Below are 136,095 nucleotides of genomic sequence, written 5' to 3' on the forward strand. Positions count from 1 at the left end.
CTACCAAACAAAAGTTCGGAGGACTGCTACGGTTTAAGCAGTCTATTACTAAAAGTTGTAAATCCAGTGGTGTGTGATTTGCTTGCTGATCAGTTCAATAGGTGTATAGGTGAAAATGAATTTCCCGACGTTTTGAAGTTAGCTAAGGTTTTGCCGTTTCACAAGAGCGGTAATCGAAACGACGCTGGTAATTTTCGACCAATCTCTTTACTACCAATTATTAGTAAAGTTTTTGAAAAACTTTTGTTCAAACGAAATGAAGATTTTCTCAATGTCAACAGGATTTTATCGACCAGCCAATTTGGTTTTAGAACCAAACGTAGTACCATTGATGTGGTTGCAGAAGATGTTGAAGGACAAATAGAAATCTTAGGACTCCATCTAACTGTACCTTCATTGATTTAACTAAAGCTTTTGACACGGTGGACCATGATATTCTGCTTTAAAAATGTTTTGCATACGGACTCAGAGGGAAAATATTCAGTATTTTACAATCCTTCCTTGCTAATCGATCGCTATATGTAAAAAATAAGAATCAGGCGTCATGTAAAAAGCAATAAGCATCGGTGTGCCTCATGGTTCAGTCTTGGGTCCCTTACTATTTCTGCTATACACTATGATCTACCTGCAGTATGCCAGCATTCGAAAATAACTATGTTTGCAGATGATACAAATGTTTATGGAACTGCTCATGATCTAAGCATTCTCAACAAAGACATAACAATTGTAGTGAATTGGATGTCTGCTAACAAATTGACTGTTAATTTTGAGAAAACGAATAATGTTGTTTTTAACAAAAACGAAAAACAATACTCAAACAAGTTAACTATAAGTCAACAAACAATTGAGAGCAAAGACACAGCTAAATATTTAGGAATACACATTGACAAACAACTTAATTTTAGAAAGCATATTAAAATGGTCAAACAAAAACTTCAACAAATCACATCAAGTTTATTTCAATTGAAACGTTTTTTCAGACAGAAAACTATGGTAAAACTTTACAAAGCTTATGTTCAACCTGTAATTCATTATGGGGCTCTTATTTATGGGTGTGCTAATAAAACAGATCTTAAAGACCTAGAGTGGTCACAAAACAAAATCTTGAGAATTATATTTTCTTTAAAAAAATCTGAAAGCTTGAGAGATTTGAAAAATAGAGAAAAAATTTATTCGGTTTTCGAAATACATATTTATGAGCTGTTCAAAATAATGTCCAGATGTGTTCGACAGGATCACAATAACGAAGCTTTCAAAAACATGATAACCGAAGATGAAATCGTCAAAAGTATGGGTGTTCAGGGACGAAAAAAACCTTTAAAAACAAGAGAAAGAGCTACCACTGAGAATAATAAGCTAATAGTGACAAGGGTGAGAAAGTTATATAATAAAATTCTTCAAATGGATGAAAATCTAATCAAATCAATAATGTCTGCTGAAAAATATCAGTTAGAAAAGCTAGTTCATGATTTTAAGGATAACTTTATTCTAGGTTGTAGCGAGTTGGTAACTGTTTTTTGGTAGTTGTTTGTTTTCTCATGGTCTTTTCTAAACATACTGTCCTTGATTATAAACACTGACTAACTTGATGTTCTTGGGAAAAAGCCATTTTTTTGTGAGGTTGTCAATGATAGAACAAAAATGATAAAGCTCAAATTTGTCCCGAGGAGACATCACTCTGACAGGTCCTTTGACCTATTTGATGTTCTCCCCAAATGCATATAACTTCTTGATTGCAAATTGTTTGTGTAATCATTAAGTGAATTACTAGATATGTATTTGGAAAAATTCATTATTATTATTATTATTAAGAAACCTTCGTTAAAATTAAATTAAGTTGCTATTTGATTACTGCATAACATCCAAGTTATGCAGTTCATTTGATCCGACCATCGAAGCTTTTCGACCATGTAATTCAATTAATCCAACCATCCAAGCTCTCGGCTCACTTTGTTGTTTTCAAAGGTGTGGATCACAGTAGTTTTAAAGTATGAAATATGAGTCACAATTTTTGCCACCAAACTCCACGCAACGGCCATAATGGCCATTTTGTGGAATTTGGTGACAAAAAACTGAAGCATTCTGTAATTTGTAGCATTCACACTTCACATAGAATTTCACAACTTAAACCATTGCTACATTTTTTGAGATACATTTTGTAGAAAACGATTGGTGAAACAGACCAAATGGTCCATCCCCATTTGTGGGGACGCTAGTCAGTAATGCTTGTTCTCAGCGATGCTTTCTAGCTAAGTAGTGAAAAACAGTTTGTTGAAGATTTTTTTAGTTGAATCAGATCGAAAATTTTTGACGTTCACTTTTTAAAATTTTTTAAATTAGGCAAAATTCAGCATGTCTATACTGACAATTTTATGTGAGTTCATATTGACCTATATTTTCAACCAAAGAGTTGTCGTAATTTCTTGAATTTGTGTCTTTTTTCTTATTTCTACTGTTGCACAAAATATGCACACAATCAAATGTTGAGACGTCTTATTAGTTTATTCTCAAGTTTAGATCTTAAATATGGTATCTTAAGTTATATTTCTTTACGGCTTATTCCCAAAGAAATGCCAGGAGACAATGATTCGCTAGGTTGCAAAAGAGGGTGAAGAACAAAATGTGAAAATTAACAAACAAAAATGAAAGAGAAGTAATCAATCAAGGCAATTAAGGAAGTCAAGCTTGTGCTTGAACATTGCGGGCCTCGTTTGTGATGTAAAACTGGATGACCTTATTACACGAATCAATGACTATATTTCACGAATCAATGCTTCGTAAATCAAGTTTACCTTAATCTTCTATTGAGATATTTAAAACTCACATTTTTAGTATTGTCCAAGCTGTAGAGATATGCCACTTGTTGTTATAATTGAAGATTTTTTGGCTGGCTTCATATTTGAATCTTTTAAACTGTTTTTAAGCATTCTTATGCGGTAAATTTATAACTGGGTAGAAAGTTGAAATTGATGTTTATTTCAACCGTATTTTAATTTGATCCGTCATTACTAAAACACTATGTCGTTGAATGACAAGGATGTGTGTATGTAAATATTAGGCTTCATCAGGGCTGTGAAACCAGCTTTTGTCAACCTGGCAGATCGAAAAAAAAAATTAGCAAAACTTGTTGAAGACCGTCAAATCTGAACAAAAATATAGTTTGTGCTGCATGTGCTGCATGTTTGTGACTATGTTGAACGAATTAAGGAAGCGAAAAGTTCACGCCGTTTTCAAGATACCACTATGTGTTCTAACGTCTGAATTTGTTTAAAATTGAACATTGAAAATTTTGGTTTTAGTCTTGTTGATTTTTTATATTTTAATTCATTGCTTTGCTTGAAGTTTACATTTCAGTCGATAATTGTTTTCAGTGTTTTAAAAAATTTCCGATAATTTGACTGCTGTCAAGTTCAATGCTCCAGATGATATCTTTATTTCAAACAATTGTGCTCGTCCGTCTGTTCCCTTGAGGAATTTTACCCATTGTCTAAAGAGCTTCCAGGAGTGAACACGCGTAATAGCCAGAGCAAACCGTCTTCTTTTAATTCCTCAGATTCTTTTCTCCGCCAAGTGCTTCAGTCTCCTCTACAAGGGTTTGAAAGATTTCGGGTTTCAATTCTTGGCTGCTTGATATTATTAGCAACGTACGCTTGGCAGGTTATACCAGCTTTTCACAAATACCTACAAAAAGAGGTCTAAGAGGGGGTTCAGTCTCCAAATAATCTTTTGGTGCTTTAGTTGCGACTTGATGTAGTTTTTGTCAACTCTGTTTTTGCTGACATGTAAACCTTTTTGGATCTTCGTTGATGTGGGGTTCGGTTTATTGTCAGAATTGAAGAGGATATCCTCGCCACGACACTCTTCTGATAGCTCTATCAACTTTATGTGCTCAAAGACTGTTAAACCTCCAGATGCATGGCTCTGGTAATAAAACTGCTGTAGGGACTTACATATTGGACCATTTTTCATCAACCACAGAATTCACAAGTTGGAAAATCCTTAATTACGACAATTCTTGTGCTCGATGAAAAAACTTTAAATATATCCTAACCCAATACTTGCAAATCTTGCTTTTTTCAAACTGAGAATTTGAAAGTTGGAAGGTCAGCCATTAAAGGGCTAATATTCAATGCAATCCATCCCTCTCGAAAATAATATGTTTCGATTAGTTTTACAAGCCGTCTATGTCCTATAAAATTGAAGTTTTGCTCCAGTTGTGCTCAGCAAAATCTAATCCAAGGTCTCTAAGTCATTTTGGTGTGGCTCAATTATTCGTTTATTTATGTGATTCTTGCTAAAAAATAGTAACTGGATGTTTTTGGCGTAGTGTATTTTATCTTGTTTTGACCTGCTCCTTGCTCGCATTAAACCATTTTGGTCTACGATTTGTATTCTTTTTGTTCTTTTTGCCTACCTCACTACCTTGGTCAAAGCGTCGTTTGCTTTCAAAGTGAGTTTCTTCCACGGTTTGTCTCAACAGATGACGTTGGGCATCTTTTGAGTTTGTTTGCCTATTCATTTCGGAAACAAATCCACTGACTTCAAAACTTTTTCTGTTTGCTGCACAATTTTGTTCCAGCTAGAGAAATCACTGCGGCTTCAATTACTGTAATTGATGTTTCTGTACGTTAATCGATTCAAATTGCTAAATTGCTGCCCCTTTTGGAAATTGAAGACAGGATTTTAGAGAAGACATTTCGGATACAAATTGCCATTGTTCTGACTGGAAATTTTAAAAGCATATTGCAATTCCATTTGTTACATTACATCGGCGCTTTGTCAATTTAATCCAACCAATTGTGGTCAAACTCTCTGTCCAGAAATGATTAAATCAAAAATTACTGTCCTTTTCCATCGAACAAAGGAAGCAAATTTTTCTCCCATAGTGCTGCTTCAAGCTCAAACTTCAGGATTGTTGTTTTTTTAGGTGCAACTCTTTGTTTGCTACCTACAAACTGAGTTCTTGTTTCTTCTGCGCAACTTGATCCAACATAAATTGTGGCTGCTAAATCAATACTGAAATTGAAGCAAAGTATGCCTGGAATCAGGATTAAGAATAAAGCATATTATAACAGAAATGTTGAGGCGTTGAAGCAAATCCTGTCAAAATCTCAGGTATATGATCATTCCAGTTGTTACCTTCATTGTCTCTCCATTGAAAAATGCATTATGCTCTAATAGAAAATGGTGTGATGATTCCAAGTAGATCTAACAATGATGCCGACAATGACAATAATTGACATTGTTGCTTGATGCTGTCAGCCGGTTTCAATTCTGTTGTTCTGAAGCTTAAAATGTCTTTCCTTGCATTCCACTTTTGTTCATGTTTGTAAATAAGTTGCTCATGGATTTCTCCAGGTATTTTTTAACGGTTTTTGAGTTCGTACTAAAAAAGGTTAGAGTGCTGAAATAACCTCTTTCTAAAGTTTTTTCCTCTGTTGAGACCTTTCTTAAGCGCTATTGTTGAGATTGATGCGTTTTCGGCGTTGTTGAAATTCGAAATTTGTCTTTCATGTAGATTTTATTTTTTAAGGTTGATTGGGCTTCAAGATTACTGAAGTTGTAATCTTTTACATATCTGCGGAGTACTTATATTGTAATTCTCACTTCATTGTCCAAAATAAATGAATCATTAGCGCAAATAGAATTCCGCAAATAAGCTGGTGCAATAGGTATTTGAAAATCAGATGCTGACGTCGCGCATAAATGTAGGTTCCAAAATGTCAAATGCTGCTGAGAGATTCAATTCAATGCAGTAATGCTTTTGAAGTTATGATATGATTTCCGTAAAGTGAAGAAATTGGTTCTCCGTTGTGATTTTTGTTTCTTATTCCGAGTGCTATTGCCCTTGAGATTTTTATTTGTGTGTCTTTGCCCAAGAGCTTACGTTTCTTTTCATAATTCTTTTGTGTAACAGATAATTTATTTCTGGAAATTGAACGTGAGGTCGAATTCATGAAGTGAATTGGTTGTTGCTGCAATTCTGGTTTTGTTTTCTTTGGTTGCAGTTATGGTTGTTTTAACTGTTGTTATGGTTGTTATAATTGTTTTTATTGTTGTTGTTGTTGTTGTTATTTTTGATGTTGTTGCTAAAACTTTGTTGTATTTTGCATTCATTTTGGTTTTTTCTTTGACCCTCGGTTGAAGTTGCAATGTTTTGGCGCTTGTCTGTGTGTGTGGAATCCGCTGCTGTGTTGACTAGGGTTTTTGTGATATTTCTTTGCGGAATGGTTTTGAAGATGGTTGTTTGTTTGTTTGTTTGTTGTTGCTGATGTCTTTGGTGTTATATCCTTTGCGTTTGCTGAATTAGTAAAAATATTGGGAACTGTTGAATTTTTTTCTGTGAAAAGCTGAGTAGAGCAATCTGTTGCAGTTTTTAATACAAATTTGAAGCGTTGAGGTTTTCAATGCGACATTGTGAGGCATGGGGGTTTTCATTTTCAGTTGCCTCACTATTATCTGTCTCTGGTTAATATCTTTATTGAAGATTTGTTTGCAATTTCCTAAGTTTTGACTTCTTCCAGAGGAGGTGAGTTCTTTTACTTTGCTGTCTGAAGAGTCTGTTTGATTTTCCGAACTGTTTTTCATCTGAAAGGGTAGCGTTCTTTATAAATTTTTCAAATTGTTCATTGTCATCATAAGATTCTGTTACTCGTTGCTGGTTCCTGCTGCGTTGTTGTTGTTGCAGTTCTTTTTTTTACCTGTGTCATAAACTGTAGGATGTCATTCGGGTTTTTGAGGGTTCATTACTGTGATAATTGTGCTTCGGTATTATGTGGACGCTTTGGAGGGGTCTTTAGTAACTGCTATTGAATGTAGTAACTGAACGAGTCTGTAGTAACTGCAAATGAAATTTTTTTTTAGATTTCTTTTACTTCAAGAAAACCAGATCACGTTTTGCTGATCTCTCCGATTTTTCACTTAAAATTTTTTGTTCGGGGTTCTATTGAAAAAGATTGTTGCAGAATTTCATAATTTGTCTCAATGTAGTTATTGTTGAGACAGAGAATCGCAGCACAAAGTCGTTGTTTCTAATATTTCCTGCTGGATCTCTGCCTCAAGATAGTCAAATAGGGTTTTCCACTCTGCTTCTCTCTCCGCAATCGTGTCTTTTTCTTACTGTTCACTCTTGACATTTTGATACATTAGCTGGTTGCAACAGTTTTTGATTTTTTGTTGTTGCTTGGTCTGCCAGTTTGATGGCTTTGGCTTTTATCAAGTTTTGATAATTGCTAAAATAATCAAATATTATCGAAAGCAACCTCAAAGACAACGCATAAAAAGCATTCAGTTCATTTGCTGCAGTGAAACAGTTGCTCTGGATTCTTTTCCTATCGTCTTGTTTATGTGTTGAGGATCATTGTTGAGGGTGGTAATTGTTCTGTCGCTCGAGGTATGCTTTTCTATAAGAGCAGCAATAGCAGGATTACTTTTGAGACAAAGTCATTTGAAATTTGAGTGAAAGTCATATGTTTTTTTTTTCAAATTGTGATGTATGTTTTAGTTTGATTTTTTAACGTGACCTTCGTTGGGTCTGATGAGCTTTGCGGATTGGCAAAGAACGTCGAAAGGTCGTCTAATTAGCGTAAATGGCATGTTTTTTGCATTATTTGCGTATATTTGTTTCTGTTATTTTTGACTTCTAACTACTATCTACAACGAACAATTAAAATCCGAATTTTTGGTTTCCCTTAACATGTCCTGTAATAGATAGAAAATTGACTAAATTTTTTCTGTTCGTTCTTGCTTTAGTTTTATATTTTAATTGAAACAATTGAAAGATTCGGTAGTTAATTAAGATGAATACAATCTCAACTGTTCTTCTTTTTTTATAAGGTCTATCTATGTGGAAGAACCCTTTCTACTCCAATTAAAATCCGAAGTTTGTGTTTCTTTTCACATGCCCTTTGTTACAGATAGATGTTTGACTGCACTTTTTCTGTTCTTTCTAGCTTTAAATTTATGTTCAAAAGAAACAACTAAAAATTTCGGTAGTAAACTACGATAAAAAACGAATCTCAACTATAATTGTATATATTTGCGTAAACGTTACTTGAAGTATATAATTGTGTGAACGCTACTTCGAATGCAGACCGCTGCATTTTTTGTCTACTTTGTTTTTCGTTAGAATTTCATGATAAAAATAGGACTAATTGATTGCTGAGAGACAGTCATCCGTATACATTTTTCCGGTTTTCTCTCTTCCGGTTGTTTGTTTCTGTCATTAACTGTTGGCTATATTTTTAAAGTTTCTAACGCACTGCATTTGTTTTGGCTTTTGAGACTGTTAGACTCCTAATGAGAAGAGAATTTTAAAGTACTCCTTCACATTTTTTTTCCTTCTTCAGCGCTTCAATTTGCGAGGTTTGGTTGCTCCCAATGTATTGAACAGTTGGTTAAAATATAAAAACAGCAAACCTTGAAAAACAAATTCAATCAACGGTGTTGAGCTCAACGCCCTACACTGATTACATTGCAAACTGACGTAAGAGTATGATGGTACTCATCTATGGGGGTAAAACAATGTAGGATGTGGCGCAGATGCAGGACAGATAATGAGGAGAGTTTTTAGATTTTACCCCACCCCCCGAAAATTACAGCCCGAAAAATGTGAGACAAGTGGCTAATATTAATGGGGTAAGCGATGTCAGGTTAGGGGGTTAGTGGGGGGTTCATGGGTGATATACCCCCGTGATATACCAGTCGAAAGAATATGAGTTTAGGGATCACTTCAGCTGTTTAAAGTGATGTAAGATTAGGGGGTAAGGGGGGTAATGAATGGAATTTTTACAGTTTACCCCCAAATATTAATCTCAAAAAGATGTAAGATTAGGGGAGTAAGAGGGGTAATTTTAAGCCCCAAAAGTAACCCGAAAAAAGAAAAAGATGTAAAATTAGGGTGTTACCTTAGGGGGTCAAACGGTGTAAGATAAGGGAGGTAATGGGGATGAACTGGGACGGGGAATCTTGAGAATTTGCCCTCCAAAATTACACCCCAAAATTGTGCGAGATTAGTTCATTTAAGGGTGTAAGACGATGTCCGATAAGAGGGGTAATGGCGAGCCACGGGAAAATTGTTAGATTTTAGAGCCCTTCGCCCAAAAAGTTACCTTTCAAAAACAAATGAGATAAGGGGTTATTTTAGGGTTTAACACACGATATAAGATAAGGGAGGTAATGGGGAGTAAAGGGAAACTATAGACTTTTCCTCCCAAAACTACCCCCCCCACCGAAAATATATAGGTTTAGGTGGTATTTTAGAAGGGTATACTGATGTATGAGTGTGGGGTAAGATCATTAATTCAAAGACATGGGATGGCTAGTATTGGACAATCATCGGCCGTCTGATGGCTAGGGACAACTGGCTCAGGGGACAGAGGTCTTGAGTTCAAGGCTGTCAGTCTTCAACTGTTGGAGTTCGACAAGGTCTTCCTCCAAGGCGGTGTAATTATGTAAGAGTGAGAGGTTAATGGGCAAATTAACCCCCACTCTTGCAACATTTCACCCATATCATCCCCCTACTCTTGCATCGTTTTACCCACTTTTACCACCCCAACCTCGCATCATTTTAACACCCCTCTCATTGCCCCTACCCTTGCGTGTTTTTAACACCCAAATTTACCGCTACTCCTACACCATTTTAAACCCCCCCAAAAAAATGCCCCACATTACCTCCCCCCCCCCCAACTCTTGCATCGAAAAACCGCCTTTGACCCAAAATGCTGCAAAGGTTTTGAGGAGAATTGGGTGTGAATTTCCCTGATCACACCCCTATTTCTACATGATTTTTGGAGCGAAATTCAACACGAGCAGAAGTCATCAGCCAAAACAAATAAGGAAATCAAGCGTGTGCTTGAATAGTATTCTTGGAACAAAAATGTTTATCTGTCAAAATCTTGTGAGATCTTTCAACATAACTCTCCGGAGTTCTCCCGGGATCTCAAAAATGTTTTGTCTGGATTGTTGCTTTATAGAATAGGAAGCTGTCCTGTGGCTATGGGAATCAGGAGCTGTTTACGACTGTTTACAAACATTTTAGAGTTGTCCCCTGGTTTCAATAATGCTTTGTTAATATCATCATCAAAAAATTATCAATTTAAACAAGATTCAATGACAATTTGTGCCGTTCTTCCCTATTGCCGACATTTGAAAATGACGATAGATTTTGGTGCAATCAGAGAGATGTCATTTATTTTCAAGTGCGGAAGTTTGAGAAAAGCGAAAGACTGTCCTCATTTTTGGTTGAGATAGAAGTGCTAATAACTGAAAGTGGCATTTTAAAATCCTTTCATCTCTAAAATAATTATCACTCTTCTTCAAAGCTAATAAAAATATTAAAAAGTCTTTCTATGAATTGGCGATAAAAATTTTTAAGTTCCACATATGGCTCTGTTCAATGAGTTAAATACAAGTTTTTGAAGATCAGATGAAGATAAACATGAAAATCAGTTTTAAAATAAAGATTTTAGCTCCTTCACTCTAATCACAAAAACGGGATAAAAAATTGACACATCGTAAGGTTGCAGAATTTTAACAGATAAAGTTATTGATACAATTTCTACTCAATCCCAGGGGGAACAGACAAATATAGAATTATTGGAAAAATCGAAGCATATGTGTAATTTGACTACAACTAGGTTGTATCTAATTTTTTAGAGGTGATTAGGCAAACAATTTTCTCGGATAAACTTTTAACCTTACTTGTTTTTTAGGGTAACAGTGCAAAATGGGCAGAAGTCATCAATCAAAACAAATAAAGAAAATAAGCGTGTGCTTAAATAATAATTTTGAAACTAAAAATTTTATCTGTTACAATCTTGTAAGATCTTTCAAGATAAAATCTGGATTTTCCCGTGATCTCAATATTGATTAATTGACATCATCATAGAAAGAACTAACAATTTAAACGGGAATCTATGACAACTTTGTGCTCTTTTTCCTTTTTGTTGGCATTTGAAAACTTTAATGCAATTTGATACATTCAGATATTCTTCAGTTACAAAAGTGAACAGGTTTGACAAAAGTTAATGATTGTCCTCGGTTGACATAGAGATGCTGGCAACTGAAAGTGGCATTTTAAAGTCTTTTCATCTCTAGATTAAACTTTATGGCCCTTGATAGCTAATGAAATAACAATTGAAAAAATTTTCAATGAATTGGCGATTAAAATTATTAAATTACATACATGGCTCTGTGCAATGAGGTTCAAATTAATTTTTTGATAGATGAAGCACATTTTTTAGAAATAGATTTCAGCTCTCTCGGTCTAATCAGAATGGTTTGACGCAAAAAAATTAAGTTTTTAGGTCTGTATTATTTTTATGGATAAATTTGTTGATATAATTTGTGCTCAATCCCAAGGGAAAATAGATAGTTATAGAATTATTGGAAAAATGAAGGTACGTAATTAATTTGACTACAACTGGATTGTCTCTAAATTTTTAGAGATTAAAGAAAGAGACAAACGAATGTTGTAATTTTTTTTAGTTGAAGTAGCTATTTGTTGATACAATTTACTATTGCATAATGATTAAGAAGAAAACTAAGTAACTATAAACATTTTTGCAAAATATACAACCCGCTAAAAAACAGATAAAGATTTCAGTGCAATTTAAACGCGGTCAGTGAATCAAAGTTAATGACATGAGTTTGGCGAGCTAACGGCAAAACAAAATGATTACTTTTTGTGTAGTAACGCAGCAGTCACAGAGAAGCGGACAAGATTCTTGGTTGAACTACCTTAAAGAAATTTTTATTTAGGTTTCCAGGGCGGCAACAGAAAGGCAATGCAAAGCGGAACATTTTTCCAAGATTGAGTAAAATGTTTTTCAATTTCAAATGATAATTTTTTTAACCACCAACAAACATCTTCACTTCAATTTTTTCAGAGTGTTCCAGAGTGTTTTTTTTTCTGCCTGGTGAAGTAGACCATCCTATCAAAACATCTGTTGAAACGAGTCATTTAAGACTAATAATTGACATGAGAGTAAACCTAGATGCAGATTTTTCAAAAACATTTGAAAAATACTTAAAGATATTTATATACTAAAAATAATTATACGTCATTTAGCACTATTTTTTAAAGTATTTCACATTGGCGTTGTCTCTGTTTATGCTTTAGAGAACTTTTACTATGGAAAAATCAAAAACTCAACAACGTTGATAACAAACTAATTGCAATTCTTTCGATTAAGAATTGTTTAACGAGTAAGGTCGTATTACGTGACTTTGAAAATCAAAATTTACCCTAGGTTTTCCCTAGTTTTTGTTTGAATTCGCAATACTTAATCTGTCTGTCTCATATATTATGAAATCTTATGAGAGTCTTTTGAGACTTTATGCAAGAATAGTGCATTTTCTGTTTTAGCAGGAATGTTGCAAAAATAATACATTACATTTTCGCAACAATATTGTAGGATCTTTTAATTTATGAAATGACTACCATAGACTAATAAACTTTTAAACCCCAAAAAATGCTTTGATCCCAGAGAAACGAGCGCAATCATTTAAGACAATTGAAGAGAACAAAAGTTTTACATTGCTGCACAATTTCACTTATGTCTTTCGAGATCATCCAGTGCACTAACTAGAAGTTAGAGTAAGTTCGTAAAAAATTTGAGGATCTTAGGAAAAAATTTTAGGTATAATCGAAGTCTGCGATCGATCAGTCAAAAGATTATTCTAATTAAAATGAACTCCAAGAAAGAAACTTTTGAGAGATGTAACGATCCATCATATTCTATAACTTTTGAGCAGCAAGATCGCATGAGATGTAACATGTCCAAATAGTTCTATATTTTCAGGATTGAAAGGTAAAGATAAGGTTAGTAAATCCTTATTCTTTCAAGATCTATTGAATCTTAGAAGATTTTTGGCTACCAGGGCCGTTATCGCCGTTGGCATCATAAGGGACAAATTAACGACATTAACAAAATTTATTTTCCAAAATGGCATAATAGATAATGCACTTTTGGATTTTTAGAAGGTTTTTTGTCTGGTTTGAAACAAATACAAAAGTGAAACAAAGCAATTACAACTTGAAACAAATTACTTGTACACATTGAAAAAGAGCAAAAAATTTTTGTTTTCCTTTGCTTCAACAAACTGGATCGATATTTTAGCCGAAATCGAATGTTTATCTTTAAAGCTAATGTAGCAAAATTGAAAGCTCTTCCGGTACGTTGCCTCGTCTCGGAAGACGTTCTTGAAGGACGTTCAAAAATCTTGCAAGATAACCATTCTTTTGCAAAAAATATTACCATGTAACCATTTTTAGTAGTGAGAAACATCCTACATCCGAGTGACCAAAATCTGTTGATTAAAAACCATGAAAAGTAAAAAAAAATTTGAATGTACATATATTCTAAGCATAGACAAAAAAACAAAAGAAAAACAAAAACAAAAGACACTGAAAAAATAGGTTTGAAGATAGGATGAAAATGGACTGACATTGAGTTGAAGAAGTGTTGAAGATGGATTGATATTGGTTCCTCTGATACATCAAGAAGTGCTTTTAAATAGAGATAAACTCAACAAACAGCAGAGAAACACGCAAAAAAGCAGCAAAAAAGCGCAAAAATGGACAAAGAAGCAAAATCAAAGCAGGTAGAAGGCAAAAGATAGAGAAAAAAGAGCAAAATAAATTTAACAAAAACGGCTGCAAGAACCGCGAAGCAAACGAAAAAGCAAAAATCAGAGCTAACTGAAAACTGACCATTTTTGCAAGATTCGTATATAATTTTGCAACGCGTAACGAGAATTACGTACCATTTTTTTAAGTCACAAGAATTTACAATTGCATCAGAAGTTATGAAGTAAAAAAAATCGCAACACGTGTCCTTTTTGTCATTCATTAAGATAACTTATTTTTGAGGGCAAATTTTCCTTTGCCATTCGGTATCTGCTTTGTGGAATATTGAGTAGAATATTGAATACTGATAGTTGAGATGGTTTTATTGAGAACGGAGGAGGTAAACACCACCAGAAAAATCATGAAAATCTCAAGAGTTTGTTTTTCGAATAAACTTAATCAATTAATTTTCTGACAGTTTGTCATATGATCGTCACCCCCCTCATACTAATATCCTGCTCTCAAAGGCCCCTTCTGATTAGAATATTATGCGCGCAAAAGCCCCCCCTCAATCAGACTATAGTGCGCTCAATAGTCTTTTGATCAGAATATCTTCTGAACCTCTTATCAGAACATATCCAGACCAAGGTGACCTCCGATCATAGTTTTGTGCACTCGAAAAGGGCCTAAGATCAGACCATTAACAGACGAAACAGACATCTGATCAGACCTTTCCTAGACGGAAGAGACCCCTGATCACATATTGTGCGCTTAAACCAATTTCCAGAATCTGTAATTTTGGTCTGGAAATAGACCAGGTGCGTTTGTCTTGAATCTGATCAGAGGTCACTTCCGGATGGGACCTCAAACTGGGTTTTATTTATTTCGATCACTCGCGTTGTCAGCTGGGAAGCGAAACAGGTAAGAGGAAATCGGGTTCACACTACTTGCTATGTGTTGTTAGAGGGCCTAGTACTATATTTAAACCATCATCTGTTAGTTGCAAGCCTAGTGTGCTTTCCATTACACCAACTTATGTTGAGCTCTCAACCTTGGGCATGTCTTATATTCCGTTCTCACGTTCTTTCTTGTTCCTCAAGGCTTCATTTCTCTAGCTAAGTTTCTTTGAACAAGTAGAGCTTCTGGACAAACTATGTCAAGCTTAGCTTATCCACAATTTACAGTAGGTTGTTCTCTCTCAAACCTCCAACATAAGACGTAGTTTTCATCTTGTAAGATTTTTGAAGATCAAATGTTATTCTGCGAGATCTGTCAAGAGTCTATCATTATTGAGATAGGCTTTCAGCATTTCCTATTCTCGTATCATTTATCATTTATAGGTTTTGAGAGATAGTTATTTATCGTTCCAAGGCAGTTTTTTCGAGAGGGAGTTGCGTCAAAAATTCTGCTGAGCGTGGGTGCTGTATCAAAACCGCTTGTAGCTTCTGATAGTAATTTCAGAGAACTCTTAATTTGGAATGAACAAACGTGGTATATTAAACTGCTGCTTAGAAAAGACAGTTAAACAGTTATGATGCAATTGATACTAATGACGGAAACAGACTAATTGTTTTTGCGTCATAAATTTCAGAGAGGATCTGTGTATATTAAAAAAAGGCCTTCTAATAGCTTATGGGTTGTTCATTTAAACTTGATGCTTTTGGTATTTATACGTCAAGCTTTTGTTGTTTAAGACCACCCTTCATGCGAAATGATTTATTATTAAACGAAATCTCGTGATAGTTGACAAAAATGGCGTCCTGTTTTATTCCCGATATTTTATTTGCACTACAACAAATTTTAACCTCCTTAAATTTATAACAACTCCCATTTTTTATAACAAGACATTTGAACCAATCAGGTTTCACTAAATGCACGCTTGATTGAATTCTACAGGTAACACTACAAACTGCAAATTGTAACTTACCTGAGACTATCTACTAAAATGAGGAATAGAATGAAACTTGAACTTGAAAAAGTTAGATAGGGCTTTACAGATAATAATAAATCTCCACTACCAATTTTTTCAACCACCACCACCACCACCAGCTATCTTTATACTTATATATTACTATTGCTAAAGATGATGAGTAATTTAATGTTGACTGATAATATAACTTCAGACCTGTATTTGATAAACTACTTCCTCGGAGTCCGTCTTTGTAGCCAGTTTTTATTTCCTTTTAGCTCTCACTAAATTGCAAGCAATCGCACGCTTGTTTATTTTTGTAATATCAACAAATTTCAACTCCCTCCTCATTAAGATCTTGTTTTTATTTACCAATTGCTACAGTGCTTGTTTGCCCCCGTTTTTAATGCGAATAAATCTGAGATAAATTTGAACCAAATTATTTCAGTTACCGTTCACATGATATGGAAGGATAATACGCAACACAACAACAACAAAAGCGTTTAAGGACTACTCAATTCAGGTTAGTTTGATGTTTTGTCAATTTGCTCCAAACCAATAACCCCGCAATGCACTTTTGTGACTTTTTCCATAAAAAGTTTAGAATGGTTGAATAGCGTCGGTTGTCCCGTTGGTTTAGCAGATACTGAGGGGGGGGGGGGGGGGGGGTGAATCCTTTGTCAAACCATTTTCAGGAATTTAGTTCATTATCACTATGATCTATTGTGCTGACTTGGTTAATATTTGAGGGCTATTTATATATAGTTTTTGATTTCCTTGAAGGGTAGGGGGGTTGTTATGGTTATTGAGGGGGTTGTATAGTATACATACATTCAGAAGCATCTACAACTTTGCACTTTTAATCATATCTTACGTTTTCTCCAAAATATTATATTCAAAAGATTGCTTCATGACTTTTTGTTTTCTAATGCCCCAGGCGAGGAAAAACACCAAATGTACCACATCCTAAAGAATTTTGGTAATCTTATTTTTTTGTTTATAGAGAAAAAAAAACGTTTTTTGTTTGATAAAAGTTTTAACCAAATTTCCTTTTGAAAGTATTGAGTTAGAACGAACGAGGCAATCGTAAAAAAAAAGAACATAGATAGTATGCACACTTTTATAACGCAGGCTGTAAACGCTGCTTGTCTCGATTCTCTTAATCTCGATGACTCTCATAGAATAGTGTTTGAAGACAAGAGTGGAAATCGATTTGAAATGTGTTTTATGTCTCGACACGCCAAAATGGGTACTACTTTCAAATTATAGTTCAACAAAGTCCCGCCATCATTTCTACCTTCTACCTTATCCTTCTGAAAAATAGACTTTTTAGACGTTTGATCCTTATCAATAGCACCCTCAAATTATACACGCCCCCCCCCCCCCCTCTCCCAAAGATTTACGACACCTTCCCCTTCCCACCTCAACCCCCCTCCCCCTTCCCGCATTATCGCCTCAATTCCCCGCATCCTAATTTCAAGAAAAAAGACAGCCATATTAGCGATTTATTGGCCTCATATTTCGAAATATAGATCCCGATTGTATTTCACTTATACTTATACTTTTACTCCAACGAATCTCTACCAAAAGAGTTATAAATGTTTGGATTATAACTTAACTGAAAAGATTTAGTTGGTTTTCGTCTAATACCTAAATGGACGTTGATGTTTTGAACAAATATTGAATGTGAGATAAGATTAGTGACTGCCATTTATCAGCCAATCTTTTGTGTGTTTTTGACTGACTGGCCGGGGGAATTTGAGATGATTAGAGGAAAGAAATCACTTATGGCAAATGATTGAAAAATTGACTAACAAAAACTAGGGGTTGCTTCATTATATCAGGAAAAATAATAAATAAAAAGTGACAAGTTTATCAAAATGTAATGGAATAATTTCGCACTCAACGACCATAGAATGTCCAGCGGCCGTACTTTTCACATTTAATTTTATAACGCACTCTTGTTTTACCATATATAATTTGGAACTATGCCCGAATTATATTAGAAGAATCTAAGCTCAATCTATTTTTACTACTAACTTTGGGCAAAATTAGTATTGCTTTGTTGAAAATGAAGAAAAAGATTATCCTTTCTCATTTGTACTTGATCATACAGTGAACTTCATTTTTCCCTTTCGTATCGTGATCAAATTTCGTGAGAGGTAATCCTGCAAAATCAGCCCTCTGCTTGATATCCGCCCGTTTTCTAAATCAAATTGATTACCTAGTTATTACATATAGTATGAATTCCCTCATTCCCTCTTACATTTTGGTTGCTTTATATAGATAGTTCTGTCTGAAAGAGAATAATCAAGTTCTTCGTAAAAACCGAAAACTGAAAACAAGAGTCAGGTAACACTTGTTTCAAAGGTCGTTTTCACTATTGTTATAACTCTTGTAACAAAATTTTTCATCTTCCATGTTTTTTATTTGATTAGAAACCATTTTTGAAGAAAAAAAATTGATCAAATTATTTTCAGAGTGGTTATTACTGAACACTATTAAAAGAAAATGGAAAAATTGTTGTTCCTAGCCACTCACAGACGACGTTCTTTCGATTCCGAAGAGAGCAGCCGAGATTCCCCCGACAACAATAGAAGAGTAGAGAAGGGCGTGGAATACCATCCACCCATTGATTGCGAGGAAGAAGAGGAGGAATCCGACGATACCGAGGATTTGATCACAACAGGTTATTATCTTGAATTCTGAAGAATCTTTCCGTGATCGATAATTAAATATTTAATGTAATAATTCCATAATTAATTAGATGAAACAATTTTGTTAAGAAAATGATCCTAATCCCAGGTTGCGCGACCTCGGAAAACTCGATAAGGCCGTAGTACGGCACCCTATAAGTCTTAGACAAAAACCATACTAAGATCTTAAGTTTCTACGGTCCGTAGCAAACCGTGCTATGATTTCTAAGTTAACACACTAAGGCCGTATCAGGATTAATAGGGCGCCGTACTAAGCACGTATCAATATTAAGCTGCCGAACTAATGCCGTACCAAGTTTAATAGGATGCTCTAAATTAAGGAAATAGCATGACAACTGTCGAAAAATTCTCTGGTCAAGTTGAAAATTGACTTTTTGAGAAATTTCTAGTATAATTTCTGAGTTTTTCCCTCCTCCTTTTCCATTCCCGGCTTGTGGCCGGCCATGGCGGAGTTAGTCAAATAATTATAGGCGAAGTAAGCAGGAGCAAGTGGTAAAACCGTGCCCATAAGCCCGCTCCAAACAAAACAACTTAGAAAAGATTATTTTTTTGCAAATTCTTGATTCCAATGCAATTTTGGCATAAATCACAATGCATATAGTTGGTTTTAACTAGGGAAAACAGACAAATGCAAAAAAGCAACTATATCTCTAACATTAAGAGAGCAAAAACGACAATTCACTTTTTCAAAAAATTTTTTATCTTTGATCTTCGAAAACTCTTAACACTTTTTCGAAATTTTGAAAAGGAACGGAATTTTTAGGTTATTTACAGTGCAAATAATGAGTAAAGTTGAGAGAACATTATTATTGACCAAAAAAACTAAAATACCTCAGATTCAACACACCTCTAATTTTATACGGTCATGTAAAAAGTTTTTTAAGTTTACGTCACCGTACAAGTCTTAGTAAGTTTTTAAAGTTTCGTCTAAGATGGTCAATCTTTGATCGAGAAAATGTTGTTTTTAATTGCAGGACAATAACCGGTGTCTGTTAAACGTACTCAGGCTGAGCTCCAGAACCAAATTGAAGTATGATCAGACCCACTCGAACGCACTCCCATTTGTTCCCCGACCGAAACTACAAGGTCTGGACAGTGGCTCGAGCGCACAATAGTCTCTTTGGACAAGACTGACAAAACTTTTTTTTATTGGTGTTAATGTTTTTATGGTTTTCAGCAACCGAAATTGTTGGCACATTTGTTTTTTACGAGTTAAGATTTGCATCTATTATTATTTCAAACGCATGAGATGGTTGGTTTGTTTATAAAAATTGTCGATATTTATCGTCACTTCATTTGAAAAGAAGAATGCGTGGGCAGATTTCTGCAAATAGCACTTAGTTATCTATAAGAATTATTTAGATCTCAGAATTTTTTATTGTTTCTTCAAACATGCTTGATTCCCCCCCCCCCGTTGGATTGTTTTATTCCATAGATAAGTAGGTCAGATATTTTCATAATTATCTATCGGACAGTTTTTTCTTTTTAGACAATCTTTAAAGGCTGCTTTTGCTTTTTATGTTCAGAAAGGCAACGACACACAAAATAAAAAAACACTTTTTTGGTTAAACTAAAATAAAGTGGACTAGAAATTTTCATAAGGCCTGGTACGCAAAATTTACGTGAATTTTACTTATTTATCTTCAGTGTGCAATGAGATTAACTTAAGAAGTTCGTTTTGCCTTCTCTCATTTCGGAACCACAAGTTCTGTACTTTTGCTACCAATTGACAAAAATTTTGTCCAAAGTTGGGTGTTCCTGAACTGCTTGAATTGTGGCTGGTTGGTTTTGTCTTGGTTGTTTCTTTCAATTTTTTTACGCTTAGACTGTACAAATACATGAGGCAGCACTTCACAATCACTACTTTACTCCATTTTATGTGAGCATCGCTGAGAAATTTCAAAAGCCTTTGATTCTATGAAAATAGAAAATTCTATGAAAGTGGTAGCAATCCAGAAAATATAAATGCTATGCGTTCGTATACTTGTATCAATCTGACTTTTTTTTTACTGCAATGTGATACAACCAAGAACTATTGCCAAGAACTGAATACGAACAAATGTTTCACTTATTCAATAAATTTTCTGATCAGTTCAGAAAATCATATTAAAGCTTTAACGGGATTCGTTTTTATAATTTTAATTTTCAGGGTTCACGGTTTTGAAATCAACAGCCATTTTTCAGATAGTTCCTTGTCCGGCACTTAAGTTCAAACTTAAGTTACTTTGGATTAGTGAAAAAAATGAGCGAAGAATTAATGTTTTTGCACATTTTCACAGAGGAACTTTTCCAAGAGATTTCGTAAGTGATTGTAAAAACAATTGAAGGTTGGACCAATTTTCATTGGGTTTTTGTCCGTGGAAGTAATAACTAATAGAACTTGCTGATTTTTCATGTTCGTTCTAAGTAGTTGGGGCTGACCACCAATGTTGGCCTCAATTTGTCAACCAGAGAAATTGTATGGTAAGAGTATGACAAAATTCAGAAACTGAAGCAAGCTAAGCTATAAGTATTTTTTTCATTAAGATAAAATACGAAAGAAGTCAAATGAAAAACAAGATTAACTTTTTTTCAATGACGTAAATATGAAGGCAGAGAGCTCTGAAAAATTTTACATAATTGCAACCTACAAATTATACTTCAAATTTTTATAGTACAGCCAAAAACTCTTTTAATTCTGTTTTAATTCCAATCAACAATGAAAAAATTTGCTAGTAATTTAAAGCGATGAGATCTTTATTCAAACAAACCAATTTTAAATATTGACATGGCCTAAGGTTCAATATGCTATTGTGGCAAAAAGTAAATCACTTTCCTCAAAAAATAATGAGGTCAATTCTTCTTTACAGCAAAACGGTTCAAAGCGAGTTGTCTCTGGTGATGTCAAGACATTGTATTTCCAATTTTTTTATTCTAAAAACTTGTATGTTCAATATTTTTGAGACTTATCGTGCTGTAGTGTAATGCATAAAAACAAGATAACTGTTGCAGAAGCCCAAAAACCCATCCCTCCTTTTTAAATACTCACTGGCAAACCACAAACAAATCAATTTATGCAAACTCCACCGTCAGTCAACCCAAATCTTTTATACCGGAAAATTATTACGACAAAAAAATTTGAATTTAATTACCATGGCCACTGATAAATTTTGCCAGATCGCCATTTTTAAAAACAATCTTGCTGTACATATAACACAAATTTTATCATTAATATGAACTGTAGATATCACTTATTAGAACAGTTTAAAAAAAGATAACACTCTCTGTTGAGACCTTGCATAGTTGAATTGAAGCTCAATTGCTGTAGAAGACGTGACTCATTTCTTCGTATTTTTATACTTTACTACAAGTTTTGAGCAACTTTCTTTCTCTGATATCTCAAAACTCAACAATTGTAGGCTCGAAATTTGTAGTTCATAAAATTATTATGATTAGAGTATGACGAAAATTAGAAAATGAAGCAAACTGTACTACATGTACACTTTTTCGCCAAGACAATATCCCAATGAAGTCAGATGAAAAACAAGGCTCTTTATATAACCGAAGAAAAAATTAAGGCAGAGATGTCTGAAAAAAATTATCTAATTGAAGCTCCAAAAACGTATAGTACAGCACGAAAAGTGTCCATTTGTTTTAATCAGCAGTGAGACAACTTGGTGGCAATTCAAAACGATCAGGTCTCTTTTCAAATCTCACAAGTTTTAAGCACTGACATAGTCAAAGGTTCAAAACATTTGTGACAAAAAAAGCATTTTCGACAAAAAATAATTTAGCTTATTTTAATGTTTTACAGCTACCAAGCGAATCCCCCTGGTGATGTTAAGACAATGTTTTTCTAATTTTGCTGATTTTAAAACTTGTATGGTCAAAAATTTTGAGTTTTATCACGCTGTTCTTTTATGCATAAGAAACAATATAGCTGTTGCAGAAGCCCAAAAACCCTCCCTCTTTTTAAACGCTACTGCCAAACCAAAAATACTTCACTTAATGCAACTTCTTCGAGTTAAACCGTCAGTTAACCCAAATCTTTTATTACAAAAGATTATCACGAAAATCAATTTAAATTAATTTACCAGGGCGCACCCTACTTATGTGTTTTGCCAGATGGCCTTTTCAATAAGTATCCCATCTTGCTGTAAATATGACTTAACTAATTTCATTTTTATGAACTCTACATATCACATATTGGAACAGTTAAAAAAGATGACACCTTTTGTTGAGACCTTGAATGGTCAAATTGAAGCTCAATGACGGTAGAATCGAGCAATTTTTTTTCAGTTTTTTTTTAAAAATCCAACAAGTCTTGGGTCAGAGTTTTGCTCAAACTGCTGTATTGAAGTAAAAAAAGTGGTCTTACCGCATGACTTTTATCTGCTTTCAGCATTGCTCCAAAGCAGCTCTTAAGGCTACAAATTTTCGAGCAATCTTTTCTCCTCAATTATCTTAAAACTCAACAACTGTTAGATGATAGTTTTTGCTCAAACTAATCTATTGAAGTGGAAAAAAAAGTGAATTGGGCTCTTCAATATAGCTGATGCAAGCAAAAACGTAGATTTTTTTACGTTTACCTCCTAAGTGATTTTTATGTGTTTTCAGCATTTTGCAAAAGCAGCTCTCAAGGCTAATGAAGCTTGCCAAAAGCAACAAAAACAAAAAGTGGCGGTTTTTTAAATTTTTTCTCAAAAGAAAAGTTCCAACTTTTGTTACGAAAAAGCAACCACTTGTACATACAATTACTTTGAGGACCGACTTTTTTGTATGAGGTTTTCATTTCTGCGATGAGAAACAATGTTATGTTTATATAGAGGTAATGACATCGTTAAAATCAAGAACAACTCAATCAAACTTTTTCTTAATTATATGTATCTATTTCAATTTTTTTCAACATTTTAGGCGAAAAAACAATTTTTGAGGTGCCCCATCAGCATTTTCTTTGCTTTTTGATCTCCACTAGATGAAACCTGTGACCTGTAATTGGATATCGACAAAAAAGATTTTAGATAATTGAAAACTCCACCAAATCTATTTTATTTCTTTTTCTATCCAGCTATCGATTTATGCACCTCCAGAGCACAAAAAAATCAACAATCAAAATCTAATTTTGAATTGGTTTAAGTATTTTTTTGTTTCTTTTATTTGGAAGAACATTTTCGTTGACAGCAAGGTTTTGGCATAGAAACTCTGTTTTGGCTACTGATAGTAAGAGATAACAGCTAGTACAACGGCCAATTATAAAACTGATCTGCTGTCATGGTTGTCACCAGTAAGGGTTTAAATATTTAAACGACCATCCCCAGTCGATTTCGAATGGTTATCTTGCAAGATTCTGGCAGATTCTGCCAGAATCTTGCAAGATTATGCATAATCTTGCAAGATTTCTGCCAGAATCTTGCAAGATAACCATTCATTCTGCCAGAAACTTGCAAGATAACCATTTTTCTGCCAGAAACTTGCAAGATAACCATTTTTCTGCCAGAATGTTGCAAGATAACCAGTTTTCTGCCAGAAACTTGCAAGATAACCATTTTTCTGCCAGAATGTTGCAAAATAACCAGTTTTCTGCCAGAATCCTGCAAGATAATCATTTCTCTGTCAGAATCCTCTAATATATCCACTTTTTTGCAAAAGATCCTACAAGATGAATTGATTAATGCGAGTAATTCTGACAGCAAGATATTTGCCCGAAAGCTCTTCTAAAGTCCTTCGGAGCTCAAAAAAATGGCAAGCCGTGAATAATCATATTTTTTTGGCATTGGCAAGAAAACTTAAGCACAAGGAGCTGAATTAAATGAAAGGAAGCTGTTTAAGGTGCAAAGATTATTATCACATAATTTTTTCATCAGAAAAGTTAATCTAGACGTGTAGTTTTATGAATCTTGTTAAAGTTGAAAAAAAAAACAGTTTTTAATAGTGATTTATTTTGTGTTAACAGTTCTCAAAGGCAGATTTTAATTTGTTTTCTTCAGATAATTCATATTTCCAGATTCAAAATCTATTTAAATTTATTACTTTTCTTAAAAAACACGCAACTGATTCTGAAGTAAATTTCTAGTCAAAATGAAATGTGTGGCATGAATGAGAGCCAATAAGAGGACAGCTCGACCGGAACGAGCTTGCAAGAATCTTGCAAGATAACCATTTTTCTGGCAGATCTTGCAAGATAACCATTTTTCTGGCAGATCTTGCAAGATAACCATTTTTCTGCCAGATCTTGCAAGATAGACAGTTTTTGCAAGATTCTGGCAGAATCTTGCACGATAACCATCTGGTCTCGACTGGGGATTACAAGAAATAAATCAATTTTAGGGGATATCGATTTTTGTCATGTTTTTGTAATTAAACGCCAGCCTGTTTTCAGTTTGCATAAAAAATACATTTGTTTATCTCAAGAACTAAAGATAGATTTAATTTTTTTCACAGACAGAAAGAATAGTTTTTTTTAAAAAAAATCGTCACGATTTTTGAGCGCATTGGCTACTGGACTCATGGAGTAGTTCTTTAATTGGTCCAAATTTTGCTGAAAATTCCTGAATTTTTAGTAACAAAATGGCTCGTGTGAGGAGTCTACGCATAGCATAGTATGCTCCAACAAACCTCAAAAGGTCGGAAAAACAACCATTACTTTCTGACTGAGAAACCGTTGGGAGTATCTGAAAGCATCTTATAAACATTGGAGAAAATTATTTGACGATTTGAACCAAAAAACATCCGGTATTTTTTTGGCAGGCAAGAGCAAGACTTCTTTGCAATAATCTAGAAAGTAGAGCACAATTCAAAAAACACAAATTAACCATAGAAACACACATTACACACACACCAATAGACAAACACACAAAACAAACAAAGAGAAAAACCAAAAACCAAAAATTAAATTAAAATTTCCTGTTGGCAACTGATATTTATTCAAGGTTCCTCATCATCCATTTAAGTCTTCTTTATTTAAGTTGCTGAGCTATTTGTGTCGGTATTTTTAGTTTTCGCACTAATCTTAGAAAAAAACCTTTGTGATATTTTCCGAATTTTTTTTCATCTTTTTTCATTTTTCAGGAGCATAATGAAAAATATCATTTAAAAAACTCGCAAATGAATTAAAAGTCGGATTCGAACATCATCACTTTGTTTTGGACAAATATAAAGACGCAACGCATAATAAGTGAAATATAATATGTAATTTTTGTTGTTTTTATTTCTAAATTTTTTGCACTCTGATTTGTCTCTAGCTTTCAAAGGAACAACCTCTCTCAGAGTGACTATCTCTATCGTTCTTTCTATCTATCCCTCTCTCTCTATCTCTCTATCTCTTACACACGCATACCACGCACTTTACGCAAACACGCACTCACATCTATACAACCACAAAAAAACGGTTCGCAATTTCTGATGTTTCATGAGCAACCACAATTCGTGAATTTCTGAAATCTTGGATATGTGTTACAAGCTATAATTATTACACAAAACTTGTGTTTTAATCTTTTAAAACCGCAATTTTTAGAAAATATTAAAAAAGTTTTTAATGATTTCTTGCAGTTTTTGCACTCTGCGTCTACCTGTCCATATCTTGTTGGTTAACGTTAAGAGGCATCCTTAAAAGCTTTTATTTGCTAGCCTTTAGAAACTGTGGTTTGCAGTAAATTATTTCGGACAGATTTTCGGACAGTTTTTGGAAAGTTTTTGCACTCTACCTCTTCCTGTGTCTAAAATCTAGGATAATATTGAAAACTGCCTTTGAACTTTCTTTTTTATGCATTTGGGCTTTTTCAGTGCATGAGACTTTCAAAGATAGGGAACATTCTATCAATTTTTATTTGAACTCAAAAAATCTCAACCCATCAATAAATTATCTGGTTTTTCATTTGACAGAAAAGCTCACAGAATGGAAAAGATCTGTTTGAAGAGTTGTCTCAACCTCCTGGATCGTGTTTAATAAAGTTTTCAGCCTAGCGATCAATAAATTCCCAAAGCCTCAAACTCTGATATTTTGCCTTACATTAGAGCAAGTTACTTTGAAGGACCTGCTCTGACAACGTAACGTATACAAGTGAATGAGTCAAGAAAGGATATCCATCTTAAATTTTCAATACTGAGCTTAGCTGATTTGATGTTCATTCCGTGAAACCGTTTTCGTACGTTTCCGGACCCTAAAAAATTAGAATGGTTGATTCTCATGAAAAAACAGAAGATCTATGTGATAAACGAATCCAGAATTGAGAAACGAAAACAATTTTCTGCTTTTATTTTCATATTTTCAAAATTTGTTTTGTTTGAGAGCTCGTAATTTACTCCAGAGAATCAAAACTCCCTTCAACCTAACTAAAAAATGCTACAAATTTTTGCGTTTGTTTTCTTCTTAAATATCAACGCAAACTGTCAATCTGTCACCCCTAACCCCCCCCCCCCCAGCAATGTTTTGTCCTTTGCGTTTTTTTTCCTTTTAAATTTTAGGGTGTTCCCCATTTTCTTATTTCTGATATTTTTAATGTAATCAAAACTGGATCCTGAGAGCTACAAAACAGTGTTTTTTTTATCTCTACGATAGGTAAACAAAAAGTGAAAAGTTGAAGAAAAAAGCCAGCTTCGCATATATAGTCCAACATTTTGAAAAAAATGTTGGAACATAAAATAGTCTAAAGCTTTGCAAGGAAATTGGCCCTGTTGTTTAGGAACGACAAGAATCAAGACCAGTGTTTCCTTTTCGGCCATCAGCTCATATCTGCGCACATCGTCCAATAGAATCAGACAGACACTACCCAACAGTATGTCTCTACAGCCACACCACAACAGCGTTGCAGACGCACGAAGGTTAGCTGTCTCACATAGCCTACGTATAATATAGTCGAAAATTGTAACTTCCTTGAGTATTTTAAAAGGGTTTAGATGGTAACTTTATTTGAGAGCGGTCCATAAATCGACCTCATGCTTTTTATCGGAAGTTGAAACAGCAGGTTTAAACGCTCCAACTGCAAAATGTAAAAATGTACAGACGATTAGGCGATTTCTAAGGAGCGGCTAAGCGAAAACAAATTGAGACTAAAAAACCTTGCGCAAATTAATAGAGCAATTCCAATTACTTTTGAAACTGCCTACTTATGCAAAAAAAACCGCCATTAATTGTAATAAATGTATTTAGTTTATTAAAAGGGTTTGCGGTGATTTTGTCCGACTAGACCTCTTTACCCTTTGTTTCTCTTTTGTCTATCAAACCAACTAAGAGAACCAATGAAGTACCGGCTGCGCTTGAGGATAAAAATAACATCAAACAAAAGGCGCTGACAAAAAGAGCGCGTTTTTCATTTATTACCAATCAAAGAAGCAAAAATATTCATCCTTGACTTTGGCTCGTAAATCAACCATAAAACAATTTCACCTCTTACAACGTCCAAGGAGAACGCCATAAATATAATTATTTTATGCCAGGCTTCCATGAAAAATGATAACACGACTTTGTTATAAAAACGTATCATTGCTTCAAATTTAGAGCTTTTTTCTATTCTATTCAAATCGCACCGACCGATTTTTCATCCTTCAAATACAATCTAAAGACAAGAGTTCAAAAATTTGCCGCGTAAGCAGCTTTTGTTTCAACATTTGCGTTCGATTCAGTAGAATTGTAATCACAAGGTCCTGATTTCTCAAAACAAAAGATGCCGTGAATTCTTTTGATGTTATCCGATTTTGTTGTTTCAACTCGCATTATTAATGTAAGATTCGAATCCACTACTTTTTTCAGTCCTACCTGTCCATGTAATCGGGAACTAGCTCGCATTCTTTGTTAAACAATCAATATCGGTTATTTTTGAATGTTTGGATTGGAATAAGACGGCTCCAAATGTAAGTATGTTTTCATAACTTAATAGTTTTTCTTCATTGCTCGTTCTATTGCGTTCTTACATTTTCTTACGTTTGATTGTTTTTTGTTAAATCTTAATTTTCCTAAAATTTAAAACTATTGTGACTTCGAAGTAAATGTCAAAGATATTAGCTGTTTGCCCGTTTTATTGTTCCATAAAAAATTGGGGAGGAAAAGCTCGTGAAAAAGTTGTAAAAGATCTTTTATCAAAGTCTGAAATCAGAGAAATGCCTGTTTTCAGAAAACAATATGCATAAAAATGTTAAACTTTGGATTAACACGAGAAAATAATCTTTGAGAGGCTCTAGATGGCAGCAGATCGTCAAACCATTTATAGCAATAAAAACAGGCCTTGAAAACTGATTGTCAGATTTCAATTGTAATTCTATTTTGGAAAATAAAGAGGCAGTCACTGTTTCGATAAAAAATCAACCAGGTAGACTTTTGTATCGCAGAATGATTGGCTCTATTTCAGGTAATGTTAATTTATTAACTCCGCCTGTGCTCAATTTACCTTCTCCTGTTTTAAATTAGGAAAAGTTGTAAAACTACTATTTTATTTTATGTGTCTGCGCTTCAACCTTGACGCTTTCTCTTTGCGGGGTAAAATCAAAGACTTGACGAGCACAGCTCTTACAGTAATCGAAAAAGATGAGAGACAAGATACGGATTAAGAAGAATTTCTCGGCAGTTCCTCATTGATTTTACAACCGGATGGTTAAAATTAGATTTAAAAAAATCAAAGTGTTCCTTGTACTTTTTTGCGACTAGAATGAAATAAGGCATAATGACAGACAAACGCAATGTCAAAATAACAGCAATTCCCAAAAATTGCAGATCTTGAAGGTTTTCTTCAATCTTTGCAAACTTTCATTGTTGACGTTGATCAGAGGTCAGAAATCACTTTTCAACAGTCTTGTAATAAGTCAATAAATGCAAAATTCATATTAAAGATTTGGGACTAATTGGTGAAAAAACTCGTAAATTTAACACCAGATAAAAAAAATTTAAGCTACCAATTTTTTATTACCATTTGAAAAGAATACATTGTACAAGCTACTGCTGGACAACAAACAAATTCTGTTTTCTCGTACTTTGGTGACAAAAAAATCTCAGTGCTAAATTATTTTTAAAATGCAACCTGCCTTTGGTCTTGCTTATTATGATCATGTAACTTTTTATAAATTACAGTGCATTTTGCAGAGTCAGTCATCCCTTTTTGACTCTGGCAATTGCTGCAGCATCAGTTCAAACCGACTTTTGCTGAACTGCTGTTGATAATTTTAGCCTCTTCCGTATCTGAGAATCATTAATTACCGCCTGGCTTTCATGTGAGCACAATTTGATAAAGAACCTAATTTTTTTTAGGTTTGATGAAAAATTTTAAAACATTGAGTACTCTGAAAGCAAGTTGATCCTTATGAATATTTATATCACTGCATATAACTTCTTAAAAATAGCTCGTAATATAAAAAGGCAACACATTTTTCGCGATAAACATGTATCATTGTAGCAAAGAAAAAATCTCCCTGATGAAAGACCGAAACCATTATTACGAGCATCTATTGGTACCGAACTAAAAGAATGTGGCTGGCGTTTTCGGGCGCCGACTTCCGTTAAATGCGGAAAGCGCTTGAATCTTGTGAAAGTGGTATCCACAAAGCAACCAAAAGCCTTAAAATGAAAAATAAGAAAAAATAAATGTGAAAAGTACTTAATTTAAGCTGTACGGACTTTTCACAAATTTTTAATCCTTTAGCGGCACAATTTTAAGATTTCGTGTTTTAAAAAAAGTAAATTGAGGGATTAGGCTGCAATAAATCTGCCTCCGTCAAACCTATTTTGCGGTGAAAAGCATTTTTCAGTTTTCAGCTTCCAATTTATAAGTAAAATAACACTGACATGAATTTCCATATAAGGGACCGCCTTTTCTTCCACAAAGTTTTGAAAAGTTAAATCTGGTAATAAAAACGAGTTAGTTTATTCAAAAACTTGGACCGGTAGATTGCTCGTAATATTTAAATTTTACAAGGTTTTTCTTCAGATTTGATTTTATGGTCGGAATTGAAAATTCAAGCTGAGAGGATAGAATTTCTCTTACAATTTTCAAAAATCTAAATTAGGCAACCAAGGTTTTTGGAGATATCAGCTATGTTGTTTGTTGCAGGAGTTTCAACTAGCAAAATTAATTCGCTCTTTTGAAAACATCGATGATCTAAAGTGTATAAAAAAAACTTGAAAACGAAGTTTCTCCAATGCCAGAAAAGAACGGCTCAATATCCCTTGATTTTTTTTCAAAAAGTTTGTTTGGCCTTGAGGAGAGTTGTAGTGTGGTAGAAATATATAATGCTCCATCATGCAGATCAACGCGATTTGGAACTTTTTGTCGTGAACATTCAGGTAATTCAATACGTTAACTGCTGTTTGAAAAAGGGTTTTGTCTAAAGAACACACTTTATTAGTGGCAGACGTTTTACATTTTGTGTTATCTATTCGAGCGCCCTCTTGTTTTCTCCAATGTTACTTTCTATAGTTTTATAATATGACGATTTGCTGAAACATAAATAAAAGTAATTTGTGAGATGCTTTGCGGGGAGAAAAATTCGAGGTTCACGAATTGGAGTCAATAATGAAAACACTGGAACACATTTTCCATGTTCACTATTTGTGGTTGAAATCATTGACAGAAGATACCCGCGTGGAAATTCTCTCCCATGTATTATAATTTCTGTATTCATACAAAGTTTGCTTCATATAGGTCAACTCTCAGATTTCATTCTTAAACTTCTTCATCCAATTGAAAACAATCCTTTGTAGAGAATAAATATTCGACTGTCTTTCGGAAAACATTGGTTGATATAAATATCCATCAGAATTTATTGCCCTACTTGAAACTGAAAATTATCATGCATTCGTAATCTCAAACTTGGCCCACAAGGAAATTTTGACATCAAAACACAAAACACTTCAAATTTATTTTTGCTTGGTAATCAAAAACTAAGCTTCCACTGTTTGGATAATTTGTAACTCAATGGCAGTGCAACCTGTGTTCCTTGAGTGTCTAAACCAAACGCTATAATGATGTCAGTTATAAATAATTGAAAAATGACAGTTTTATTTTTTGCTTCCGTGTTCTAGTTCATAAATTCAATCTTTTGCAGACCGTTAAATTAATTGCTTTTTGAATTAATTCGGTTTACCCATGTGCCATTTTACTTCCAATTTCTGCTTGCGCTTTCGTTTTTGCGGTCTAATTTGCAAACTGCAGTGGCAATAATGAAAAACAAAGACCAACTAAAATAACAGACATAGCGCGATGCTCTTATTTTTGCAAAAAACGCGTCAGATTTTGCAAATAACTTCTTATGACAAATCCGATTAGCATTGACAGGCAGCAACGGAAGAGGATCTTTGTATGTGCAGAAAAAGAATGGCTACAAAATTTGTCCCTCCTGTTATAATGTTTTTGAAAATATAAGAACAATGTGCTTATCATTTCTGTTATATTGTTGGTTTTGGTCCTGTGCATTACTAGAGATGCAATATTTATTGGTCGTTGAGGCAGACAAAAGAAGACAATTAGATAATACCAGATGTAATTCTTCTAATTTTCTGTTATTGGAAATAATTTATAAATATGTTCATGTAGTACTTAGTTCCAGTCATAATTTGTTTGAGCACTTGAGATTTATAACAATAGGGGCAGATACACAAAAAATTCAGGAATAATATTCAAAACCAAAAATCGATGAAAAGCTTCAGCAGAATGAATGTTGAGAAAATTATGTACGAACGCCAAATTTTTTTCTTTAAATAAGTCAATGAATTGTACTATTTTGTCAGAAACAAACAGACAAACAAAGCTTTGCATTATTTAAACAAAATCAGTGCCATAGTCAACTTCGAATTGTTATCTTTCGAAATCTTGCAAGATCTTGCAAGAAAACTCTTTGTCTTGTAAGAATCTTACAAGAGAACCATTAATCTCGCAAATAAGCAAATAATTGGAACAAGCCCAAACAGTACCAGAGTGACTTAAATCCGTTGTCTCTCAATATATTTTGATCTTTGTTGCGAAGATATGCAACCAATTCATCAAACTTTCAGAACAGAATAAAAGAAATATTAAGAATATCTTTTTTAAAAAATAAATGATCAATTGAGAAAATCTGTAAGCAAAAGAAATTTACCAAAAAAACTTTTAAATGATATAACTTTATTGAAAGCAAATTAACAGTATAACTTGGAACGTTTGTATTGAAACCTCCGATTGTAGAAATCGCAGAAAATTAAAAGAACAATTCAAAATTGTTGAACAGTTCTCTAATTGAGCTCGTAGTGATAATGAAAACAGAATGAGAGTTTGCGCTTTGAAGATTAAATTGAATTTTTTTTCTGTATAACACCTTTACCTAAAACAGTTTTGTTAAAGGCAAATTACCCCTTAAAAGACACGCTACTCAATCCCGGACATTTTCTGCGGAAAATGTAATATAATGAGACTGTATCAACCAAAGAAAAAAGAGCTCTACTGAAACGAATTTGCAAGATTTTTGCAAGATAACCATACTTTTTGCAAGATCTTAGGGAACAGCCACCCTTTTGAACGATCTTGCGATAGCCGTCGTCTTTTTCAAGAACTTGTGAGTTAACAATTTTTTACAAGAATCGTACAAGGTCTTGCAAGGTAACCATCTGGCCTCAATATCAGTAATGTGCTGCTATGTATCTACTGTCATGAGCTGATTCAAATCTCAACAGATTCTTGCATGATGATTTAAAACATGCAAGTTTTGAAAAATTTTGAAATAAATTATCACGGGTAGTTGCTGAATTGATTTGTGCCATTTTATCCCACATTAGGTTTGCCATGTTGTCTTTGTTTAAAATTTCGATTCAAAAGCTCGGAATTGTTTTTGTGGTTCATCTATAGTCAAATGTGACAAACCTTGTTGGAGCCAAAAGAACAAAAAATCATTAAAGAACTGAAAGATTCACGTGAAAGTTAAGTGGTCCCGTTGAACATGTTCGTTCCCCGCAAAAACGGATACAAAACTGTTCAGTTTCCCCTGATATCATATGCCACAGATTTATCGAGTTATTTTGATTTAGATTTTTGCATACAATTTTATTTCTGTTACGAAAAAAGTGCGCAGTAATAAGGATAAAATATTTTTTGCATTACATTAATGTTTTCTTTTTCGCTCAAAATTTTATAGAGATTTTATTTCAGCCTTCATTGCACTCTATGGAGATTCGATTTAGACGTTTTTTGTATTGGTTCATCTAATCTTGGCTCATTAACAAACCTGACTGAAAAAAATTTCAAAGCCTTTATAAACACATTTTTCTATCGATCTTCCACAACGGATGCTTTTACAAAACAAAAATTTATCACTCGTACAAAAAAAATCATATTAAGGAAACTTTGACCTATTTAGTAAAAAATTTTCAGAAACTGCAACAAGCTGAAAAAAGACAAAACGGATGAATGATGTTCAATAAATTGTAAGAAAGCTGAAAGACTTAGTATTCGGATCAGTTTTAAAAAGCATTTAACTTAAATAGAAAACCTAATATTACTAAATATGTCGTATTAATAGTTAGTTTTTTTGGCTTTTTTTAAAATTAATCAGGTTTCTTGAAGATCAACTACAAGAAGAATAACAGGAACATGTCCTTGTCAGATTCCATAAAAACTGTACAAAACAACCCGGTATTTTCAAAAAAAATTTGTGTACTCAATCTGAAAATAACTATCAAAGTCAGTAGACCATCAAAGCCTTTAGAAAATATAGCCCAGCTAAGACAAATTGAAAAAAAAATTGCAATGAGAATTCAATAAGTATTTCAAATGTGAAAAGCACATTGGAGTATAGCATTTGTTGAAAACAGATTTGAAGAGGTGTATCATAACCCATGTAAAACAATTAGTAAAACAGAACTGAAAATTTACAATTGAAGGATGTAATATCAGATTTGGTCTAAATCTGACAAGCCAAAAAAGTGACGTGAACCAAAAGGAATTTCCAATTAGATTAAGACCTGCCCGATACCAGATTTGACCCATTTACACTCCGAGTAGGGTACTAGATCATAAATCACGATATTCTCGCATTTTTTCATTAGGCGTTAGTTTTTCAAGGCCTATCATTGGCTTTTTCAGGTGACAATATATTTCTGAATTAGACGGTGCTAAGAAATCCTTAAGTAGTTTTAGCCAGAAAACCTAAGATGAAATTCCTGCAAGTCATTCAATTTGTGTCTTATTTAACAAATTAACCATTTTACACCAAGAGGAGTTTCCACTTACAACCCAATAGAAAAAAATTAAATCTGTTTTCAACCAAGCTCTTTTTTGAAAGTCAGTCCGTCGAATCTTGAAGTTTCCCTTCCTTGATTTGATTGTAATCTAATTGTTATCAAACTTTTTTTGTTGATAAAAAGTGCTGACTGCTACCGTTTTACAGATTATAAGGATAGATTCGGAATATAAATTTGCGGACTAATTGATAAAAGTGGCTTTCTTTGACTGTCTGTCCTACAGGCAAAGAAAGCCACGTTCATCAATTAGTCCCTCGAACTGAAGTGTGTGCGTTCATTGACTTTAGTGCGTCTAGCGCGGAAGCTTTTCACCGATATCCAACCTCTTTTGCAACGTTTTTTCAGTTCTTTCACGGAGATTCACGCGGAGCGCGTGTGAAAAAGGAAAGAGCAAAACAGTTTCTTGCACTATATCGTGTATAAAATCTGCTTAGAAGCACTTAAAATGTTTCTATCATTGATGAAAATTGCGCTATCGATTTAATGTTAGGACACTTTTGTAACAATGTCCTGTTAGACGATAAATTCATTTACAGGTCCTGTAGTAATTCACCTTATTTGAAAAACATATTTTTTTGTTTTTTTTTGTTGGACACCCCAGCCCATCATATCTCCCCTCCCTCCTACAACCCCCCCCCCCCCCCCCCTCCCCGTCCACATTTATGATGAGTAATTTTTTAATTTTTTGCACCCAACCACTGTCAATTTTTAAAAGAGAATTTGGTGAATTGGTGGCGATATATTGCCAAATTTGACGTCACTTGAGGTCATAAATTGCCACATTCTTCGCATTTAACATACTTCCTACAAACTTTACTATAACTTCACCCATTGTTTTTCTACTTTTAACGATTAATGTTGCTGATGTCTCGACCTCGGCTTTTTTCATTCGATATGGATACAAGATTCATTTTTGCTGTTGATTTGATGCTTTTACAAAAATCCCGGTAATCAAACAAGGATACATATATAATTTTGTAAGAAATAGCGTTCGAAGTGTATTAAATTATATCTCATTCGTGAATGGTAACTAAAAGGTGGCAATCAGGGAAGCAATTTTTTTCGGCCAAGATACTTTTAGGTTGATATGAGCTGACCACTTTGATGTGATTGATTGCCCTAGGAAACGCAATCACCTGACAATGTAAAATTGAGTTGATTGATCTTAAATTCAATTGAAAGCGGTTATGGTCGCTTTGGCCCACAGAACGGAGAAGAAGCTATCTGCCTAAAGTAAACATAAATAAGGGAAAAAGAGGTAATAATTGAAGCAGGCATTTGCAGCTACAGCGCTCTCTTCTGCAAAATATGCGCCTTTAGTAGCTGGTTATATTTCACTTTACAGCCTTGAGGGTAATGGATTGTAAAAAGAACGTGTTTCATCCTTGTTTCATCTGTTGATTTTGAGCCGGCCGATTTTCGAGCGAGTAGTGCCATAGATAATACATTGAGTTTTATAAGCTGTGGAAGTTATTTTTGTGAAAGTTAGGAAAAGGAAGCAATCGGATAAAGCGCGAATTTTTCTTTCCCCGCTTTGTTTGTTCTCATTACCACGTTTGAGCTAAATTTATAATGGTTATAATTTATAATTTTTTTTCTATTCTAATTAGAGAAGCGAACTTGCGTTTGCAAGTTTTATATACAATTATAAATGCGTAAACAATTATCTAATGAGAGCAATAATATACCAGAGAGGGCACCGAGCAATTTTACGTTTGTTGTTGAAGGTCAAGATTCATTTTGACAATCTCTTCATGTTTTTTTTTTATTTCTGAGCATGTTTCTATTTCTAAGTTTTGGTCTTGAGTTTACTAAAGTATTTAGCGCAGAAACGGAAATCTAATTTTTACAACTGTTGTAAAAACATGGAATGATAAATTTACCCGGCAGTCCAAATCAAGAGCAATATTCAGTACAGCGATTTTGAAAGACTAACAGAAAAACATAGCAGGACAAGTCATGACCTACAATTCATAGAATTTTCATCGACTAAACAATGAACTAGACGTAGAATGTGCTGAATTAATTCGATGTAGAAAACAAAGCGATCCTATTAATGGAAAAAAACGGATCATATGATTAAAAAAAGTAAAAACTGAAGTCGAATTGCCACATGTGGACAAAAGAATGACTGGCGAGAAAGCATATTTTTTTCAAACAGCATTCTTACTTTTTGAGTTAAATTTAGAGTTAAAAAATTCACGCCGCAAAAACCTCTCGCGTTTTCGCTCCTCTTTCTGTTTCTCCATATCATCACTTCATTTGGATTTCAATAATCACGAAAACGTGTGAACAGAAGTTGAAATGATAACTGGAAGACCCAGAATTGAAATAAAGTAAAACTTGCCTTACGAAGTCAAAGCTCACCCTACCCAAGCACAAACTGAAGTATTAAAACCATTTACTTCGTTGTATTGTTCAGCTTCGATAAACGAACCGAGAAAACCAATTAGAAAAAAAATGTGACATTATGGAATTTTTCTTGTGTTAAAAGAAAATTTTGCACGCTATGATGTTGTCCAATATGTAAGTTTATTTTAGACAAATGATTATCATAAAAAAAGCGTCTAGAAATACGTCTCAACACTTCTTATTACGTCCCACGAAAAGTGAAAAACCGGACAAAAAGAAAAAAATAAGGAATCAAATCACAAAATCGGTTAACTTTTTAATATATGATCTAAGTGTCAATAGTTATTGTGAGCACACCACAAAACAAAAGTTCTGCTGATCCACCTGTTTTACTGGATCCTTTGCTTCATAGCATTATGACCTCTCAAACGCCTAATTTTTTTATTATAATAATTGATTATAAATAGCACACTTGAGTAAACTTTAAAATAACAACTAAACATTAAAAAAAACTATACAAAACCAAGCAGAAAATTACAACTAAGCAAAAATTAAATTGATATCAAGGAAATTGTATTATAACAGGATCCAATATGCAAATTTTTTCAACCGAAGAAGTTACCCAAGACAGTATGAACCTAAAGGAGAAGACAAAAATTGCTAAAAAAGCCGGCGTCTAAATACATGAAATCACAAAAGTACCTCAAGGTTGCAGCTAACAGATTAATAAGTCACTGAGGTAGTGAAAAATGCTCACAACCGTATAATTATTACAATGATGTTTTGGCAAAACTACTTAACACGAAAAAGATGAGTAAAAAACGCTCCAAAAAAACTGCTCAAAAATTTCGAAATTTTGATCGCTTTGCTGAAAATTTTTCCGACCTACCTTTCAGCTCTCTATCTCTTTCAAAAGTGCGGTATCATTAAAAGTTAATTCCATCTTATTTTTGAGTTTTTTGTCAGCTCTTTCATCTAAACACTTAGTTTCAACCTGCGGCGTTGACTTTTACACTCTGTTTTGAAAACACTCTGAAAAAAATTTTATTAAGAACGCTATATCAGCACTTGTTAGTTTTTGCATTCAATTCCAGCTACTTAGGTTTTACCTAGTTCAATACAACTCTCAAAAACTCAACATTTGTGTTTTCAACGGAGTGTTCTGCTCGCAAATTGAACTTTTAGACGCCATAATTTGAAAACAATTACTTTTGCTTAATTTTGAAGGAGCATTTTTCCAAAAATTTTTTGCTCGAATCTTAATGTAGGCCCTCCTAAAAGTTTCTTAGAAGAAGTGTGGCAGTATTCAATATGCAATGGAATGCGAACAAATTAGAATGTGGAAGGAAAATTTCAAATGCTTTGGTGGTTAAGCCAGTGGTTTGAATATTATTGCCTTTAAATTGATCTGTGTTTTGTTATATTTGAATTTGGTATTTTGAAGCCATCTTCAACTTACAGCATTGATGAAAATCGTATGATGCATATAGTTATAGAATGTCCTTGACCTAATTTTTTTGTCAGTTTTTTTCATAATAAAACCAATCTGAGCGGAGCAAGTGTTATTTTGTATTCCATAAACAAAGTATGAAATAATCGTCAATATTTTTTATTCAATTCTGGTCTATAATTTCTACTGATGAAACTTGCTTATTTAGTGCCAAAATGTTGTCTGTCCTAAGCCTCGAATTGAAGCTGCATTCTCAGATCGTGTGGTTCAAGCGTTCTAGCACGTTTTTATACCTTTGATTTGGTTTTGTGTTCTCTTCGAATATATTATACCATTGTCAAGATCTTGTTTCTTGATACCCATGCAAAGATGCTATTTGTTTTAAAATATTTTGATGTTTCTTGCAGTGTAACATGGCAAGATTTACAATGTTTATCATATTTTTTATCATGACCATCAAGCTCAAGTTTCGTTTCACTGGGTTGCTATACCTGCTGCCCCAATTCGGATCAAAAGTGATGACAACAAAGACGTCAAAATGTCCAATCCTTCTATATTTGGCGCAAATAATGGGTAAGGGAAGTCAATCGGTTCTTGTTTCTTCTGTATTTCAAGAAAATTTAATCATGAAGATAAACCATATTTCATAACTCTAGATTTTGGACTAAAATGGGAGAGAAATAGAGCGCAAGCCACTTTATTTTACAGATTTAATGTCACTTTTGACGGATTTAAAGTCGCGCTGTAAAAATCAAACTAAAAAAGTTTTCTGGAAAGGTGTGATATTTCCTCGGTTCATCATTTTTTTCAATGTTAGCTTTAATTTCCCCCTCTTGTTTGGTTTTCGATTTTTGCTACGACCCACTATAGTGGGAGAGGAACTATATTCTCAACTGCGTTTTTTTGTTCAGTCAATTTTCGCCTATCTATATATTCATCGTATAAGATTGTGATTGGTATCATTAGAAAGCTTACAATCGAACAACTTCAAATTTAAAAGAGTTTTTTGAATTTCAATTTTTCCGAGGAGCTACGGAGTTTTGAAGAAATGTGAACGTGAGCCTAATTTCTGTTGTTTTGTTGACTTTTTCCTTAATTTTGACGTAACTTTCATCAAAATTTGCTAAATAACATGACATTTTTAACGCTAGTCTCATTGGTTTTATGTTTAAAGATAATTCTGGGAAAGAGAATTCTGATTGTATTTTGGATCTGTCATTTTTGAATTAATTTTTGCATTTTTCATTCCAATTAAAAGAAGTCTCTTTTCCTTTAAGTATTCAATTAGTAAGAAGTCCACTTATGTTTCAAAGTCCAATGAAACAATATTGTGATCTATGAGTATATTTCATAATTTTCATGGCTGCGACATTTTTTTTACAATTTTTTTAAACTTAATTCTTGAGTTTTACCGGCGTTTGATGATCTTTGTCACGCTTAAAAAAGGCGGAATCGATTTTAATCAATATTTTTTGGCAACAGATTTTGATCTTATAGGCTCGACAACGTCTCCTCGTAAAAATTATTTGAACTCTAGGTTTTTTCTTGTATTGGTTCGTTTCGTTTTATTTGGTTGTTTCTCTTATCTCTTTATCTAACTATTGACAGATACCTTTGGCCCTCCAATAGGATAGTGTTTCATTTGGATAGTGGTTAGAACTTAAAGTAATATTTTAAATGAATACACCAATTATTATCCAACAATACGTGATTTGTTGAACGCTCTCTATCTCTTCCTCATTTGATGGACAATTAAGTCAAAAATCAGGTTGAGCGGGGACAGAATACTTTGTGCGAACTCACATTATCGAGCCTCCTTTTTAACATCTATTAGCCCTGCTTTTGAGTCAGGTAGTTTCTTCAAATATTTAGTAATTAAGATTTTTTTCTGAAATCAAAAAATTTAGTAGACAATATCAGAATTGCTTACTGTAAAAGGCTACAATTTTTGAGATTAAAGACTGGCATTTTTAAAACAGAGTCCTATTGTCTAAAGATAGCAATTTGTTAAAAAGTGTTGTTTTTAATTTAAGTAAGCGTAATCGATTCAAAAAAGAGTATCGTTGCTTATATTAAATGTATTAAAATTATAGCTCTCTGGCAGCACTTACATCCATCAGTTTTCAATCAATTGCCCAAAGTGATCATCCACTCGCAACCATCCTCACTGCCAATTCGAGCAGTATATATTTGATATTGTTACAACCACGTGTCCTAATTTTCAGCTTTGTCGCGTGCACAATTGGTTAATAAATGACAACAAAAAGGGTTTTTGGGGTCGATGCTCTAGCGATCAAAATCTTAAAATTTGAATGGCGCTGATTTGAGCTCTAATTAGATTTATTGAGTCTTCTTATTCGTGGCTTTTCATGCATGGCTTAACAATTCACAGACAATCGAATTAAGTCAGAGACGTCTGCAAGTTGAGTGGATAATTCTCTTTTCAGTCCACCAGCTCTTCATGGATAATTTCCTTAGTTTATTGCTTGATTTTTCGCAACATTAGTAATCATGAACAAAATGAACAAATCATGTTGTGAACAAATGTGCATCCGATTTCTAGGATTAAGAACGCGGTGCTAGTGGACTAGCCAGCTAGCATCGCCAGTTATCATGCAGTTATGTATTTTAAGATCTACTGGCATTTCCATGCCGTTTGAGATTATGACAAGAAATTTTTATAAACGTTTTGATTTTTTTTGCCAGTATTCCCTAAACAAAAGGGGAGGACTTAAAGCACACAAAAAATGATTTCTATTGGCTGTTGGTTGCTACTCAATGATTTAGCATTATCCAAATCTGTGAGTGCTAATAAAATAGTTGGGGTGGGGATTTGATTGGGTTTTGATAGAAGCCATAAGATGCAAATTTTTGAATATTTTGGAAACTCCTTATTTTTGGGTTCTATTGCACCAATTCAGTATCATCTTTTCATTAGTTAGTATAATAGATAAAAGCTGCAGGCACACATTTTTTCAATCATTTTTGAATGAAATTAAAGGTGAATACAATTTAGTTCACATAAGGTGTCGCTGGTGTCATGCCTAATACAATTTATCCTCTAAAAGGGTGCCAGGGTAATCTAATATTGGGCCTTCTTCACCGCAAGGCCTCACTGTACTAAATATTCCGGCCGCACAGTTGGAATTTCACGTTGATGCTTCCCCAGGGGAAAATATTAGATCCATGTCTTTAAGAGGGTAAGTAGACGCAAATTCAAAAATGAATGGAAAAGGAAAAGGGAAAAGTTGTTTGGTATGTATGACTGAAATAGGGGTCTGATTCAGTTTTCATTCAAAGCTAAGTAAAATTTGCCTTTTTAAACAGCGTTAAATCAAGAACACATGAGATGAGCCTCAATTCAAGAAAAGAAAGTTATATTGTTTAGTCTTGAATGGCCAAACCGATTAATGAATATTTTAATTGATCGCGAGCGAAGTTTGAAGAAGCAGTTGTTTGTCCTGTGTGTCTGTTTATGCATTACTATACTTGACCGTTTTAATTGTTTGATCTAAAATATTCGTTTGCTTGAGTGATTTAACTTTTCATCCTGAGAAACGGGATAATTTGGTAAAGATCGAAGGCATTTAGGTCTCTCTGTAGCTGAAACTCTAATTCATATTGATTTTTTTCTTCTTTTTTCTTTTTACTTTATCTTTTCTCCAAATTTTAAATATTAGATTTTATTAGATTTGAACAAAATGCATTTGAAACCCTGATAGAAAATTAAAAAATTGGTAATGTGTTCAAGGGAAAAAAATTTCAAAATGAGTGCTAACAAAATAGTCTTGCAAAATATCAGATCGATCTACAAAATTTTGAACGAGTTGGAAGTGTTGATGAAACAACAGGAGAGTCAGCCTTTAGCTATATGTTTGACGGAAACGTGGCTCAAGGACCAATCTAACACAAAGTGCATTAACCTTGATGGCGACCAGGAGATTGCTACAAGCAACCGTAATACTTCTAAAGGAGGAGGGGTTGGGATCTTTGTAAGGATGGATTTACAACAAACAATTATTAAAAAGTTTGACTGTACCAGTATTCAAATTTTAACACAATTTTTGTGAAAATCAACACAAAAAATGGCAAAAATTTTTTAATAACAGTGATCTATATCAAACCGAAGACAAGTATAAATGAAATATCGGAAACTTTTCAAACGTTTTCTGAAGATTTGACTCCGGAACCGGAACAGTTGCTCATTGTTTGAGGAGATTTTAACATTGACCATAGCAGCAAAAACTTCAAGTTTACAAAATTAAAAGACTTTTTTAGTTCTTACAACTTAAGCAATATGTGAAACGTTGGATATACTAGAGAAAACGCAAAGTCGAAAACTAATATTGACGTAGTTTACTGCTCGAAGACAGTAGAAATTGAAATAATCAAGTCAGCTGTAACGGATCGCTATACTGTCCAAATCGTGTTCTCTGACTTCGTCCGAAAGACTGTACCACTGAAAAACAAAATTTACAGGGATTGGGCGGTTCTTGAAAACCACTTAATTTTAGAAAAAAAGGTTTTTAAAATAAGAAACAAATTAGGCAGACTTATGTCACACTTGTATGCTTTGGATTGTGATCTTGCATTTGAAAAATTTCAAGAGGCTATCATTGAAGAAGATGACAATTATATTCCATTGAAAAAATCAAAACTTTTTCAGCAACCAAATTGGATTGACAACAGTATAAAGAATTTAGCAGCAAAAAACAGAGCTTATTCCAGAACTTTTAGAGACACAAAAATAACAAAAACAACGAAAACAACGAATAAAATCAGGAATAAGCTGAGAGAGAAAATAAAAGAAAACAAAAGAATCTATTATCAGAAAATGTTCCACAAAAACGCAAAAAACAATTGCAGCAACTTTTTTAATACAATCAAAACATTGAGTGAAAATAAACGAAAACAAAAAGAAGAGTTGTCAGAGAAACAGATTGAAGTTTTTAACATTTACTTCACAACTATCGGAAAAATTTTGTCGAAGAAATTCATTGATCCTGGAAAAAATGGTAGACAAAGAGAACTTTAAACAGCAAGTTTTTGACCTCAACAAATGAAGCCGAAATTTCACTAGTCATTAAAAAATTGAAAATTAAATACAGCACTGATTGTGACTGTCTCAATAATTTTTTACTTAAAAAAATAGAATATGCTATAGTTCCTACATTGACGTTTTTAATCAAAAATTGTTTCGAAAAAGGAACCTTCCCAAAATGTTTGAAAAAAAAACAGCAGTAATTCCAATATATAAGTGCGGGAATGCTTACGAAGCTCAGAACTACAGGCCAATTAGTTTATTACCAACGATTGGAAAAATACTAGAAAAAATACTCTGTGATCGATTGACCACATTCCTCGAGAAATACGATTTGCCTAATAAAAATCAATTTGGGTTCCGACAAAAAAGAAGGACTACTGATGCATTAGTCAATTTTCTCGAGGAAATCAGAGAAGACTGGGAAAATGGATTTAAAGAAGTGAAGGCTGTCTTCATAGATTTGAAGAAAGCATTTGATACAATTGAACAAAATTTGCTCCTGAAAAAGCTAGAAAACATAGGAATGAGAGGGCCTGTACATAAATTACTGAAATCCTATCTGAGTGACAGACAGCAATGCGTCAAATCGGTTGAGTTCAGGTCGGAATTCTTACCAATAGAATATGGAGTGCCGCAGGGCTCTGTGTTAGTACCACTGCTCTTTCTAGTTTATATAAATGATACCCAGGAGTTCTGCGGTGACTCAACTGCAATTTTGTTTGCTGATGACGCTGTTTTTAAGCAAAATGCGTATTCAAGTAAAGAAAAATTTGAAAAGTCAATCGAATATGTAGCCGACTATTTTTTGCAAAACAAATTGACACTCAATTTAGAAAAAACCAACCCTGTGAATTTGAACGCAATCAGAAAATCTTTTCAACAAGAGATAATTTTGCAGAATGATGCGATCAGTCAAAAAACGTCTTTAAAATAATTAGGAGTACATATTGACGAAAAACCTAATTTTAATTGGCATATCCTCGAATTATGTGCGAAACTGTCCAAATTTTCTGGATTAATTTATAAGTTGATATCAATTTTAGCAACTGCACAGCTTCTTGTAACATATAAAGTTTACGTACAACCAATACTAAATTATGGTGTTTTAGTCTCAGTTCGGCCTCTAGAAGCAAAATCAAAACAAATTACCAGAATCATGTTTAAAAAGAGAAAAACGGAATCAACACTGCAAAATCGAGAAAAGTATTAAATGCATTCGATCAAAGATTTGCACATTTTTGAACTGTTTAAAAGATTAACACAGATACTTAGATCGGAATGCGAAATAAATAGTCTGAATTTTCTTATAACAAAGAAAGAAATAGAGTCAGTTGAGTTAAAAATAACATCAGCCCGTCAGTTAAAAAGTTCAAACGCGGTTAGTAGACTTAGCCCTAAACGATTAGGAGTAAGAATAAGAAAATTGTTGAACTTTAAATTAAAATTTAACCCCAATTTCATTTCAGAAGTACAAATCTTGAGTAAAAAAGAATTGAAACGTTATCAGTATAGTTCTAGAGACAATTACATTAGTAATAACCAACAGATAGTTTCGTATTATATTGAGCTTGTCATTTCAAATCCTTTGCATCTTAAGCATCTGACAATCTGTCTTTTAAAGTTTCTTAGTAATGCTACTGGCATCACTTGACGAGGACCATCGGACTTTTTAATGACCTATCAAGTAAGTGGCCGTTTTTTGCGGCCTAGTTTGTACAGCAAAGCTAACCTACCTGAAAACAATTTATTATTATTATTAATTGTCTGGATCACCGATGCTACTGAGGAAGCAGAGCTTTACACTTTGAAACAATTTTATTTTTGATTGGTTTGGACACCTCCCGCGTTTTTACCCAGTGCGGTTGATTTTTCTATGTTTATGCAATCTACAATTAAAGTCAACCCCTCGTTTGATTTCGTTCCAGGTCTCTTTGTCCGATGATAGGCGGTTTCTGTTTTTCATATTAACCGCACCCTCATGCCCTTTTTCATTGATTCAGATTTGAGATCTAATCGTTTGAACAAATCCAAGGCACACGCCAATTTTTAACGTCGAAATTTTTGCAACGTTAACTTTTTTGCAACAGTCACCAAAGAGCTCGACCGGAACAAACTTACCCAAACTTATAAAATAACCATCCCGTCTCGACTCAGGTCTTCCAAGTAATATTTGAAAAAAAACTATTTTTTAAAACTTTTTTTGGAATGCAAGCAAGAGGGTGACTTTTCTTATTGCACCCCTGCATTAGTAAAGGGTTGAATGTAATTTTCCTAGGCATTCTGGAATTGATCTAAATGCGATCCCTTAAAACTGGGGTTAAATGTAAACATTTCTAAATTTAAGCTTTTGTTTTATTCGCAGACAAGAAACATCTCAACATATTCAAACAGTTTTTCATTCGCCATGGCTAAAGTACGGTAATTGTGAAGAAAAAGTGGAAACCGCGGACCAAATATCAACGGCGTATTCTTGCATCATCTTTTCTGCCTCAATGCTTTTTTTATTCAAAAGATATCATTTTGACGGTCGATTTTGTTGTTCCCATAAAGAGGTAATCAATTTTGTTAAAATAATATATAAAGGAATCAAACTTGTTTTTTGTAATTTTTTAATCCTGGTTAGCCTCAATGACTTTGTTTTGTTAGGACTTTGTTTGTAATTAATCAAGGAAAACAAGTTCTCATTCATTCCTTAAGGAAAAAAATGTTGAAATATTGAAATGTTTAATCAAATCAAAAGTAACTGCCTATATTGTAAATTTTTGGGAGACAAAGTCTCTTGTTTGCATTATGACATTCCGCAAACTAATTAAAATGAATTATAATTTATTTGACCTCGGATTTAATTTTGCCGCCATGAGTATAAAATTTTTGCGTATTTCTTTTTGAAGAAAATCGACGGCCGTGGTACCAGGGTGCCATTATTCAACATTATTAACATAATTAATCAACATAACCCACAAAGAGTTGCTCCAATAAAAATAAATTGGGACACTCAAAAAAAATTTTCAGAAGTCCTATTGAATTTCGCGATATTTTTAGGAAGCATTTTTAGTGGTTTGAAATAAAGCAAAGATAGCAGCAATTACATTTGAAAGACTCGTAATTAAACCTTGAAAAGCTTTTTTTTGTATCCGAACGTTTGCTAATGTGATTTTAATTTTTTAGGTTCTACATTTTTTTGATATAAGATGTTTCCAGTCATAACATTTTTTAGGAGAGTCAATTTTAAAGACCGAAGGCCGAAAATTCCGAGTGCTTCGTGAACTTCCAATTAATTGTTATTAAATTCATAATGTTTCAAGAACTTAAATTCCATTTTTAAAGAACTTTGAAGGAAATTAAAGCGAGAATCACGGTGAATTATCATAATGCACGTTAATATTTGCACATAATGAAGCAATCAAACTGAGCCTCACTTTTGAAAACGCTATTCAGAAACAAAATCTACGTCTTATATTAAGATTAACTCTGATCAGCGATCAAAAAATTGCACAATTTACTACCGTTGTTCGAAACTGTGTTCTGTTTTATTATAGTAATCTTTTTCTGTGCTTTCTCTTATCTTTTTTTTTCGCATTTGTCAGACAAAATAGGATGTACATTTAATAACCATAAAGTTTGAGCGGTGATTGCGATTTATTAGTCCATAAATTCACTTTTATAGGTAAGTCCCAGGACCAATCTGCAGATCAAGACAGGAAGACAAATTGAGACTATTTTAGCTAATTGAATGTTCAGACAATTGAGAAGGGTAGAGCTTAGCCGTAAAACTGACATATGAACAATGCCATAGTCTAGTTAATTAAGTTGCAACCAACTGTGTTTACAAATTGAAGACGTGGTAAAATCGTTAAACCGTCTGCTACCTACCTAAATTTATACCCCCCACAACACGGCACAACACAGCACGGATCGATAGGATAGAACCCCCTTAGGGAGAAGATTTGAAGATTATAAATGCTGTTTTGAAAAGACTTATTTCCTTCCAATTTTATCCATACATACATATACATATACATATACATAGACACACAAAAAGATAGAAATAATGGTCTGTAATCTTAAAAACATTGACTTTATACCCTTGAAAAGAATGCTTAAATAGGGACTAAAAGCATATGTACCGATTTACAACAAAAGAGAGGAGGATAAGTACTGCATATAGACATGGGTTTTAACCACAATGAGAGGAGGAAAGTAGCTATGGTTAGTAGTTTTTAAACCATCAAGGCCAATAGACATAATGGCAATCAAATAGCAGACAGGCAAGGCGAAAATTTGCTTGGAGATGAGATTTCTGTAATGGTGATTGATGTTTTTTTAATCGCGAGGTTCTGAATAAATATAACTGTGCAACCATTAATATAGAATGTTTGCTATCATGAATTTGAAAAAATAGATTACCATAGAATTTCGTAGTATTTCTAAACTTATTTCGTATAACTAATCGATTAGCCTCGCTGACCAAATCAATTCACTTCGCTCAGAATATCAAAATAATCCAATGTCAATACCATCAAAACTTGGCTATGTTTTTGTTAAAAACTCTGAATTTGAAAATCGAAATGGCAAATTTGTCGAATTAGTAAATTTGACTACGTTCAACTATATATATTCAAAACGTGATGTTTGGAAACTCCTTATCATAAGGTAGACCTCAATTTATAACTCAATTTTTGGATAATCTGATATAATTTAAATTACAAAAATTACTTCAAAATGGATTAGTTAAGTGTTAACACACAAATTACTTAGGAAAAAAGTTGTTCATCGGAAGCCAATTTTGTAACAATATTGTTCCTCTATCAGAGTTCGATCTTTTTTCAACAATTCAAAACTAAATTTAAACTGTACAACCACTATGATACTTAACAGAAGCAAGACACAGTAACAAATAAGTTACGGCTCAAGATCTGCGCTTCAATGCGCATTGTGTAACATTTCAACGATAAAAAAATTTGATAATTTTCATTGGTTTTTGGTAGTTTTTTTAGCTCCAATATCAACTGAATGCCAAATACAACTAGTTCAATTATATATTCGAGTGTGTGTAGATAGATATATTTTGAGTGAAGATAAGAATGGCGACCAAATTTCGACGCTATGTCGACTTTGTGTCTGGCAAAAAATTGCGTTCCAGAATGCTCCTTTTTACCGTTAAATTGATGTCATAAGAAATATGCTTCCTGTGTAGATTTTTTAAAATGCTCTATACCTAAAACAGAATTGACGCAAGCAAATCATTGAAAAGTCTGATTCAAAATTGATTATTTAAGTTATGAAAACATGACAATAGTGATTTGATGGTAATAGAGGTAGAGTTTCAGTCATGTGTGAAATTCACAAACTATTTATAGTAAATATCTAAGTAGGTTGTTGGACGTGATAATCGATATGGCAATGATTAAAATGAAACGTTGAATTTTGCTTTTCATTCTGTTCTAACTCTCTCTAGAATGCGTTTTTTCTAAGAGTAAGCTCAGCTACAACAACATATATATATATATATATATATATATATATATATATATATATATATCTATATATATATATGTGTGTGTGTTTATATATATATATATATATATATATATATATGTGTGTGTGTATTATATACAAATAGATATATATTTATATATATATATATATATATATATATATATAATAACATGAAAATTATATTTTATCCTGGTACAAAAAAATCAATTTTTTCAAAAAATGAGCCATGTAGACTTAAGTTGCTCTTACCAACTCATGTCTTACTCTTCTGCAAATACTCGAAAAAAACATGTAATGTTTTTGTTCAATAGTTGTACTTGTACAAATACGAGAACTTTTTGTAAGAACACCAACCCTCGATGTTGTTCTTTTTAAGTGATCAAGAAAATATTTGTTAAGTGCAGGTGGCATTGGATTGGAAAAGATGTCAGCTCAGTTATGCCAGTGAAATACCTTGCATTCTTTAAGCTGGCAATTTTGTTGGGTACAATAAGGTTTCTTGCCTCTTCTTCCCCCTGTCTCACTCCTCGTCCCACCAACTGTTAGTTCAATTGACAAGAGGAATTCTTCGTAGAGTGCATGAGAAAGGAAAACTTTCATAGCTAATTTCCAAAAGAGAAGGCAAAACCGTCTTTTTGATACAGCACAGCAAGCGGTCCTTCATTATTTGAGAAAATATAGATTGTCTGTGAATCGCCTGAATATAGGTTACGGACTAAATTATGAGACATTAAAATCGGAAAAATTTCATGAGCAATTAACGCATTACTCTTACGCTAATGATCAAAGACTGATTATCCTCTTAAGAATGGGTTGGCTGTAAAAATTGTTATCAGTAACCGGTTGATTAATCCTATGTAGCATAGCATGAACAGGCCCCTTCATAGTCTCGAGTCAGTGAAGTGGCCAAAAGAAAACCACCTGATACCCAACCCGAGTTACAACAGTTATCTGCTAAGATCTTGCAAGATTCTGTACGCAAGTTTGGTCAACCCGGAACAGTATTTTGACAGAGACTTTTCAGGCAAAGAAATTTGATATTATTGGCAACAGTGCCCCCCCCCCCTTTTCAACTATTGGTCGCTTCAAGATGAAAGATTATTATCTCAAAAATTGAGGCACGAATGAACTATCTTGATCTCTTTAAAAGTAGGCAGTTTTGTTTATTTTTGTTGTCTTGATTCCGTTGGCCGCCTTTTTTCCTTAAGCCATAATTAATGGTTCCCCATTGAACTGTTCTTCTTGATTTGACTACTGCTAGCTGATTGTTTCGTGTTCAACGTCTTAGGAAGCTCCAGATACTGGGTTAGTTATGTTCATCAATTAAGGGGCGCTCATTCAATTCGGCGCTAATCACTCTGGCAACTTTTCCATCAGATATTGCCGCGCTAAACTCATGTCAAAATTTGGCAAAACAAAAAAAATGGTTTAAATTTGTTTTGATATTCTTGGATTGTTAATTAGATCTTGATTGAAGTTTGACTGAAATCATTGTTGAGTGTGAAGCTTTAGCAAGATTCAAGGTTTGGTTCGGCGGGTACCTGGTGCAGTCGTTTCATCAGAATTTTGACCTGACGCAGAAAGGATAATAAACTTGACTTGAGAATGTGTCAGAATCAGATATTGCTAATTACCGTTTGGCATTCTTTGATGTACTCCCGTAAAATGTACGTGTTTTTTTGTTTTCCTTGTTTTCTTGGTTTCTGTTTTTATGATGTTTTTTTTCTTTAAGCTTTGTAGATGTAGCAGTCGCTTAAAGACTGGGAGGATACTACCAGGATACTGGAGGAAAAGAAAGACAACTCGAATATTATTTTTGAACTAACCGCATGAACAATACGTCATCTCTCTTTTAGATTTTTTCTACTACGATGAAATTTTAATTTGGCAAGTTACTAATCGTTACTTTTGCAAAACGATTCAATGATTAGCAGAACAGTTTGAGTTGTACACTCAACATAGGGTTTTCATTTTGATCCATCAAACCCACACAATCGTTTTTCAATTCATGGGTCGCACCCCTTTGAATAAGTTTTAATTCAATATTATTTCAATTGAATCCCAAAAATTTTTACAGATTTTTTTTAAAAAAAACATTATCTAGAGTCTTTACTATTCCCCCTGTCAGTGTTGCCAATTGCCAGCTTATTCGAAACAATTTTGCGACATAGTTATTCGTTATTCATTTTCTTTCCTTCTGGTTGTAAGAATTTCAATCCCAAAATCGAAACACTGGGCTGTTTTTTGAAGATTTCACTGTCGTAGAAGGCAATCCAACTCGTTCTCTGAAATCTATCATGACTGTCCTGAATAAATAACCAAATTATTTTTTCAGTGAATTTCTTTTTCTCTAGTTATCTAAATCTAACATCACAAAAGAGGTAAAGAAAGTAATTTTAACCTCACACAATTGAAGCAAAATCTTTTTATTAGACATTAATCTAGGGCTGCTGTCATAAAATTATTTTGATGGAAAAAAGACACATTAGTACGGTTTTTTTGTGTTCTTTTCCCCGATTTAAACCAATTATCCGCAATACGGAAAGTTAATTATGTTTGTTTTATTTATGTCAACATATTCACTGTTCTCTGAAAGTTTGATGCATCGTGCAAAAAAGTGAATTCTGGCTCAAAGAGAATCTCTCCAACAGGTAGAGAATAGCGTGTTAGAGCTGAGCCAAACATCATAAAACTGTGGAACGGAAAAATTGCAGCAGTCTTCTCGCAACATATTTGCTAAACTGCACAGTCACCAGGGCCTTTTTAATTACAGCACCACATTTTCGCTATTTGCGTTATTCAAGAGATATCAGCACAAAAAATGCCTCACATATTCATTTCTTTAATGTCTCCCAATTGACAGCCATCTTTTGTTAAGCCAGACATAGACATCTTTGTAAGGTGCGAATAAATTCATATCCGCAATAGACTGACTTTTGAATCAATCAACCTTTTGCAGCACACCCCCCCCCCCCCCGTCTCACCCCCACCAACTGTTAGTTCAATTGACCATAGGAATACTTTTTAATGTGCTGTCTCTCTGAATGGGGGAAAACTTCATTATAACTTACTTCCAAAAGAGAAGGCAGAGCCGTCTTTCTAATACAGCACAGCAAGAGATCCTTGATTATTTGAATGTTTAGCCAGAAATAGTAACTTCTTTACCATATATTATCTATGAATCGCCTGAAAAATGGTTACGGACTAACTTTTGAGACAATAAAATCTGAAAATGATACCCTGACAAATTGCAGGCCACCCCAGTACTCTTACACTTATGGATCCCTCTCAAGAATAGGTTTTCCGTAAAAATTTTTATCAGTGACCAGTTGATTGATGCCATGGAGCCTAGCATGAACAGACCATTCATAGTCTCGAGTTGTGGAACTGGCCAAAAGAACACCGCCTGATACCCTAACAGAAATAGGGCAGTTATTGCTAAGATCTTGCATGATTCTTACAAATAGCGGTTATTTGCTAAAATCTTGTAAGAGCATTGCAAGATGATGCATTATCATTGAATTGACCTACTTAGCAGCTAACCGTCCCAATTTAGCTAAAATATCTACCATCATAAAGCATTGAGTAAGTTAGATATCAAGCTGGTCAAAATCAAAGTGAATGAATTGCAATTTGCGTTTTCTTAACCACATGCTTTTTAAGGACAAAAAACAGGCTGCCCACCTTAGACGAAACTTAAAATTTACTAAGACAAATATGGTTCGGTAGAACACTTTCAAAACTTACAAAACGGCGCCGTATAAAGCCGGAAAAGGTTGTCTGGTGCACCGTATCCAAATTTTGCAATTACCAATTTCTGGAGTCCTGTTCCTAAAAGTGATTTAAAATATAACGCTTATCTCATTCAAGTTATCTTTGCATTCATTTTTGCAATTGTTATAACTTTTATCACCTCTGAAAATCAAGTTTTCCAAGATGGGGCAACCTGGTATCGTTAAAAAAGACTCTTGGAAACGTTATTCGTATAAGCGGAGCCAAGAATTTTCTTGACATGTCTGAATAAGATCGTGTCATATATTGCAAGACATTGTCACGATAAGTTCTGGATGAGATGCTCCTGGCTATTTTTTGTCTCTGGCTAACCTTGCCACTAAGGTCAAAATTAGTGTCCACAATACTTGCTGTTATAATAAAAAATTATATTTGGGGGTTTTTCAAAACAATTGTGCGAACTATTCCATTTTGCTCGATTACGTAAAAGTTAATCGAGACGTAAAAATTAATTTTTTTTGCTAATTAATGTTTCAAAGATGCAGTAAAATTATGTCGAGTATTACTTTTCAACGTTTTGAATTCATTCAATTGACGTTTGGATTGAAATTACAAAATTAAATCTAAAGTATTGTTTTGTTTTTAGAAAGTAATTTTTCTGCCCTTTCAAAGTTTTGTCAAACAAATTATAAAAGAAAATAGTAATTTGAACCCTATTGCTCTTATCTGCAACATATAAAATCTGCAATTGTGTATTTTCAAAGTTTTGTTGAGGATTGATGTTTGTCAGACCTTTAATTTTTCGTGTCCGTTTTCGCCAAGAACACTCTCCAGAACAACCAAAAATCGGAATCGATATTATGTCTCTCAGTCAATTACAAGTGAGATTATGAACACTCTCTGAATGATATTCCGTATCAGCTTCTCTTGCAAGCACGACGAGAGCTATTATGATTAGAACCTACTTCCTGTTCTCCAATTTAGAACGGAGACAACCTCAATAGAAGGAATCATTTTACAAAAACAATTTATTGAAATTTTTTCCGCATTTTTGCATTTAAAAGTTTTTCACCTTGGTGCAAATCATCCAAAATGGTTGTTTTTCCAATTTTACCGAGAAGTTTTGAAAACAAAAAAGCTTAACTGAAAGCCAACAAATAATTGCCTAGTTTTGGCGGTCATCTCAAGATAATTTCTATCATACTTATTGAGAGGCATCTTGTAAGCTTCTGTATCCCTAGTTTGCATTATAAAATATTTTCGAAGAAATATTAACGAACTGATAAAATTAATTTTTATCTTATTGGAGCGTGGAAAAAAAGTTCAATAGCACGACCCTGACGTTTAGGGTGATTTTCAGGATTTTTCAAGATCAAGATACGTTTCTCTAAATGAGCAGATTTTCATATTTGAAAGACACAGTTAGACGAAAAATTGATATGATTAAATTTTCTTTGGCAAAACAATTTCTTCAGCCAAAGAACCTGAGCAAAACGTATACTAGCTCTAAGCTAAGAAAAAAACTTTAAAAGCAACCAAAAATCCCATAACAAAAACTTTACAATATATTATCCATTGTATGCAAAGTTTTCTGCAACGTTAATGCGTGATTTGATAGATTTTTTTTCATATCAACATTGAATTTCTAAAATATCAACATTGAGTACCTAAAATTGCATTTTGTGCGTTTACTCTTGTCAACGAGTGTTTCCAATTTAACTTCATAAAAGTGCCAAGAGATCACAGTTTATTCAAATATTTTCCGTCTTATTTTTAGAGCAAATGTATACTCAATCATAATTGAAGAAAAGTCAAAATATGTGACATCTTTCTCGTTCTTGTGAAACTTGGATGGATACAATCAACTTTGTATTGGGGTATCTGGTAGTGTAAAATTACGTATTGTTTAATTTAATAGTTAGGTCAGATGTTAGTGTAGTAGATCAAGCTTTTGTGAGATCTCACAGCTGTTTATCTGATACTATAATAGCGATTGACGGATATGGACCACATAAAATCACTAAAATACACAATTTTGACGAATAATTCCAACCTGCCAGAATTAATATTTCTGAGTTCTTTTAAAAATATAGAAGTTGGTGATTCGGTCTTAGGCACTAAATCAGTATTGGTTAAATCAGGATCCGCAGGCAGTTGTAGTTAAAAACTATGATTTAAATGCAGGTCAATTGCAATTAAATAAGAAGGTGGGTCAGAATTTCAATTCAACTTATGCACTTAACTCCTCCCTGTGTCCACTCTTTGCGACATAATTATGAAATTCAGTTGAACTTAATCACGACATTGGGAAGGGAAAACGTGGAGAAACGCCACGCCATTGTTGAAGTCTTCTAAAAAGTGCAGCATTTTTGTACCATCACAAGTTATTTACAATTTTAAGGAAAAAAATAATTCGATGGTGTGGAGAAATAGTGAAATTGAAAAAGCTCCTTTTTAGTGAAAACTGATCAGCTTCATTGTGTTCAGTAAAGGTGAGCTAATGAGACGAAACTGATTGACGTGATAGCTCAACTCAATAGCTATAAAAATTGTTTAAATTGAAACATTTTTAAAACGTTCATCTTGCATTCACCATAGCTTTGCCAAAAATTCGCCCTCGTTAGCAATGATGGGTAAAGAAAAGATGCCAAAGATCACAGAATCTTAAGAAAAAAATAAATGATTTTACAACTTTTACAACACAGTTCTATATAAATAAAAACGATAGGGACAATTGAAGAATTAACAGCGCCGAGTGGATTCTCAAGTACCTGTTAGGTGTTCCAGTTTGCTATTCAAGTAAAAAAATATTGTTCAGTTGTAACTAATTGATAAAATTGGCTATCAATGAAGCGTTAGATATATCACCTTCTATCTATTAATTTTGGGTTGTTATGAATGCCAGCTACGAGTGGCGCACTACAATGGAAAGCTGTTTTCCTTTCTGTTGTAAAACTCTTTAATATTTGTTTGAAAAAGTTATAAGACCTCAAAAACAACATAAGTGAATTGAATCAGTTTTCATCCCCTGCAATGCATAAATTAAGCACTTTCCCACGCAAAATGAAGCGTAAAATTGCAACAACAATTTCATTTTTTAAAAAAAATTGAGAGAGTTTTTGCGTTTCAACTTTCATTTTAGAAATGAATTTACTAAATTTCAAGTTGTTTTTCAGTTTTTCAGAAGGCCATCAGTCTAATCGGTCCCCCTGATTGGAGTGATATAGTTTTAATATAAAATTTGTAAACGCACCAACGCTATATATACACAACATTCATCTTACAAAACACTTTAGAGATAATTTTTTAGCCAACAACACACAAAGTCAAACTGTACAAGAGCAACAGTAGTGCATTGACATACATTGTTAATTTTTCCGACCCACCTAGTGAGGGGAGGAAATATATACACAAATGGGTTTTACTGTTCAGTCAATTTTGGCCGATCGATACATTTATCGTAGAGAGTTGTGATTGGTATCTTTAGGAAGACCGTATAGCGTAAAATATGAAAATGAAAAGAAATCAAATTCGTGAATTTCCTGTTTTCTAGGCAATTATCATGGTTCAAAGATTTGTGAGCGTTCGAATCATATCCGTTCACATTCTAGGGAATTTTTGCCCATTTTTCGTTTGCTCATTTTGCTGAAATTTGGTAATTTTGATAACAATAGTGCTATTGGTTTCGTCTAATGAGCCAAAGGAGGTTTGCTGACTCTTTTGATCAGATAATTTTAGCTTAAATTTAGAAGACTTTCTTTCAAAAATTAGCCTTTTTCATCAAAAATGGTCCTAAATAATTCTGTGGTCCATTTTTTTAACTCTGCCGGAGGTAGAGACCCCAGACTGTTGAGAGAATATTGAATCAATTCAAAAGAAGGCCAGTTCTACTTCAATTTCTCTTAAGAGTGTTCTGGAATAAAAATTGCGGGTTACATAAAATAATCATTCTTCAAAATGAATCTTTCAGTTTTGATGTAAAGACATTTTGTTGCCAAACGATCTATTTTGGTTGAAAACCAAATATTAAGCTGTTTTAATTTATAGCACCGCATTATCCAGGCAGGTGTTGGTCTGTTTGTGGTTTTTGACAATCAAATGGACTTATGATTCTGTTGAGGCTACGTCTTTTTTACAGACCAGAAGATTTCCCAATCAAATTTCTTCTAAAATTCACACTCATTTTCTCACTTTTGTTCAAGTGAGACCACATGATCATATAAAACTTTTTCGGAGGGAACTTCGTAGTTTCTATCCCTTCAACAAAGTGTTTTCGAATCGAATTCTTGTTGTTCTGCCCATATTTCTCGTCCTGTTGGAGTCTTATGACTAAGTATCAATACACAGAGATCGAATTGGCATTCCTAATTGGTATACTTGAACCTATATATTGCTATCAATTAAAACCTAATGGCTCTTAATTATTTGAACATATTTGTTTTGAGAAAATCTCAGTTTTACTTTTGAATTTAGCAACTTACTGAAAAATTCGGTCGACCAATTGCTCAGTCTGAGTAAACACAGGTCCAACTTTGCATTTTGCCTCTTGTGAGTAGACGCAAAGTTTTTCTATAGGTTATATTTTATAATTATTGGCTTCATTGCTGCAAAACCACGGATTGTAAATAATTTTATTTGGAGTTTTGTTTTCACTTTTGGAACTTTGCCGAATTTGGATGCTGTTTTTGGTACCTTGTCCGATAATCAATTCAAATACAGGTCCAATAACGTTTGAAAAAGAGGATATTTGAACAAATAGAATTTTCTAGTTGATGGGGTACGATTTTAAGGGCCTCGAAACCGTTTTCTTGCAAAAATTTGTTGAAATTGTTGTTTTGCATGTGTTTTTCTTTTTTTTTCCGGCATTGCTATCACAAATTCTATGCAATGGCTTGTCTCAATGCCTTTTATTTAGCAAAAAATGTTTTTCATGATTTCATTTGATTGATAATGGTATCAATGACTTTAAATTTTTTTGTTTTTAAAACTTTGATCGTCCTTCTGAACTCTGACATTTTCTGTTTTTCTTTTTGACAACTTGCAATTTAATCCAATTATTGGCAACTCCCGTCCATTATGGTAGAAAAACAATCATTTTATTTGCTTTGATGTTGCCGCTGGTGATTATTGGCTAATATTTTTTTTTCAGAGGAGAGATTTTTGTGGTTTTTATGCCCTCAACAAAGTGTTTTCGTATCGAATTCTTGTGTTTTGCGCGCATTTGTTGTCCTTTTGGAATCTCATGACTGAGTATCTCTAAACAATCATCCAATTGGCTTTCCTGAATGGTAAACTTGAATTTATGTAATGATTTCAGTTGACAGCTAATGAGTCCTATATATTTGATTATAATTGTTATAAGAAAATCTCATTTTACATTTGAAATTTACCACCCATTTCAAAACTCTTTTATCCTGTTGCTTAATCTCAAAAATCACTACTCACATTTTACTTCTAGAGAAGAAATGTTTGTCCGGTGGTTATTATTTTTAAATTTTGGCTTCACTGCTTCGTTACCACGGGTTGTAAATAATTTTTCCTGACATTTATCCATTTTGGAAGCTGTTTTTTTGTTGCCTTACCGAATACCAATTTGATAACCGGTTTATTAATGTTTGAAAAAAATGCACTGGTACAAAAAAAATGTCAGTGAATACTGCATGATTTTAAGGCCTTCGAGGGCCATTTTCTTGTAAAATTTTATTGTACTTTTATATTGTCTCTATTTGTCTTTGTTTTTGGCAGTGCTATCATTCTAGATAAGTGCATGTCTCACTGGCTTCTATCGGAGACTTATACAATTGTATTTTTTGATTTCAGTTCATTGCTAATCGTTCGTATCGATGACTTCGTTTTTCTTTGAATTTGATTGAACTTTGGATTCTGCCTCTTTCTGTTTTTCTTTGTGACAACTTGTATTTCTTTCATATTGACGACATCGCCTATCCACCTTTCTTTTGACAAATTAAACAATGTTTTTTGTTTTTTTGGTTTTTGGTTGCAGCTTGGGTTTTTGTGTCTGTGACGCTATGTGTTTTCAAAATAAAACTTTGATAATAATCACTGCTTGACGTCATTTTTTGAAAGAACCCTTAAAATGAAGGTTTATTGGTGTTCAAAGATTTGATTATGGTATCAATGACTTTAATTTTTTTGTTTTTAAAACTTTGATCGACCTTCTGAACTCTGACAGTTTCTGTTTTTCTTTTTGACAACTTGCAACTTAATCCAATTATTGGCAACTCCCGTCCATTATGGTAGAAAAACAATCATTTTATTTGCTTTGATGTTGCAGCTGGTGTTTATTGGCTAATATTTTTTTTTCAGAGGAGAGATTTTTATGGTTTCTATGCCCTCAACAAAGTGTTTTCGTATCGAATTCTTGTGTTTTGCGGGCATTTGTTGTCTTTTTGGAATCTCATGACTGAGTATCTCTAAACAATCATCCAATTGGCTTTCCTGAATGGTAAACTTGAATTTATGTAATGATTTCAGTTGACAGCTAATGAGTCCTATATATTTGAATATAATTGTTATAAGAAAATGTCATTTTACATTTGAAATTTACCACCCATTTCGAAACTCTTTTATCCTGTTGCTTAATCTCAAAAATCACTGCTCACATTTTACTTCTAGAGAAGAAATGTTTGTCCGGTGGTTATTATTTTTAAATTTTGGCTTCACTGCTTCGTTACCACGGGTTGTAAATAATTTTTCCTGACATTTATCCATTTTGGAAGCTGTTTTTTGTTGCTTTACCAAATACCAATTTGATAACCGGTTTATTAATGTTTGAAAAAAATGCACTGGTACAAAAAAAATGTCAGTGAATACTGCATGATTTTAAGGCCTTCGAGGGCCATTTTCTTGTAAAATTTTATTGTACTTTTATATTGTCTCTATTTGTCTTTTTTTGGCAGTGCTATCATTCTAGATAAGTGCATGTCTCACTGGCTTCTATCGGAGACTTATACAATTGTATTTTTTGATTTCAGTTCATTGCTAATCGTTCGTATCGATGACTTCGTTTTTCTTTGAATTTGATTGAACTTTGGATTCTGCCTCTTTCTGTTTTTCTTTGTGACAACTTGTATTTCTTTCATATTGACGACATCGCCTATCCACCTTTCTTTTGGCAAATTAAACAATGTTTTTTGTTTTTTTGGTTTTTGGTTGCAGCTTGTGTTTTTGTGTCTGTGACGCTATGTGTTTTCAAAATAAAACTTTGATAATAATCCATGCTTGACATCATTCTTTGAAAGAACCCTTAAAATGAAGGTTTATTGGTGTTCAAAGATTTCTCAGTCAACTGTTCTAGCTGTAAATTTGATTGTTTTTCTTTTTAAAGGGTTCCATTGTGTTTTTTGCATAAATTTTTTGGAATTTTTAGGTTACTTTTTACTCTTTGTCTATTTGTTTATTTGTTGTCTTAAGACTTAGTGTCCACTAATTAGGGGTACAGTTGAACTCTCGAGAAATTGATTGTTTTTTTTGTTTTGTGATTTAATTTATATCAAAATTTAGTTTTTTAAAAATTTTAAAAACAAATTTCAAAAAAATATAGAGCTTTTGAATTTCAACGATTTCTTCAATCTCAACACTGATAATTTGCGGCATAGTCTCTAATTTAGACATAGCTTACATCTTCTATATAGAAAAAAATTGTTTATGTTTGCCAGTTTTAGTTTCTTGGGGGTGCTGTGGCTCCGTTATTTTGTGTTTTCAAAACGCATTTGTGATTTGATTAATTAGTAATTTTTTTTAAAAGGAAATCTCCCATTTTTGTGTTTCTTATTTCCGGTTTTTGCTGCAAACTGCAGAATTGATGATGGTTTCCAAAAACTTTGACAATAAAAGCAATTAATCTGATGTAAGGGCTTTTATGAATAGCACATGATTTCAATGACTTCGACGCTGTTTTATACAAAACTTTAAACGAAAACTTGATCTGACCGAAAACTTGACAAATTCTGGATAATAAAAGATTTCAATTGCTTTCTGTATGAACGTTTAATATAGCCTAGCCAGTTTATAAGTTGAGAACGAATGGTTTTTTACTAGGGAAATGTTTTCAAAATATAAACGTATTTTCAATTTTTTTCTGTGTACTTGTTATCTGTCGCGGTAAGGACCGGACCCACATGTTTTCAAGAGACAAAAAGTTTTTTGGCGATTGCAATAATTGTAAATGAAGTTTTTTACAACATTGTTTAGACATTTGTTCGGTCTTATCTGTTGCTATTTTGGTTTTTTTAGACATTGATTTCTGGTCTCAATTAAAAGTTTTTTGGTCAATGATTTTATTGTTAACTTTTCTCCTATTCTCACAAATGACATATATCTTTGTATCTCCAAGGTGGCCTTTTTTACTTTTTTAATTCATTTACTCGCTGCTAATGAATGCTTCCAACGGCTCCGATGGAGTTACATAAAAATCCATCTGGTATTTTTATTTGACAGCTGATGGTTGACACTGCCATTTTTTTCTTCTTCTCCTTGACTTGTTTAATTGTGTTATTATGGAAAGACCACATATTCTTTTAGATAAATTATATTAAAAAAGAAATAGATTTTGACTTAGGCAGGATTTGATGTTTTGGTTGTTTTTCTTGCTTGTCTTGTCTCGTTGTTTTATTAATAGCGTGTATCATTGGCTCTCCAATGCCGATGTAATTATTTATTTTGTCGGTTTGAACATAAAACAATTTACTCATTAACCAATTATTTTTGCAGAGTTTGTGCATTTTTTTAAAAACTTTTGTTTCTAATCCTCAGTTGTCATTTGGTATAGATTTAAATCAAAAATATTAGAGCGGTGGTCACTTTATGTGCAAAAGCACATTGCCAAACCTCCTGCGTTTCATCTTGCTAAAGTTTAAGTCTCAATAATAAGTGTTAGGATAGCCATTTTTCGTTAAATCATACAAGATAGCCATTTTCTGCCAGATTCTTGTAAGATAGCCATTCATTCTGCCTTAACCTTACAAGATAGCCCTTCTCAGCCAGTATAACAACTCAGGTTGAGGTCCAGACCCAAATTGGTTTATGATCAGACATAGTCGACAGCACACCCGTGTGTTCCCAGACCGAAATTATAGGGTCTGGATGGAAGTTCGAGCGCACTACAGTCTGGACCATGGTCTGGCGATGGTCTGATCAGAGGTCAATTTTGTCTGAAAAGTCTGAACATAGGCGGATTCGAGCGCACATGGGTCTGATCAGAGGCGACTTCGAGCGCAATTGGGTCTGATCATAACCTCTTCGAGCGCACTTTGGTCTGATCAGAGGCGCCTTCGAACGCAATTGGGTCTGATCATAACTTCTTCGAGCGCACTTGCGTCTGATCAGAAATGCTTTTGAACGCAATTGGGTCTGATCAGAGACAATTTCGAGCGCCTTATTTTTTTCTTTTTTTTTCGTTTTTATTTTGTTACTGAGAGATGTTGGCTCTGCCAAGAGGCAACAATAAAGCGGCATTCTGATCAGAGACTCATTTAAAGTCTGATAGCTCTGATCAGAAAAAAGGAGTCCAACTGATAGCAGTCCCCTTCAGAAGAAATTTCGATCAAATGGAGACCACGATTTTTCTTATGGAAAGCTGTCTAAATTCATCGATTGAGTCAGAACTTTACACTAAACGGTACACTGAACAAAATTTGTTCTCAACAGGGGGGTTTCGTTTTATTTTGCAATATTTTTTTAACTGATTTATCCTTAGATGACTTAAAAAATGCAAGCATCAGTTTTTATGAAATGTGTATATTAGCAAAACTAATAGATTTTTTCATTTCTCTGTAAAACTTTTCTCTAATCAGACTAATTCGAGCGCACTTGAGTCTGATCAGAACCGGTTTCGAGCACGCTTCAGTCTGATCATAGTCTGATTAAGGTCTGGGCTATGGTCTGAATTTGAGTCTGGACCATGGTCTGAAGATGGTCTGATCAGAACAACTTCGGGCTGAAAAGTCTGGAAAGACTGATCAGGGTTAATTTAAGTCTTGAAAGTCTGATCAGAGATAATTTTGGTCTGGAAGGTCTGATCAGAGGAAAATTTGGGTCTGGACCTCAACCTGGGAAGATAGCCGTTTTTCTGTTAAATTCTTTCAACATACCAATTTTGTGTCGGAATCTTACTGTCGGAATCGAAAAAACTGAAATGTAAGATATCCTTTTTCAGGAACAGTTTCAAATCGTGGGGCAGACAGGCTACAGTTCCCTGCATAATCGGGTCCAGATATGTGCCCAGACAGCAGTCCTTACCCCCTGAACAGAACGGGGGAGCTGTGGTGGTGCCTACTATCCCCCCTTTACAGATACCCTCCACCACCCGATCATCCCACAACAGAGCTCAGAGTTCTGTCGGACAAATTAGACCCGATCTTTACAGGTAAATATGACGAATAGGAGGCAATTAAAACTGTACTAATTCTTTGTTTGTTCTTTATGAGCCATAGAAATTTATTAGCAATTAACGTCTCAGACAAGACGCTGATATTTGAAGAAGGGATGCAGTAAAAGCGTTTCCATACAGTTATTAAAAACGAATGATTTGTATAATCAAGCACATAATGACACTTAATATTCTTGTATTCTAATGATTTGTAGATCTAATGATAACCCCGGTCGAGAAAAAATCGGAAAAATATGTAAGATAAGCGGTGAGAAGTTGGTTTTTTCACCGCAAATTCCTTACATAGTTTTGCGGTGAAATGCGGTGAAATTATGTAAGTTCACCGCTAGAGTAAGCGGTGAACTTACAAAAAGCCCCAGATTTCGCCGCTCACTACATGTTACCCTCCTTGCACGGATTCGAACCTCTCACCTCCTGCATGTCAGCCACTTCTTCTTCCACTGTGCCACTTCTCCTTCTCACTACACTCCCGGGTTGAAGTTTCTTTGCTTTCATACAAGGATCATATATGATTTAATACTGTCCATACTTGATTTCTTATCCTTTTATATATGATCCTTTTATGATTACCAAGAAATCATATATGATCCTAGTACGAATACCAAGAATCATACATCTAGTTTTTGCAATTCTTTAACCATTTATATTTTTTTGATTTTATTCGGTAGGGCATCACCTAAATGATACCCCGGCATCACATTGTGATCCGCCAAAAGACCCTAACGTACAATATCAATTGCAAGTTGGGCACAAAAAAAAGGAGTAAGTCCAAACAAATAACAAAATTTTTGACATACTCTGAAGTCAGTTTATACATATAAATGCTCATTTATAAAAAAAAAAAACCAAGAATAAAATTGGATATCACGTCAAATTCGTTTTCTGAATACGTTTAAACCAAAAAGTTATTCTTTTAGCGCACACAAGGAATCAAATGTGGATTGCAAATGCGATATAATAACTTAATAAGTCCTCTGACTACATTATACGAGAATTTGTGTCACCAGTCAATGTATTATATGTCATATATGACCTTGTATGAAATCCAAGAAATTTATTCAACTTCAATGGAAAATCAAATTTATACAGTTTTTAGACTTTAAATTTTTTTGTATGATCCTTGTATGATTTCTAGGAAATCATATATGGTCCTTGTATGACTTCCAAGAATTCATACAAATCATATATGACCTAGTATGATTACTAAGAATCATATATGACCTATTACGAAATCAAAGAAAGTTGTTTGATCGTTGACTCGGGCTCTAGCATATTTGTTTTGAATTTAAATCAAATTTTGTAAGATTAGCGGTGAAATTACAAATTTTAGCGGTGAAAGGCGGCGATTTTTTGTAGGTTCACCGCTTACTCTAGTGGTGAAATTACATAAATTCGCGGCTTTAAAAAAGTTTCAAAAAGATGTATGATTATTTGTGGGTAAATTTTTCGTGCGTCTTTGTGTAATTTGTGTAATTTCATCGCATTCACTGCTGTTCTCACACAATTTTAACACTTTTTTCTAAGCGGTGAATTTATTTAAGTTCACCACTAAGTTCAGCGATGAATTTATGTAATTTCATTGCATTCACCGCTTATCTTACATAATTTGGACACTTTTTTCAAAGCGGTGAATTTATGTAATTTCACCGATAAATTCAGCGGAGAAATTATGTAATTTCAGTGCTACCAGGCGATAAAGGTTTTTTCACCGCATTCACCGCCTGATTTATGTAATTTCACCGCATTCACCGCTTATCTTACAAAATTTTCCGCATTCACAGTTTACCTTACATAATTTTGCGTTGAATGGCGGTGACACCTCGTCCCGCGAAGATCTATATATTACCGATCATTCTAATTGTTTAAAAACAATTTTGTTGTCTCTCTATGCGAATGGGAATTTCAAAAAAAAATTTTCATTTACTTTTCCATATATTTCATGTACCAGTAGAACTGTACAGAAATTTACTTTTTTTCATGTTCGCTGGCAGAAGTTGACCATCCAGTACAGTTAATTAACTTTCTCACATTCTACTTCTGATAAAACATTATCAAAACAGCGGTTTCTTCACTGATGATGGAAAGATGTACGGAAGCAGAATTTCTGCTAGTAAAAAAAACTGAATTATAATTTGTTACAGAAACCTGCAAAAGCCAGAGCCAGAGAACAACAATGGTTCCCTGACCTTTTCCATGCACTTTGTGCCCTCTGAGAACCAGCTGAGAGTGAGGATAATCAAAGCAGCCGATCTGCCTCCCAAAGATGTGACTGGAACCTCAGACCCATACGTCAAAGTGCAACTGCTGCCAGAGACAAAAACTAAATATCAGACTAAGGTCAGTATGTCACCAGGTTAGTCCACTGACCTAGTTACTCCAAAAATCTTACTCTAAGTAAGTTCATTTGAGTATTTCATTGTTTTTGTAACTGTTAGTACCCGGGGTGGAGCTCTCAGTGAGTGTAACTTTTTGAATTTTTGCTTAGAGGTGCGGGCTGAATGTGCTGGAAAATGTTTTCAAAACAGCTTCTTATAGCTCAGTTTTTATGTTCATTTCCTACCAAAGTTGTACACCCCGAAATAATGTAAACTCAACTTTTCAGTACGACGCTTTTAGTACAACTTTTATCTTACATAAATTCCGCTCAATTCCTATAGAAGCTCAGGACTATTCAAGCACACTCCGTGCTTACTATCAAAACTTCGGAAAAATGTGAACATTATACAAAAACTCCACCGAAGCGGCCTTTTTCTTGCAAAAATTTAACGCATTTTCGTGTCTGAGTTATTGGGGTGCTTAGTGTTCTGCAAGAATTGTGCTCAAGTGTTGAAAGAATTCGGGAATGCGTCAAAAGACCAAAGAAATGCACATGCTCCAGCAGCGGCTAAAATATTTGTCGATCTATCAGGCTGAAAGAAATGAGGGATCTTGCAAAATGACTGCTTCGATTTTGGAACACAAATAATTTGTCACCCAATGAGAGAGTATTTTATTTATGAGTTGATTCTTTTCAACTCACCCAATGAAAGGGGAGTTGAACAAATTGCTTCTGTTGACGGAAAAAAAACAATAGAGCAATTGATTAAATTAAACAAAAGAAGGGGACGCTCAACTCAGTTAGCCGACTGTTGATTTCAATTAGAGCAAAAAACCAAGTAATATATTTAATAGTCAGGTTCTTTTTGATCCTTTTCTTAAGGAATTATTTAAGCACTCACTTAAGTTGCAAGATCTAGATAGAAAAAAACTTAAAAGACAAACTCCACGTCTTAGAAGTACTCATTATGTAACGACTCGCGAAAAATTTTGAAACCAAAATAAAAAAATTGCTGCCCATCTTACAGTGACTGCACCATGTCTCTTCTTATTTTTCAGAGAAATTCAGTATTAACAATAGTGACAATTTTTGAAAGTGCGATGCATTGATTTCAGGATGAAGGACAAAATTTTTCATATATCTGTTATTCGTGTCCAATATTTATGGGTTTTCATTTCGTTAAATTGAAATTTTTGTTCGTGTTGATTTATCCGCCTTTTATCCGATTAAGCAGTGCCTCAATAAGATTTGTAAGAAGACTTATCAAGTCTTTTTGAAATTTCTAGTCAGTCATATCTTATCAAATAAAAGTTCATTCTAATCTATCACTGCGATACAATCTGATCTTGCTCACTAAACAGTTTTCTATTAATTCGAACAAAAATTCAAAATCACATGAATGATGCCTCATCATCTGATCTTGTATGTATCTCTTATGAGATTAATGATAATTTTAAAATAATTAAAAGGAAACTCAGTCTATTTTCCCGCAGATTTGCAGAACGTTATCAACGTTATGTTCAAATTTTTAATAAATGTTACTGAACACACTTACAAAAACTTTGCGCTATGTGATCAATTGAAAAGCGAAAAAATTCTTCTAGTACTTTGTGATATAAAGAGAAATAATGATATATTATTGTTAGCTAGCATATATCTTCCACTGCGACATTCGTTTCTTAAACCAATAAATTTTCGCCACTAAGTTTATATTTTGACAGAGTGAAATAAGTAATTTTTTTTCTATTCTTAACGTCTGTAGAGTACTGTATGTTCTATTGTGATATTCCAATTTTCTTATTTTTAGTTGCAATATAGTTTGTATTGATCTCATATAAGGATGATTTGAAACTAATGATATAAAAAAGTGGTCCAAACAATCGTACGTCAGATTAGGAAAAGAATTTAATTGTTGTGATGGCAAGTTTTGGCTAGAAACGATTGGATACTTACTATCTTAGTTAGTATGAAGTAGTGTTTGATGCAATGAAAATTCCTTTATTATTATTATTTTTATTATTCTTATTATTATTATTATTATTATTATTATTATTATTATTATTATTATTATTATTATTATTATTATTATTATTATTATTATTATTATTATTATTATTATTATTATTATTATTATTATTATTATTATTATTATTATTATTATTATTATTATTATTAATATTATTATTAATAATATTATTATTATTATTCAATTATTTTTATTCAATTATTATTTTGGATGAAGGTTTTGACCATTTCATTTGATTATCAATAATATCGAACAAGCTACACATTACTGAGACTACACATTTTTAGACCTAGTTTTCTTTAGATTCTTTGGAGTACTTTTATTTCTGCCCTTTTATTTTCTGTGTTTTTCGATTATGTTTATATTTTTACTTATAATCCGGTAACAATCTTGCTCCAGTAACATATAAACGTGATTTGAGGACTGCCTTTTTGTGTAGTAGACATTGCAATTAAAATTAGGCTGGAATATCGAAACAGTGCCCAACTTGAGAATTAAGATTAATTGCGTATGACTTGATGTCTCAAATAAGTGAGCTGCTTCGCAAGCCGACATTTGCAATGTTCACAAAAGTTGTTTTAGGCTTTTGTGTCAAGATTCGCAAAATCAACTCAATCTCAAAGTATAATTGAAAATAATATAACAGCCGAGGTCAGCCAATCAACTTGCAATAGTTTTGTTCGTGCACGCCAATAATTTTAAAAAAAAGTTACGATTGTAAAAAAAACAAGTAAAAATAACTCATAGTCATTAGTTGTCCCCTCAACAAGTTCATTGAAAATAACTTAATTTGTCTTATCTCATTAAGTTTCTTCGTTTTTCGAAAGAATTAAAGTGAATTTATTTTTTCTTAAAAGGTGCTGTTTGGAAAAGTTCTGTAATGGCATTAGAGTTTGATCTGAGAAACAAGTAACCTTATAGTATTTGTTTTGCGAAAACCAGGTTAATGCGATTGTGAAGCAAAAATTAGATTTTTTTTCTCATATAATTTTTCCGAAACACAAACAGGACGTGCGATTTATTCTAATTTAAGTTCTGGTTCGAAATCTGTAGACTGGAATCGCATATTTAGTACGTTTTTCAAGAAACAAAGGTCGCATTGAAGTAACACAAGAAAGTTGGGTTGTTGGAAAGTCGCACAAAAGTTTTGGTAGCACGATGGTTTAAGCAGGCGGCGTGGGTTTGACATGGTCTGATCAGCGACGGATGTGGTCGTACAACGATTGCGTTATTTCTTGGGTCACACGATGATGTGACCATCAGAGGTCCTTTTGGTCTGATAAGGTCTGGTAAGTGGGCGCTGTCTGAAAATGGTTTGATCAAAGTTTGGTTGGGTCTGACCCCCATGCTTGTCTGGTGCGAAAACTCCTTAAGTCATTAAGTTCTTTTCTTATATTGTGCAACCTGTCATCTACTTTTCCTTCAATTGCTTTGTGTGAGATCACATTCACGCTATTGTGTTATGAGGATTGAGATAAAATTTGATCAAAATTGAACACACAAGTCTCAATGCAGCGCCATATTTATTGCAGACTTGTTATCCAGAATTCATCCCATCGATAATTGATCTCTTTGTGTCGCAGGTGATCAAGAAATGTCTGCACCCGAGTTTCAACGAGACGTTTGTGTTCGACGTCACCTTAGAGGAGCTGCCGAATCGCATGTTGCAGCTGACAGTCTACGACTTTGATAGATTCACCAGACACGACTTCATAGGAAGAGTGCTTATCCCAGACATTCTAGACGAACAAGACATCTACTCCGAGGCCATACTTACAAAGAACCTCACAAATGTTGAGGGGGTGAGTTATTCCCGCACCTGACGTCACGTCAATTTCAGTACTGGCAAGTCATATTGAAAGTCTATTTCAACGCTGATTTTAAACTATGATCATTTCACGGTTTGCATTTTGCAGTCTTGTGCAAGTCTTGCAATCGTAAGTGCAAGTCCTGCTAAGAATTAGGAAGTCGAAATCTGCGATTAGCGCGGAGATATTAACCTCGTCGCAGTGTATTTTGTGCCCACGTTTTGTTCATACGAACGTTTTAGAAATAAGCATGTACCGTTTACCTGTGTTCAATACTGTCGCGTAAAATTTATGCAGGAAGTTTAATGGCATTTGAATCGCAATTAGCAGTAAAGAAAATCGAAAAAATTTTATTTCATCTTCCATTTGGTAGTGAAATGTTATATCTCAACCCATTTTAAATCCATTTTTAGGGATGCTGTAGTTTTCGAACAATTTGACAATATATTATTATAAACTCGGACGCAGAGCTGCGTACGGCCAGGCGGCTTGAAAATGTTCAATGCTTTGATTATACAAATTTCCGTAGAAGTAGCTGCGTCAAGTTGTTTATTTTCAATTACTTTTCCTATTAATGCTGTTAATTATAATAATCTGATGAGAATAGAATTAAGCATGTTTTATAAAAATCTTGAGTTGCTACACCTTGCCATAAGAATTCCTTGTTGGAGTATGAGGACAACCTTGAAATCGTTCTCTCAAATTTCGCTGCTATTTAATGAGCGCAATGAGCTTGTTTAACTTATATCTAGACATGATTGGAAGTTTTCCATTTTTAGCTACGTTAACTTAAAAGATTTTTTTACCGATCCCGATTATTTTCTTTTTTGTATTTTATTTTGTCGTCAAGCTCCGGTGCCTGAAGTTTGTAAAAGTCCTCAACTTTGAATTTTTCGGCAGAATTAGCTACAAGTTTACCTTTGAACACATGTGAACTTATCGCCCCGTTCGAGTTGCGTGTAGTTTGCATAAGTCCGTGCAATAAAAAATAGATTGCGCGGTTAAATTATATTTAAGCAAAACTTTTGAAGTTGCAAATGAGCGGTGAGTTTTTAATTCCCAAATTTTTTATTTCTCTTTTTAATTTTGTTTTTCATTAGTGAACATGAGAGTAATTTGCAGCTTTGATTTGTTTGACGATCACGAATCGGGAAAACAGTCTTAAAAACTGAATTAAATTCCGAATTCTTTCAAATAATTCCGACATCGCAAGATGATTAAAAGGGAAATGGCTCAAGGTAAACCATTATTCCCAACTATTTAAGCGGGAAACATTGCCAGGGAAGCAGCATCGTTATACTAGCGTTGCTATCTATAGTAATTTTACTACTAATTTGCTTTTTCACAATAGTTTCATTCTTGCAGAAATTTTGCAGACTGTTTTTAATTTTGCAGTTCATCAGAAAGAGAAAATGGAAATTATAATTGTGTAGACAGATGATTATTTCAAAATTAAGCGCATCTTGGGGGTATTGATATATTGTTTCCAAAAAAGGGAGGGGGTTGGGGAAGTATAATAATACGTACATGGGTGTTAATAGCCCTTAGGGAATTGTACCTTATCATATACTGAATGTATTTCACTATCTCAGTTTCGGTTGAACGAGAAAAACAGGAACAATAAAAACATGAATAAATGCTTGTTCATCTTCTGTGCAAAGTAAACAGACCTATCTCCGGTACTTCATATTCATTAGTTTTCACTGATGAAAAAAGCACAACCGCAAAATTAGTAAATGGTCTTCTGATTGAAATAAATTTATCTATACTTGAGGTAAATTTGCCTTTTGTCTCGCTATTGGCGCCACTAATATGGTACAAATAGAAACTATCAATATATTTTGAAGTGTACAAATCATTAGATGCAATATATGTAAAGAGGAAGACAGAAATTGTGAACACCATTATTGTATGAAGCGACGATGTAATGAAGCTATTTTTCTGTTCAAAATGGCAATAAGTTCCCACACTTTAATTCACACCCAATTGTGTCTTGAAAAATTTTTGCTCACTCGTACGCACAAATAATCAAAACATTAATGAGTTCAAAAATTTGTAGATCTCAAATTGGTAGGCATAAACTAAAAATCTAAAACACACTGGGGAGATTAAAACGCAATTTTTTAAGTTTTATGTCATCTAAATTTATAGAGATGTCTTACAACATATGTCAGTTCTAACTTTGTATATTTACATAAAAATCATTACGAATCAAACCCATGCAAAAAAAGTTGGCCTTGAATTGTAACTATTTCAGTAAACAAAAAATCGTTTTCTCTTTCTCCCATGAATAAGCTTCTGACATGGTAAGATTGGCTCAGATTAGATAAGTTTTACATGCAAGTTATTGGCATGCTAGTAATTTCATCTCAAAAATTTTTAGAACTGATTTTTTTCTTGAAAATAGATTACAGAAAATTATCTGACAGTAAAATTTATTAACATATAGCAGATCTTTGAGTTTTATTGATGTTCTATGAAATTTTGACTTTAAGATCTCCGGAACTCCTCCTAATCAATCGAAAACCTAAGAATGATATAATTGAGCGTTTTTGAATTTAAACAAAGGAATGCAACCAATTTTTGTTAAGTCAGCTTTTTTTTTTATTTGATTATCAACTATCTTGTTCAGATTAAAAATATTCTCAATTTGAGATCAGCAATTTTGCGCAAAGTATCATTAGTTAAGCATTTCCAGCTGGTTGAATTTATTCCCCTCACGTATTCCTACGAACTTAATACGGCCAGTAAATTGATAGTAGTATTGCTTTTTTGATGCTCTGTGAAAAACAAATGGCAAGATGTCGTATAAGAATGTTGGATCTTTTCTACTAGCGCCCCCCAGCCTTATTTAGCTGTTAAATTTGCACCCCCCCTAAAATCTAAGTTTTCGCGAATTGTAAGAGCGATATTTGTATTTCATCAAAACAAGAGTGTCTAGATAGACTGAAGGCACTTTTAGAAAAGTTTCCTTAAAAATTTTTAAAAATCAAGCCCTTATTGTAGCCGATAACACCAAAAATAATCTAATATAGAAATTTTTATTGATGATCACGTTATATGCAACAAATTTTGGTTGAATACGTAATACTTTCAAATCTTAGCTGTGCTAGCTTTTAGTAAATGCATATTGTCCATATATGTTTACATATAAGATTACTTAGTTCTAACAATATGTTTACGCATTTAAAAATGGGGGTGCCTAACTAAGCAGGGGGGGGGCGCTAGCAGAAAAGATCCAAAATGCTATGTTATTTAAAGCTTTTATTAGTGGCCTCAAAATCTAGTGAAACGTACATGAATAACAGTTTTATATCAAAATGTCCATAACCTGTCTTTATTGGATTAACATCTCCCGACTCAAGGGACGAGAAAGTCGCTTTTGTGAGTACTTGAGTCAACAGCTCTTTCTCTCCGACCAAACATTACGTTAGAAAGAAATAACATGCGCAGACTAATTACTATACCCATTTGGGTCTAAATATGAGCCGAATGAAGAACAAACACTTGCTTTTAAGCGTAACTTGTCAAACTTGTAACAAGATTTTATTTCCGCAATAACAAATCAACCACAAGCAAATTAATGTCTTTTATTGAAAATGAAGGCTCATACATTTTTGGTAAAACTTTCTCATCAAAAGAAAACTGAAAGGAAGAAATAAGCTAATTGATTATTGTTTTCAACTTACTCAAAAACTGAACATTAACAGAACAGAAACCAAAATTTTTTTAGAAGAGTCATTCGTCAATACGTCAAAAACCAGTGTATTGACACAAACCTCTCCACAGAAGAAACAACTAAGATAATCAGTCTCCCTGAAACCTCATCTACAGTACAGAAGATAGCTTTATTAAGCTGCCGGTCTCTTTCAAAATCGAGCGTAGATTCAATCTCGAGAGTTTTTTGAAAGAGTATCATACTGAAATATAACAAAATTGCGGAGAGATGAAGTAAAAAACTCAGAAATTTTATTAACTCGGCAATACTTTGTGAAGTCAAGAAAGGTATATATATTTGAAGGCAAAGGATAATTCTATTGCTCACAAAACAAAAACTGTTCCTGTAAAGCAACAGAGAATGAAACGAACTTCAGTTTTTTAGAGTACACTATTTATTTTTTGAACGTCCAAAACAACAAATTCCGGTTTTCTGATTCCTATCTACGAAGTTTATTTAAAATATTGTTATTTAAACTCGAACCGTTCTTTGGTTCCTGTTTGCCAAAAAAGTGATAAAATCGTTTAGTGATGTAAACTTTACGAATAATGACTGGAACGCAATAACTAGCAGGAGAAATAGAAGTTTTGAACATTAGCCCAATCCTCAACTCAAGTTTCTGTCCCGACATCTTTCTGCGCAAAATTATGGAGCAATGTAACCTAGCAGCAGAGACAAATTTTTTCTCTTATCATATTGTTAAAAGAAGAAAATTTCGTTAGGCTCAGTTATTTTTCCTTCTCGGCCAAAACCTTTAGATCAACAAAGCAGATTGGCATTTATTCAGATGACAATTTTAAATCTCGTCTACCTTCAACAGGTGTCACAATGAACTACTACTTTGTTTGATCAGAGTTTTTAAAAGATTTGCGAAATACCAATACCAAAAGTATCAAAACGACCAGTTAGTCGAGTTTTCCACATATCTCAAGCGGAGGACATCACGGATCATTATTTCCTGTGTTTTTGCTCTCGATGTAAATAATTGACCTACCTGAATAACTTATTATTATATCAAAATTATATGCCAACAATACCGAAAAAAATAGGACATGTTTTAAGCTTTTAGTGGAGCCAATAGCTTCAGTTTAATATAAAGACAGCTTTTGTTTGGCTTGGTTCAAACAGTTTAATTTTCAATACTGACAAATTCCGCATCATCGAGTTGTCATTAAAAAATACAAATGAGTTGTCGACAATTTGCGGAGGTTATTGCTATCAGAAACGCAAAATCTACATTTTTCTGTCCAAACTGACTGGGAGTTGTCACCTCGAAACGGTTGTATAGAAAAGTTTTCTAAATTTGACTAATCTACGAAGAGTAATAACCCACAGTACAACAGAAGGTGTAAATTGTTCATTGGTGAAAACTTATAAATTCTTTGTCGTCGTTTATGCGTTAAAAGTTTGGAGTCAACAATTTCAGTATCTTCAGCCCTTGGAAAGATCAGAAAGCCCCAGTTTAAAATGTATTGCTTGCCGTCCAAATTTGTATTACATGAAATTCGTTGAGAAACTCAATCGCCTATTGCAAATCCGTTTTTTTTCTGTAATTTAATGACTTCATTCTATTTTAAAAAATTCTATTGGGATAAACTACTACGAATGTCTCAGACCAATGGTCTGTAACTTCTGAGCTTCTGGTTGTGCAAAGACAGGAAGCGAACAAAAAAAATTATTACAGCCGGACAAAATTTTTGGAAACGATCTGAAGATAATCACTTTAACAGAGAAGACTGATTCAATAATTTTTGTCTCAATTAAAGAGTCTTCCTAGCTATTGACCGGTCCACATAAAAAAGCATGTCGGTTTTAAAGAGAAATGAATTGTTTTTTCGCAGGTGAAGCAATGAAAACTTTGAAGTTCAAAAGTTGCCCTTCAGGAATTATTGAAACTTGATTTTCTTCTAATCTGGTGACGACCAAGCTTGGTTTGTTTATGTTTGTAATAATTCATGTTTATATGTAATCTCAATTTATTCAACACAGCGGTCAGAGTTGTTCAAAAATCAAATTGCATCAGTAGTTTACGCTCGTTAGTTATAACTGAAATCTTTTTGAAAGTTCGCAAGATCTCTCTAAGAGGCCTTGTGTAATTTTTAACTATAATTTCCTTCTTTATTTATTTTCATTTAATTGTTTTCAAAAAAGTTTGTTTCAATTGAAATAGTTTAAAAACTCGCCGAGAGTAAAATTCGCCAATAGGATCAATCAGAATCGCAAAACACTTTTTTAGTAAAATAATTCCAATTAATTCCTATTCAAATAAATACTCACAAATATAAAATCCATAACCAATAAATGACCTCATAAAACAATTTTAGCCTACCTTGGATTTTTATCTTAAGTTTATCTTTCTTTTCATCAACATATGTTTCAGCGCAATTTTATGTTTTGGGTGCAGTGTATCGACCGCTTACTTTTTGATTTTGGCTAATTTAAATTGATATCAATTGATTTACTTTGCAGCAGCAGTTCGGTAACGTGTTTGTTCAATGGAAGTTTTAAAAAATTTAGGAAAAAACTTACGTAAATTTTTTTTTATCTCAATTTAATTTAATTATTAAATTAAAACCATTTACTAATTGCAACATTTCTATACTTTTATCAAATTTACTTAGCAAACAACTGAACAAGGCTTGCAATGATTAGGCGGTTTCCAATTGGGCCTTAAATTTATCGTAAAACTATTCATTGTTTTTAATTTGTTGTGTTTCACAATTTCGCTACAAAATGAAAAAAAATTAGAACATTATACAGCAAACCTTTAGTTTTGTAGCCTATTTTGAAAATGAAAATGGCCTAAAACATTGGTTCTCTGGTTCTGTTTTGTTTTGTTTGCCTAAGATTACAAAATGTGGATGATTTTAGTTCATTTTGCGTTTGAGATTTTGAAATTGAGTTCTGAACAATTCATAGATTCTAAGTCCATGCAATGCTTTTCCGAAACAGATGCCGCATGGGACTCTTTTTTTTTTGTTTTGTCGAAAAAACCGAAAAAAATTATAATTTTTGTTAAACAATAATCCGTACTTATATACGCGGCAAAAATTATTTCACGGACGTCTCCTGTCTTAGATTGTACCGATTTAGCTTTAAATGCGAGGAACCGTATTAAATGTAATGCTTACTTAGTCCATTCAAACGAGCTTTCTGGAGCTATATCGCATATTTTTTAGTTTGAGCGTTTTGCCACAATATTTGTAAAAGCACACACTTTAATTCAAAAACAATGTGATTGTTCATTCATTCGCTTTTGAAGCAGAATTATTGCATAAGGATTTAGTCACTTCTTGCACAGAAAACAAAACGCTTTTGATCGCTGCTCTAACTACCAATTTACATTTTATTTGAAAATGTGGAAAAGTGAAGCAAACAAACGTGTTTTCTCGTGTGAATGACTTTGAAAAAGCGTGAGCTCATTTCCTGCTGCTTATATTGTTTCTCTGGGATAAAAGAGGTTTCTTTTTATTGCGATTAAGTAAAGGATTATTGAATGAACGCGATGGGAATTAAGGAAGCACGATATCTAAATGAATACTAATACGGTTTTAAATACTGTTTTGGTTATAAATTTTCATGAGGTTTGTTTTCCAAAGGCTCCTACTTCACAAAAGACCACTAAATTTTTACTTGCAAAACCAAACACTATAATTAAGGGCTATCATCGTTAAGTTGAAATTCTGATGTTCTTACTAAAGCTGTAAAAGTTACAATCTGAAGAGCAAGAATTGTTCTCAAACGAGAAGAGAAAAAAACCATACCCATATCAATATCCAATATCATTCCTATAATACCTGACAACTTTGAAGAAGAAAAACCATGAAATAGGTTTAGGTGATGATCAAATTTTGAATTTGTTTAGAATGCAGATAAATTATAGCTTACGGACATTTGCGCTCGCTTTTTTTTCTGCCGAGAACACCGCTGACTGAAATAATAAGAAACATTTTCAGCGGATAAACACAAGATGCACGCGAAAATTTTCGGTTATTTAGCTGATTTCGATAGATGCATCCGCTGAAAAACATAATTTTTCAACGACTGTGAGCGCATTTCTTCCATCATTTCAATAATATCGTGTTTTAAGTTTTACTCCTTCAAACACATTTCTTCCAAATTATTCAGCATCCCATCAATCTCTAGAATGATTCCGTTCTCTTCTTCTTTTCCGATTAGCCATAGTTTCTACTGCTTCTGTAGCAATGAGACATGCATGACTTTTTAAAGATTTTCCCAAATGTCTTACAAAAGTTCAGCAGTTTCTCCTTTGTTTCATTTTTGCTCACAATTTTAATTTCTTTTTTGAACAAATGTTCAAAAACTTCCTTGATACATCGTTTCCAGATTTTTATAAATATTGTGCTAATGGTCAAAAACAACAGTTATGGAGTAACTTTTTGTTGACCCAGAATTTTGGAATCATTAAAAAAAATTGTCCCGAGAGTCTTGAATTTTGACTTTCTAAAATGTGGAAATTATAAATATACTCTGGTTAAAATTGTATGTTTTCTGGAAGGGGAGCAAAAATTTTGTAAGAAACCCATTGATTGCGCTAACTTGCAGTGCTGATTTTTTATAAGAAAGCTGTTGAGATGATGCAGAATTTTTTAGAAAAAGTGCAGAATTTGTGCAATAAATATGCTGATAGCGCTGCCCTGATTTAACCTTCTTTGGAAATTTAACAACTCACGAAAAAATGCGCCGAAGAAGTTCTCATTTGTTTTTAATCAGAAGGTTGAAAAATGATTTGTTTTCAACTAATGCAACACCATCATAGACAACCGTGGGCTGCTATCTAAGTTTAATAATAATTAATAAATTCTGTAATTTTATTGACAGCTTTTTTTCCGGTTTTACTTGTCAGCAACTACCATAGTCATTTCTCTTCTGCTTGAGACACTTGAAAACAGGCCTTCATGGCCTAATAGTGATCTCACAGAGTGATATTTATTTTGTCTTGATGTAAACATACATAATTAAAGTATTTGTATATAAATTAGGTATTTTTTTCTATTGGCCTCTGGAAACAATTTATTATTATTATTATCAATATAATAGCTCATGCACTGTGGGGAAGAATATCTGTATGCACTAAAAGAAAACGAATGCTTGAGAAGTATAAATCAAGTTTGTATCCAATGTTCTCATGAACGCATTTTGAATTACCAAAAATCTTTGCTTCAAAGCAATATTAAACACTCAATGCAATACTTATAACAAAAGTAAGCTCGCTAAGAATTGCTAAGAATTTTGAAACTACGAAGAAATGAAACCTCTTTTATCTGTACACCTTTTCCTTTGCATGGAATTAAAAGTCTTTTATATATTTAGGCTTAAAAAATGAGGCAAGTTTTTTTTTATTATAGTCAAAAAAAATAATTGCCATTAATTTTGAAACTAAGAAGGAATGAAACCTCCTTTATCTGTATACCTTTGTTAAGCTGGACATAAGGTAAGTCTTAAAATTATGCAACTATCCTTACATTGCTATGAACTCTTCATTCTCCTGCCTGATCGACCATACATGGCTAAAAAATTAGCCAAAATCTGAGTTCAAGTGAACTGGTTTACCGCTATAACATGTGTCAGAATGTTAATAAGATTGGAAGTAAAGGTACGTCAAGATATGCATGAGCTTACAAAAGCGCAGTTCAACATAATCTCTCAGTGATATCACAACTTTGTCAAAATGTCAAGATCTTAAAATTTTTCCTCAAACGCGTTTTTTTTCTGGGTAATATTTTTGAGATCAACAGCATGTATTTTTTTCCGGTTACATAGGCGGACAAGGCAGAATTGGGAGACCTGATGCTGACTTTGGTCTACCTTCCTTCAGCCAGAAGACTCACAGTCATTGTGGTCAAGGCAGTCAACCTCAAAATCATGGACATCACTGGAGCATCCGATCCATATGTCAAGGTAAACAAACACATTTTTCTTTATAAAGACAACTAACTGTTACTTATAAATTAATTTATTCAACTCCTCGGCTGTCCCGCGTTGAGGATAACGACGAAGAAACGACAAACTTTTAGTAAGAAATCGTCGTTTTTGTCGTTTTTCGTCGTTTTCATCGTTTTTTCGTCGTTTTCACCGTTTTTGTTCGTTTTGGTCGTTGTTGTCGTCTTTTGCTTATAAGGAATGATTGTTTTTTTTGTTTTTTTGTCGTTTCTTACGTCATTTTGCTCCAAACTAAATCTTTATCGCCTTTGAAACAACTACATACGTTTCCAATTTTATGGGTTGTTTCTCAAGAAGCCAAATAATCGCAGTTTGGCGTCTTCTTGAAAATGGTGTATATAATAAATTTGATTTTATTTTTTTATTGCAGTTGACAATGCTGTCAAGTTTTTAACTCAACTCTTAACATTCGTTGCCGTTAAATTTTTACTTCTGAAGTAGTAAATCTTACCTTAGTGTGGTACAGATTTATATGATCCAAACTTTTTGGTCAGTCAATTTTTGCTGCTCGATATATTTATCGTAGAGAACTGTTACTGGTATCGCTAGAAAGCCCGCAACAGTAGAGTGTGAAAAACGCCTTTTAAAGCAAACTGTCTTTTAAAAAGTCTTTTCTAGTGCTTAAGTTATTCTGAACATTTGAAATTTCGCAACCATTCTGTTCAAATTAATGGTCGTGTTTGGTCAATTTTTGTTCAACTTGGTTCAATTGGTCTCATCGTGATTTATTAGGAAGCGAGCAGAATACAGCGAGTTTTTTCCCACGTAAAAAAATCAAATCCTTTTCTGCCTTTCTGTCTTAATTGTGTTTAAACATTTTAGTGTCTTAATCACGCTTAGATTCTATTGTCTGGAATAGCTTTTGGGAACTAATAATCTCTTGACTTTGACACTGTTTTCAAAGAAGTTTCCAGAATTTGAAAATTTTGCACAAACTTGTTCTTTATGTTATATTGTTGCTTAATCTCATTCCTCACAGCATTGAATATCTATCAAGGCCTTATTGAACTTATTTTTCCAGTTAACAGTTCATTGCACTGATTGTTTTGAAACCAGTTGTTATTGCAAACATTTAGTGAGTTTCTGAATTCTGACTAAAACGGTTGCTTTTACTCGTAGTTTAGTAGTTTAATTGACGTGTTTATAGATAAACTGAATATTGTAGTGTCATTTATGATTAATGGTTTGAGTTTGCAGTTAATAGTAATATTTATCTCTCTCGCAATAATAGTTTTCAAAAATTTATTGGCAAATTATGTGTTCTGATAGTGTTGTTGACAATTTTGTTGTCCTACGTTAAAATTTCATTAACTAAAGTGTTCATAGTTAACTAATGAAGCTCATGTAAATTTACATTTTCTTTTCAGTTAACACTGATTTGACATGTAGCTGCGTAAATGCTATTTGATTACCTAAAATTTTCCCCAATTTTTTTAAATAAAGTTTTTCATTATTTGTATCTCTTTCCTCTGTCTTATCACTCAAACTGACCGTTTACAAAAGTAATTGCTTTCTCTAGAAGAATAAGTAAAGTTTCTTTATAGCAAATGGTTCTAATCTTTTTTCCTTATTAGTTGAAAAAAACATTACCCCGTACAGTCGTTTTTTTGGTGATCTGTAATTAACTGTATATTTTATTTTTAATTCTCTTGCAGTCTCTGTAATAGTGTGTCTGATGAGCCATTCTTTGAATCAAAATTCCGCTCAGCTAGTGGATCACATTGTTTCGATTGCCTTACTTACCGAATGGCTCTATGTTTTTTCAGTTTTGCTGATTTTATTAAATATCGCTCTAAGTGTACTATGCACGTGAATTGGTGTTCACGATGTCACTATCTCGCGGAGTGACATTATGATTAATTTTTACTGTTTTACCTCATTGACTGTGACGAAGTGAGTAAAAATATCAACAAATCATTTCGTGTTTTTATAAAATTTTGTTGCCATTATTTTTCCGATGAGGTTTTTATTTCAATCAAACGGTCTTGTTATTTTTTTCTCCTTATCCGTTATTTTTTCAGGTGAATGTTTACACCAAAACATTCCGCAGACCTGGGAGTTCTCTTTTTTATCTTTTGTTTCAAATTTGTTGGATCATATCATTTGATAACGACGATATTAGATCAATCATTTGATAAATGCCGCCGGCAGTAATGACTTACGACATTGGTTTCTTTTTTTTCTGGTTGTCTAATATGAGTTACCTCTAATCAAATTTGATTTGATTTTTCATTCTCAACTTAGACTTATAAGATTTTTAACAACTACCCTCACTACATATAAGTGTGATTTGAGATTTTTAAATCTAATCGAAATTATTTAGAAGCCAGAAAGGCTTGAGGATATTGAAATTGCTACCTAAAAATTTGCTGTTGAAAGGTTGTACAACGGTTCACTTCCTGATCTCATCATTTTTTGTTGTTTTGTAAAATTAATTTTTTTTACTTCAAACAATTTTTGCCCACATGACAAAATACCAATAGACAGTATGATGTCTGTCGTACCGTTTGTTTTAGTGTTCATTCTGGCGAACAAAATAAATTTGTTCTTAACCTTTTTTTCGTATGCACGGCTGTCCTTTTTCACGAATCTATAAAAATTCTCAGCAAATTTTTCACTAGTTTTTTACATTTTGAACGTAGTCTTTCGCTGCTCTTCAACTATTTAGACAATTAAGCCCTTATTTTGGGATGGAGAATTATGTGCCAACGCACATAGGCGAGCCTCCATGTTTCCCTTTTGTACTCATATGAATCTGGTAAACAATCATATTCAAGAATGAGTTTGTTTGTTTGTTTTGTTTGTTTTAGGTGTCCCTGTTGCAAGGTGGGAAGAGAGTGAGGAAGAGGAAGACGACAGTGCATAGGAGGACAGTGAACCCAGTATTCAACGAGGCACTCTTTTTTGACATAGGAGAGGAACAGCTCACAGACTCACACCTCATTGTACAGGTCATCGACCATGACAGGTCTGCTGCATCACACTATACCCCTCCGTTTTACTGTGTTCACATAATTCTTGCATGCCCCAAATGAACTTCGAATAATTAAGAAGTGATCTGTTCTTGAGGGGTGCATAACGTATTAGGGGGAACAAAATTGTTTATGATACACGGTTTTATATTGATATGCACCGAATCAAGAAAACTAAATTCTAAGCATTTTCATTTGGATACCCCCCCCCCCCCCCCCGAAATTATAGCCCCATCCCATTATGGTATGTTTAATGGAGGGAGGAGGGGGCTTCTCACACTCCGATTTTCCAGATCGAGGAGACTGTTACATGGTTTACTGTTACGCGGAACTATATAATCGAAACTCGGTAACATACAAGTGCATTTTTAGTTGCAATTTGGTGCATTCTTTGGCAGGTTGATGGCCACAAATTTTTTTAACTAAAAATCCCGACTTAACTTATCATTAATTATTTATCTAGTTTCCACTAAATTTCTCCTGGTCAACTATGAATTGCTGTTGTCTTGCATTATTTTGTTGTCTGTGAAGCTTTATTAAATTGCAAAAATTGTATGCAGAATTATTTTGATTGCATTAATCGAAAACATTGACATAATAAGGAATGAGTTCCAATGGTAATAATTACTTGCCTAAATAAGAAATTTAGATCGTGGGTGTGGGTGTGATATTTAGCAGCGCGTTGTGGGTGACTTGAATTGTGTAGAAAAGCACTACCTAGACCTGGAATCGGGCGGCTTCGGATTGTGGAATCGGAGAGAAAAAATTCGGTGTCCAATTATACATAGGCTTAATTGGCTGCTTCGAGGACCATAACCAGTCGATAAAAAGTAGAATTCATTACGTCCACAGAATATACAGCTTATGGCCAATGAATGTTCATGTTTTGCATCCCATGTTTTTGTATGTACATGTTTTATATAATTGACCTGAAAATGACCATTTAATCTTTCCGATTTTTGTAGTGCAGTAATTTTGCTAGTATTATAACTTCACTTATTATCGCTAGCTTTGCTGAACAAGTTGATCGACAGAGAGTGTGCAAATGTTACATGTAGGATATGAAAAAAGACTGAAATTAATTTCATTTTGTTCAGAAGCTTAGCTAATTTCAGAATAGAGTTCAAAAGTATTTAACCATTAATGCCATAATATTTCATGCAGCAACATATTTAAAGCTTTTGTCATCTGTTGCAAAAAATTATTTATTAGATATGATCGACTATCACCATAACTGGTGGGTATATAAAACTAATTTCAAGAGCATAATTTCATCAGCTTAATTATCAATCAACAGCAAACTCAAAAATAGAAATTTCTTGAAGCGTTTCAAATCAATTAATCAAACCACGTTTCATCGCTTTGTTCCAACCTCGGAATTTAATTGCAGATTTTGCACAAATTAATTGCACAAAATGACAAAAAAAGTTACTCCAGACTTTAATCATTTAACAGATAGCTCAAAGCAAATCTCACTTTACAAACCTGCAAAAGTTGTGCAAAAAATAGAGCTAATGAAAATTACAACACAATTTATTTTTTTTCTCAATCATCAAATTAGCCTTTAATGTTGCTACATTACATAGCAAAATTTGCAAAAAAGTTAAATGCGCTAAGAATTCGACGCGAGGTCATTTCTCTTCATAAAGGCGCCAAAAAATGGCGTGTTATGTGAGGATGGAGGAATAAATCAGCATAAAAGTGTCATTTGGTAGAAGACATGTGATACTTGGTATAATTTGTGCTGTCAAAGTTGGCAGCTCACAAGACTAATGAGGGTCATTAGACTACAGTTAGGACCTTCACAGGTTGTTGTGCTATTTCCTGCAATTTCCACAATGATGAAGGTTACAAAATACTGCAAAGGAACATTTTTTTGTTATTACCACAAATGAATTTCACCTATCAAAAAAGCCAACAGAATGTATTGCTATTGTAGTCTCTCACAAGGCTCATAATAAATGAATCAAACGTCTCAGATAATAAGTATTACATGACGTATCTCCTTTATCAATTTCCTTACATTTGCTACTAATGCATTGCGGTGGACTTAGTTTTGGGGATTTTTGGAAAAGTGGGACCTGGTTTTCTATTATTTAGATCGGAGTGGGGGTCAATGTATTTGATGCTAGACAAAAGGCAGACTTGTGTTTATTCAGATACAATAATCAACCACTACTCCTATAGAAATATCCCTGCGAAAAGTGTCAAATTTCAATGAATTGTCAAATTTGAACATAAAAAATTGTTGTTATTCTGGTTTTAATTAGGAAATAATAGCAAACTCTTACATTTTTTCCATGGAATCACCGGTATGTTCGGTTTTGAAGCATACAAAATCATCAAGTTTTCTCGGTTTTCAAATGTGGGAATCCTGTCCAGACAAAACAGACCACGACGAAAGAAGAGTCCGAAATAAATGTAGAAAAAAAATTGTACAAATAATCTGCCAACAATTAGCTAACAAACGATATGAAATAAGCCCCTCTCTTCATTGTTTTTATTACATTTTTATTAAACAAAAAAATTGGTTAAAAATCCATAATTTGATTAAAAAAACTGTGTTGTAATAAGCTTGATAATTGTTCAATGGCATACAATCATATGAATAGCTTAATGAATTTGTTTGTTAATTGATGTGCATATGTGTAATCTTATATTCATGTGGTACTATTTTGTCCGGGACCGTTTCATCTACTTTTTGAGACTATTTCTGCTGAGACTGTTTTTTCTATTCACTGTAGAAATTAAGAACATGTAGGTATCTCTGGCATCAAGAGTGTGAAAATTGTGGACAAAATGGGTTTCCAATTGTGATATTTTTCGAAAAATGTTTTTAGTATAATTATATCAAAAATCTCAGAAACTTTGTTGATGAATAGATTCTTTGTCAATGTACAATATATGTGCTGCAGTCTTAAGACCGATTTTGCGCGAAACTCTAGGAATAGTAAAAGTAAGATTGTTGATATTCATTCTTTTGTTTCTTTTTACTTTACTATAATCAAAACTTTCAGACATATGAGAATACGAAAAACAATTTTTCTCATCTCAAATCGATCGTCGGATAAGGCAACAATTTCTAAAGCTTTAAGCAAAATTTGCCGCCAATTTCTCATCTTTTAGAAAAAAACATACCAACGCTTTCCTGATCTCAATAAAACTTTTTACATCTGACATCATCGATTTGGAGAAAACAGAAATCTTCAAATTTTCCTATAACTGAAATGAGAAAGCCGATTTTTTAAAAAGTTATGATGATTTGTTTTTGGTACCCTTTGTTAGGAATAGCGGGTAGCACTAGTTGTCAAGGTTTTGTAATAATCTTTCCAGCACGAATGGTTTTCTACAGCTTGTGTGATGGGACTTATTTCTTGTTTCTACTGCCTAGCTCGAGTGCCTTGTTTAAATTTACTATGAACTTCCGCGCTTATAACAGAAGGTTAACCATGTAATCAGAAAAAAATGCAAAATTAAGGAATATTGGAACGGCTCGATTTCTCTTATATCACTCATTTTTATGAAACCCGTCTTTTCCTGTAGATTCTCCTGTAAAAGTGCACGATTTTTAGCACAATTTTCGAAAAAGACATCGCGTAAAATTTTATAAAATTAGTTAATTTTTCCGTGAACATTCCCGCTTGTTTTTTTTGTAAAAACTTTTTTTTAATTATCCATGTGCCGTGATTTCACGTCTGGACAAACCCCTGTTGTTTTCTCTTCAATTTTATTCGTCGAAATAAAAGAATTTTTTACGTCTTATTTGCCTCATTTCATTGTGCTCTTCCATGTGCATAATTTTGTTGATTAGGAAATTTTGAAAACTTCGAAGGAAAAATAACTTTATTGATTAAAGGCTTTAGTGTGCTTTGTTTTCTTTTGCACGACAGATCATTTAACAAGGCGGCTCGGTAATGTGCGATGGCACATAAAGTTCCGACCCCGCCCATCCACAATTTTGGCATAATTGTCTAGCAAATGAGGAACAGATAGAAAAACCCAAAAATTATTTTTTGCGAAAAGTCTTTTTCAAAAAATTCTGTATGAACGATAAGATAGCCTCCAAAGCAAATAACTCAGTGGAGTTAAAAATTGATGCATTAGCTTGATGTAATATGTCAATATTAAGAAAGCGAGTCAAGATGAACGTCAAAAACAAACAACAACAACAGCAACAAACATTATTTACATCAAAAAATTTTTTTCCCTCTTAAAAACTAAATTTAATAACAAAGTCAACATACCGTCAGATAAACCTAAAACTAAACAAAAATAACTAATAAATCACCAGAAACCATATGCGACCAGTCCATAAAAAGGTTTGGTAACAATTATACAAAAAAGAACAAAAACATTAAAGTGAAAAATATAACTTATTTTTTTGAAACAGTTAACTTCAAAGTAATAAATACCATTAGGAATCAATTAACATTACCACAAATTTACAATTACCACTGTTTCTAGAGAAGGGCATTAGGACCTGTCCTTCTTCATTTTTTAAAGCGGCTAAAATGAACAACAAAAAAAAACAAACAAAATTTCAATTGAAACTTGCCAGAAAACGCTGCCAAAACCCTCGAGCCATATTTTGTCCCTCAAAATATATTCGATTGCGCCTTCATCAAACAGCTATAAAGTAGTACGTGTCCATTCATTAGTAAGACTAGGTAACAAGTAGACAAAAAAGCGAAGTGCTAAAGTATGAAATAATTTCAATTTTTTTTTCGAAGAAAAATTACATTCAATGTCATAAAAGGCATTAATTACAAACAGAACTATTTGAATAGGGTCGTTTATTCAAAAAAAGGAAGCCCTCGAGACCTGCAGTTACCCAGAATATTTCTCGCATCTACAAAAAGAACGTCAAATAAGACAAAAAATCAAACTAATTTACATTTTTGTGAAAAACCGGTGTCGAAGCCACTAAGGTCATAACAAATTCATTAAAAAAAAGATTTTGGGACACCAATCCCTTTTATTCCCTTGACACCCATAATGTCATATTTGACCTGTAATGAAATAACGAGATTAGCTAACAAAAAGAAACATAAAAAGAACAAAATTGCGAAGTTAAAAAGTTTTTTTTTTTAATTTTGGAAAACGATTGTTTTCAAAGTCATGAAAGCCATCAGCTATTTACTAATATCAGAATATCGGTTCTTCTATTCTTCCACGAAAAGCCAATGAAAGTTATCACTATGCAGGAAATTTCATACGACCGAAACGACAAAGTATAAATGACAGTTAAAAACAAAATTAAAAAATTCAATTGATTTCTTCAAGAAAGAGGCGTCGAGGCCGTTAAAACGATTATGTATATCATTCAGGATTTCAATATGTTCAATTGTGTTTTATTTTTAGCGCTAATAATGTGACAAGAGAACTGTCAATAATGTGATAATGTGACAAAATTCGGAAACGTGAAAAACTGGCAAATATCGAAACAAACAAAAATCTGAAATCTTGTAGTATCAAAGCCAGAAAACAATAACTTCAGGCTTAAAACTGCAACCGAGAAGAAATGTTAAATCAGTAGAAAGAAGAAGCATTCTTTTTTTGCAGACACTAAGCTGGAAGTTGAACAAATTAAGAAAAAAATAGAGGAAAACTTAATTAAGCCATTATTTATTGAAAAGTCAATTATTTTTAAAAGAAACGACCATAAACTTTCAAGTTAAAATTTAAATGGATTAGCTTGGAGCTTTTTAGTAAGCAAACTGGTTGGACCTATCACTCCTGAGCATTGATTCGATATGTTCTGTTTTTTATTTTTAAAGAAAGGGTCCTTTTTTTTTAAAAAAAAAGACCGACTGATTACAACCCGATTTCTTTGGGTGGTAGCAGTCCAAGAATGGCCCAAAACAAGCCCTGCTATTGCTTATTGTCCGTTAGGAACATTTGATTTTCGAATGTTGCAGATATAGATAATTTGTTAGTTGAAAACTCAAAATAAGTTCTGCATTTTTGATAATCAACGAGTAAAGTTAGCAAAAAAAGGCAAAGTTTTAACTACAGAGCACTCTCAGCGTACTCTGAAGTAGAAATAGCCCCCCTCTGAGTCTACAAAGATTGTATGAGTGTTGTTTGGAGGTGTACTGTCGGCAAACTTAATCAAAACGGACTAAAGTAGCTTATTTCGTGCTGTTTTTGTTGAAAAAGGCTAAATTTTGAAATATTTATCCACATTTTTTGACCAAAAAAATTAAATCAAAACAATGAACAATGCTTGTTCGTCTTCAAAAATAAAATCAACGACACTATTCTTAAAAATTATAACAAATTTTAGCAAAATTGACGAAAATTTAGGCAAAAATTCCGGAAAATGTGAATAAAAACAACGGGAATTCACTCTACTTCTCTGAAGTTCTCAGAAGAAATTCAAAATAAGAAAAGCCGAGAAGATTTTTTATATTTAAAAATAAAATCAACAACAAGTTTTTAAAAAATGTTGACAAATTTTAGCAAAATTGGCGAAATTTTGGTCAAAAATTAGCGAAAATTCCGTAAAATGTGAATAAAAATCAACGGAATTCACACTATTTTCACAAAACTTTAAACCTCGATAACTCCCTGTAGAAAACGAAAATTAAAAAAATCTTTTTAATTCCATATTCTACGCTGGACGAGCTTTCTAATGATACCACTCTCAACTCTCTACGATGAATGTATCGATCGGCGAAAATTCACTGAACAAAAAAAAAAAACCCATTTGAGTATATAGTTCCTCCCCCCTCAAGAGGGTCGGAACAATAAGAAACTTTTCTTAAAAAGTATATAGATTAACAGAAAATCACATTGATGATAGAGAGAAATTACAATGAAAACATGGAGGTTTCCGAATTGTTTTTAAATGTTGAATATATTGAGCTGACCTTAGAATGTTAATGCCTGTCATATAATAGCAATGACCATGATTTTTCCTTTGATGGTTTTACCAACCATTTGAAACAAAAATTTTCATTTTTTCTCATGTGAACGAACACACGCAATTTGCACGTATGACTGCAGCACATATTGCACGTATTAAAATTATGTTTGGTGACAATTATGTGTGGAGATAAATCGAGTATTATTGTAAGCAGCCGTATAGACAAAGAATTTATGGACCTGTTTACACAGGATACAACTGCAGGGTAGATGTTACGTGGTGTTTGAGTTTCAATGATGTTAGGGTTTGTTTAGAATTGGTAGGAATGAACTGATTGGTGCCCTTGAGATTGGAAGCCAAGTGACAAGTGGGTCTGGGGGAGTGCACTGGCGGGACTGCATCGCACATGCGAGGAAGCCTGTCACCATGTGGCACACCCTCATAGACCTCCGCACTCTCAAGAGGAACTCAATTGCAGTGCAGAAGTCTATCTCCAATATAGACGAAACCAGTGATGAATGAAAACAAGATAGTTATGTAAAATAAACAATATTGGGTTCGTGATTTGTTTCCGCTCTTAACGTTTCGGGGAAATTATTTTAAAGTTAGCCTTTAGATATCACAATCTCTCTTTTAAAATTGCATAGCAAGGCTTGCAAAAGTTCACAAAACATCATAAACATTTTTTATTGTACTTTTTACTTGATCAATAATTATTAGCATCTTTAAAAAGTTTGAACTTTGAACTAACTCTTTTTGCTCCTCCTTTGTGTGATCATTGTAAACTTTCGCTGTAATCTTGTCATTACAATCATTCGATTGCATTTCAATTTTACGGTAAGCGCTAAGAGTCGAAATGTAATAGCCGAGATTATCTGGAGAAAATCTAACCGAAAATGTGAATGAAGTTAAGTAGGCTTGATCATTTGCAGATAATCTGATCTAATATGTCGGCTAATAGGTTAAGCAAAGCCTGCAAACGTTTCTGATGAAATCAATGATGAAAATGTTGACAGCATTGTTTGTTCACGCTGAGTGGAAACATATCAGCTGCGCGTTAGCAATTCTACAAAAGGAAAAAAAGGAACTTCAATTTAAGAAACAGTCTAACACTGACTTCTCCAGCAGATTTAGTTTATCTAATAAAAGATTATAAATTCAGATTAAACATTAAACAATGCCAATTTTGCTGTTCTCCGTGTTTTGTTCTACATCATTGTAATGTATTGTAAAATAGATCCAATTCATTTCTTAATGCTACCGTTTTACATGAATAAATTAACATGTGATTAGTAGAAGGTTTGTTATTATTCTGTATCGATCGTGCAAAAAATGATCTATCTGACCTCGATCGTAAATAGTTGGCGAGTTTAACTATAAAGGGGTTCGAAATTTAATGAACTCAGAATTCAATTCCAGATTTCCAAAAAATGCGTTCAAAATAAAAAAGTTGCTAAGTTGTTTCTCTGTATAAAAGTCCTAATATTGAGTATTACCAAAACCGAGGTGCCAAACGGAAAACAGTATGTCCAGGCCGTCGCAGGCGGAATTAACTTAAGTAACCGAAGTTCGTGCGTTTACGAGATGTTCGCGAGTTTACGTGCGTTGACGTTCGTGCGTTCATTAGACTTTAACGCGATTACCTGATATGGTGCGTTCATGTTCAGATTTTCGTGCGCTCATGTAAAGACTCTCGTGCGTTCATCAGCCTTTTGCACGTGTACTAGACATTACTCCCGCCTACTTCAGATTGCATGCGCTCATCTTCAGCTTTTCTGAAGTTCATGTCCAGATTTTCAAGCGTTCAAAAATAGACTAACTCTACTAACAACTGATTACTTTGTACCTGAATTTATAAGATAACCATTTCGCACACACTAAATGAAGTTAATGTAAATTGTCCTTAAATGAGTTATAGTATACAGTTGTTAAGGTAAAGTTTTTAGCTTAACTTTACCTTAATTTGAGTTAAGGTAAAAATTGACCTTAACTTTGTAGAGGTAAAATTACCTAAAAATACTTTAAACTCTTTGTAACGTTCTGCAGTAAAACTTACAAATAACTGTTAGGCCTCTTTAACAAAAACAGGCACGCCTGCAATACTACTATTCGAGTCGTTAATATAGATGAAATAGACTGTTCAAAACAATTGATCCAAAAATTTGAACTTTATTGATTCAAGGTGCAAAAGCTAAATGGTCACATTTGAAAGCCTTCCCATTCTTTAAAAAGTCGTTCCAAAGCAGAAACGCACTCCTACTGAAGGTAACACGTGGCTAAAAATCAAAAATTTGTGTCCCGAATTTTCTTTCGCCTGTAAGCAATTTTTATCTCGAGTCTAAACAGAAAGTTTGATATCAACTTTACCATCGATGACGTATTTGAATTACAATACCAGTTTCAAGGAAATGATCGCTTTAATGGTTCGTTTTGTCCACCATAAATCTGAAAAGGTTGATACATTTAAATATAATTAGTACTTGAAAATAATAATGGTTTTATAAGGTTTTGAAAAATTTACCTAAACCTAAGAAACATTACAGAATAGTTTTTCGCTGAGTATGATTTTCTCGAGACTGTAAGGCACGAAAATTGTTTTCCAATTTCCATTACATTCTGAATTTCAATTAATAGAAATTTCATTATAACAAAAACGACTGAATGAAAATTTTTCCTCATTTGAGGTATTTCAGTGTTTTGCCTGGAAAGTTGTCACTTGAATGAGAGCTCTGGAGTAAAAGTAATGCACGTTACATGAGTTTTGTTAGTTACCAAGCCCTAAAAAACAGTGTTTTCATATTCAGAGTTTTTAAAATGTCGTTACCGCATTTATCTTCAGAACTGTGTGCGTTCATGTCCGGATTTCTATGTGTTCATGTTCAACCTTTCGTGCGTTTTTCTTCAGACTTTGGTGCATTTTTCTAAGAATCCAGAGAATGTAATTTTGAACACAGGGTGCTCCCTCAAGCGCTGTCTTTCTGTCTGGAAAAACTTGATTCCGTCTAGAAGCTCAACCTTCGCTATTTGAGAAAAAATCACAAAGACCACAAATTTTATGAGCAGTCCTTAGTGCACGATAAATTAAAAACTAAATTATCACTTAACAATTTCAAAGAAAAATTTATTTTTAATTAAGTAATGCAGCCTTTTGAATCTGTGGTTTCATACTTGAACATAACTGGACACCTAGTTTTTTTTTGTTTTAATTTCCTTGCCAATTACAATTTCTGTGAACATTTTAAAGTTTCAATGTTATTCAGTGCAATTGTTATCTTTTTGGAATTTGGATCGCCAAGTCCATGTCTGTGAAAAAAAAGAAAATTTTTAACAACAAAAGATTCCAGTCACCAATCAAAACTTCACGGTTAATTTGTTCTATAAATATTCCTTAGGAAATCTGTATCTATGGATTTGAAACATTATAATGCAGGCATGCAAGCAGTAGTAAAAAAATTTAAAATTGCTTGTCTCTTATTAACCATGCAAAAATTGAGCAAAATTTGCATGGAACTCAATTGTAACTGCTAAAATTTTTTAATGTGACAAAAAAGGTCTTGGTTTTATAAATATCAAGAACCACAGGCAAAAAATTGCTTCCTTTAATTGTTCATAAATGGAATTAATTATCAAAATTATTTGTTGAAATCTATTAGACGAAAGACAATGTCTTTCATTAGCACGACACAAATTGATCAAAGTTATTCATTATTCGTCCAGATTACATTTTTTGCATTTTTCGGTTTTGTAAAGTTTCACAGATTTTGTATTTGCGCGTTCATGGCCAGACTTTCTGCAGCTCATTTTAAGATTACAGTTCATTCAAATATGGAGGAACAGCAACAATTAGACAATTTGTGCTTGTGATTAGTATAATTTAATCACTTCTTTTATAAAGCCTGAAAAATGTTCACTTGTTGGTAGATTCGAAGAAATTTTTCGTTAAATAAAACAAAAATAGTGTTTGGCTGAATATGACCTACTCTGCCAGTAAGGCATGAATGTTATTTTTTTTCCACTTCAGCTAGTTTCCACAACTCAAGAAATATAAATTTTCAATACAATTCAAAAGACTGGCGGAATGTCTTGCTTTATTCGACAGTTTTCTACTACTTAACAAAAGTGAGTATTAAATATCATCCCTCAAAGCTGCTTTTTGAGTGGATACTTTGGAGTAAAAGTGCTATATTTCATCTGATACAAATTACCTTTTATGTGCCAAAAAAAAATAGTGGATTCATGAACAAACTACTTAAAATTGAAATTGTTTGCGCGTCTGTTTACAGACTTCTGTACAGACTTCTGTTTATGTCCAGTTTTATATGCGTTCTTTTCCAGAGCTTCGTTTGTTCGTGTTCAGATTTTTGTGCCTTTTTCGTTATTTCCAGACTATATATTTCTGAGCTCAGGAAACCCCTCGTCCGTTCATTTTCCTTTTGGAGATACTTAATTTTATCTGGACCTCAAGTTGGTTAACTATCATTTTGACTGTTAGGGAAACAATTGCACATACCACAGATTTGATTTTATAGCAATTTTCGGTGTTTGATTAATTTTACAGTTATCAATCAGCAATCGGTTTTAAATGCAATGCACGATTTCGTTGAGATAATACCAATTTTGAAAGTTTCAGGAACACAAATGGAATACATGCACCAATTTCAATCTTATGGAACATTTCGGAGTTTCATTTTTATCCAAATTTTTTGTTATCCAATTTTGTAGCCTCGATATCAGTCCATAGCGGTTAAAAATGAAGTCAATCTTTCATCAAAAGTTTCGAGTCCCTAATCAATTTTTCACGGTTAATAGATTCCATTAAAGACGTAGAACAAGAAGATTTTGTATGTATATTTTCAAGATTTTTACGACATGAAATAATCGAAAGTTATTGATTTGTTTTTGTTGTAACGATCATTCAAAATTTTTCGCCAAATTTGCGAAGAACTCTAATGTAATTGTTAAAACCTTTGTTCACAATAGGTTATTTGCAACAATAGATATCAACAATGATAGATAATAGGAGCAAATTTGATTCAAGTCAAGCCTCATTTGTCCAGATTACAGTCCCTATATCTGCCTGTTTGGAAAAGTTACGAGTTTTAATGCATTTACTGATAGTGCTGTCGGGTGTAAATTGTCCAAAAAGAATTTGATAATCGTTTATTAATGTTTTAGTCTTTCCGAAAAAGTTGAAATATATAGCTAAATCGGACATCTCCGCTTAAGCTATATATTTCAACTTCTTGGAAAGTCTAAAACAGTTAAAAACGATAATCAAAATCTTTTCGGACGACAATTTACAAGCAAAAGTTCTGGAAACAAAAAATTTGTTTTGTGGATTTTGTCAAGTTTCTGAGTGGCGTTTTAGGAGTCAGTTCTCACTCTGGGTTTCTATAAATAAGCTAGAATTAAGAGCTCTATAGTTGTTGTTAGTTTATGTTCCAATCTCACCTTTTTGTTTTGTAGAAGGTGTTTCTGACCACAAAAATTTCACATTGTCTGTTACACAGTTTTAAGCAACGTTTCGTTTTAGCATTTAGAATGGTTTAAAATGAGAGTACAAGAATGTCAACAAATTTGTGTTCTTCACCTTTTTCACAGTTTGTGTTGTTTATCAATACTAATTGCAATCAGTTTTCCCTGTCAATGATCATCTTAGACTAACTGAGATCTAAGATAACGCTTCTTTCTTGTTCTTTTGCCAAAATTCCTCAAAGCTTTCTATTGTAAGTTTTTGTGATTCTCTTGTTTTTTTAAATATACAAAATTGCGCCATTTAGCTTAGAAGATTCATTAAAAAAAACATTTTTGCAGTTTTTTTATGTCGAAGTTTGTCCTGAATATAGACGGGCAAAATTTAGTTATTCTCGTATCTTTGTTTATTTCTGATGACAGGTTATAGTTTATTAAAACTGGTATCATTAGAAAGCCAGTCCAGCGTAGATTGTCGAATTAAAATGATCTTTTTAAATTTTCGTTTTCTACAGGGAGTTATCGAGCTTTAAATTCTTGTAAAAAGTAGACAGATTTCCGTTGCTTTCTTGCATATTTTCCGTATTTTTATAACCAAATTTTTGTCAATTATGCTAAAATTTGTTTAAAATGTTAACAAAGATGTCATTGATTTTACTTTTAGAGATAGGGGAGCCTTGCCGATTGCTTATATGTGAGTATTTTGGTTACTATTTTTGCAAAATATTTCGACTTTCAGATTTTTCAATCAAAAATTGCTCCAAATGCGCTATTTTATAGCACTTTGTTTAATTTGCAGGAAGTAGAGAATTAACATCAGCTGTCAAAACTTTGAAAACGCCAAAAACGGCTAGTTATACTTTTGATTCCTATAGTAGCCTTCTGGAATTAAAATTTAGCCTGTTTAGCGAAAATTAACCTCAATGGTTGTACAAAATGAATATTTAATTTTTGGTTTTTTGAATTATTTTTTCCTTTTGTTTTACTTTGGAAACGGATTAAAAATGAATTGTTTTTGTGGAACGGGAGTCAAAATCAGTGCTAGATTTAGACTGATCTTCAATTCCTACAAAAAATAATTAATCGGATTAAATTAGGGCGCTGAATCTAGAAGTATTCGGGCCTTTTTTTTATGGCTACTGACGATATTAATATAAAATCAGGTCCCAATTAATGACAAAAAAATGAGGCCAATTGATTATATATTTTGTCTTCATAGAACAACTCATATTTTTTCGGCTCTGATGATGTGTTTTCGTAAACTTTAATTGATTTCTTTTGTTTACCTTCATTTGTCGTATTTTTGCAGCATCATGACTTCGTCTTGATAATCAGAGTTTTAATTGAGATCCTTAAGAGCTATAGATGAACCTATGTGTTGCTTTCAGTTGCTATCGACTGCCTCTGAATGTAATTGGGGAGCTTGAATGTATTTGTTGTAATGAAAAGTCAATTAATTTTAAAGTTTGCCAATTTTTTTCACTTTATTCCTGTCTACATGTAGCTTAGTGTCAATATACACAGGGAAAAACCTTTGCCAAATGATTTCAAAAAAGTACTCTTTATCTCTTTATAATGGTTTTATTTTTTAACTAAACAGTTCTTGGCTTTTTTAATACTGAAATACATAAAAGTTATGTGGTTTTTGCTTTTTTGCCTACAATCTTATATTAGAGTTTTCAATTTGTTCCATTTTCAAATTATCACTTTATGGATAACTCCAATTGGCATTGGAAGAATGCGCAAAAATTTTTTTTAAAGATTTCAGTTAATAGCTTAATTTTAACGACGGCTAAACCGATTTCTCACAAAATAAATAGAATTTTGTTGTTTTTGGCTCTAGTTGTCGTCTATTTTGACAACCAACAGCTCTAATTGATTCTGTGGATATTTAATTGAATCTAATACTGATTTCTGTTTACAGCTAAGGGCGTCAGTGACTCTTTATTAGTATTTTTTCAAAAATCTAATTTTGAGCTTCCAAATTTTTGTTCTTGTAGTCGTCAACAAGTAACATGGGTTCATTAAGAAAGCTTATCAAATTTCTCTTTGTTCTAGCAATATGTGTTTGGTTATATTTTGACTGACGTCTTCAGAGCTTGAAAAGGTGTTCATAATAGTTTCGTGAGCTTTCGAGTCTGGTCAAATTGGGATTTTTCTTGTTGTCTTATTCATATTCGAGGAAGATTTTTGTTGAGGAAGACGCATTTACAATCGAAACAAGACACTAGCAAAAAAAACATTTCTTTGTCAATTTAGAGTTTTTTGTGGTATTCAGTGTTTTATATTTTAACGGCTTCAACACAGTGTCTTCGAGAAGTTGTTTGTTAATTGTTAAGCTCTGTACGTATTTGAGGTTTATGTATTACGATTCGGTCTCACTAATAACAAACAATTCTGGCTAGCACTGGCTTGTTAATATTTTTGTTCTCCATTGAGAGCTCTTGAATATATTGTTTTTTTAAGAAAGTTTCAGTAGAGTTTTGAGCTTCATCTGATCTATTTTTGTTTCTGTGGATTTTGAAGCTTGTGTTCTGTAACGACATGTTGCATGCTCTTTCTAGCAAACCAGAATCTAATTTTGTAACGGTTTTGATTTCAACTAAAGTGTCTTGGCTTTGATATTACGCAATTTCATCAGAAATGTGTGATTTTTGGATATTTGCCGGTTTCTGATTTATTTTGGTTCCTTCAATATCACAAAAACAGGGGGCTCCCATTATCGTTGAAAGCATGCGCTATTTAAAAAAATAAGTTTTTTGAATAGCTAATGAATTTTGGCGTTTGTGACATCGTGTTCTTGTTAAAATAAATGGATTTTTTTTCTGCCGAATTTTTTGTAGTAGTCTGACATATTATGTATAATGAAAGGTCTCAGTTGCCTTCTATGAGGTTCAAAGTAACCGTTTTAAGAAGCTGATATGATACGTCTCGGTTTTAATCAATTTTAAATATGGTTGTTTTCCATAAATGGAAACGTTTTATTTTTTGAAAATTGAAATTTTTGCTCTTCTGCCACCGAGTTTTATTATTGAAAGACCTCATGTCTTACCTTATGAAGTACAGATTAATTTAGTTTCTCCAATTCCGACGTCTTTTGTTGTTAAATAATTTTTAAATATAGTCATCGAGTTTTGGTCGTAATTAATGTTCGCTTTTGTTTGAGTTTTAAGTTTGTCTTATCCAGTACTCTGATAAATGGCAAGTCTCATCGGACCTCTAATCTAGCAATATTTTTTCACTTAGTTGTTTGTTGAACGATATCTGAATGAGTGGAAAGCGTTCTATCTTTTTATCATCGGCCTTATCCATCACTCATTTGATAGACAATTAAATCAAAACGTGGATGAGAGGGGTTGGAACATTATGTGCGAACGCATATTAACAAGCGTCCTTGTTGATACATTTATAGCCAACATAAGACAACATAAGAAGATGCTGGTCCTGAGAGCAAGCCATGAATAAACATTTTTGTTGTTTTATTCGTGCTCCATGAAATTCATGTTATTTTTTTCTTTTAAATTTTCGACAGTTGAAAAACTAAAGTTCTTTGTTCGAAAAAATATTAACGCCGTGTTGATCGACCAAAGAAAAACTCAGCCACTCTGTTAGGTGCGAGATTTTTTTCATATAGTGAGAGCTGGTTCGAATCATTTAAAGTTTACAGTTTTTTCTTTATAAAGTCTTCGTATTACAAAAACCAAATTATAAAAACCTCCTTACCCCAGGCGTACAAACACATAAGCAGATATGAACACAATTTTTGAATTCAAAAAATACTGCAAAAGTAAGGATAGGCTCTCGAAGAACGACTTCAAGTGCTCCCGGAAAAATGTTGCCACGAAAACTCTCAAGGAGCAAAAAAGTTTGGCTCAACTCTGATTATTCAAGTAAAAGAACTCCTGTCAACCTGACTTCGGTTTTGTTTATTTGGAGCAGTTTTTGCAGTTTCCACTTCAAATCAAACTTTCTTCATTGACTTTGCTTACACTTTCTCTGCGACATTGAGTCTGGCACAAGCCGTTCATATTTGAGTCCCTAATGGTAAGTTTAGATATATATCTAGATTGCGCTTCGGCATGAATATTAGCTTGATTTTTTAGATAATCTTTTAGATAATCGCAAACGGAATGAAGATTATATTTGAAAAATGATGTTAGTTCACGAAACAGAGTTCTTTATCAACAGCTGCTCTATCTTCTCTCTATCTCTCTCACTATCTCTCTCTCCCGGACCGACTGGCAAGTCAACATCAGTACTGGGCACGTCAATTTACAAGTTTTTATCAGTACTGATTCACAACTATGATCACGTCACTTTTTACCCTTGTCAATATAAATTGAAGACCTTAACTAGACGTGCAAGTCTCAATGCAAGTCTTGGCCTAGACTTGCAAGTCTAACTGCAAATCTTGGCCAAGACGTGCACGTCTAAATGCAAGTCTTGGCCAAGACGTGCATGTCTAATTGAAAGTCTTGGCCTAGACCTGCAAGTCTAAATGCAAGTCTTGGCAAAGACTTGGCACGTCTACAACACGTCAAAAATGGACGAAAAAGGTCCAAAATAGCCGAAAAAAAACGTCAGAATTGGCCAAAAAAAACGTCCAAAATAGGTCCCAAAACCTCAGAAATAGCCGAAAAAAACGTCAAAAATGGTAGAAGACACACCTGAAAACGGCCCCATATGGCCTCTAGTTGCCCTGTGTCACCTTAGGTTGCCCTGGCTCATTTGCTATCAGCTGGTATCAACTGTCAGGCGCCCCCGAGAAAGTGCATATGAGAAAATGCAAAAATCGTGGCACGTTGCGAAATTTTTTGGAATTCGAAATTTTCACTCGAAAAATTGGTTTTGACTTGGGAATCAACTTGCAAGTGTAATCCAAGGCTTGGCAAAGACTTGTCAGACTTGCAGACTTGTTTTTAGACGTGCACAGTACTGATATATACTTTTAGATTTGCAATTTGAAGTGCCCAGTACTAATCTTGGCTTGCAGTTCAATCCGGGCTCTCACTATCTCTCTCTCTCTCTCTCTCTCTCTCTCTCTCTCTCTCTCTTCTCTCTCTCCCTCTCTCTTTCTCCCTTTCTCTCTCTCTCTCTCTATCTCTCACTCACTCTCTCTCTCTCTCTCTATGTCTTTGTCTGGTTAATCCGGGCTAAATATTAAAAAAACAGCTCGATAAGGATACAAAGTCTTTAATTAATTTTAATATTTGCATTAAGTAATAAATAGTTACATTGAGTCCTATGAAGCAAACTAAAAGAATTATAGAAAACTCACTTGAAAAGATGTCATTTAATTAAGTGGGAACAAAAAAATTGTCAAAACTTCTGTACAGACACACCAAAAAGACTTTGATAAACTTGGTAAGCTTGAATCACATATTTTTTGGTGATCTCTACACGATATTGCAACGGCTGCTAATTGTTTCATTAGTTGTAAATTTTCAACATCTACTTAATAATTTTGGACCACACACGGTTCGCAGGAACCACTGTAAGATATAGCTTCTAGCTCCTACTTGAACTATAGGATAATAATTAGATGACCTTGTATTGAAACATACCTCTCTTGATTTCAGAGGTTCTTCGTTGTCAAAAAACTGTTTTTTCGTCATTTTTCCGAGTCTGTACGAGGCTTTACAGGATTCAAATTTTGACTTTACATAGGATATCAAGAATTAAATTTGAAGCTGCTCTTAATGTTTTCCCGGGGCGAGACTGGATGGTTAACTTGTAAGATTTTACAAAATTCGATGTTTAATTCGATAGATCTTGTAAAAAGAATGTTTATCTTTGTAAGACAATGAATTTTGTGTGATTTTTGCAAGACAAATGTTTTTTGAACGATTCTTGCAAATATAAAGTACTGAAAAGTTAATGTCTCTAAGCAGCTAAAATATGCTTCAATACCCTCAAAGTAGCACAACAGACACAATCAAAAACAGACGTAAATAAAATAATTGGATACCGAACTTATTGAAAGTAATGCGAAGGTCGTATTAGTTCAAAAATCTAATTTCAAATACCAGAATATCTATTTTTTGAACTTTCAAGAGGTTTTCTCAATTGAAAAAAAAACAGCTAGAACAATTGAGTTCTTTGAAGAACGAATTGGATTTATCTCTCCCCTCTTCTCTCTCCCTCTCTCTCTCTCTATATATATATATATATATATATATATATATATATATATATATATCTTCTTTGACAGATGTTGCCTTCTTTTATAGCCAGGAACCCAACCCCTGATTACTCTAGAGCAACCGTCAGCATCGACTTCAACAACCTCTCTCAAGCATAACAACAGTAAATCAAGAAAATTTTTTTTAAATATGATATAAATTTTGAAAATTAAGGAATGAAAATTAGAGATGGAAGGACTGATTTAATAAACTTAAATTATTAATAAAAATTAATTAACAAAATATGTGTAGATTCAATTGTTGCGACCTTTAATCGTTTTTTTCTGAATTCGAGGTCTCAAGGATAAATTTTCTGGATCTAAGATAAACGCTTACCTTATAAGATTCTTTTAAAACAAACTGTTATTTTAAAAGATTCTTTTAAAACGAACGATTATCTTCTAAGATTTCTTTATGACAAATGGTTATCTTATTAGATCTTGTAAGGCGAATGGCATTCTTGTAGGATTTTTGTAAGAAGAATGTTTATCTTGTAAGTTTCTGTCAGAATATCTTACAAGACGATGCATCCTCTTATAAGATTCTGTTGTAATCTTGTACGATATTCCAAGATAATCATTCGGAGTTGTCCCGGGTTCAGATGTCAGAAATTTTCTATATGATTTTTCATCTTGAGCTAAACAACGATACAAGCTACGCGTTTATTCATTCCTTGTATACGTAAAAACTGTATAAACGTAAAGGATCTTGACATGGTCTCTAAAAATGTTCATCACGTGAAATAACGTTTTCCGAAAAGCAGATGTAAAGCAATTTGCGATCTGCATGCGTACAAATTCCTCCCAAAAAACTGTTTTGTTGCATGTCTAACTGAAATATACAATGCCCACCAGGCGTATAAATTTGTTGAATTCATTCTTTAAGACTATGAAAATGGGAGAAAAAAATCGGTTCTAACGGCCAAAACTGCGCAATAAGTAGCAAGTTACTTACCGAAATATCAGAATTGCTACATCTTTCCATCATTATGTGTTCCAAGTCAATTGAAGACAGCAAAAATTAGCAATAATAGAGAAATAAAGAAAAAAATATGAATTTTTCTAATTTTGAATTGCTGCCTGATGGTATTAATCTCAATCCATTACGTGAGACTGCTCAAATGATCAAACATTACAAAAAAGAAAAGGACTACTCGGAGCATTAAGTCCCCCACTAATGTGGATGAGATCAATATTTCTCACTTCTTTCTTTTCAACCTCGGAAGAGTGAGTCCTCAGCGGAATAGTTATCCAGTTATTTCCCATTTTTTGGCTATTTTTGTCGATTGATCAATGTTTTATATCGCAAATATATGGATACGACCAACTGCACAAGTTATCGTGCATATAATCAAAATCTCTAAAAGACGGATTCTCGACGCCAAAATATAAACACATTTCATTCTCGTTGTCCGGTTGACCAGATCCCCATAAAAAATCAGGGATAGTCACGGTTTTGTTATCCGCATCCAAATACAGTCCGCTGGATTCCAGATCTTTGTGAATTCCAATCCAGAAATTGCTTATGTGCCCTGTTAGAGCAAGCATAGCACGAAGCGTAAAATTGACCCGTCTCTCAATCTTTTCCCTTGATTGATCGAGACTGAAATCAGAAAAGAGAACTCCTCCCAAGTTTGTGCAGTTTAACTGCGCATCATTCCAATTAGCGCGCTCTTCGATAAACTTCAGATGCTCAATCACTTCTTCTTCCGTTTCTCCAGCGTCACAGGAATCGTTTAGACCACCACGGCTAATATGACACTTTCGTACATAAGTTTTGGTGTATTCGTCGCCATACATAACAATCGCGAAATACCATTTCGACCATTTCGTGACAACTTCTTTTTTGTTGATCTGGCACAGGTCTGAACTTGAGTTTTTATCAACCATATTGTCCTCTAGACACAAGGGAGTTGTTTGTACATGCATTCCAAGGTACGAGCACCCTGGTGTGCATGACACATTGACCCCTGCGTAATTTTTGTCGGCAGAATTCATTTCACAGAGTGAGGGCATGCAGTAGTTGATCGAAATGCAGTCAGGGTTACTGGTACAACGTCTGATGCAAGCTGACAGGTATCTCGCCTGTAAGGTCTCCAAAGCATTGCCTTCAAGCCGCTCATTGTGAATAATATTGTCGTAGAACAGAAATCTGCACAAAGAAATTAACGGTAGCTTTTTACGTTTCCTAAGAAGTTCCTTTTTATCTTTTTTTTTAAAAAGTTTGTTTTTATGATTCTAAAAAAAGTTCATTTTTCAGTATATTCGTATTTTAACGTAAAAAAAAATTTTTCCCCTTTAGACCACTCCCACATCGTTTTTCTGCATTATCCAATCCCGGCTCCTATAAATTTCTCAATATTACCCCCTGTCTTACATCGTTTTTCTACTAATTATCCCCTGTCTTGCATCATTTTGCCCTATTAGCCCCCACAACTACATCGCTTTCTCCCCACTAACCTCTCGTGACTGATAGATATTTTCATCCCTGTTGCACCCCCTGCGGTGCATGATTCCCCCATTACTCCCAACCCCCTGTATTATATCATTTTTCTATCTATTACACCCTATCTTGCATCGTATTTCCTCATAAACCTACTCTCACATCATTACCACGTCTACCTCATTCTTTCACAGCTTCCTCCCCGCATTACCCGACTTTTTATATTATCCCCCCTTCCCGTTGCTTCTCAAGATGAGGTGCGTGACCAAAGCCAGCCCTGATCAGACCCGCTTGGATCGCGCACGGGAAGTAAACCGGGACAACTCCACAGAGTCTACGGTCTGAATAGTCCGATCGGGACCCCATTCTTAGTCTGCATGGCACGGTCTGATCAGGGCATAATTTGATCTGGATAGTCTAGCCTGAAAAGTCTGCGCTGAACCAATAGCTTCAACTGAAAAAGACTAGTCCCCGAAAAAAACACCAGATAATGAACCCCCGAGGCGAATGTTTTTTGATGAGCTCTTAACCATTTTACTTGGTTAACATCAAAGATAATGCTAAAGACTAACTTTTGGTAACTGTTGTTGAGCTGCCGAAAATCTGTTCTTTATTTGGAACTGAAATTTATTTACTGAAGAAACTAAAAACGATAAACCTAAAATGACTTCCATTAATGGTCGAGACAGACCCTTTATTTTAGTTCAAATTCTCCCCTGTTTTAGACCAGTGAATTTCACTTACAGAAAGTTGTGTTACACTTACACTTATCCCTAAGTATTGTCCACAGAGGGTTTTGAGGTGGTTTCCTGGACAAGACTGGCAATACAAAATGGCCTGCACTGAAAAATTTTTGGCAGTGGATTTAAAAGAGCATGAAGAGTAATTACATATTATTTAGTTCCTAAGTGCTTTATACAATGCAATATTGTGTAGAGAATAATTACAGTTTTCATCGACGATTAAATGCAAAAATATCCCCTCGCCCATGACTGAAGTTAATTTTTTAATCAAAAGCGATTAATTCTGATTTCGACAAAAATTAGTCTTACAATAATTAATGTGCTTTTTGAGATTAGAAGAGATTTTTGCTACTTCTGACTTGATTTAAAAACAATTATATATAGACTTCATTTTGTACAGGTAAAAAGTGCAAGAATACCCTTCTCCAAAAACAAAAAAACCTTCTGAACCTTCTCCAACAACCAGAATTTGTGAAATTACTAACCTCCCCTTTTATCAGGAAGAAATGATAAAATTTCTAAAATTTGTAATTGTGCAATTTTAGCCCAATCTATTGTTCTAGCATTACTGTGTTCAAATTTGAGAAAAACAGATAAAAACACTTCTGCGACACACAAAAACATTTTTTTAAAGAGGGGGTTTTGTGAATTTATTTACTTCCCCTTTTATAAGAAAGAAAAGCGGAATTTCATAACTATATTAATTGCGCAAGTTTTAGCCAAGCTTTTTTTCTAAATCGAAAAACACAATTGATATGAAGTTTTTTTATATATAATATACTGTTATTATATAGTATAATTTAAAAAACTAGCACGTGGGCCCGGGAAATGGATGCCAAAAGTTATATGCTAACTGTGCTGGGTTGGAGAAGGGATTTGGAACAGACTAGATTTGCGATACCATAAACCTAAGTATCTGTTCACTTACCTGCACTAAAAATGGCCAAGAATTTACAAGAAAACTCGCCATTTAGTATAACTGGTTATCAAACAAGCAGAGTTGTATTTTAACTTCAAGCCAGATTTGTGCTACATTATTTTAACTGAAGATTTTTGTTTGATGAACGGAGCCCGAAATTTAAATAAATCGCATATACATCGAACACATATTCAGTTTGGAGAATCTGGATACGCAAATTTTGGAATCTATTTACGCAGTTTTTGCAATCTAATTTTGCAAATCGGGGAATTTAATTGCTCATTGCAAAATCTTAAGTCGTCAAATCGAACTGCATTTACCTTCAAAGAAAACCTATATTAATTCGTCCGTGTTTTAACCAAAACAAGTATGTGGACAAAACTGCCTTTTAGCTAGCATAAGTGTTTTCCACAGAACTAACTTATTAAGATTGCATGTGAAATCCAGTTGCACAAGTTGGTCAATTACGCCCGATTTGGGGATCTGTGCTAACCACTAATGTCTACTTTTCTGAAAAAATAACTTATGCCGATGATTACGGCTACCTCAACATTTAAGAAATTCAGTCTTATTATCCCTCCCCCCATTACGTGACTGAATGCGGCCTCCAAACCCCTGTGCGCATCTCAAGTTTGTCTGGCAGCCCCAATCTGTGACTCAAGTCAAGCTGGCTAACCTAAGTCTGTCTGATTACAGACTATTTCTGTCTGGATCGTCTGATCGGACCTGGCTTGTGTCGCGCAACTCGTCCTGAAACCCCCCCCCCCCCTCCCCCTCAACTCTCTTGTTACATCTCTTTTTGCCGATTACCCCTTCATGTGTCGTTTTTTTCTTCTAACCTCTAAGGTGATGTATGTATTTTAACTAGATTTCTAAGAAATAACCCGATTCCCTCCACAACCCATCGGGCACCAGCAATATGAAACCAAAAATGCCGCCAATTTCTCACATTTTAAAATTTAACATTGCTATCGTTTCCTAATTTCCATTGAACATAGCCAGAAAATTGAATCTGAAAAAGTATACCGAAGCCACTTCCTTTTGTCCTGGACTCAAAATACTGACAATTTCTTTCGCGGAAAACCGAATGTACAGAGTACTTCTTTTTGTATAGTGATTTTTGTATAGTGATTTTTAGCGTCGTTTTGTTTGGTATTCTTGTATAGTGATTCTATCTGGTGTCTGGGTAATTTCTATGACAGTTATTTCGCTATAGTCTATTGAACTTCGAGATCAACACCATACTGTTTCAGATTAAAACTGTTCATAACGCGATTTTGAAAAAAAAGGAGGCTCGATCACGTACTTTTGCACATAATGATCAGATCCCACTTGCCCACCTGTGAATAAATTGTCTACCAGATGACGAATAAAAAGGAAACATTCAAAAGTTGATATTTTGTTGTAAAATGCATGGTGCAAGAGCTGATTCATTTGATTACTGCCGCATTAAAGGGCCAACAAGGTTGAATATTATTGGGTCTGAGAGACAAAACAAACAACAAAAAGGAAACTTCGGCTAAAAATCAATATCTATTTGACAGTATCAATAGTATTCAACAGTTAGTTACAGAATCAAAATAGGATCAAATAAAACCCAAATTAAGGCAACTAATTTTAACTTCCCTGGAAATCAGATGGTTCCTGTACTCAATGCGACTAGCCCATAATGCGACAAAAAATAATGGGATGAGGTGAGAAGTTCAAAAGTCAAAACAGTTTTTTGGAACCAAGTAAGATCAAAGTCCATAAAAATCGTTAGATGTTAGCGAAAAACAACTAGAATAAATCATATAATTCTTTAGGTCATTAATGAGTTCAAACATATCCCAGGTTTAGGTCCAGACCCAAATTGAGCTATGATCAGACTATGCAGACTGAAATGACCTCTGATCAGACTTTCCAGACCGAAGTTTCCTCTGATCAGACCTTCCAGACCAAAATGATCTCTGATCAGACTTTTCAGACCAAAATGTCCTCTGATCAGACCGAACCCAGACCACTGTCCAGACTATAGTGCGCTAATGATCAGAACCAAATTCAGACGATTTTTCAGACTATAAACAGATTGCTGAAGATGATCAGAGCATCTTCAGACCATGTCCAGACTCAATTTCAGACCATTCAAATTTCTTAATTTCGCTATAATATATTCATTTCATAAAAACTGGTGTTTGCAGTATTAGAATCATCTAAGGAAAAGCCAATTCTGAAAATATTGTTAATAAAAACAAAACCTAACTGTTGTGAAAAAATTTTTTTTACCATACCCCTTAGTTCATATTTCTGACTCAAAGGATGAACTTAGACAGCTTTCCACAAGAAACGTCGTGGTCTTCAGTTAATCAAACTTTCCTCTTGAGGGGACCGGCATTTGTTATCAACTGGACTCCTTGTTTCTGGTCAGAGTCAACGGACTTTAGATGAGTCTCTGATCGGAACACTGCTTTATTGTTGCCTCTCGGCAGAGCCAACATCCCTCATTAAAAAAACAAAAAAATGAAAAAAATAATGCACTCGAAAGCAGACGTTCCAGACCGAATTGACCTCTGATCAGACCGAACCCAGACCATGGTCCAGACTATAAAGACTGTGATCAGACCGAATTGACCTCTGATCATACCAAACCCAGACCATGGTCCAGACTATAAAGACTGTGATCAGACCGAATTGACCTCTGATCAGACCAAACCCAGACCATGGTCCAGACTAAAAAGACTATGATCAGACCGTCCAGACCGAATTGAGCTCTGATCAGACCGAAATCAGACCATGGTCCAGACTATTGTGCGCTCGAACCGCTTTCCAGACCCTGTAATTTCGGTCTGGGAACACAGGGGTGTGCGCTCGATTGGGTCTGATCATAGCTCAATTTGGGTCTGGACCAAAACCTGGGATGTTAAAACACAATTACAATAAACGCAATCAAAACTCAACAAATCGCGAGAAAAATACAAGACAAGCAGTTTTGAAGCCCTTTAAAAATATAAACTATTTATAAACAAAATATATAAACCCTATTAACTGAAATGATTAAATACTTTCAATTTAGCATAAACGAAAAGTCAATAGGACAAGTTTTTTGATGATTTATAATAATAGACGACAAAAATGAGCACAAATAAGGACTAGTATTAATATTTTACAAATTTCATACAAATAAATAATAAATTGAAAACCACTCATTTTAACAAATAAAACCAAATGCAAAACATTGTTTCAATCAGCAGAGCAGCAATGGGAGAAATCTTTGAATCGGTCATATAACTATTCATTAAAAAAATACGCAAAAACCAGAAACCTGAAAAATGTACGAGAAGACCATGTTGGCGATGCCAATGAAATCATAAAATTGATGCGATGATCGAAACAGAGGTCGAACAATGTAAGCATATGACTATTTATTTGAAATAACGAACAAAGGCAAAAAACAAAAAAAAAAACAAAAAAATGAACGAGTAGACGTTGCTGGCAAAGCCAAGGAAACCATAAGCTCAACGACATGGTCGAGACAAAAGTTGAACAAGGTAAGCATGCGACTATTCACTTAAAAACTCACATAGGGAAAAAACCAAAAATTTGAAAAGAAACGATGTCAAACAAGGCAAGCATTTCATTCAAGACTATTCATCTAAAAAAGCCAACAAAAGCAAAAACCAAAAAAATGGAAAAAATGTACGAGAAGACGTCTTTGGCGAAGCCAATAAAACCATAAGTTCGACGCCATGATCGAAACAGATGTCGAACAAGTTAAGCATAGAACTATTCATTTAAAAAAAATTAACAGAGGCAATAAACAAACAGTCGAAAAAATGTACGAGAAGATGTTGTTGGTGAAGCCAATGAAAACATAAGCTCGACGCCATGGTCCAAACAGAGGTCGAACAAGGTAAGCATATGATAATTCATTAAAAAAACCAACCTAGAACGAAATCAAAAACTCGAAGAAAAATTTAAGTAGACGTTGTTGGCGAAGCCAAAGAAACCATGGGCTCGAAACCATGGTAGAAACAAAGGTTGAACAATGTAAGCATATGACTATTTATTTAAAACAAAAAATAGAGGCAAAATACAAAAAGTCAAAAAATTGTGCGAGAAGACGCTGTTGGCAGAGCCAAGGAAATCAAAAGCTCGACGCCATGATCGAAACAGAGGTCGAACAATGTAGGCATATGAATATTCAATTCAAAAGACCGACGTAGAAAAAAAACATAATTAAAAAAATGTACAAGAAAACGTTGTTGGCGAAGCCAGAGAAATCAAAAGCTCGACGCCATGGTTGAAATAGAGGTTGAACCATGTAAGCAAAAGACCAATCATTTAAAAAAAACAAACAGAGACAAAAAACAAAGAGTCGAAAAAAAATGTACGAGAAGATGTTGTTGGTGAAGCCAAGGTAATCATAATCTCAATGCCATGGTCGAAAAAGAAGTCAAACAAGGTAAGCGTGTGACTAATCATTTAAAAAGCCAACATAGGCAAAAGCCGAAAAATGGAAAAAAAAATTTCCATTTTTCGGTTTTTCCATTTTTTACGTGAAGACGTTTTTGGCGAAGCCAATGGAACCATTACCTCGAAGCCATGGTCAAAAAAGAGGTCGAATAACGTAAGCATATGGCTACTAATGTGAAAAACCAACAGAGGCAAAGACCGAAAACAAATAAGTTAAGACGTCCCTGATGAAGCCAATGAAGCAAAAAGCTGAACGTCATCATCGAAACAGAGGTCGAACAATGCAAAGATATGACTATTCATTTCAAAAAACAAACAGAGTCAAAAACCACAGAGTCCAAAAAATCGATTCCAGTTAGAAAAACATAAGCATATGACATTTCATTTGGAAAAAACAAAGGGAGGCAAAAAACAAGAAGGCGAAAAAATGTACGATAAAATGTTTTTGGCGAAGCCAAGTACACCATAAACTTGACGCCATGGTCGAAACAGAGGTTGAACAATGTAAGCATATGACTATTCAGTTGAAAAAACAAATATAGTCAAAATACAAAAAGTCAAAAAAAAGTGCGAGAAGACGCTGTTGGCGGAGCCAATGAAATCAAAAGCTCGAAACCATGGTTGAAATAGAGGTTGAACCACGTAAGCGTATGACCAATCATTTTTAAAAACAAACAGAGGCAAAAAACAGAAGCGAAAAAAATTTATGAGAATACGTTGTTGTCGAAGCCAAGGAAACCATAAGCTTGTGGCCATGGTTGAAATAGAGGTTGAACCATGTAAAGATTTGACCAATCACTAAAAAAACAAACAGAGGCAAAAAACAAACAGTCGAAAAAAATGTACGAGAAGATGTTGTTGGTGAAGCCAAGGTAATCATAAGCTCAATGCCATGCTCGAAAAAGAAGTCGAACAAGGTAAGCGTGTGACTAATCATTTAAAAAGCCAACATAGGCAAAAGCCGAAAAATGGAAAAAAAAATCCATTTTTCGGTTTTTCCATTTTTTACGTGAAGACGTTTTTGGCGAAGCCAATGGAACCATTACCTCGAAGCCATGGTCAAAAAAGAGGTCCAATAACGTAAGCATATGGCTACTAATGCGAAAAACCAACAGAGGCAAAGACCGAAAACAAATAAGTTAAGACGTCCCTGATGAAGCCAATGAAGCAAAAAGCTGAACGTCATCATCGAAACAGAGGTTGAACAATGCAAAGATATGACTATTCATTTCAAAAAACAAACAGAGTCAAAAACCACAGAGTCCAAAAAATCGATTCCAGTTAGAAAAAAATAAGCATATGACATTTCATTTGGAAAAAACAAAGGGAGGCAAAAAACAAGAAGGCGAAAAAATGTACGATAAAATGTTTTTGGCGAAGCCAAGTACACCATAAACTTGACGCCATGGTCGAAACAGAGGTTGAACAATGTAAGCATATGACTATTCAGTTGAAAAAACAAATATAGGCAAAATACAAAAAGTCAAAAAAAAGTGCGAGAAGACGCTGTTGGCGGAGCCAATGAAATCAAAAGCTCGACGCCATGGTTGAAATAGAGGTTGAACCACGTAAGCATATGACCAATCATTTTTAAAAACAAACAGAGGCAAAAAACAGAAGCGAAAAAAATTTATGAGAATACGTTGTTGTCGAAGCCAAGGAAACCATAAGCTTGTGGCCATGGTTGAAATAGAGGTTGAACCATGTAAGGATTTGACCAATCACTAAAAAAACAAACAGAGTCAAAAAACAAACAGTCGAAAAAAATGTACGAGAAGATGTTGTTGGTGAAGCCAAGGTAATCGTAAGCTCAATGCCATGGTCGAAAAAGAAGTCGAACAAGGTAAGCATGTCACTATTCATTTAAAAAGCCAACATACGCAAAAAAATTGAAAATAAATAAGAGAAGACGTCTTTGACGAAGCCATTGAATCCAATAGCTTGTCGCCATGATCGAAACACAGGTTGAACAATGTAAGCGTATGACCATTCATTTGGAAAAACAAACAGAGGCAAAAAACAAAAAGTGAAAAAAATTACGAGAAGACGTTGTTGGCGTTTTCATAAAAACCCTAAGTTCGACGCCATGATCAAAACAGAGGTCAAACAATGTAATTATATGACTATTCAATAAAAAAAAACAAATACAGAGGCGAAAACCAAAAAGTTGAAAAACTGTACAAAACTGTACACCACGTTTTTGGCGAAGCCAATAAAACCATAAGCTCGACGCACGGAACGAAATAAGTCGATCAATGTATGGATATGACTGCTGATTTAAAAAACAAGCAGAGTCAAAAACCACAGATTTAAAAAGAAGAGAAGACGTTGTTGGCGAGGCCAATGAAACTATAAGTTCGACGCCATGATGGAAACTGTGGTCAATCAATTTAAGCAGATGGCTATTCATTTAAAAAAACAAACAAAGGCAAAAACCAAAAAATCAAAAAACTGTACGAGATGACGTTTTTGGCGAAGCCAATAAAAGCAGAAGCTCGACGCCATGATCGAAACAGGGTTCGATCAATGTAAGGATATGACTATTCATTTAAAAGAACAAACAGAGTCAAAAATCACAGATTCGAAAAAATAAACAAGAAGACGTTGTTGGCGAGGCCAATGAAATCAAAAGCTCGACGCCATGGTTGACATAGAGGTTGAACCGCGTAAGCATAGGACCAATCATTTAAAAAAACAGAGGCAAAAAACAAACAGTCGATAAAAATTTACAAGAAGATGTTGTTGGTGACGCCAAGGAAACCATAAATTCAATGTCGTTGTCGAAAAGAAGTGGAACAAGGTAAGCATGTGACTATTCATGTAAAAAACCAAATGAGTGAGGATGTCTTTGGCGAACCCATTGAAGCAAAAAGCTTGACGCCATGATCGAAAAATAGGTCAAACAATGCAAAGATATGACTATTCATTTAAAAAACAAACAAAGTCAAAAACAACAGAGTCCAAAAAAATCAACAAGAAGACGTTGTTGGCGAGGCCAAAGAAACCCTAATTTCAACGCAATGATCATCACACAGGTCGAGCAATGTAAATATATGAATGTTCATTTTAAAAGAAACAAACAGAGTCAAAAACCACAGATTCAAAAAAATAAACAAGAAGACGTTGTTGGCGAGGCCAATGAAACCATAAGTTTGGCGCCATGATCGAAACTGAGGGCAAACAATTTAAGCAGACGGCTATTCATTAAAAAAAACAGAGGCAAAAACCAAAAAATACTGGAAAACTGTACGAGATGACGTTTTTGGTGAAGCCAATAAAAGCATAAGCTTGACGCCATGATCGAAACGGGGTTCGATCAAAGAACAAACAGAGTCAAAAGCAAAAAGTAAAAAAAATACGAGAAGACGTTGTTGGCGAAGCCAAGAAAACCACATGCTTGACACCATGGTCGAGACAGAAAACGAACAATGCAAAGATATGACTATTCATTTAAAAAAACAAAGAGAGTAAAAAAGCACAGATTCGAAAAAAAAAACGATAAGACGTTGTTGGCGAGGCCAAAGAAACCATAAGTTCGACGCCACGATCGAAACTGAGGTCAAACAATTTAAGCAGATGACTATTCATTCAAAAAAGAAACAGAGGCAAAAACCAAAAAATACTGAAAAACTGTACGAGATGACGTTTTGGTGAAGCCAATAAAAGCATAAGCTTGACGCCATGATCGAAACGGGTTTCGACCAAAGAACAAACAGAGTCAAAAGCAAAAAGTAAAAAAAAATTACGAGAAGACGTTGTTGGCGAAGCCAAGAAAACCACATGCTTGACACCATGGTCGAGACAGAAAACGAACAATGCAAAGATATGACTATTCATTTAAAAAAACAAAGAGAGTCAAAAAGCACAGATTCGAAAAAAAAACGATAAGACGTTGTTGGCGAGGCCAATGAAACCATAAGTTCGACGCCATAATCGAAACTGAGGTCAAACAATTTAAGCAGATGACTATTCATTTTAAAAAACAAACAGAGGCAAAAACCAAAAAATGAAAAACTGTTCGAGATGACGTCTTTATCGAAGCCAATAAAACCATAAGCTCGACGCCAGGAACAAAACAGTGGTCGATCAATGTATGGATATGACTACACATTTAAAAAACAAACAGAGTCAAAAACCACAGATTCGAAAAAAAAACGATAAGACGTTGCTGGCTAGGCCAAAGAAACCCTAATTTCGACGCCATGATCATAACAGATGTCAAACAATGTAATTATATGACTATTCATTTAAGAAATACAAACAGAGACAAAAACCAAAAATATTAAAAACGAAATGACGTTTTTGGCAAAGCCAATAAAACGATAAGCTCGACGCCAGGAACGAAGCAGTGGTCGAACAAGGTATTTATATGACTATTGATTTAAAAATCAAACGGAGTCAAAAACCACCGATTCGAAAGACAACGAGAAGACGTTGCTGGTGAGGCCAATAAAACAATAAGTTCGACGCCATGATCGAAACTGAGGTCAAACAATTTAAGCAGATGACTATTCATTTAAAAAAACAAACAGAGGCAACAACCAAAAAAAATGAAAAACTGTACGAGGTGACATTTTAGGTGAAGCCAATAAAAGCATGAGCTCGACGCCATGATCGAAACAAGGTTTGATTAATGTACGGATGTGAATATTCAATTAAAAAAACAAACCTAGTCAAAAACCACAGATTCGAAAAAATAAACGAGAAGACGTTGCTGGCAAGGCCAATAATACAATAAGTTGGACGCCATGATCGAAACTGAGGTCAAACTATTAAAGCAGGTGACTATTCATTAAAAAAAACAAACAGAGGCAAAAATAAAAAAAAATGAAAAACTGTTTGAGATGACGTCTTTAGCGAAGCCAATAAAACCAAAAGCTCGACACCAGGAACAAAACAGTGGTCGATCAATGTATGGATATGACTACTCATTTAAAAAATAAACATAGTCAAAAACCACAGATTCGAAAAAAAACGATAAGAAGTTGTTGGCGAAGTCAATGAAACCACAAGTTCGACGCCCTGATTGAAACTGAGGTCAAACATTTTTGAGCACATGACTATTCATAAAACAAAAAACACAGAGGCAAAAACAATAAGTCAAAAAGAATGTACGAGAAGACGTTGTTGGCTAGGCCGAAGAAACCCTAATTTCAACGCCATGATCATAACAGAGGCCAATGAAATCAAAAACTCGACGCCATGGTTGACATAAAGGTTGAACAGCGTAAGCATATGACCAATCATTTAAAAAAACAGAGGCAAAAAACAAACAGTCGAAATAAATTTACAAGAAGATGTTGTTGGTGACGCCAAGGAAACCATAAATTCAATGCCATGGTCGAAAAAAAGTGGAACAAGGTAAGCATGTGACTATTCATGTGAAAAACCAATAGAGAAAAAACAAAAAAATTGAAACAAATAAGTGAGGATGTCTTTGGCGAAGCCATTGGAGCAAAAAGCTTGACGCCATGATCTAAAAATAGGTCGAACAATGCAAATATATGACTATTCATTTAAAACCAAAGAAAGTCAAAAACAACAGAGTCCAAAAAAATCAACAAGAAGACGTTGTTGGCGAGGCCAAAGAAACCCTAATTTCAACGCAATGATCATCACAGAGGTCGAGCAATGTAAATATATGAATATTCATTTTAAAAGAAACAAACAGAATCAAAAACCACAGATTCAAAAAAATAAACAAGAAGACGTTGTTGGCGAGGCCAATGAAACCATAAGTTTGGCGCCATGATCGAAACTGAGGGCAAACAATTTAAGCAGACGGCTATTCATTAAAAAAAACAGAGGCAAAAACCAAAAAATACTGAAAAACTGTACGAGATGACGTTTTTGGTGAAGCCAATAAAAGCATAAGCTTGACGCCATGATCGAAACGGGGTTCGATCATAGAACAAACAGAGTCAAAAGCAAAAAGTAAAAAAAAAATACGAGAAGACGTTGTTGGCGAAGCCAAGAAAACCACATGCTTGACACCATGGTCGAGACAGAAAACGAACAATGCAAAGATATGACTATTCATTTAAAAAAACAAAGAGAGTAAAAAGCACAGATTCGAAAAAAAAAACGATAAGACGTTGTTGGCGAGGCCAATGAAACCATAAGTTCGACGCCACGATCGAAACTGAGGTCAAACAATTTAAGCAGATGACTATTCATTTTAAAAAACAAACAGAGGCAAAAACCAAAAAAATTGAAAAACTGTTCGAGATGAAATTTTAGGTTAAGCCAATAAAAGCATAAGCTCGACGCCATGATTGAAACAGTGTTTGATTAATGTACGGATGTAAATATTCAATTAAAAAAACAAACAGAGTCAAAAACCACAGATTCGAAAAAATAAACGAGAAGGCGTTGCTGGCAAGGCCAATAATACAATAAGTTGGACGCCATGGTCAAAACTGAGGTCAAACAATTTAAGCAGGTGACTATTCATTAAAAAAAACAAACAGAGGCAAAAACCAAAAAAAAATGAAAAACTGTTCGAGATGACGTCTTTAGCGAAGCCAATAGAAACAAAAGTTCGACGCCAGGAACAAAACAGTGGTCGATCAATGTATGGATATGACTACTCATTTAAAAAATAAACACAGTCAGAAACCACAGATTCGAAAAAAACGATAAGAAGTTGTTGGCGAGGTCAAGGAAACCACAAGTTCGATGCCCTGATTGAAACTGAGGTCAAACATTTTTGAGCACATGACTATTCATGTAACAAAAAACACAGAGGCAAAACAATAAGTCAAAAAGAATGTACGAGAAGAAGTTGTTGGCTAGGTCAAAGAAACCTTAATTTCAACGCCATGATCATAACAGAGGTCGAACAATGTAATTATATGACTATTCATTTAAAAAAACAAACATAGACAAAAACCGAAAAATTGAAAAACTGTACGAAATGACGTTTTTGGCAAAGCCAACAAAACGATAAGCTCGACGCCAGGAACGAAGCAGTGGTGGAACAAGGTATTTATATGACTATTGATTTAAAAATCAAACGGAGTCAAAAACCACCGATTCGAAAGACAACGAGAAGACGTTGCTGGTGAGGCCAATAAAACAATAAGTTCGACGCCATGATCGAAACTGAGGTCAAACAATTTAAGCAGATGACTATTCATTTAAAAAAACAAACAGAGGCAACAACCAAAAAAAAATGAAAAACTGTACGAGGTGACATTTTAGGTGAAGCCAATAAAAGCATGAGCTCGACGCCATGATCGAAACAGGGTTTGATTAATGTACGGATGTGAATATTCAATTAAAAAAACAAACCGAGTCAAAAAACACAGAGTCAAAAAACGAGAAGACGTTCCTGGTGAGGCCAATAACACAATAAGTTGGACGCCATGATCAAAAACTGAGGTCAAACAATTTAAGCAGTTGACTATTCCTTTAAAAAACCAAACAGAGGCAAAAAACAAAAAATTGAAAAACTGCACGATATGACGTTTTTGGCGAAGCCAATAAAACCATAAGGTCGACGCGAGGAACGAAACAGTGGTCGATCAATGTATGGATATGACTACTCATTTTTAAAAAAACCGATTCAAAAAACACAGAGTCGAAAAAAAACGAGAAGACGTTGTTGGCGAGGCCAAGGAAACCATAAATTCGACGCCATAATCAAAACAGGTCGAAAATTTTTGAGCAAATGACTATTCACTTAAAAAAAAAAAAGAGGCATAAATTAAAAAGTCGAAAAAAATGTATGAGAAGACGTTTTTTGCGAAGCCAATGAATCTAAAACCTCTACGCCATGATCGAAACAGAGGTCGAATAATCTAAGCAAATGACTGTTCATTTGAGGAAATAAACCGAGGCAAATAACAAGAAGTCGAAAAAAATGTACTAGAAAACGTTGTTGGCGAAGTTTACGAAACCATAAGCTCAACGCCAGGGTCGAAACAGAAGTTGAACAAGGAAAGCATACGACTATTCACTTAAAAAACCAACATTGGCCAAAAATCAAAAATTCGAAAAAAGTACGAGAAGACATTGTTTGCGAAGCCAATGAAACTATACGCTCGACACCATGTTCGAAACACTGGCCGAACAAGAAAAGCATATGACTATTCATTTTAAAAAACAAAAAGAAGGTAAAACCAAAAAGTCGAAAAAATTACGAGAAGGCGTTGTTTGCAAGGCCAAGAAAACCATAAGCTCAACGCAATAATCGAAACTTGGGTCGATCATTGCAAGGATATGTCTATTCATTTAAAAGAACAAACAGACTCAAAGATCACAGATTGGAAAAAACGAGAAGACGTTGTTGGCGAGGCCAATGAAACCATAATTTCGACGCCATGATCGAAACGGAGGCCAAACAATTTAAGCAGATGACTATTAATTTAAAAAAACATACAAAGGCAAAAACCAGAAAATTGAAAAACTGTACGAGATCACGTTTTTGGCGAAGCCAATAAAACCATAAGCTCGACGCCAGGAACGAAAAAGTGGTCGATCAATGTATGGATATGACTACTCATTTAAAAAAACAAACAGAGGCAAAAATCACAGATTCGAAAAAATAAATGAGAAGACGTTGTTGGCGAGGCCAATAAAACCATAAATTGGACGCCATGATAGAAACAGAGGTTGAACAAGTTAAGCATATGGATATTCTTTTAAAAAAAAAACAAAACAGAAGCAAAAAAACAAAAAGTCGAAAGCAATGTACGAGAAGACGTTATTGGTGATGCCACGGAAATCATAAGCTTGACGCCATAACCTAAACAGAGGTTGAACAACGTTAGCATATGACTATTCATCCAAAAAACATTCGCAAAACCCAAAAAGTCGAAAAAAAGTACAAGAAGAGGTCGTTGGCGAAGACAAAAAAACCATAAGCTCAACACCACGGTCTACACAGATGTCAAACAAGGCAAGCATATGACTATTCATCTAAAAAAAACCAACAAAAGCAAAAACCAAAAAGTGGAAAAAATGTACGAGAAGACGTCTTTGACGAAGCCAATAAAACCACAATTTCGACGCCATGATCGAAACAGATGTGGAACAAGTTAAGCATATAACTATTCATTTAAAAGAACAAACAGAGGCAAACATCAAAAAGTCGAAAAGATGTACGAAAAGATGTTGTTGGCAAAGCCAATGAAACCATAATCTCGACGCCACTGTCGAAACAGAGGTCGAACAGTGTAAGCATGCGCTACATCTAGTTTTCAAATTCCTTTTAGAGTGATATCTGCTGTTACCCTGAGAGCTGCCAAGGACTTGAATTATGAGCAATGCACCGAAGATGCAGCGATGTTGTGATCAATTTCATGGCTTTTTATGTCAGAGAGATTTTTGTAGGGTTCTAAGAGAAGATCCCAAGTCACTCAAACGAATTGCCATGTTTGGTGATATGAGAAGTTTCCAGTCATTACGATTTTCCGTAGCTTTCTCTCCGTTAGCTCGATAACAGTCTCAATTACAGCAACACGCCAATTACAGCACGATGAGATGTCAGACTAGAAACAATTAACACAAGAAAAGCGAACACCTATTCGATCCCACAATTGTTCACTAAGCTATATTAATTGAAATTGGCAGCAACCATATTTTATGTTTCCTCATTGTTTATGCCTTTCTCGATGAAGTGGGTGTTAAGTTCCCTCAAATCAAGAGGTGTTGTTCTCATTCGAACAAAACGGTGAGTGCAAAACCAAATTGCGGGTCAAGCGCATTGCATGGATTCAAAAATATTTATTGTCGAGGAGCATTATTTATTAAAGGTTTATAGCTGTCGAGGAGCAAAGTTATTACAACCAATAACCTAATTAACACTTCATTTGCTAAAGTTTGATGACTAAATTGGTCTGATCATAGGAGGATTGTGTCTGGCGCCCGTTGGATGGATATTGTCTACAGTGCTTAATGTTGTTCCTCCTCATGATGAGGTCAGCGGCCATTGGCCATACTAAACACAAACTAGGGCTGAGTTATGGGCCGACCATGGGCCAATCCCTTAGCCAGACCAAAAAGACTCCTGCTCAGACCAATTGCCAGAAGCACATAAACATGTAAAAGCATCCAATGAAAACTATAATTTTTTGATTGTGTTTTTTGTCAGAAAGTGAAAGTCAAGCATTTTAAAATCCTTTTGTTTCAAAAACCGTTGATTTAATTACCATGCTAATTTTTGGAAGTTAATTTATTGAAGTAGTCTGATCGTCAAGTTTCCTATGCTGGCTGACAAAGATTGGCAGTTGTTTTGGAAAACAGTCAATTCAGCACAAAGAGTCAATTCAGTCCCTACAGCTTTTACGCACCCTGATCGGAGCGAATTATTTTGATTTCAGCTATCAATAAGGGTTATAAAATAAATTTTTTCGGCCTGGTTAAACAGATGCAATTATGGCATTCTATCAGATGGATGTTTGTGTATTCGCCAGGCCAAACAGACTGAAATACGGGTATTGAACAGACAAAATTCACCAGGAAAATGGGGCGACCATTCAAGTTTGGCATTGACCAGGAAAATGGGGCGACCAAAACTTTCTCAAAATCCGAGCTGGGTCTCACTGGACCAATCTGTAGACGATCCAAAGTCGTTCTGGTCTGGCTAATATTTATGACTGTATTGGGTCGTGGGCCTCATCTGGGATAGCCTTTCAAGCACAACTCAGAGGGCAGATGGTAGATGCATGCACCAGGTAAATTTGTACAGATCTATTTGACTTACCGCTTTGCACTCGGGAACAAAAGATTTTTGGGGCAGAAAAGAAGGAAGATGGTTCCTGTGATAACAAATCTCATATTACATCAATTGCAATTGATATCAATGCAGCAGTCGATATAATGATCGTATTAATTTTTATCCACCTATTTTGAACAGGCAGGTGAAATTTGGTGTGTTTAAATTATCTTAAGGACCTAAGAAGAAACGAACTCAAATAAATATAAATTGCCTTTTTTCATCTCCCATCGCACTGTTACCCAGGTTGAAGTATGTATTAAAGATGAGACTCATCTAGAACAAAATCAGCCATGATCAGCCCATCTTCGACATAGTCTTGAGACTTCACATGAGCTTAAACCACTCACGTGCGCATTTTAAAATGCCGAAAGTCTACAGAAGTTAAAATGCCAGAAGTTAAAATGCCAGAAGTTCCTACTTAGCCAGTAGTTGATTTCGGTTTATTTTCGTCATTTTAAAACGTGCGCGTTTCGTGTTTAAAGCATGGTTACGTGACCCTGCAGAATTCGCGTCGAAATTCTGACCTATTGTCCCGAACCTTTTTGCGTTTCCCGAAAAAAGGCCGGAAGTTCTCAGTGAATTAAAGCAGAGTCACGTAACCATTAACTCTTGGGTTAACCCAAGAAGTAATGGTTACGTGACTCTGCTTGAATTCACTGAAAACTTCTGACGTTTATCGGGAAACGCGAAAAGGTTGCAGACAATAGGTCAGAATTTCGACGCGAATTCTGCAGGGTCACGTAACCATGCTTAAAACACGAAACGCGCAAGTCGACAATTGTAGCACCTAGATTTCAATGCCGCGAAAGAGAATTTCTGTCCCGCCCACGTCTGTTCGTGATACTCATTCACAATTTGAGTGCCCGGGCTGAAGGTAAGAGCGTAACTTTTAAAAAATTACATTGTGTTTACACTTTTTTCTCCACTCTGTTTACACTCTTTGCAGAGAGTGCAATTTAAGTTGGACTGGGAATGTTCGACAGGGGCAAGATGGGGAGCAATCCTCATTACCTCCTTCCACCGCTGTTTTTAATTTTTAAAATTACGCTCTTATAATTACACAATCCAATAGTTAAGCGGAAAAATAGTGGTGTATTTTTTATTTATTCACTCTTTACACCCTTTTTCCCGTTATTTTTGGAGAAAATCCTCGGACCCAGAAAAAATCCGAACTAACAATCTAGCATATTTCTTAGAGCCAACCTATATTTATGCTCTGAAGACCGAACAAAAACAACGCAGGAATTGTTCGGTATATTCGCTTATTCACGTAAAAAATCTTCAGTATCTTTGATATGCTCGGTAACCCCTTTTAAACATAAGATATGATCGGTATGCTCGGTGGCTTAGACTCGGTATGTTCGGTTTCTAAGTTTCTTAGATTCGGTAGATTCTGCTTGTTCGGTTTCTTAGATTCTGTATCTTTGTTTTGTTTATTAGATTCGGGTTTTCGTTCTTTTAGATTTGTTGTGGTTGGTTTCTGGGATTTGGTATTTTTGGTTTCCTAGAGTCGATACGTTCGGTTTCTATGAATTGGTATGTTTATTACCTTAGCTTCTGTTTGTTTGGCTTCTCAAATTCGTTATGTTTGGTTTCTTAGATGCGATTTTTTTTATTTCAAACGTAAGATAGTTGGTGGTATTTTTGGTTCCTTAGAATCGATATGTTTGGTTCCAATCGAAAGAAATATTTGATGTGATTGTTGTTTCTGATTTGGTATCGTGGATTTCTTAGCTATGGCATGTTCGGGTTGAAACGTATCAAATCCTCCGTTTACTCAACACAAAATTTAGGATTTTTGTTTCCAAACTAATCAATTATAATGCCACTTTTCTGATTGCAGGAATTTCAAACGCACCTTTCGGAGATTTCCTCTATAAAATGAAAATTGGCGGAGTCAAGTGCATCAATCATTTTTAATGATTTCCTGTGGCTTGAAACATACCATACCGACATTTCATTACGATTAAGAATTCATCATGCCGATGGAAACCAACGAAAGTAAGGGCTTTTGTTTTTCCGTCTAACTGTAACAAAACACGCTGACAAAATTTTTTTTACGTTTTCAAACGACAGTTTCTGAACTTGGGTGGGGTTAGGGCGTTAGTTAGAAGCTACTACTTTAAGGTTAAATTTAGATTACACGGGCTAATAATTTTGTCGCTAAAATTTTTGTTCTCAGTTCACCACCAACTAAAATTATTAGAAGTCCCACTGAGTCATGTTTGATTCTCTATAACCATAATAACATATTGCATATGATTTGAGTAACTTCTAGTATTGTACAGGTGTCAGAAAAAATTTGGTATTTAATCAATGTAAATTTAAAACATGGATATTGGCATTTCATGAACAGAAACAAGCCATAATTGGCAGCAGCAAAAGCAAAAGAACTTATAAAGTCATTTTTGATTAATCAAAATAAATCATTTTAAGAATTGATTAATGTCTTAGCAGTCAAATACGATTAATCAAAAATTTATACAGAACAATAGAGGTGATCAATTATTATCAATAGTAGCTGGGGGAACTCGTAACAACAAGTTAATTTACCAATAATCTTATTTGAGTAAAACGAGTTTTCACACAAGAGAATATTTATCTCCAACTTGTTTTTTTGCATTGAAAGACCTCTCAGTCCTATTGACCCCCCCCCCCCCAATTTGATCATAGCTCTAAATCAGAAATGAATTGAAACTAGGACCCGGGTGGAGGTTTGGCCAAAATAATGTAAGATTAGCAGTGATTAACGGTGAAATTTTGTAAGAATTGGGATTTTCAGTGGTTAATTTTATTCCCTTTCATTTATCGGGTTTCTTAATAAAAAGAAACCGCCGTATACAAGTTCGAACCTCTCACCTCCTATATGTCAACAAATTCTTATTTCACTGCGCCGTCTCTCAATTAATTCAATTATATTTCTTGCGAATTAAAGATAAGCGTTGAATTTAGCGGTAAACATTTGTAAGATTTGCAATATTAACGATGAAAAATTTTTCAATGGATCCTGGTAGCGCTGAAAATTTTTTTCACCGCTTTCAACAGAATGCGGTGAAAAAAAATTGTTCAGCGCTACCAGCTGAAAGCAGTGATATTTTTTCAGCGCTTAAAAGATTTTTTTTCGCCGCATTCATCGCATTGAGTGCAAATCTTACACTTGTTGTTCAAATTTACCGCAAATCTCACATCCTTTTAGTGATTTTTAGCGATGACACCTCGACCCGGGGAAGTGAATTTAAATTTTAATAGGAAGTAAAGCTCTTCTGAAGACAGAAGACCTTCGAATGAAGTACGAAGGAAAACGGTGACCCTCCTGCCTGAAATTGTAATTCTATAGATAATAGGCTGTACTTAATATTAGAAGGAAGTTGTCTGCTGCCGTAAAATTTGGGTGAGCTATTCTGTTTTGGCTCCACAGTGCGCTTAATTTTTTACGCCCCCGGCCCCTGCCATTTTTAACATAGTAACGTGCTATATAGCAACATATAATTTGTGGGACGGGGCAAAACAGAATAGATCTAATTTGCCAATGCAGAGGAAATATTATTCCACATTGCCTGTTGGTTTATCGTTATGGGGTGGTAATTTTTTCTGCGTGGTTGCAGAGGGCCTTAGTGATAAAGGGAATAGAGTTAGTTGATGGGCTACTGGGGGTAGCTGGGAGAGCGAGTCTGGGGTACCTGTTGGGCGGCGTTTGGGGTGGAGGGGTAAGGTGGGGCCCGTGTCGAGGTGTTACCGATATAAATCGCTAAAAGATGTAAAATTTGCGGTGAAATTGAGTAAAAATTGTAAGAATTGCGATCAATGCGATGAATGCGGTGAAAAGAAACTTTTAAGCGGTGAAAATTATTTTTCATCGCTTAAGCGGTTAAAAAAATTTCACCGCTTCCAGCAGAATGCGGTGAAAATAAAATTTCACAGCTAAAAACCGCAAATCCTACAAAAATTCACAGCTTTCAACGCTAAAATTTGCGGGCGCTTTGCGGTGAAAAAAATTCTTTTCCACGCTATTCACCGCTAATCTTACATTAATTTTTGACCAAACCTCGACCCGGGGGAAAGTGGGGGGGGGGGGGGGGTTAGGTATATTTTGATTTAAGGGGGTAGGTGCAGGGAGAGGGGTAGTTAGGTTGGTGTTGGATGGGGGTGTGCGTAGATAGGTAGGTGGGGGTCAGTTAGGCGGAGGCCAGGTAAGAAGGTGGGGTTGGTGCACGGGGGAGAAAGATTGTAAGTGGGGGGGGGGTCTGTTGTTTAGCTGAAGTAGTGGGATCCAAATAGGATCAAAAAAATTCCAAATGGTCTCTTCATCAGTACAAACTAAGCTACAGTTGAAGTCTATTATCCGGAAACAGAAGTCACAATCAAAAACAGGAAAAAACTCGAAACGAAAAAAAGTCAAATTTCAAGTCATAAACAAATCTGGTCTAGCCAAAAATCATAGCCAGTAGAGTACTTCAATATCAAATTTATAGCCTAATGAAACGGTATGACATGGTTTTAAAAATTGAGGACACAATTTGTGGGCGCGTTTGGGGGGGGGGGGGGGGGAGGGGGGGGGGGGGTTGAGGGGGTGTGGTAGTTGGTGAAAGGGTGTAGTTTTGTCTTTGGGAGACTGGGTGGCAGGGGTTAAGGGGGTGGTTAGTTGGGGAAAAAGTGGGTGGGGGTTAGCTGAGTGAGAGGAGGTAGATAGGTGGCAGCAGGGCGGCAGGTGGGGCCGGGTTGGGGGGGGGGGGAATTTGGATCGGGGAGGGTTAGTTTGGGTGGGGTTATTTAGTAGGTGGTTGTTGGATGGAGGGTAGGTTGGGTTGAAGGGTGGTGTCTGCATTTTGAGTTGGGAGAACAGACTTCTACTGGAAGAAAATTTCTCATAATAACTTTTTCAGCTTGGTTATTACCAGCATTTCATAATTTCCATGTGTTATTACCTAAGCTACTGTAGCTAAAAACTAAATTCAACTCTATTTAGCTTGATAGTTAAAGTGCAATATTCTAAAACAGATTCAGGAATAAACTTGCGTCAGCTAAAAAACCATAACCAGAAGACTCCAGAATTGACTGAAGTACGCATTCCTTCAGGCCCCACCCAACCACTCAAAAAAGGAATGGCGGCTAATTAGTTTAACTAATTATTTTGAACCACAGACAGAGGAAAGATAAAACCAAAATGGCCAAAATTATATCGAAAAAATTGAAAAAGTTTCATCAATGAAAAATAATATTTTTTTGAACTCGAGTCGCGTCAAAGTCGCGAAAACTTAAAAGCTGACTCAATTTTTTTGAATTGCTTCGAAATCGGACTCGTTTGGGAGTTACACAGAGTTGTCCATAATGCGGCTGAGTTAAGAAAACTGTGAAAAAGCGATAAAAGACAAAAACCAAAAAGTGTTAGTTTTTCTTAAAAGAGGTTATGTCCAGTTCGTTGAAATGGTTCCATTTCTTTCCAAATCTGTGAACCAATGGTTATTAACGTCAGCGGAGATCAAATGATCTTTAATTAGACTAATTTAAAAAAGAAAAACTGCATAAACAAGCAAAAACTTTAAAAAGTCCTTTACATTTCACTTAGTCAAATAGCGTAAGACTCGAAAAACAGCAGTTTCCTTTGGTGGGGTTTAAAAAACTGGGAGTATGCTTTATTAGAACACACGTAAAACCTCTGAGAAGTATTTGTAGAGAAAATGAAGAGAAAAGAATTTAAATAAATCTAATTGCCACACGTGAAGAAAAAGTTTTGTTCTCAAAAACTAGAAATCGATTTAAACGCCTTTTCCTGAAATGACTTTAAAGAAGTTTGAAACAGTGTCAAGCCTTCTAACTACTCAACTTTTGCTAGCCCGTTAGGGAATCGCAACAATAAAAAAGCGATCAAGAAAATTGGAAATTGCAAATTCAATTTTTTTGTTTTATTTAAAAAATTGATGCATTTGAGAATAGCCTATTTCATAAAAAATGGGACAAAACGGTAAAAAAAAAAACAAAAAAGCAAAAATTTTATTAAAATTACCCCAACATTTTTTAATACACACCATTCAGACCACTCAGATTTAATATCTAATTACTCAAAAACCCACCTAAACCACAAAAAATAACTACGTTTAAACAAAAAAATCTCCAGATGGTATGAAAAGTGAAATAATATAACAAAAACTACTAGAAAACGCAGTCAACAAGGCAAAATGGCAAAAAAAAGCTCAAAACTTTGCCTTAAGTCAAAAATATGATCAAAAAGGCTTCCAAATCCATCAATTGCAGTCTATTTGATTGTTGTTATCCGATAAAGTTAGAGTTATCACTAAAAAAACCCTTGGAAAAAGTCGTGGGATCACAAAAATTTGCATCGTTTAGCGCAAATATTTTTAATCCCTACTTTTCTCACTCTGTCTCAAATTTATGCTTGAGCAAAAGCCACTCTAAATTTTTCTCTGCTGGACTTTTGTTTTGCGGACGGACCTAAATACTTTTTTTGACGTGCATGTTTGACTTCTTTTAAAATACACCCGTTAAAAAGAGAAGCCATCGGTTAAAAAAAACATAGCCGGACAACCCTGGAACCGATTCTAAGTAAAACATTCCTCTAAGCCCATACGAACTACTCAAAAAAACAAAATCAGTCCGCTAATTAAATTCACATATCATTTTGAACCAAAAAAATAGGAAATTTAACATGAGAAGGGAAAAGGGTATCTGGACAAATATCTGATAAAATTCCACAGCAAGTTGCGCCCCCAAACCATCATTGCCAAAGCAAATCCTAATTAAAATAATTTGCATTCAAAAACAGACCAATCTTTGATAAATAAAAACAAAGAAACGCTGCATACAGAGAAAAACCGAGAGAAGGAGGAGAATCAGAAAAAAAGTTACATAGAATTGTTAAACAAGTAACTCCAAAAAAAGTTCAACAGCCACCTCTTGATTGTTGTTTTGAAAACTTTTTATTAATTTCTTTTGCTCGATCAGTGCAATAGCCATATCCAATTGGAGAAATGCTAAACAACTATAATAAAGTCATCCAAAGAGAGTTCGAAAAAAAACAATATCAAATAGTTTCTTTCAGTAAGAAGTGCTATGTATGAAACCTTCAAATATCAGGTCTTAGGAGCGATAATCATAAAACAGTTCTAATAATGAGCAAGAATGTTCAACCAAAAAAATTCTCCAGATGCTGTAAAAAATGCCAGAAGATTGCAAGAACTGTCAAAAAAAGCATCCAAGAGGGCAAAATGGCAAATCTTATATTTTTATTAGATGATCGAAAAGACCTCCAAAAGCACTAGCACCAGTTTAGTTGACTGATACAAAGAGCGTTTTCCGATAAATTTTGAGTTACAACTGAAGAACTTGAAAAAGCCGCACGTGATCAAAAAAACTCGCTCGCGTAGCGCAAATTTTTTTCACTCCTACTTTTCTCGCTTTACTCTAAGAATGATACCTAAACAAAAAGGGCTCTAAATTCTCTCTCTTCCGGACTTTTTTTTCAGCAGATTGAATTAAACCTCCTTTTCACGTGCAGAAGTTCACTTCTTCAAAAACGCATCCTCGAAAAGAGAAAAACGCATCAAACTCAATATCACCATTACTTCTCTTCGATTCGTAAAAACCTGTAGAATCTTTATATTCCTCTTCGAGTCGCATGCTGTTCAAATTAAAATTTTCATCCGTGGTCAGGTTGTCAGCATAATGCATTGTCGAAAATGCTTGAGGTGATCAGTATTGGAAAATTGTGTCGTTTTTTGCTCCTTTCTCACACAGATTCGACCAAACAGATAAAATAAAGTTACTCACACTCAAGGACATATGTTAGAACGATTTACTATAGTAAATACTATTATCTGATATATATATCAACATACTTTGAGTTCTGAAAATAGTAATCTAATCAAGTTTTCCACTCCCTTTTAAATTATACATGTGCTTCTCCACATAAATTATGTTTCATCGCGCTGGAATTATTTGACAAGCAAAGCTCATTCCAATTTCGCAGCTTCCATCGTGGAAATAGTTATTCAAGAGGTCGTGGTGATTCGCAAAGATAAACAAACAATCTTGATCTTTTTGTGGCTGCTGCGGAATGTTTCCCCAGAGCTCATCCGGAAAATTAAAACTTCTCCCATCCGTATCCTTGATTACGTTGCCACTATCGTCAAATTTTCTCAACCCAATCCAAAAGTTAAACTTTTTTCCCGATTCTTGGTCCCTCACTTTGCTGATAAGAAAATCCAGGTTTTCAATATAGTCTCCTTGGAAGATGAAATTGGTGAACAAGCGTCCTTTCAAATTTCGACACACAGCATCGGCCCCATCGAAATCAGCAGCTGCTCTATGCCATGTATAATATTCTGTTATATGAGTTTCGATCCTTCCGGGTGGACAATTTTCACGCCCACCGTGAAAAACTTCGGAGCATTCTCGTTGTTTGCCGATGATGTAATGGCTCGAATTATCAACATTTAAGGAGGACCAACTTGACCACTTGTTATCGACTCGTTTCTGATGAATACTACACAAATCGGGTTGCGAGTCGTCTTTGATACTGAAAGAGCACTCTTTTTCCCAATTATATACAAATTATATACACATTATGCCATCAGGGGTCCATTTTAAGTAGTGATTCAAAGATCACATATGATGTCAAGTAAATCATAAGGCATTTCCTAGCACGATCCTGGTATAACCTAAAAGAAATTGTTAAATGATTGTTGAGGAAGTTCGTGCGAGAGAAGGTCTTGAACATGCGTCTTACAATGAGGCATGCATGACCAGATATGAATACTGAGAATCATATGTATACTAGTATGAGTACTAATCATCATATGACCTTGTATGACTACTAAGATTCTTATATGGCCCAGAGATACTACTAAGAATAATCTTTGACCTAGTATAAAACAGTGAGTATTACAGGGCCTAGTATGATTGCTGGCATTCAAATTCAACATAGTATGATTGCTAAGAGTCATAAATGACAATAGAAAAACTAAGAGTCAATTACTTCCTTTAATCTACTTGAAATCCCAGATTTTCTTTAAAAATGTAGGTAACTTAAATATTCTGTTTGAATTTCAGTTTAGATTACAACAAAATTTCAACACTTCTAACAGATACTGTTGAAAAATTCAAAAGACTATTGACATTGAGCCAGTCATTGATGGCTAAGTTAACCCTTATGTGCGCCAAATTGATGCTATTGGGCACCAATGATAATGCCATCAAGATCATGCCACAAAAGTAACAACATACCACACTGTTAAAAAAAATCAAACGATTGTACGTCATTCAGAACAAACTGTTCATTGATAATGTGTGCCAAAAGCTTACTTTAAAGCTACCCCATTGATTCTGGAGTTTTTATCGTGTAAGATCTGACAAATTTCGGACAAAACCATCTTGCTAATAGCCTGCAAGGGGATGCATCTTCTTATCAGATCTGATAAGACGTTTCTCAGATCTTATACAATAAAAATTCCTCTTATAAGTTCTTACACGATTAAGGTTCCTCTTATAAGTTCTTACACGACAAAAATTCCGTCTTATCAGATCTTACACGATAAAAATTCCGTCTTGTCAGATCTTACACGATAAAAATTTCCTCTTATCAGATCTTACACGATAAACATTTGGAAAGCCATGACTCTAAAAGTTCTTGAAGTATGGCATGCTCTTCAAATTGAAGACAATTCAGAGTTGCTTTCAAGCAGTAGCCGAAAAGCTACAGCATGCAACACTTAAGCGTCAGAGCAACAAAGAGAAAAGTATCTTATACTGTCTTTTAAGACTTATAAGATATTATAAAAAAAGTTATTTCAGTGGCAAGGGCTTTCTCTGAAGCGCTGATTATCAAACCAGGCTGAAACATTTTTTTCAAAGATCGAAACTATCTTGGACTGCTAAGTTTAGTCAAAGTACTCAGTTAACACTCACAATAAAACTGCCGCCAAAACAGAATCAACACTCATTGTTTTGTTTCATAATTGGTTAGTTGACCAATTGTTTTTTACTTTCATAGGAAGTTGAATATGTTAAACGGTTATATTGAAATCATTAAAACATGTCTTATAAGATCTTACACGATAAAATTCTGTCTTATCAGATCTTGCACGATGAAAATTCCATCTTATCAGATCTTACCCGATAAAAATTCTGGTAAGAAGAATGTTCATCTTATAAGATGTCTTATAAAATCTTGCACTATAAAAATTCCTCTTAACAGAATTTTTATCGTGTAAGTTCTGATAAGAGGAATTCTTATTGTGTAAGATCTGCTCAGATCTTACACGATAACAATTCTTATTCAGCATCTTATCAGATCTTACACGATAAAAAGTCCACAATCACTGGGGTAGAGAGCTTCAAAAAGGAAATTTACACACCCTAAATTTTGGACAATCTACACTTTAGGAGCTGTTCCTTAGTATAATTCACTCTTATTCCGAGAACTTTTTTAATCGTCCAGCCAAATTTAAGAGCACAAAAATTAATACAACTAGAGAACCCAAAAGAACTAAAAACTAGATTACCTTATTTTCGAAAAAAAATACCTTATATTTGTGAAACTTAATTTTAAAAAAAATGTATATAGACCCTTCGAAAAAAAGAACTTTAAAAATGTTCTTTTGGGTATGTTTGTGCATTGTATACATAATTTTTTTTGATCTTAGAGAGGAGTGAAGAAGAAAGCCTGATATAACAATTGATTCTATTCGTTAGCAAGATGACAAGATGATGCAGTTACAATCAAAAGCACGTGCGGATACTCATTTTGGCCCACGTTGTATTACAAAAACTATTAAAGTTAGAAAATATCACTGAATCACTCAATATTGAGCATATGTTCTGAAATAAAAGTTTTTACGTTGAAAAAGGTAAATTTGCTCTAGCAAATGCATTGTAACGAAATTGTCTCTCTTGCGGACAAATGCTCTTCTCCTTTAGACGAAAAACAAAAACCTGATTAAATTTGCAATAATTGAATAGGAACCTTCCCCGAAGTTATAAATAGATGTGATATGGTGGCATATGTGATGTTAAAGTTTTTGTTAATTTTGCGGAGCTAGTCGTTTAATTTTAATTTAGTTCATTTCGAGTTTCCATATTTATTGATCAAACTTCATTTCTTTACTTGTAAATGATTTCATTTGATTGTTCACAGTTTTATCAGGATGCTTATCTGACTCATTGTCTGATCACAACTCCAACTTCCTAAATTTTGCAGTTAATTCAATTTGCTCAGTTGTGTCATGTGTTTTAGATTATGATTAAATTTGTTGATCACTTAATTAAATTAAATCATTCTTTTCTGATGAATTGTAATTAATTATTCAGTTGGCCGTCTCTTCAATATAAGCATTCCTTAGCCAATCACAATGCCGTAATTCGAAATCAAAATGTGTTTTTTGCCAAGATAATCTTCCTCTAAATCTGATAGCTAGTATTTGCGGTGTAATCACCTCTAATTTTTTAACGAAATTAAAAATGCCAAATACAAAATTTCAATCGAATTCGCCGGGCGAAGTTGGTCCAAACAGTCACGTTCAATATATTGGACTTTGCACTGCAAACATAAATTCGACATTTTTGTTGCTAATTTACACGATGTGGCGGAGCCACATTTACACGATATGGTGGTTAATGACAACAAAAGTATCGAATTGAATAGCAGTCATTCCGGTTACTAAGTACCACTATCAAAAAATTAATTGAGTCAGATAAGCTTTCTGCCGAAATAGACTCCGCAAATCAGTGGTCTCCAACATGCATTAATTTTAAAAAAGTTTTAATGATGTCAACTCTTCTAAAGTTTGCTTCGCAGATGATGGCGGACCTTCAATTGCCCCTCTAGTAGCATCAGCTTCTACAACCGGGACAGATGCAACCTCTGTGACTAATACTCCATCAGCTACAAATGATCTTTACAATTGTACATTCAATTTTGCCCTGTCAACAGTTTTAACTTCCAAAATTTTTCAGTTAATTCGATTTGTTCAGTCGTGTCATGTGATTTAGATTAAGGTCAAAGTTGTTGATCACTTGTTTAAATTAAATTATTCATTTTTGTTGAATTGTATTTAATTATTCAGTTGGTGGTTGGCATTCCATAGGCAATTCACAATACCGTATTTGGAAAAGAAAACGTCTCATTCGCCAAGCAAACCACCCTCTAATTTTGGTAGCTATTATTTGCGGTGCAATTATCTTCAATTTTTGGAACAAAAAATAACTCCCAAATACAAAACTGGGCGCAACAGTCACACACAATAATTTGGATTTTTGCACTGAGATCATAAATTTTTTTACAGGGGCTTCTAATACGCATGACATGGCGCAAACAGCAGTATATAGAAAAAATATCAAAAAACAAATAGCGGTCATTCCGATTACTACATGCCACTACCAAAATAAATAAATCAAATACTTTTTCTGCTTAAATATATTCCGCAAATCAGTCGACTCCAACAAACTCCATTTTTCAGAAGTATTAATGATGTCTTTATCCGAGGATCAAACTTTACACCAATCAACCCCTCTAAAGTTCTCTTCGCAGATGATGCCGGACCTTCAATTGCCCCGCTATTAGCATCGCCCTCTACAATAGGGACAGATGCAACCTCTCTGACTAATAACTAATACTCCATCGGCTACAGTTGATCTTAACAATTATACATTCAATTTCGGCCTGTCAAATATCTTCTCATTTACATTAATGGTCAGCCTCACATCAAATGACGTAGTCGTGAGAAGAATAAGAGATTGCATGTGCCCATATATCCACAGCTACTGGAAAGACGCTCATGTCAAAAACAGCTATGTATGTGTATACGACAGAATTACAATTTCCAAAGCAATGAATGAGGCTTTTGTAGAGCTCATCCAAGTAACGCATCCAGGATGCATGGCGGATATGGTGGTTCATGCATGGTAGCGTTACATTCATCATGATCTTCTTTCAAAGACCTCTAAACGAAACACTTGCGTCAAAATTAATTAAAACTGATGATGAAATCTGTAATTTCTTCAAATAAATGGAAACCAATAAATTTATGAAAAGTTCCCAATGAAGAATTTCAAATAGGTTTTTGGTGGTCCGATATACAACGAAAACGATAAAGAACATTTTTTTGGTAATATTAAATCCATTTTGAAAATTTCATACAGCTGAATTATTCGAAAGAGCAATTCCACATAATTTCTTCAATTTTCTTTTAAATTATGTATTTTTGCATGACAAACCACGTACGATTAGACTCGATCAAGTCAAATGCCAAAATGGTTTTCGATATACAACGAAAACTATAAAGAACAATTTTTCGGTAATATTAAATCTATTTTGAAAATTTCTTACAGCTGAATTATTCTAAAGAGCAATTCCACATAATTTCTGAAATTTTTTTTAAAATTATGTATTATTGCGTGGCAAACCACGTACGATTAGACTCAATCAAGTTAAATGCCAAATTCTTTAATCAGTTTTTCTTACTTAAATGATGCCACAATACATGAACAAAGAGCAGTCGGACTAGTGGAAAAGCAAAAGCAACCATTGGTCTTTTAGCATGCATTGAAACCGTGCAGCATGAGCAATTCGTTATAAAGTCGTCTTTAAATTAATTAATTCACCAACTACAAATAAGTAGACAAGAGACTTGGAAATTCGCCATTTGAAGCTCTTTTTCATTGCAAGCCGAAGACTACTCCTAATAATATAGCCAATGATCCAGACCCATTACACTAACATTTGATACAAATCTGAAAAAGTTATCTGTAAAAGATGTCGCCGAAAGAAAAAATACAGAACCCAACAATGGTTCGACAAAAATTTAAGTATCCAAAAGTTGGCATACCAGTTCCGCAAACTGAAGCATATTTAATCATCAAATTGGCCAAGAAAAATCAAAGCAACAAACGCTCCTAGAAAATTTTATTAAAATTGTACGAGGTGCTGTTACCGAGATCTTCGGTTTTCCAAATCGCTTGAATATCTGTCAGTAAAGAAAGAGCCGGGCAAAGCAGAAGTAACAATAAAGAAATCGGATGTCACAAAATATAGCAACAAACTGGCTTACAGCAGTATGCGAACCAAAGCCGGAAAAAAGACTACAGATGTTTTGATAACTAAGTACGTCAATCATGCTTGAAGAAATGTAGAGGTAGGAAAACGGATCAAACATCGAAAGATTACTAATGGTACGAGATGTGTACCCACAATAATCCAGACGTTTCGAGATCAGTGCGCGCGAGAATGCCGACAAGGCCAAGAAATGTAACACCAATTGCTGGCAAATAACTGCATTACCTTTTCACACTAAGCGCGCACCTCTAGTGCAACCTAACAACAGCAACTACGTCCTCACAAATTAAAACAAAAGGGCGACGCACATCTCCCCTACCATAACAGATTCTGATGAATCACAAAAGTCTACCCAAACTCTCGCACAATATTGACATGAAAACAAGCACACTCGCAACAAAAACGTCGGCAGATGATAATACAGAAACAAAAAGCAAGTAGGAACATTATATCGATCTTCTAAAAAAACCGCAATGCAAATCCAGCTGCCCCAGAGACAGACGTTTCTTCAAATAGGTATCTGCTCACTGAATCAGCCCTACCAAATACAATACTATATGTCTGCCACTTACATAGAAACTGAAATGACAGTTAGAGAAGCAGAGAGATCCTCAGATACCGAAAGTGGTTGAATAAAACGATATTTGAAAAACAATTATTTTATTAGCTTTGATAACCAGCAAATATGGGACTACTTTTCTCACCATTTCTTTAAACCAATTGTGAATATATTTATTTTCGCCACTAGGGAGTGTGATATAATGGTATGTATTAGTGATGGTAAAGATTTGGTTAATTTTCCGGAGCTAATTGTTTAGCTGTAGTTTAGTTCAATTTGTGTTACCGCACCAGTAACATTTTTCTATTGATTACTCACAGATTTGACAGGTTAAATGCGGTGAGATTCAAAAAATTGGGATATTTAGCGTTGAATGCGGCAAATACGATAAAAAAATAATTCACGGCTAAGAATCGGAAATTTTCCAAAAAAATCACCGCTGAATTCAAAAATTATCTCCATCGCAGAAAATAATGCAGAAAAGATTAATCAGAAAAGCCTTGAATACGTTGAAAGTGCCGAATAAAGAAGTTCGCTGCTAGAATCGCAAGTGATATAAAATTTCACCGCTAGATTTACTAATTACATAGAACGCTGAAAATTTTTCAGTAAAATTGTAAGAAAAGCGGTAAAGGCGTCGAAAAAAACCGCTAAAACATAAAACGGTAAAAATATCAGCGGTAAATCAGTACAATTTTTGTATATGAAACTCTCGCGATTTGAGATGACTTTCGGTTGTAGCTTCTCTGGAAACAATAGCTAGATTTTCATCGGTGAAAGCGCTGAGAAAATAAATTTCACCCCTAAAAACCGCACCACTTAGGTAAATTCAACAGCAAAACTCTTTGTAAACTTTTCTGGGGTGGTTTTTTTGAAACGTTTGCGGTATTTGGCGGCGAAGTTTTTTTCACTCTTTCTTGTTAGTAGTGGAAAATAATTTTTTGTGAACTAAGGACTAGCAGCTGCAAATCTCACAAAAAATTCATTCAACGCCAAAAATGTTAAATCTTACAAAAATTCACCGCGTTTATCGCCTGAAGATGCGGGCGTTAAAAGTTGAAAAACATTTTTTTTTCACCACTTTTCACCACAATTCGAACATTTTTTTATCTTCACAAAACCTCGGCCCGTGTAATTTGTCAGTGTTGCTCAAAAAAACCTCAGAGTGAACATTTTGCGCAAAGGTATATTTTCGCAACGTAATGATCCTCCTTATTTAATAAACAGGAAATCATAAAGTGAAGTCCTCATAATGGTTCGAGCTTGTAACCGAACAATATTATGTAACAAGCCTGTAACAGAAAATCAGGAAGGAAAAAGAAAAAAAATCCCTCATAGAGATGTCGTTCACAAAACACACAGGGAATGTGTCTTTTCGCATTGCAATATAACTGCAGCCCCCATTTTGCGAGATTGCTGATTCGGATCCGAAGTGATCTTTGCTGTTCAACTCGCAGTAATAAAACATACAGAAATTGATGGACTTGCATTGACTTTGTTCGTTGCATCGTTTCGCACAGAAAGCTATGTGGTTCAAAGTTAGAACATCGTAGGCACTTCCTAGTAGCCGTTGTCCGTTGTTGATGTCATCGAAAGTGGTTAAACTAAGGGTAATCAAGCACGTTTTTTGAATTTTTTTGGACAGTCAAAATTGTAATTAATGCTTTTTCTTTGAGACGCTCTTTAATGATGTATTATGAAACAAGACAAAAGCCATCGTAACTCGCCATAAGGTTTGGGCTACACCTTTATTGATGGAAGGAAATATATTAGCAGAGAAAATTTAAAAACAGGTGGACCAGTCCTGAAATACAATCCAAAGACTTCAAAGCACAAAAGTGACTTTTCAAACAAGCACAACCTCGCTAACTCGACCAAACCAACGTTTAACAAGTTTTTGCAAATTTATGGCGTTGATGTCGTTAAAATAAAAATCAGCCTAAAAAAGTGGAGCTAGTGAGAAATTAGTTGGGTGTCCTCTGTTAGGCTGCTCTAAACAATAAAATAGGT

General features: G+C 34.2%; 1 protein-coding gene across 1 annotated transcript; it reads left to right on the top strand.

Moving 5' to 3' along the window:
- Positions 1–15,432: 15,432 nt before the first annotated feature.
- On the top strand, positions 15,433–89,134 carry LOC142339428 (synaptotagmin-9-like). Its single transcript, XM_075389454.1, has 9 exons — positions 15,433–16,002; positions 18,013–18,168; positions 26,857–26,995; positions 62,622–62,831; positions 64,997–65,192; positions 68,782–69,000; positions 78,509–78,646; positions 81,499–81,656; positions 88,843–89,134. The coding sequence occupies exons 3-9, from the start codon at positions 26,952–26,954 to the stop codon at positions 89,048–89,050; spliced, it is 1,173 nt and encodes a 390-aa protein (XP_075245569.1). The 5' UTR covers positions 15,433–16,002; positions 18,013–18,168; positions 26,857–26,951; the 3' UTR covers positions 89,051–89,134.
- The last annotated feature ends 46,961 nt before the right edge of the window (positions 89,135–136,095 follow it).

Source organism: Convolutriloba macropyga, chromosome 5 (assembly GCF_964194025.1).
Source record: "Convolutriloba macropyga chromosome 5, txConMacr16.3, whole genome shotgun sequence".
NCBI lineage: Eukaryota > Metazoa > Xenacoelomorpha > Acoela > Convolutidae > Convolutriloba > Convolutriloba macropyga.

What these genes read in the sequence shown, in the direction of transcription:
- LOC142339428 (XM_075389454.1), top strand. Translation starts at nt 26,952, where the DNA reads ATGTCTCTACAGCCACACCACAACAGCGTTGCAGACGCACGAAG. An exon ending in ATTAGACCCGATCTTTACAG is followed by an intron (nt 62,832 to 64,996) that starts GTAAATATGACG and finishes AATTTGTTACAG; the next exon opens with AAACCTGCAAAAGCCAGAGC. An exon ending in CATCCGATCCATATGTCAAG is followed by an intron (nt 78,647 to 81,498) that starts GTAAACAAACAC and finishes TGTTTGTTTTAG; the next exon opens with GTGTCCCTGTTGCAAGGTGG.